At 45.1% G+C, this 106,042-nt stretch overlaps 1 protein-coding gene and 1 long non-coding RNA gene across 3 annotated transcripts; one reads left to right on the top strand and one right to left on the bottom strand.

Annotated features, from left to right (window-relative positions):
• The first annotated feature begins 6,426 nt into the window (after nt 1–6,426).
• MYH13 (myosin heavy chain 13) lies at nt 6,427–89,161 on the top strand. 2 transcript variants are annotated; one of them, XM_077970370.1, is made up of 41 exons: nt 6,427–6,902; nt 18,534–18,584; nt 24,049–24,264; nt 26,280–26,423; nt 26,509–26,665; nt 28,668–28,695; nt 28,785–28,896; nt 31,009–31,101; nt 33,659–33,722; nt 33,811–33,909; nt 34,020–34,123; nt 38,424–38,562; nt 41,816–41,934; nt 43,001–43,150; nt 43,245–43,415; nt 44,523–44,832; nt 48,007–48,080; nt 48,166–48,253; nt 54,899–55,016; nt 55,848–55,971; nt 57,543–57,679; nt 60,280–60,535; nt 64,117–64,359; nt 67,561–67,737; nt 68,788–68,933; nt 69,037–69,127; nt 70,106–70,495; nt 73,289–73,415; nt 73,504–73,622; nt 75,971–76,167; nt 76,642–76,825; nt 77,322–77,487; nt 78,168–78,292; nt 79,882–80,190; nt 80,275–80,478; nt 82,972–83,097; nt 83,405–83,575; nt 86,507–86,611; nt 86,714–86,809; nt 88,325–88,459; nt 89,063–89,161. In XM_077970370.1, exons 3-41 carry the CDS (start codon nt 24,061–24,063, stop codon nt 89,075–89,077), a joined length of 5,817 nt encoding a protein of 1,938 aa, XP_077826496.1. In that variant the 5' UTR covers nt 6,427–6,902; nt 18,534–18,584; nt 24,049–24,060; the 3' UTR covers nt 89,078–89,161. The 2 variants fall into 2 exon arrangements, with proteins under 2 accessions (XP_077826496.1, XP_077826495.1); XM_077970369.1 differs by lacking the exon at nt 6,427–6,902 and adding an exon at nt 16,447–16,474.
• LOC114673055 (uncharacterized) lies at nt 68,011–98,305 on the bottom strand. The gene is made up of 5 exons (XR_013406108.1): nt 98,169–98,305; nt 71,601–71,789; nt 70,736–70,830; nt 68,764–68,892; nt 68,011–68,605 (listed from the first exon to the last, which is right to left on the bottom strand). It is a non-coding gene; the product is annotated as an uncharacterized LOC114673055 (long non-coding RNA).
• Between the last annotated feature and the right edge of the window lie 7,737 nt (nt 98,306–106,042).

The raw sequence follows: 106,042 nt of genomic DNA, 5'->3' as shown, positions 1-106,042 counted from the left end.
GAGGCTGCCCTCCGTATGGGGCCATTCATTTACTCCACAAACAGATATTGAGCATCTACTATGTGCATCAATACGATAAATCAATAAATAGTGCCAGGCACTGTTTCAGTTCTGTGGGTACGGCAGTGAACAAAATATAGTTCCTGCTCGCTAGGAGCTTATATTCCACAAGGAAAGAAAAGCAATAAATAAATTCATAACTATGTAATGAGCCAGATGACGAGCACTAATGGGAAATTAAAAAGTAAGAGACGTATTTACTATTTCATAGAGAGTAGTCAAGGAAGGCGTCTCTGGTAAGAAGACATTTGAACAGTGACCCAAAGGAGGTAAGAGAGTAAACCAAGTGAGTATGTGGGTGCACAGCACATCCAGGCAGAGAACAACAGAAAATGCAAAGGCCTTAAGGCAAGGGAAGGTAGGGAATGTTAGAGGGGCAGGGAGGAGGCCAAGCAGGGCAGGAAGAGAATGAGCAAGATGAGACAGTTAAGGCATAAGAGAGGAACTAAGAGGCCAGATCATGTAGGACCCCTTGGCCACTCGAAGGACTTTTGCCTTTATTCAGGGTGAAGTGGGAAAGCTTTGGAGGATTTTGAGCGGGGTGATATTAACATACATTTTAAAAGAATCACTCTGGCTGCTGTGTTGAGAATAAACTAAGGGAGCAAAGATAGACACTGGGAAACTAGTTAGGAGCCTACTGAAAAATAAAGGATAAAAGATGACAGTGGCAATTGGGTGCGGTGGTTCACGCCTGGAATCCTAACACTTTCGGAGGTCGAAGTGGGCAGATCACTCGAGCTCAAGAGTTCGAGACCAGCCTGAGCAACATGGCAAAACCCCATCTCTACTAAAAATAGAAAAAAATTAGCAGGGCATAGTGGCATATGCCTGTAGTCCCAGCTACTGGGGAGGCTGAGGCAGGAGAATCACCTGAGCCCGGGAAGTCAAGGCTGCAATAAACCAAGATCGCAACACTGCACTCCAGCCTGGGAGACAGAGTGAGACCCCGTCTCAAAACAAAAACAAAAAACAAACAAACAAAAAAAAACTAACAACAACAATAAAAACCTTGACAGTGGCTTAGGGCAGAAAAATAACATCGGGAGACAAAGAGAAGTGGATGGATTCCAGATTTATTGAAGGTAGCTAGCGTACATAGTATTGTCAGATAGATTGGATGAGGGACAGAGTGAAAGAATGAACTTATGAAACAGGGACAGAAAATAAAACAAAAAAATAAAAAGGCTTGATGGAGTAGAACGGACGTGTTTGGCCTCCAGAAAGAGGAAGCAGCAGAGCAAAAATGCAATCTGGACAAAGACTGTACTTTATGCACTCCTTCTACCTTCTAACATTTACTCTCCCCCAACCTCTAAACCCCTATCGGCCTCAATCTTTTACAGTATAAATTGTGTAGACCACAATCTCAAGTGTGTCTAATAACAAAAGTTTAAAACAAAAAAGGAAAAAAAATTTAAATAATCTCCAAAAACAAAATTTTGGATCAAAGAGGAAATCAAAACTATAATCATAAGAACATCTAGAAAGAAACAAAAGAAGAAATCTTTGTGACCTCGGCTTAGGCAAAGATGTCTTAGATATGACACCAAACATACAGGCCACAAAAGAAAAAATTGATCAATTGTACATCATTAAAATTTAAAGCTTCTGCTCTTTGAAAAACACTGTTATAAAGAGAATGAAAAGACAAGTCACAGACTGAAAGTATTTACAACTTATATCCCTGACAAAAGATTTATATTAAGAATATATAAACAATCTAAAAATCCAGTGAAAAGAAAACAACCTAATACTTCAAAAGGCAAAAGGTTTGGACAAACATTTCACTAAACATACAGATGATAAAAAGGCATCTGAAAAAACATTCAACATCAGAGTCATGAGAAAAATATCAATAAAAAACAGTAAGTTACTGCAACACATTTACTACAATGACTAAAAGACCAAAGTGTTGGCCAAGAGTCATAATGTAAAATGTTACAATGACTTAGGAAAACAGTTTGGCAACTTCTTAAAAAGTTAACAAATTATCTATATGATCTAGTCATTCTCTTCCCAGGTATTTACCAAAGAGAAATTAAAGCATATGTCCAAATGAAAACTTGTACACAAATGTTTATGGCACATTTATTTGTAATAGGAGCAAAAACCAAAAAGAAGAACCAAAATATCCATCAACGAATGGGTAAACAAATTATGGTATATCCATACAACAAAATACTACTCAGTAATAAAAAGAAACTATTAACACAAAAAAGAATGAATCTCAAGATAATTATGTTGACTGAAAGCAGGAGCCCTCCAAAAAGTACATACTATATGATTCTATTTATATAAAATTCTAGAAAATGAAAACTATAGTGATAGAAAGTGGACCAGCAGTTGGCTAGTGATGCAGAGGGAGGGTTTGTAGGGGGCACAAAGAAAGAGTGGCGGGGATTACAAGGGAGCAGGAGGAAATTTGGAGGGTCAATGAACATGTTCATTATCTTGATTGAGATGATGGTTTCACAGGCATCTAAACATGTCAAAACCTATCAAATTGTGCACTTTAAGTATGTGCGGTTTTAAATGTCAATTATACCTCCATAAATTTAAAATTCTGCATTAGGGGAAATACCACAATTACAGTACTCTGGGAAAATAACTAGTAATTAGAATACTCTATGTCAAACTTTAAAGCCAGAGTTATACCTTTTCACAGAAATTGCATTAAGCCTGTTTATCAGTTTGTTGACATATTTACCATGTTGAGTCTTCCAATTCTTGACTACAGTCTGTTTCATTTATTTAGATCTTCTCTAATTTCTTTCATCAGTGTTTGGTAGTTTTCAGCATACAAGCCCTATACACATTTTGTTCGATGTATGTCTAATTTTTTTCTTTTTTTTAAGTGACTATAAATGGTATATTTCTAATTTTGCTGTCTACATGTTCACTGCTAGCATACAGAAAAACAATTGATTTTTTCCTATGTTTATCCTGTATCTTCAAATCTTACTGAACTCTCTTATTAGTTCTGAAGTTTTTTGTAGATTCCTTGAGATTTTCCACATAGAAAATCATGCCATCTGGAAAAGCAATGATTTAAAGCAAATCTAAATTAAAATGAGGTCCAAAATTTCAGAGTAAATTGTGAACTAGGGTTTGATTTTCAAAATAAAACCAAAAATATTGAAATATATTTATTTTCTGTTGTATTTCTTTTTCTTTTTTTTTTTTTTTTTTTATGCAGTCTCGCTCTGTTGCCAGGCTGGAGTGCAGTGGCACAACCTCAGCTCACTGCAACCTCCACCTCCTGGGTTCAAGTGATTCTCCTGCCTCAGCCTCCTGAGTAGCTGGGACTACAGGCATGCACCACCATGCCCAGCTATTTTTTGTATTTTTAGTAGAGATGGGGTTTCACCATGTTAGCCAGGATGGTCTCGATCTCTTGAGCTCATGATCCGCCTGCCTCAGCCTCCCAAAGTGCTGGGATTACAGACATGAGCCACCATACCCGGCCTTCTGTTGTATTTCTTAAGATTAGGTCACAATTGCACCTCTGCTATTCTTAGAACAAAGAACAAATAAATGTTGCAGTTGGGATGAAAGGGACAGATTTCTCACAGTCATATGTGATAACATAATATGACATCCTTTAAGTTTTGCAATGCAATAATAAAGCACATCCTTTTTCACAAAAATGCAGGACTTCTTCAATATTTTTAAGACCCTTCCTAATCCTTTGATCCTGAATTCATTCTCGTGAAACATCTATTGGGTCATCATTTTTGTCCATTTTCAGTTCTTCAGTTGTTAACTAGTTCAACACTGTTGAATCCACACTGGTCAATGGCTTTGCAAAATTCAAGCCAATTTCTTTTACTACTTTCATTAACTTCACTAAATTCTGCAAATGTTGTTGCAAGATTTCTCATTTTACTTTGCATTCAACTTAAATTGATTGTTGCATATTTACAACATCTAATGATCAATAAGATCATTAGTGAATACATTTTGTTTTCCTATGCAGTATCATTACTGCAAAGGCTCCAATAACAGGGACTCCACTATTGCAAACTGAAAACCATCTTTAGGCTTTGCCCAGAAATTCTATTCTATAAATTTAATAATTAAAGATATGCATAAGCATTTATGTACACACATATTTACCAGAATGTTTTAAAAGAACAGAAATTTAGAGCATCCTAAATGCCCAATAATAGAAAATTTGTCATATGAATTATGTTATCTTCAAAGCATGGTATACTATGTAACTATTAAAAATCATAATCCAAAAGAATAGTTAATATCATGAGAAAAATTGTCAAATATGTTCCAAAAGCAGAATACAAAACAGTGCTTGCAGACTGATATCTCAATTGTGTATGTATTTAAGAATACATAAAAATTGGCCAGGTGCGGTAGCACACACCTGTAATCCCAGCACCTTGGGAGGCCGAGGTGGGCGGATCATGAGGTCAAGAGATTGATACCATCCTGGCCAACATGGTGAAACCCCATTTCTACTAAAAAATACAAAAGTTAGCTGGTGGTGGTGTGGTGGTGCGCGCCTGTAGTCCCAGCTACAGGGGAGGCTGAGGCAGAAGAAACACTTGAACCCAGAAGGCAGAGGTTGCAGTGAGCCAGGATCACGCCATTGCACTCCAGCCTAGCGACAGAGTGAGACTCCGTCTCAAACAAGAATACCTAAAAACATGGAAAAAATGTGACATTGAAAAATTTACATAGAGATGACTTCCATGCTAAAATTTTAGGCACGACTTAAAATTTTCCTTCAGTATGTTTGATTATATTTTTCAATGTGTGTACTATTTTTGGAATTCTTTTAAAGGCTCATGTTTTTAAACTAAATAAAAGTAACCTGCCCCTTAAGATTTCATATCCACTTCTCATCAAAGACATGGATACAACTGACAACAGTAAGGTGAAGAGAGGGTCATCTGATGGATGAGACTATTAGCACAGCTGCTAAAAGCTGTTGCCTGTCATCCAAGCTCTCTGTAAGGATTAACATTCCAGGACTGACACAGAGCAGCTGTCAGTAAGCAAACTTAAATTCTGCCTCCTGGCTGCGGCAGAGGTTTGGGCACATGTTCCACATATCAGTGTCCCCAGGAACCTTCACCGCAGACTCCAACGGTCACATTTTCCAAAGCGAGAAGCTGAAGAATCAGCCGTGGGCAGATGGAAAGAACCTTGCTTAAGGATGGAATTTGCCAGCCTGATTCCTCCCTCCTGGTTTCAAGGGTCACTAAGATGCTGCTTCCGGAGGCCGCAAGGAAAAAGAAAGCCTCTCCATGGTGAAGGAGGAAAACATTTCCCCTGGGGAACGCACCCAAAACAGAGCTTCTCTTCGATTTCAATAGCCTGACCTTCACAAGAGGGCAGACTATTTTCTCAGCTCCTCACAGAAACTATGGCTTGTGGCTTGCTTGGGGAAACTGAGGTACAGAGCAACGTGAAGGCTCAAATGATGAGAAATTATGTTTAAAACATAGATGGGAAAGGTAGTACTTTCTGAGCAACAAAATCATCACTTTTTCCACGATTTGGAAAAATAATTCAATTGGTACCCACAGATTTGAGTATCTGAACTTGACTTTATATAAGAATATATGTGTGGCCGGGCGCGGTGGCTCACGCCTGTAATCCCAGCACTTTGGGAAGATGAGGCGGGCGGATCACCTGAGGTCAGGAGTTTGAGACCAGCCTGGCTAACATGGCGAAATCCCGTCTCTACTAAAAGTACAAAAATTAGCCGGGTGTGGTGGCGGGTGCCTGTGACCTCAGCTACTCAGGAGGCTGAGGCAGCAGAATCACTTGAACCCGGGAGGTGGAGGTTGCAGTGAACGAGATGGTGCCACAGCATGCCAGCCTGGTGACAAGAGTGCTACTCCGTCTCAAAAAAAAAAAAAAAGAATATGTATGTGTACAACATAATAATATGGCTATGCATGCACTGAAAAATTTCAAATGGGCTTTGGTGACAAGAATTTTAAATTTTCTGTCTGGCCCAGTCAGCCATGGGACTTACCCTCAAATGCCCTCTCCACACTCAATTTCATACCCTCCCCACCACACAGCCCTTCACGGATCTACTGTCTGGAATTGCACAGCGCAAATAAATCGCCGGGAAGAACAAGGTCCTGCTCACTCGCAAACTCTCAAATGCACACTTACTGGCCAGGTCCTAGTGTGGCCTCCAGGGCTGCCCCAGCCTTGGCGAGAGTCACCTCTGGCCTTTCCTTCCCGCAGACTGACCCCTCCCATGATGCCCCGGGACGCACCGGAAGTGACTCTCCTCCTCTCTGGACGATTGAAAACATCGTTTCTCTCGTGTAGTACTGGGGTGTCTCCTTCAAAGCACACTGCTGCTGCCTCCTTTTGCTTCTTCTATTTTTTTTTTTTTTTTTTTTTTTTTTTGAGACAGTTTCGCTCTTGTTGCCCAGGCTGGAGTGCAATGGTGCGATCTCGACTCACCGCAACCTCCGCCTTCCGATTTAAGCTGGGATTACAGGCATGCGCTACCACGGCCTGCTAATTTTTGTATTTTTAGTAGAGGCGGCGTTTCTCCATGTTGGTCGGCTGGTCTCGATCTCCCTGCCTCAGGTGATCCGCCCGCCTCAGCCTCCCAAAGTGCTGGATTACAGGCGTGAGCCCCCGCGCCCGGCCCACTGCTGCGGTCTTTTGACGCGTTATCAGCGCTTTGACCCACTCCCTCCCTCCCCACAACTAGATCACAGTTGCCGAGAAAACAAACTTTCTCTTCAGTTCCTGGAAAAATGTATTCATTAGCCTTTGTTGAATGAAGAGCAGACATTCAATAAATTTCGTTGGACAGAATGAACCAGTATTGAGTAGAAAAAGAGCAGGTAAGATCCAACGCTCAGCACAGAAAAAGGAGGAACAAAACTGCGTTTGTAACAACAGCTGACATTTGAAACCCGAAGTCCTTACCTTAATTTCCAAGACTCTAAACCATCTGCTCTTGCCTACCTCTGCCACTACATTCCCTACTGCTGGTTCACTCTGCCCCACTGGCCCACCATCTCCCAGAGCGTATGCATTTGTTTCCTCTGCCTGAAATACTGTCGCCCTTTGATATTTTCACGGCTTATTCATTCACTTCACTAGGTGTCTGCTCAAATATCGCCTCTTCAGAGAAACTTTCCCTGTTCAATCTGTTTAGACCTCACACAGCCACTGTTTCCTTATCCTGCTTTTCTTTCTTTCAGAGCGTTTATCATTAAGTGATATATCTGTTTGTGACTTTGTTTATTTTGTTCTTCAGTAATTAAATTCCTCCCAGCATATAGTAAGCTTTCAGTGAATATTTAATGAATGAATGCATGTTCACCATGTTGCTTGCTCTCTGCAAAGCCCTGTGTATGTATTACAGCTTTGCAATTAACAGTTCCAGGTGGGAATTTCATCATCATTCTAGCTTGGATCATTCTAGGAGATGTCAAACTGATTCCATCTATCCTTGTCTTGGTCAGGCTTGTCTTGTCAGGAGGTTGCAGTAAGCCGAGATCACGCCATTGCACTCCAGCCTAGCGACAGAGTGAGATTCTGTCTCAAACAAACAAAAAAGAATACATAAAACACAGAAAATGTGAAAGGATTTAAACCAAAATTTAGGTAGAGATTTTGAGGACTTTGCCGTGATACCCCCAAACAACCTATCAGGTATAGTGATGGATTTACCACCCCTTGCCCAAGACAGTCCTGGTTTTAAAACGGAAAGTCTCAAGAACTCCCTTAGCCCCAAACAAACTGGCATGGTTGGTCACCTACTTTCAGGTATCCAGGCTCCTATCTTCCCTGTTTTGTTTTACTGCTATGTGGGGAGGAATAAATCTACACAGAAAATTGGCTACATAGAGTGGGTAGAATGACAGGACTAAAAAGACAGTGGGCAGGCTTTGGTAGCTGGTGGGCCTCACCAGACAGCAACATCAAAGACACGAACAACATTGAGGACATTGACTTGGCTCCCAAAGCCCTCTGCCACTGGCAGTGGTTGGTGCGTTTGCCAGAGAAAGCTCATGTTTTTCAAAATCACAGGGTCTCTGTTGACATAGCCTCAATCACTCTCCCCTTTCCTAAACTATCATGTGGTATCCAAATAGTACCCTGCCATGCATTCATTAATTCACTTAATTGCCACAAGAACCTCCTGAGTTACTTATTGTTACCGTTCCCATTCTACAGGTGAGAAAAATGAGGCTGAGAAAGGTTAAGTAACTTGCCCAAATTCAAGTAGCTTAAATGGTGAAGTCAGAATTTGAGACCTAGCATTCTGATTGTCAAGGTCCATCCTTAGTTACTGGATTATCGTGTGGATTTTAATGATGTAAGTACATACTTTTTACTGTGTCCAACAAGCTTTTTTAGGACACATTGTTTAAGACCTAAATGGTAGTAGTTAAAAGTAATCAGTCATACTTTCCATAGCTCTAATGAGGTTTTAAGCAGCTGAAGTAGCCAAAACACACTAAACAGACCCCAAAAAGGGGAGGTAGGAAGCAAACAGCAGGAGACCCTAACTTTCACAGACATGAGTCAAAGCTAAGAAGCCAGGCTGGAAAGTCTCCAATTTACCGAACAGACCTAGCTGGTAGGATTTGTTCTCCGAACACAATGTTCTCAGGTCATCCACACGATCTCTTCATGTTATTTTCAGTGAAGGATGCCTAGTTTATGTGTAATTCTGAGAAGCATGTATAATTCTGAGAGCATTAGTGTCTTACAGGATCTTGTAAAGCCAGAAGCAGCTGTCTTCAAGTGAAAATACAAACTGGACTTGGAGTCAAAAGATGTTTGTTTTAGCTCTCACTCTGCCACTTATTAGCCGTATGATTAGGCACTTATCCTCACCAAGCCTCAGTTTTCCCACCTACGAAACTGTGATAAGTCTCTCTTCTCATTGACATTTAATAATCAATTTAAATCATGCTTTTGATAACCCCATGAACTTTTTGATTTGCACATTTTCAGTATATAAATACCAGAAGTGAAGAAGTTTATATATTCTATTTGAAAGAGTTCTAAACTTGCTCTGTTGAGTTTGAGAGTAAGATGGAAAGGGGTCTAATTTTATGCTTAGTGTGAATTAGATAACCTGTCTAGAACCTCAATTTCTGATTCTGTAAGGTAGGAGTTACTTTGGACAATATTCAAAGCCTCCTTTAGTTCCAGAATCTATATTGTCATTCAAATCTTTAGTTAGGCAATTCAAATATGAATGGGGGCCATTCACCAATGTGCCTGCCCTGTGACTTTCACCCAGAAATTTATATTCCTGGCTGGAAAACTTCCTGCTGCTTTTTGAAATTTCATCTGTTACATAAGCCCTGAGATAGCCTGAGTTGTGAGGGATGAAGTATGATCCCACTATTAGCACAATTAATTGCCCTTTCTTCTCAAGTAGCCCTCTGAGGAGTGACCTCAGTCACACTTTTTTTTCCTAGTCTTATTCGGCCTTGCTACTGCCTCCTTCTTCCCACTGCGCTATCCACATTGACATTTCCTCTGAATGCATCTTAAATAGTGATTTGTGAAGAGATTTGTCCCAAGGAAAATCAGTACAACTTTTTCCTCCTCCTTAACACCTGCTCATTCTTTAATCCCTTGCTGCCACCCCCACCATCCTGCTGACATTGCTGTCAGGATCATCTCCCTGGCCAATCCAATGCCCTGTTCCTGGTCCTGTCTTTCTCCAGTTTCTCTGTAGTGCTCTTCATGATAGCCTCTCTCTTGAAAATATCACCTCCTTTGACTTATTTTGACACTAATAATAAAGTTACCTTCACTTTAGAGTAGACAAAATGATTTTGTAATAAGACTGAAGAAAATTTCCAGTCATAGAACTCCTCTCAGGTTTGAGAGAGGTGGGCTGATAGTGTGGGGTGGGAGCTGTGGACTTGGGGGGAATAGTGATGAAATAGAGATGATGAGACCCCAAAACAAGGAATCTCTCAGAGTTGATGGATATGACTATTACCTTGATTATGGTATATGCATATGTCGAGACTCATCAAATTGTGTGCTTAAGTGCGTACAGCTTTTTGTATATCAATTATGCTTCAATACAACTGTAAAAAAAGAAAGAGAAAGATAAGCCCCTTTCCCCCGAAAAAGGGCCTATGTGAGTAAAACTAGGTGGTGACCAAACTTGTTTCTAAAGATGAAAGTGGTCTTCTTTACTTGATGACTTTTATGTTGCTGAGTAACCAGATGAGTAGAAATGCATGTCTATGGCAGAGCTAAATGATTCCACATAATAGAGGAACAACTGAGTACCCTATGGGTGCAGAGAAATTCCTGAAAGGAAGAAAGGAAAAGACATCCAGCATCAGTGTAAAGAAAAATGGACTTTGTAGAACAGACATTTCTGATGGAAAGAGAGAATTTATTCTGAGGTATATAATATAATCCTCTTCTCTGTCTCCCTTGCAAAATCTTCTGTAAATTCTGCATTGCTCAGTTAGATTTTTGGGGATGGTGGATTATATGCTGAGACCAGGTCAGGGTGGGTGGACACGAAAATATACAGTTTGGCCTGGGCTAGAAGCAGACTACACACAGAGATAACCACATCTAGATGGCAAAGACAGGATTTCATTAGGTCCCCGCATCATCCTCGTGACTTGGGCAGAAACAGAAAAATTTTTTCTGATTTTGCAGCTGAAGGGGAAAGAACTCCAGAGTTGCTAAGAGAAGGGAGGGAGCTCAACCCAGTCAGTAAATGGCAGAAGTAAGCTGGGGACTCTCTCAGGTCTTCTGACTCCAGCAAGATCTTACTGCTTCTCACTTGGTATTTGCTTACTTGCAGAATGAACCTTCTTTATTTTTATTTACTTTTTTTCCTCTTTTTCTGCTTTCATTTCCTCTCCCCATGTCCGCAACACCTAGCCATCCTGTGAGCGCTCAACTTTCACAATAGTTTCAATTATCACCTCTAGACAAATGATATCCCCCAACACAGAGAACGACATCTCTAGCTTTGACATTTCCTTTAAACTTTGAACCCTTATCTGTGCCACATCATCTCACACTCGATATGTCCAAAATCAACACATCTTTCTCCAATTTAGTGTCTCCTCTGGGCTGGTGTCACGGCCCTAAATTCCAGGCTGTAATGAGGGCTGGATGACAGGCAGGATCCTTTGACAACTCCTCGCCCCTCAAACTCAGCAGTCATCAAAGCCCTTTGGGTCCTGCCTTTAGGGGACCTCTTGAGTTTTCTCTCTTTCCTTTTTTTTTTTTTTTTTTTTTGATGGAGTCTCACCCTGTTGCCCAGACTGGAGTGCAGTGGCGCTATCTGGGCTCACTGCAAGCTCTGCCTCCTGGTCTCTCTCTCCTTTTGAACTTCATTTTTACTCTCTATAATTGAGGCCCTCTTCATTTTACACCAATTTTTAAAAAAAAATTCTTTTTTTGAGACAGAGTCTCACTCTGTCACCTAGGCTGGAGTGCAGTGGCGTGATCTCCACTCACTGCAAACTCTGCCTACCGGGTTCACGCCATTCTCCTGCCACAGCCTCCTGAGTAGCTGGAACTGCAGGCGCTCACCACCACACCTGGCTAATTTCTTTTTTTTTTTTTTTTGTATTTTTAGTAGAGACGGGGTTTCACTGTGTTAGCCAATATGGTCTCAATCTCCTGACCTCATGATCCACCACCTCAGCCTCCCAAAGTGCTGGGATTATAGGCATGAGCCACTGCACCCGGCTGATTATTTTTTATATTCAGTGTAAGTGGATGTTAATATACATTGGGTAGATTTTAACAAGTTGATATAATATGGGGTAGGTCCTCAAAAAATAAGCCTAGAACTCACAAAGATCTTAAATAGGCCCTAATATACACTTCTTTTTTTATTTTTTTGAGATGGAGTCTTGCTCTGTCACCCAGGCTGGAGTGCAGTGTTACGAACTCAGCTCACTGCAACCTCCGTCTCCCGGGTTCAAGAGATTCTCCTGCCTCAGCCTCCCAAGTAGCTGGGATTACAGCTGCCTGCCACCATGCTCAGCTAATTTTTGTATTTTTAGTAGAGATGGGGTTTCACCATGTTGGCCAGGCTGGTATCGAACTCCCGACCTCAAGTGATACGCGTACCTTAGCCTCCCAAAGTGCTGGGATTACAGGCGTGAACCACCACACTTGGTCCCTAATACACACTTCTTTTACCACCTGGGGTTTGAAAATTCACTGTTTCTGCTTTGCGTAAATGGGACAGCGTTTAGGCATTGTTAAAACATTACAAGCCCATGCAATGTTCTTCTCCCTGATTCTGCATGATGGACTCAGAGCCACCAGGGCTGGACTCAGAACCACCAGCCACCAGGACTCACAACCACTGCAAAAGCCACCCTGTGGTGCTGTGGTGAATTTTAACACAGATCTGAAAGTACAGGGGCATTGAGGGGTGAAGTCTAAGCATCAAACAGCCTGTCTGCCCCCATGAGCCATCAGAACCTTCCCATTAAAAGGAAATTTTAAACTAAGGTTTTTTCAATAGCCACAAAGTGCTTCTAGGCTGCCAGGTTCTCTTGCCACCACTACATCATATCACCAGTTCTTGACTCATCTTCAAATACATATGTATGTGTGTGCATGAGTGTGCATGTGTGCGTGTGCACGTATGTGTGTGTAATCTGCTCACTTTCCTGCTCACAAACCTCAAAAGGCTTCCCAGTGATCTCAGAATAATGCCTGACTCCTTCCCTGGGCACTGAAAATCCATCACAAACAAGCACAGCCCACTTCTGCCTTCACCTCCGTATTACCCCCGACCTCACCCCAGTCCTGTGCCGTGGCCTGGCTTTCCCTATTGACCTTCCTGAAATATCCTGGGAAGACTTGTTTCCAAGCCATGATCCCTCAGTTCCCTAAGCCTAGAACCTCCTTCCTGTTCCCCTCACCCGGATAAAAGTCTGCCTCCTTTAAGAGACGGGAGAGGAGGGAGGAAAAGGCATGGCTTTGGAATCAGAAATCCTGGATTTCAGTTCTGGTTCAATTGCATACTAGCTATAGGGCCTTTTATCCAATCTCTTACCCTTTTAGACCTCAGTTTCCCCATTTAGACAGTGGGAATAATAATAATATGAATCGTATAAGCCCTTCAGCCTGGTAGAGAAAAATAAATATAATAAAATATATAAAATAGTCATGTAAACTGAAAAGTACTAAAAGATTATTGTTATCTACAGTCACTACTCCCATCCAGATCTCTTCCCTCCTCCAAAATAAATAAAATGTTGTTATCAATAACTATTATAACAATTCTGCTAATATTTTATATATACAACACACTTTGTGGTTTTCAAATATCTTGTACATAATCGAATCCACTGTCCACAATCCAATCAGTTAGGATAGCTTCATCTTGGGAAAATGATTTATCCTTTTCATGTTTATGCACCTCTCTTCCCATCTGCATTGTCACCTCCTGCAGGGCAGTGATCTTCGCTCATACCCCTGTTCCCCATTCCCAGCACAGAGTCTTGTACCGAGTAGGCACTCAAATATGATGTACTTCCAAAAATGAGAGGTTACAGGCATAGGCTCTGGAGCCAGAGAGCATTTGAAACTCATTTCAGCTTCTGACTAGTTGTATGGCCTTGGGCAGGTTGCTTAAACTCTCAGTGGTTGTATAATAGGAATGATATTAGCACCTACCTCACAGGACTATTATAAAGCTTCAGTGAATCAATATGGATAAAGCCTGGCATGTGGTAAGTTCTTAAGTCTTTTTTCTTTTCTTTCTTTTTTTTTTTTTTTTTTTTTTAAATTTGAGATGGAGTCCTTCTCTGTCACCCAGACTGGAGTGCAATGGCACCATCTCGGCTCACTGCAACCTCCACCTCCTGTGTTCATGCAATTCTCATGCTCAGCCTCCCAAGTAGCCAGGATTACAGGTGTGCACCCCCACGCCTGGCTAATTTTATTGGTATTTTTAGTAGAGTTGGGGTTTCACCATGTTGGCCGGGCTGATGTCGAACTACTGACTTCAAGTGATCCACCTGGCTTGGCCTCCCAAAGTGCTGGGAATACAGGTATGAGCCACTGCACCCAGCCTAGTTCTTAAGTCTTAATTATTATCATTAAATGAAACTCAGAGTCTGATTCCATTCTTTTCTTATGACTTCAGGCCTTTCAACACATGAGTCAGGATGACTCCCCTACGAGTCATCTTGATTCATTTATTCACCAGAATGAACATTTGCTGAGCATCTGCTACATGCAAAAGGCAGCACTTCAAATAAAAGCAACTGTGCTTATGCCTGATCATTCTCTATTGCTTTCTTCTGGGCCAGAACTTTGCTATGGATTATGTCCTTCAGCCTTCCTCTCTTGTTTTCTGGAACAGAAAATAAATAAGTTAGTGTTCCAACATCAAATCACCTAGGGAAGTTCCGGGTCTAAAAAAAAAAAGGTATTTATATTTCTTTACTGAAAAGCTTCTCACATCCCTTAATATGCTCATATTTATGATGAATCTCTAACAGGAGGGAATAGAGCTTAACACATTTCTTAAATTCATTTAACCACAGGACCATTTATTTCACAGTGACCCTCCCAATCTGCATTCTTTCAAATCTACTGTAGAAAATACTATTTGGAGGCCAGGCGCGGTGGCTCACGCCTGTAATCCCAGCACTTTGGGAGGCTGAGGCAGGCGGATCACCTGAGGTCGGGAGTTCGAGACCAGCCTGGCCAACATGGTGAAATCCCATCTCTACTAAAAATACAAAATTATCTGGGTGTGGTGGAGCATGCCTGTAATCCCAGCTACTTGGGAGGCTGAGGCAGGAGAATTGCTTGAACCCAGGAGGTAGAGGTTGTGGTGAGCCCAGGTCGTGCCATTGCACTCCAGCCTCGGCAACAAGAGCAAAACTCTCAAAAAAAAAAAAAAAAAAAAAAAAAAAAGAAAGAAAGAAAAAGAAAAGAAAAGAGAGAAAGAAAAGGAAAGAAAATACTTTGTGGAGGTCCTATCTCTACCTACTCCTCCTCTGGTCAAAAATTCACTTTGATTAATGCAAACTGTCTTTTGGAAATGTCCCATCTACATGAAATTCTACCCACTGAAGACTGATTAAGGAACCTTTGATTCAGCAAACACTGATTAGATACAATTTAAACAGATCGCACTGGATTGCAGTAAATGGCTCTAACTTCTACATGTACAGTTGTTCCTAAATAGTCAAACATCACTTATATCTTAGCAAAAAAAAGTAAGAATTGTCACAAAGACCACGTATTTTCATTAGAACTCACCAAAGCTGCATTCAGAACTTATTTACTCTTACTTTAGCCTGATCTTAATTTTGTCATCTCTTTTCCAATTGATAATACAAAATCAGGCTAGTAAAGACAAACTTACCACAGAAAGAAATTATACCTGAGAGGCTGGCCATGAAGGCAAAGATAGAAAATCCAAAAAGTAAGCCAAGTGCAGTGGCTCACACTTGTAATCCCAGCACTTTGGGAGGCCAAGGCGGGAAGATCACTTGAGGTCAGGAATTCGAGACCAGCCTGACCAACATGGTGAAACCCCGTCTCTATTGAAAATATAAAAATTAGCCAGGGGTGGTGGCACATGCTTATAATCCCACCTACTCGGGAGGCTGAGACAAGAGAATTGCTTGAACCCGGGAAACGGAGGTTGCAGTGAGCTGAGATCACGCCAGTGCACTCCAGCCTAGAAGACAGAGCAAGACTCTGTCTCAATAATAATAATAATAAATAAATAAAAGTAGACACAAAAATTCACAGCAGGAACAATTAGGGCAGGCATGGCCCACTAAGAACCAGATCCTTGATGACTTTATTATATCATCTCCCAGAACCCCGGAGTGATCAAGAAAAGCTTAAATTCTATTCAAGATAGTAGGTTACACAGAGCAAGATAATGTAAAATACATTCTGGAAAACTTTTCTTCCAGTAGATTTTTAAACGAACAAATACGTAAATAAGATTGGACGTGTTAAAAGGTCAACCTTAAATTTCCAGAGATTTCTGAGACGAGGAGCACACCATCCCATACCAATACCGGGTAAATGAGGTGTAGTCACTGTCCACACTCTTGATCACCCATTGCTTGACAGAGCATCCTGTGGTTCTGCCCTTCAGTGACCTTCTTAGCACACTCTGCTCCAGTTCCACTCAGCCCCTAGGACTCTCTAAGTCTCAAAGATCTGTGTCCAACGTCAAAATCCCTACACAGCTGACTTGGCATTATACAGCCTCCGCTGGTCATTTATCCAAGTAACTTAACAAGAGTGAGAGATCAGGGCTACGACGCATTTACATCTAACAAGTAAATGGTGATCCCCCAAATATAGCCAAGTTAGAGTGCTGGGCTGGCAGATTTGGGAGTATAAAGAGAGCTGGGGGGTCACACTCCCGAAATTGCTGTGACCGCAGCATCTCTAGGTAAGTGCTCACCAGTGCCCACTTTTTTGCTCCATGTAGCTATAGTTGCACCTGATCAGGTTACCAGTCAAGGCGGGTAGACAACAAAGCAGCCTTTACGGAGGGCCTACTAAGTGCAAAGTCTTGTGTTGAGGACAAGGTTGGAGACAAAATGGAAAGACAAGACAACTGCCTTTCAAGAAACTTTTACACGCTGGGCATGGTGGCTCATGCCTGTAATCCCAGCACTTTGGGAGGCCGAGGCGGGTGGATCACCTGAGGTCGGGAGTTTGAGACCAGCCTGACCAACATGGAGAAACCCTGTCTCTACTAAAAATACAAAATTAGCCAGGCGTGGTGGCACATGCCTGTAATCCCAGCTACTAGGGAGGCTGAGGCAGGAGATTCGCTTGAACCTGGGAGGTGGAGGTTGTGGTGAGCCGAGATCGTGCCATTGCACTCCAGCCTGGGCAACAAGAGCAAAACTCCGTCTCAAAAAAAAAAAAAGAAAGAAAGAAAGAAAGAAACTTTTACAAGGGGTGAAAAGACAAGAATATAAGCAGTTATAAGACAAAAAATATTCACCTGCAGAACAAAACTGAATATAATGCATGATTCCTCCTCTGATTATTCAGGTCAGTGTTATACTGTTCAGTTAGCAAATTACCATGGTAACTTGTGGTATCTCTTCTGTGGTTGCTTAAGCTATTATTTGACATGTTTGTGGTTATTTAATTTGTTTCCCATGTCAGGATTTCTGAAAAATGGTTGTGGGAAGAAATGATCTCCAGCATCTTACCCATCTTACAATGTGTCATAGTCTGATTTGAATTGACTGGTTGGCAGACTGTTCTCACATGGCATATTTTATAGACTTGGGACTGGATTGAGTCTGACAGTGCAATAGCATCCCTCAGAGACTTCTGATGCTTTGAATTCAGGCCACCATCTCTACTGGGGTACTTTCTGTGATAGACTCATAGGGCTGAAAGGAACCTTGGAGATTTTCTGGTGCATCTGATTCATTTTACAGAAGGAAACAGAAGCCCAAAGAAAGCATACCAGCTACTTAACAGAACTGATATTAGAATTTCTGTAGCTCTGCCTCCATATTTTTTTAAACTGAGATTCAGAATACAGTATGTAATACTTTAATTTTTTAAGAAATTTGTGAGAATTTTAGGATACAGTTGGAGATTATTTAAGATGCATTAAAGACGGAGAAGGAAGGAGCCAACAAGGATAGTAAACCAAATCCTAAGTGTCTGTTCCTGCCTAAATGGGGGCTTCATGAAATGTTCCCCTGGCTCCATAAAAGCACTGAATGGTACATAGGACGTTTGCTTAAATTACATTTGATATTGAAAATTTTTCAGACACTCGTTCCTCCTTGAGATAGCCACATAGTTTATAAACTCCTAGAACTCAGCTCCCTTAGTCCCAGGTGACTTTTCAGCTGCCCTACCTTCATCATCTGCAAGGGGAATTTAGAGCATTGAAGAGAATAAAGAAGTCTTTGTCCACAATTTATAACTTTTCTCTTATTGCCAAAAAAAGGTGACTGCCCCTAACCATCCGAGCTGCAATCTGGAGCATTCCTCTCTCTACTTTCTTTCTTCCCTGACCCCTCACATACCCCCAGTCACAAGCAGTTTCTCTAAGTTCCTATAGTAGTTTGTTTAGACTCCTTAAAAATTTGTCTTAATCCTGTTCAAAGACTTATTTGAGCATTCTCCTATCCCTTACTAACTTTTGCATTCCTATAGGGAAGATACTATACTTTCTTCTTCATACTCCCTTAAGGAGCTGACACAGTGCATGGTACACACAGAAGTTTCTCAAGAGAGTATTAATTAAATATTGTAATTAACCAACTACTTAAAGAGTAATGATTTTAATCAAAAGTAAAAATTCAAAACAGCAAGTTTATTTCATTCCACACCGTCTACTGTGTTTCTATTTAAGGTAGATACACTGGAACAAATATAGTTTCTATATTTATTTAAACTCTTTGTAGCTCATTCGGGTTTTTTTTTTTTTTTTTTTTTGGTTTGGTTTTTGTTTCTCAAATTATCCCCAGGAAGACGCTTTATTCCTGAAGGACACTGACCATCACTTGGGAACCAGGCAGGTAAGGGTTATTTTCAGCTTGATCATGAATGCAATCATTGAAATTAGCCAACATTGTTTTACACGTTCTCATTCTTGCTACACGCATAAGAAGATGAAATTGATGAATTTGAAACCAATAACTTAACTATTCTTAACCATAGATTTTAAAATATATACAGGTTTTACCAAAGGAAGAATGGCTTCTCGTATTTGCTCATTACACCAAAATGTACAAAATACGATGCAGAATTTTGACATACAAGCTCCAAGTCAATATACAGTACTTAGTTGGCCCAGAACATGATGTTCATAGGATCCAGATGCAGTTTTCACACACAGGCTAACTTTACTACTCCTTGACCAGACGCTGCACCCCTGAATCCGCACAGCTGCACCTTCCCTCATGCGTAATACTGAAGGAATGGGGAGGGATCCGTTCAATCCTATGCCCGGTGTGGTAATAAAAACCCTATCCCCTTAAAATGTGTGCTTATTAGAGGTAATTCTAGATGAATTGGGACCAAAAAAGGCAAGGTGTCATTGACTCATGACCACATCATTGCTGACAAGACACAGTAGCGGTGAAATTCCCAGGAGAGGGATGAAAGTTGAGAGTGGTGTCATGGTACACAGAGGGTAAACAGACAGAGAGAAACCCTCAGAAGTGGGTGATGGAGATTAGGCAGGCGGGGTTGGTCATCTCAGTTAGAAGGTGCTTAAAGACAGGAACAGAGGTGGTTGAAAGGGCACAGCTATGCAACGCTGGAAGCAGGTCCTGCTCTTGGAACAGAGAAGAGGCTAATTAAGGAAACTCTTGAGGGTGGTGCTCAGTGGGCAGCATGAGTCATGCCTAGAGACTTGGATCAGATCTAGCAAGGTGAAGCTTATCAGTCAAAAATGAATGGTCTTCCCTTGGGTCCCAACTCCCAGTTGCATAAATATAGGAAGAAGATCTGACTTAGCAACTGCGTGCACGGAGAGGATTGAGGGGCTTTGCTTGAAAGGGAGTGGCGCGTCAGCAGTGTGAGACGTGGCTGCCAACAGGCAATCACCACCTCAGGCATGACACCTAGGTCAAGAGAGGTGAGAGCACACTCCAGCAGAGGGTAACATGTGGTTTGGATATCACACTGTAAGAGATTAACAGGAGTGGGTTCAGGGAAGAGTGACCGAGATGGTAAGGGATTCCGAAGCACATCATAGAAGCAGCAAAGGAAGCTGAGGGTATTTAGCATGGAGAAGATAAAGCTAAGCAGGACACAGAGCAGCCATCGAAAGGGTGAAGAGTTGTCACGGAGGAAGGTTTGAACTCATTCTGCTGTTACCAAGGGGTGGAATGAGAAACTATTGTCCTGAAATTACGGAGAGCGAGCTTTTAATTTAAAGCAAGAAGAATTTTTGGCCTATCAAACCTGCTCCAAAAACAAAAGAGTTGTGCCTAAAAGTATTCAACTAGGTTAGATGCACCATTGCAGGAATATGAAGGGAAAACTCAAGCATCAGCTAGGTGATACTACTAGGAGATACTGGGTTCTGAGTCACGGTTAGAGTAAATGAAGGGAGAAAAATCTCTACTTGAAAACTGGCAGTGAGGCCCAGATGGAAAAACCTTGTTTTTCTAGGAGGACTAAAAATATGGCTCAATTATCAGTTATGGCAGCCTTTCCCTGACTTCAGACTTTATTCTTCTATTGCCATCGCAAGTTTTGCAATAGCCATATTAACACCAATACTGTCAATTTGCTTAATATTTTTATTTACATTGATTCGTTTTTTCTTATTTGTTTTTAAAGTTACCTATGTTCTTGCTATATCAGCATTAGCTGAGAAATTTGTAAGATATTTATTTAAAAGCTCAAACCCAACCCCAGACCTAGTGATTATTCACAGCAGGATTCATATGCCCATTTATATTTGAGAAACACTGATTTATATCATAGAATACGTGGATGTAGCACACTTCCTAAACGTTAAGCAAATATTACCCTATTTCTATCAATTCTGATTTTTGTACATTTTTTACAAGTTTCTCTCTGAAATGAGGATGCATATCACAATCTATAGAAAGGAGCACTGCAGTTTAAATTAGCTGCATTTTTTTCTTTATTTGTGGAACTTACCATGTTTTGATAAAATAAGGTAATAGGCTTTAAAATAAGCATACAAATATTAAATTAAGAAATATTTGCCTAAAATTATTTTGTGTACAAGCAATGAGACTGTGCCGTGGTTTTGGCTTTGGAAAAGCAGAGTAGTTTCATAAAAGTAATGCTTTAAACCAGTGGTTCCCAAACATCTCTCTGAGGCCCTTATCAAAAAATTAGTTTCCCTGGTCCCAGTCACAGAGAGTATGTTACAGACAGTTTTGATGTAAATCATCTTCCAACACTTTTGGGTATCATGCTTAACGCTAAGTCAAGCTACATATTATAAGGTTGTAAACCTGTAACCAGTCAGGATTTCCTTATGCAATAGGGCAGCCATTCTCAAAGTGTGGTCTGTGGGTCCTTGTAAAATCCCAAGAACTTTTTAGGAGGTATGTGAGGCTAAAACAATTTCACAATCATACCCAGCTGTTATTTGCCATTTTCACTGCATGAGTGATGCAAAAGCAAGGATGAATAAATGGCTAGTACCTTATTACAAATCAAGGCACGACACCAAACTGCATTAGTAATTACTGTATTCTTCACTACCATACACTTGCACTAAAAAGTTTCATTAATAATTTTATGTGATGAAATGGGAAGTCCACCAAAGTTTGATGGTTGTCTCCTGGAAAAGCACACGTGCATTTGTGTGAGTTGCAAGCTGAACTAGCCACTTCATTCACAAAGCACCATTTTTATTTAAAAGACCAACTAGCAGACAAGCTGTGGTTATTCAGACTTGGGTATTTGGCAAACATGTTCTCCAAAAGGAACAATGTGGTTGTCATCTTGAAAAACTGACAGCATTTGTTATAAATCACAATGTTGTTGGCCGCGCGCGGTGGCTCAAGCCTGTAATCCCAGCACTTTGGGAGGCCGAGACGGGCGGATCACGAGGTCAGGAGATCGAGACCATCCTGGCTAACACGGTGAAACCCCGTCTCTACTAAAAATACAAAAAACTAGCCGGGCGAGGTAGCAGGTGCCTGTAGTCCCAGCTACTCGGGAGGCTGAGGCAGGAGAATGGCGTGAACCCGGGAAGGCGGAGCTTGCAGTGAGCTGAGATCCGGCCACTGTACTCCAGCCTGGGCGGCAGAGTGAGACTCCGTCTCAAAAAAATAAATAAATAAAATAAAATAAATAAATCACAATGTTGAGCCTTCAAATATAAACGAGAATGTGTACAGGAAAACATGTATTTGCCACCATTAGCTTGACAGCTTCCTAGTACTGAAAGAATTTTCAAATGATATCATGGTGGTGATATTAATGATTGTAATTTTTTTATATTGCATAAGAAAATGTGTCCACATTTGGAAATACTATATAATTCAGTGAACCAGTATTTTCCAAACAACCACATATGGGAAGTCCACATATGGGAAAAGAAGCCCACATATGGGAAAAGAAGATCCACTCAAAATGCAAGACAGACTAGTGGATTATAATGTAATGGAGTATGAAATGTTTATTGATATGGCTTCAGATTCCACATTGCAACTAGCCTTTAAGAAACTACCACTTGTCAAGCTTTGGTAGAGTAAGAAGAAAATTCACAATTATGTGAAAAGGTGACTAAAATACTCTTGCCTTTTCTGAATTACATAGCTAAATATTTTACATTTACTCTCACCAAACATACAGCAATGGCATGAATACAGAAGCAGATATGAGAATCCAACAGTCTTTCATTAAGGAGACAGTAAAGAGATTCGCAAAAAAAATGAAAAACAACATTATCCTTCTCACTAATTTTTTTTTTGTTTTGGAAAATATGGTAATTTTTATTAAAATATTTATGTTGGCCAGGCACAGTGGCTCACGCTTGTAATCCCAGCACTTTGGGAGGCCGAGGTGGGCAGATCACCTGAGGTCAGGTGTGTGGGTCTTGGGTAGGTCTGAGATTCTGAATTTCTTAATGAAGTCCTGCCTGAAGCTGCTACATTTCAAGCACCACTCTGAGAACAGGAAGGCACTATGCCAGCCACCCTCAGTGTGGTCCCTGGATCAGCAGTATCTGCATCACCTGGGAACTTGCTAGAAATGCCCATTTTTAGGCTTCACTTCAGACTTGCTGAATCAGAAACTATTGGGATGGGGCCTGTAATCTGTGCTTTAACAACCCCTCGAGGGGATTCTGGCATATTAAAGTTTAGGATCATCGCCCTGGGCCATTTTGCCTCCCATCATCTTGTTATTTAAATAAATGTGACAAATCTTCACGTTCAAGTCATTCACTTTTCACGGGGCTAACCGAAAAGTCTAATAAGAATTATCTGGCCGGGCGCGGTGGCTCAAGCCTGTAATCCCAGCACTTTGGGAGGCCGAGACGGGCGGATCATGAGGTCAGGAGATCAAGACCATCCTGCCTAACCTGGTGAAACCCCGTCTCTACTAAAAAAAATACAAAAAACTAGCCGGGCGAGGTGGTGGGCGCCTGTAGTCCCAGCTACTCGGGAGGCTGAGGCAGGAGAATGGTGTAAACCAGGGAGGCGGAGCTTGCAGTGAGCTGAGATCCGGCCACTGCACTCCAGGCTGGGTGACAGAGCAAGACTCCGCCTCAGAAAAAAAAAAAAGAATTATCAGCATTCCAATGACGATTTTCAAATATTCTTAAGATTTTAGAATGACACAGAGATCACAGGCTCAAACACGATGAGCGATTTAGAAAGTGCTTCCTAGGCCGGACGCAGTGGCTCATGCCTGTAATCCCAGCACTTTGGGCGGTCGAGGCGGGCAGATCGCCTGAGGTCAGGAGTTCAAGACCAGCCTGGCCAACATGGTGAAATCCCCTCTCTACTAAAAATATAAAAAAATTAGCTGGGTGTGGTGGCAGGCACCTGTATTCGCAGCTACTCGGGAGGCTGAGGCAGGAGAATCACCTGAACCTGGGAGGCGGAGATGGCAGAGCCAAGATTGCAACCTGGAGCCATTGTACTCCAGCCCGGGCAACAAGAGCAAAACTCTGTCTGAAAAAAAAAAAAAAAAAAAAAGGAAAGAAAGTACTTCCTGAAGCCTCTTTTATTGGGTTCACCTTGGCTCTAATTGATTCAGACATGCACACATGGGACTGAACTAAAATACTCCCAAAATCGACACTCAGAGGATAAAAAAACAACCTTCATACTTTTTTCTTAGAATAAAATATCCCCTTTAGCTTATTCCCGCTTGCACACTTGAAGCTCCTAGACCTGGCCATAGATCCCTCAGGACCTATGTTCAATCTAGGAGCCTTTGAATCTGGCCACCTGTTTGAATGGAATAAGGGTTGGGGCCCTGCAGCTTCAGTAGTCACCCAAGCACAAGACTCAGCAGTCCCTCTGGTCTTCCCAGCCCTCTGCAGCCATGAGCTCTGATGCAGAAATGGCCATTTTTGGAGAAGCAGCTCCCTACCTCCGGAAACCAGAGAAGGAGAGAATCGAGGCTCAGAATCGTCCATTCGATTCCAAGAAAGCCTGCTTTGTAGCAGATGATAAGGAAATGTATGTGAAAGGCATGATCCAGAGTAGGGAAAATGACAAAGTCATAGTCAAGACCCTCGATGACCGGGTGAGTGTTGATGGCAGATGTCTTCGATAATACGGACATGCTCATTTTTCTTTGGAGTAGAATATTAGAAATTGCATGCTGGTCCTTTGGAATCTGAAGATAGAACAAAACTTAGTTTATCTGCTCTGCGGTGAACTAGCAGGTGAAAGCTGCTATTGCATGCATCTTCCCTCTTGCCTTTTTCCTTCTCCAAGGACTTGGGCTTTGAGGGGTTTCGTTGTGTTTGCTTTAGAGGAAGACAGCAGGTGAGGGCAGAAAAGGTTGGGCTATGTAAGGAAGAGGCTGATACTGGATGGGCCGACCAATTACACCTCTCTGGGCTGTAGAGTGGCTCCTACAGAGGAAGCTCTGGAGCTATTGATGCGTTCAATGTGGAGAATTATCATGTACCATTCAGTACTTACTGGGCATCCACCAGGTCTAGGTCCTAGCATTGATTGCTTTGCAGATATAAGCATACCTCTGCACCTGCTTTCCCAGAGTTTCCCAAAGATGTATATGGCAGGTATGAATCTCATTTCACAAACTCAGGCATATGAGACAGACCTTGCTTTTATTTTTATTAAACTTAGCCTCTGATTCCGGCCCCTTTTCAGTGGGCTGGGACAAATTTTTTTCAGTCACTCTTGGGGTCACTCCACCACCAACCACCTCAGGGATGTGTCACGTTTTCAGAACCTTACACAGTACCACAATGGGGATTCACAGCCTCCCTGGAGGATCTATTAAGAAATAAGCCCCAATCTGGCCAGGCGCGGTGGCTCACGCCTGTAATCCCCACACTTTGGGAGACTGAGGCGGGCAGATCACGAGGTCAGGAGATTGAGACCATCCTGGCTAACACGGTGAAACCCCATCTCTACTAAAAATACAAAAAATTAGCCAGGCGTGGTGGTGGGCACCTGTAGTCCCAGCTACTCAGGAGGCTGAGGCAGGAGAATGGCATGAACCTGGGAGGCAGAGCTTGCAGTGAGCCAAGATCATGCCACTGCACTCCAGCCTGACCAACAGTGCGAGACTCCTTCTCAAAAAGAAAAGAAAAGAAAAGAAATAAACCCCAGTTCTTAGAGGTTCAGGATACATAGACTTTTCTGCCTCCCCTTTGGCTACCTGGGGTGTCTGTCTTTCTTTTTCTAGTCTGGGGTGGTGGAGTGGAAATGCCTCCCTTCCTCAAAAAATTTGGTCTATACCAGCGAAACTCCTTCTTTTTACCTTTTCTGTGAAACTTTCAAAGTTTTCCTAAGGACTTAGGCTTTTGGAAATCAAAATCCAGGAAGTATTAAAGCTCTTTTCCTTTTCTTGACCTATTTTCTATCTTTCCTGAGCCATGGAGTACAGAGCCAGCTTGAATGGGGGAGAAAGTTGGGAAAAACACACAGAAGGGAAAAATAAATAAATAATTTTCTGAAAATATTCAGCAAAGAACCATGATGCACCCCCAAATGTTTGAACTATTAGAGCAGAGGTACAAATAATTATGGGAACCTTGAAGCAATAGGGGAGAGAGGAGATGGGTCATGGAAGCGGTGATGCTAGAGATGAGCTTTGAAAGTTTCTAAACTAAATTTTCATGAAGACATTCGAGCTGAAGGAACCCTCATGAGCAGAGATATTGAGGTGGAAAAGCACAGAACACTTGGGAGCAGTTCTTTGTAACCTTCCAACCTTTGTTGTGCTCACCACAGCACTCACAATAAATAAGGTAAACAGAGGCAACCTGGCCTTGGGGCCCAAGGGCTCCAAAGCTCTGCACACCTGTAACCCACTCCTGGTACACATGATAACAGGAAGACGGGGGGCATCAGACCAGAATTGGTCACATAGTTTGACCAGAAACAGATTCTTCAAGAACTGTTATTTATGGATCATGTCTGGTCATGGAAAGGATCCACAAAATTATCCATCACAATGGGGTAATTGCTCCACGATATCTCACCACATCCACCACACCAGTAAAGTGCAATGCAGGTACTTGGCTCACCCATTTATTACCTGCTTTTCCTCTCAATACCCAGACGCTCACTCTGAACAATGACCAGGTCTTCCCCATGAACCCTCCCAAATTTGACAAGATCGAGGATATGGCCATGATGACTCACCTGCATGAACCTGCCGTGCTGTACAACCTCAAAGAGCGCTATGCAGCCTGGATGATATACGTGAGTGTCTGTAAACACCTTTTTATTTCATGTCTCTCTCTGAGTAAAAACGAGATCCAAATGATAAATGTTCTCATTTTCCCAGACCTACTCAGGCCTCTTCTGTGTCACCGTTAACCCCTACAAGTGGCTGCCGGTGTACAACCCCGAGGTGGTGGCTGCCTACAGAGGCAAAAAGCGCCAGGAGGCTCCACCCCATATCTTCTCCATCTCTGACAATGCCTATCAGTTTATGCTGACTGGTGAGTAATTTCTTTGATTCACATTTTTTGAAGCCATCCTTAGTTAATTTTTCAAGCTTTTGGGGGGGCATTGGTCATCTGAATGGTGCAATAATCAAAGTGATCTTCGGAGAGTCCAATGATTTGGGGATGAAAAGCAAGGGGTACATCTTCCATTGCCAGTCACAGTGCATGACAAGGCCTGTGGTTATGGCTGAAGCTACACTGAGCTCATGCTTATTTGGGAGAAGGTGGAACGCAACGAGATGCCCTACCTTTGTCCCCAGGGAACTCTCAATCCAGGTGTACTTTGAAGAGAAACTATATCGGTAACCACTCAGAGAAATGGGTAAAGCAGTTTTCCTGCCTTCTTCCCCAAACTCGGTCTCCCTATCAACTCCTTAAATTTCCAGAACGACCTGGGGAGTAGAGACATGGTAACACCGTCATGCCATGATGCCTAATATCAAGTCTGTCTGTTCAGCCTTCACCTGACTTGACTTGGAACAGATACTAGAAGTAGAAGCAAGGCCGGGCGCAGTGGCTCACGCCTGTAATCCTAGCACTTTGGGAGGCCGAGGCAGGTGGATCACCTGAGGTCAGGAGTTCGGGGCCAGCCTGGCCAACATGATGAAACCCTGTCTCTAGTAAAAATATAAAAAATGAGCCAGGCGTGGTAGTGGGCACCTGTAATCCCAGCTACTCAGGAGGCTGAGGCAGGAGAATTGCTTGCACCTGGGAAGAGGAGGTTGTGGTGAACTGAGATCTCGCCACTGCACTTCAGCCTGGGCAACAAGAGTGAAACTCCATCTCAAAAAAAAAAAAAAAAAAAAAAAAAGAAGCACACATCTGAGACCTATAGATGCTTAAAAATCATCTAATGCAATGGTGCCCAAACTTCTGTCATTTCTTTCTCACAATCACATTCCTTGCCATGTCTGCAAACTTAATATTTTTCTTGAAATCAATTAATGTTACATTAATTTTAAAGGGAAGACTAATGCCATAATTTCTATTAGTTTGCTACAGCTGCTGTAACTGAGTGTCACAGACTGGGGGGCTTACACAATAGAAATGTACTGTCCTACAGTTCTAGACGATAGAAGTCTGAGGTCAAGGTGTCAGCAGGATTGGTTCGTGTGAGGACGCTGAGAGAGAATCTGGCCCATGCCTCTCTCCTAGCTTCTATGGTTTGCTAGTAGAAATCTTTGTTGTTTTTGATTTATAGAAACATCACCCTGATTCCTGCCTTAATCTTCGTATGACATTCTCCCTGTGTGCTTGTGTGTCTCCAAATTTCTTCTGTTTATAAGGATACCAGTCACATTAGATCAGGGGCTTGCCCTACTCCAGCATGACCTCATCTTGACTAAATACCTTACGTCTTATGTCCAAATAAGGTCACATTCTGAGGTACTAGGGGTTAGAAATTCAATATATGAATTTTAGGGGGACACAGTTCAAACCACGCTCTATTGTAAGTGAAAAACCAGTATCACTTTTCACAAGTAGAAGGTAAAGGTAAAAGAAAAATGCAATAAAACCAATCAGCATCTATAAATGTTAATGAAAAGCTGAGGCCCCACAAGCTCTGAACCTGACACTTGCTTTCTTTATGGAAAAGAAAAATGCAATAAAACCAATCAGCATCTATAAATGTTAATGAAAAGCTGAGGCCCCACAAGCTCTGAACCTGACACTTGCTTTCTTTATGGAAAAGGATGATGGAAAAGTGCTAGCAGGGAGTCAAAGATCTACGAACATGAGTAACTTCTACACTGTGGGATTCACCACAGTGAGTGGAGAATCACTCACCTCCCAGGCTGGTCATGTTGCACATTCCACATTTGAGAAATCTGCCTAAATTGTCCCAAAGAAGATTAGACATGCCCAAATCACACCACTGGTTAATGGCAAAGACATTAACTAGAGCCCATGTTCTCCAGCCTCCCCCAGTGTTACTTTATTTTAATGTTCTGTTTGTTGTTTATTTGTTTTGTTTTGCTTCCCTCTGCATTTCTAGATCGAGACAACCAGTCTATCCTCATCACGTGAGTAACCCCTGTTTGCACCATCATGTCTTGGAAACCAGTGCCCTCCATGCCACTCTCCTTTATCCCATTTACTTTTAAATTGGCAGCGGAGAATCCGGGGCTGGGAAGACTGTGAACACCAAGCGTGTCATCCAGTATTTTGCAACAATTGCAGTTACTGGGGACAAGAAGAAGGAGACACAGCCAGGCAAAATGCAGGTGAGCAGTCACCTGCATCTGGAGGCTTATTGGAATAAGTGTCATTTAAAGCCTGGATGAGCACCAAGTGTATGCAGGGTATGTGCTCAGCAGAGATGGCAAATAGGAAAAACTCTTTCTTTCCTCTCTGTTTCCTCACACAGAACACATCTGACATCAAATGTATGAGGTTTTCCTATGTCGAACAATTCTCCAATTCTCTGCAGACACCAACTGGGTGTCCTACAATTCAATTCAATTCTGATACTCACTACCTAGAGAAAGCATCACATCCCACAAGTTAAGGACTCTGTCCTGCAAAACTGCCCCCACTTTAGATACCAGGGACTAGTCCGGGCCTCCTGAACTTCTAACCAAGCAGCTATTCATCAGGGGAATCTCACAACCCCCTTCTCAGGTTTGCTAATTACCTAGAACGGTTCACAGAACTAGGAGAAACACTGCTTACATTTGCCAGTTTGTTATAAAGGATGTTACAAAGGATGCAGTTGAAAAGCCAAGTGGAAAAGATGTCTAGGGCAAGGTATGGGGGAGGGGCATAGTCTCTGCAGGTGACATCCTCCCAGCACCCGCAGGTGTTCATCAACCTGGAACCTCTCTGAAGCCTTCTGTGTAGGGTTTTTACAGAGGCTCCATTACACGAGCATGATTCATTAAATCACTGGCCATAGATGACTGACTCAACCTCCAGCCCTTTTTTCCTTCCCAGGGGTCAGGGATAGGACTGAAAGTTCCAACCCTCTAATCACGTGGTTGGTTCCCTGGCAACCAGCCCCCATCCTAAGCTTTCCAGGACTCCGAAGCCACCAATCATCTCATTAGCTCACAAAAAGACATTTATCCCTTCAGATATTCCAAGGGTTTTAGGAGCTTTGTACCAGGAAACTAGAAAAAGACCAAAATATACCATTCCTATTATATCACAGTATCACATGGAGCAAAGCAGGAAGTGGTTCCACCAGAATGGACTTGAGTTCTGGCACCAGCTCCATCAGCTACAGCTGAGGGACTTTGACCAACTCCACATCCTCCTCTGGAGAAAGAATGTTTACACCAGTGGTTTTCAAATTGGAGTACACATCAGAATCAACAGGAGGGATTCTTAACAAAGGGCGGCAGAGCCCAGGCCCAGAATTCCTGATTGTGTAGATCTAGGGTGGGACCTCATAGTTTGCATTTTTCTTCCTTTTTATTTTGTACAGACAGGGTCTCACTCTGTCACCCAAGCTGGAGTACAATGGCACACCATCATAGCTCACTGTAACCTCAAACTCCTGGGCTCAAGTGATCGTCCTGCTTCAGCCTCCTGTGTAGTTAGTACTACAGGAACCACCATGCTTGGCTCATTTTTTAATTTTTTGTAGAGATGGAATCTCACTATGTTGCCCAGGCTGGTATCAGACTGTTGGCCTCAAGTAATCCTCCTGCCTCAGCCTCCCAAAGTGCTAATTACAAGCGTGAGCTACCATACCTGGCATTTCTCCCATATTCCCAGGTAGTGTTCATGCTGCTGGTCCAGGGACCACACTTTGAGAACCGTTAGGTTTGACAATATTTTTTAAGTTGCTCCGGGCCCAGAAGGGTGAAGGTGAAAACTCTGCTTTCTAGAGTGGATTTCTGAATAATCATTCTCATATTTTTTGGTACATAAAAAACCTTTTTGAGAACCACTGTTTTTATTGTATTATCTCTTGGATCACTTGCTTTACTCACATTCTATATCTCCTTTTGAACACAAATATCTGTGATACTAGGTGGGTCATATTACATGCAATAACAGAGGTACGTGTTATTAAAATCTATGATTTATAATGAAATGTTATCAGAAAGACAGTCTGGATGTTCTGATGGAGGGAGTAATATTCCTGCCTAGAACCTGGCATGACCGGAAGTCACTTCGATGCTATGCTAATAAAAGCCTGTCTAGGATGGCACCTTGAAGACGCCTTAGGTCTGGTGGGGGTGGGGGTGTAGGTACTGCACTGACCACCAGGTGGAGCTGGTCGACACCTCTCCCTGAACCTGCCCAGAGCACCCATAATTGTATTCACCAAGGAGCTGCTTTAGAAAACCATCCAAAATCCTCTTTTTCCTCTTCTTGTTTATGATTAGGGAACCCTGGAGGATCAGATCATCCAAGCCAACCCACTGCTAGAGGCCTTTGGAAATGCCAAGACTGTGAGGAATGACAACTCCTCAAGATTTGTAAGACCCAGCCCAATTTTCAAGTATCTTCCCAAAACCATACCCTCTCCTGAAATGCTGAATATGAAAAACTGCCCCATAAACTAGAATATACGGGGGACTTTTTCTACCGCCAAGTGATTGAGATCCGTCTACCCACCGGGAATATTTTGATACACTTTGAGGAAGCTGTTGGTTTGGCTCCGGCAGAGGGAGGATTTGCCATCCTACCCTAACTAGGCAATGTCACCTCACAGCATCCTGAAGTCACTCACATGATTCACATCCCACAATTAGAGATCAACTTTATGCTAAAATGGGTCTCTCTGTGTGGAAACATTTTAAAATGTAAACATCCATTAAGCTATATCTATTGACCTAGCCACGGAAACCTTAGTGTGAATTAAGTTAGCAGATTTGACCTCTTCCAACTCAGCAGGAATTGGGAGCATGGAAAACCTAGTGAAGGCAAAAGAGCTCAAAAATTTTAAATAGGCTGGACACGGTGACTCACGCTTGTAATCCCAGCACTTTAGGAGGCTGAGGTGGGTGGATCACTTGAGGCCAGGAGTTCGAGACCAGCCTGGCCAACATGGCCAAACCCCATCTCTACTAAAAATACAAAAAATTAGCTGGGCATGGTGGTGCCTGCCTGTAATCCCAGCTACTTGGGAGGCTGAGGCAGGAGAATTGCTTGAACCCAGGAGGCGGAGGTTGCAGTGAGCTGAGATTGCAACACTGCACTCCAGCCCGGGCAACAGAAGGCAACTCTGTCTCAAAAAAAAAAAAAGAGATGGAATAGATTCATACTGAAGACACTGAAGGATGTGTGCCATCCTTCAACTTTTTACTTAGGATTGGCTTAATCAAAAAGACATTTACTTCCCATTGGAAATAAACACACATCCAACCCTCTATTTCATTTCACTGGCCAGTGGAGCAAGTACTCAGAGGCGAAGCCATCATTTGTGCCTATGGTTGCAAAAGTACATTAAAACTTCACACATCTTAGTAGTTGGATAGTCTCAAACTTGTATTTTGTCCCCCCTCAAAGATAAAATGGTTATCGATGAGGAAGTAGATACATTTATCAAGTACCATGGCTCTGAGCCTTGACTTTTGTTTCCTTGGATATGTGCTTTGCTCTGCCAATCTGCATGTGTATCCTCCCCGGTGCCCAAATAAATTCCTCTTCCTTGTGGAAGGTCTGGGCACATGTTACATGGCAGAGGTATGTTACCCATGCCTGGACCAAGTTAGTTATTGCACTGGCCTGATACCAGCTTAACGTGAAAGCCGATACCTTCAGGCACTCCCTGTTCTCATTCCCATTTACTGAGTTCATGGGCCTCTACTCTTAGCCCTGACCCAGAAGTCACAATCATTCTAATTATTTTGTCCTCTTTCCACCCTCCAAATATTTGCAGGCTAGGGATGACTTCCATTGTCTTCCATTAAGCAGCTAAAAATACTTAACACCCAGCACTTACAATGCACGCATGCCTTTACTGATCCTTCACTAACTTTTCCTAGGGTTCATTCAGAAAATATTGAGGCATTACTAAGTATCATCCACATTTCAGTTCACCCATTGCTGTAGGGGAACAAGCAAGAAAACATATTTTTGTCCTCAAATTTGCTCGCAGTGTCGCTGAGGACCAATTAAGCAGATAATGTATGAAGCAGGTGCATACACACAAACACGCATATGAAATTTTACCTCCCACTCCCCAGAAAGTGGGCCATCTAGACTCTGAGTTGTTCTTTTGGCAGCCAGAGAGCCAGGCCTGAGCCTGAGCCCGGGCCTGTGAGCTAGATTTGTCTGTAGTCAGCCATACGTGAAACTTAGGCAAGAAATCTCAGAAGTAGCATCTACTAAAATACAAGCAAAAAAAAAAAAGTCAGAACAATCCGACCAGTTAGAATTCAAAGGCGTTATGAAGATTCAAGAATCCAGGTATAAGAGAACAGGATAAAAACCAGGCAGGTAGTCAAGAATGGAGTAGTCCCAAGAAGAGAGCTGAAGAAGGAGCCTATAGGCATCCCCTGAGTTGTAGGAACAGGACCAGGTGCTTGGGTAGAACTACCTGAGTCCTGGCTGACCCAGCTTGGGAGCTCTGGGCACCAGGTGGAAAGGTGCCCATGTTCTGGCATCCCTTCCTCCCGAGCCAAAGAGAGGTCACGGTGGCCAGTATCAATGACAGTGAAGGACTGTTGGCGACAGATGTAAGCATGCCATTTATTTGTCTGTTTGTGGACAGAATTATTGAGTTTATGAACTGAGAGACACGTTAGTGAGCTAATGGGAAAACTGAAATCCAGGGATACTAAGTGATTAGACTCAAGATCTCAGAGATCAAGGGCTCAGAGAATTAGTACAGACTGGGCCCTCCCTACTCAGCTCCTCCTCACAGCATTCCAAAATGGGAATCCAGAAGGTTCACCGAAGCAGGCCTTCAGTTCTGTTCTCTAGCATTTTTGCATTTATAATTTATCTGTGGCAGCACCTATCCAAGGCCAGCCACAAAAACCGTATAAATCAAATAACTGTAACGTTTGTCCACCTGTTATTGGACAGGGGAAGTTCATTCGGATTCATTTTGGAGCCACAGGAAAGCTGGCATCGGCAGACATCGAAACCTGTGAGTCCAGACACTGTAAAACCGTTGGTGTTTTGGCCACAAAAGCACCACTTGAGAACCTGAAATCACGTTATTTTTATTACCTTAGATCTGTTAGAAAAATCCAGAGTGACATTTCAATTATCCAGTGAGAGAAGCTATCATATTTTCTACCAAATTTTGTCAAACAAGAAGCCTGAACTAATTGGTAAGCTCTTGGAATACTTTTCTTATCTTCCAAATCAGTGACATTGGAGGGAAAAAAAAACCCAGAGTAAGTTATGCACAAGCCATTAAAGGGATCTCTGTGTTCCACAGACTTGCTTCTGATCTCCACCAACCCCTTCGACTTCCCCTTCGTGAGCCAAGGAGAAGTCACAGTGGCCAGTATCGATGACAGTGAAGAACTGCTGGCGACCGATGTAAGCATGCCATTTATTTGTCTGTTTATGCACAGAATTATTGAGTTTATGAACTGAGAGACACGTTAGTGAGCTAATGGGAAAGCTGAAATCCAGGCATACTAAGTGATTAGACTCAAGATCTCAGAGATCAAGAGCTCAGAGAATTAGCACAGATTGGCCCCTCCCTACTCAGCTCCACCTCACAGCATTCCAAAATGGGAATCCAGAAGGTTCACCAAAGCAGGCCTTCAGTTCTGTTCTCTAACATTTTAACTAGAATGCATTTTTGCGTTTATAAGATCTTCAACATAACATTTGTTGAAAGTTTTCATGTTGCAAAACCGTCTACATGGTTCTTCAAGAAAATTTAGAAAATATAAAAAAGTATAAAGCAGAAAACCAACCCCACTCTGTAACAGCCTCTCCATTTTTCTTTCTGCCTTTCACTTTAGGCTCACCTTAGACACCCAGCTCCTCAATACACCTGTCTGGCCTGTGGTGTTTATTTGGGGGAAGTACCTGCAGGATCAATAATCATAATAACAGTAATAACTAAATATATTGAGCACTTACATGTGCCAGACACTGAGCTAAGTGGCTTTACCTGCATTATCTCATTATACTCTCAAAAGCAACTCTGGCGTAGGTGTCATTATTGTCTCCATTTTATAAATGTGGAAGCTGACTCTTAAAATATATATAATTTTCTGGAAGACACAGTTCGTCAGTGACAGAGTCTTTCCCTCCCTCCCTCCCTCCCTCCCTCCCTCCCTCCCTCCTTCTTTTCTTTCCTTTCCTTTCCTTTTCTTTTCTTTTCTTTTCTTTTCTTTTCTTTCTTTCTTTCCTTCTTTCCTTCTTTCTTCTCTTCTTTCTTTTTTCAGACAGAGTCTCACTCTGTCGCCCAGGCTGGAGTGCCATGGCGTGATCTCAGCTCACTGCAACCTCCGCCTCCTGGGTTCAAGCGATTCTCTTGCCTCAGCCTCCCAAGTAGCTGGAACTGCAGGCATGCAACAACATGCCTGGCTAATTTTTGTGTGTGTGTATTTTTAGTAGAATTGGAGTTTCACCATGTTGGCCAGGCTGGTCTCAAACTCCTGACCTCTGGTGCTCCACCCAGCTCGGCCTCCCAAAGTGCTGGGCTTACAAGCATGAGCCACTGCACCAGGCCCAATGACAGAGTATTTAAACACAGGTCTGCCTAACTACAGAACTTACATTTTTAATTAAAGTATACTATCTGCGAGCAATTCATCTCCACCCTTGTTGGCTCCACCCATACAAAAGCTGCAAGAGCTTGTGAAAAGGGGTCTTGCCCATCTTCCTAGAGACGCTGCCCCATGACCAGCTTCTTAGCCTTCATTTGGTGACATTTCCAGCTGATACTAATTGTTCTAAGACAAATAGAAAAACTTTCATGATAAAATAAACTTGTTATCTTAGGTCTAATAGTATTAAAAGAAAAATTTTAGACAAATTAAATTTAGCAGAGTTTACTTGAGCAAAGAACGATTCATGAGTTGGACTGCACTCAGCACCAGGAGAGGCTCAGAGAGCTCCACCTAGCAACATAGCAGTCAGTATTTATAGACAGAAAAAAGGAAGTGACATACAGAAACAGCTTGACTGGTTATAGGCCAGCCTTTGCCTTATCTGGAGGTGGTGTGAGGAAGCATTTGTGTTATATGGACAATGTCTCATCAGTTTGGCAGCCTGTGATTGGCTGAAGCTCAGCTACTGTGATTGGCTGAGACTCAGCTATTTGTCACAAGAATATACTCTTAGGTTGCAGTTTGTTTACGTACTAATTTAGGTTATAGTTTGCTATGTATGGAGGCAGTTTTAGACCAAATTTAATTGAATTTAAGTTGTTACATATTTTTAGTGAGGTTTCCCCAGTCTTCACTAACTTGTAAGCACAGAAAGGGCTAGGCTAATGACTGCAAGGCCCTGAGAAAGGCCCACCTAAGGAATTCTAAAAGTCACCATGCCTAAGTCATGTCCTCACCTAGATACCTGTGACCAGATGTGGCTGTTGCTCCTTCCTCTCACAGAGCTTTTTTTGCTTTCTTTCTTTTTTTTTTTTTTTTTTTTTTGAGATGGAGCCTCACTCTGTCCCCAGGATGGAGTGCAGTGGCGCGATCTTGGCTCACTGCAACTTCTGCCTCCCAGGTTCAAGCAATTCTCTGCCTCAGCCTCCCAAGTAGCTGGGATTACAGGCTTTTGCCACCACCCTCGGCTAATTTTTGTATTTTTAGTAGAGATGGGGTTTCACCATGTTGGCCAGGCTGATCTTGAACTCCTGACCTTGTGATCCACCCACCTTGGCCTCCCAAAGTGCTGGGATTACAGATGTGAGCTACTGCGCCTGGCCTCACAGAGCTTTTCTAGCCTGCCTGGTAGAGTCTCCCTTTTTATGAACTCAAAGTCAACTGATTGGTAACCTCATAATGGGAGTGACAGCCCATCATATACCCAGGTTCCACCTGCACCCCTTTGGAGATGACATTCTCCAAAAGGGTCCCCAGGCAGTAACGCTTTCACCCTCTCCTTTCAGTGTTTTGAAAGAGTTCTTTCTCTTTTAACCTACAATGATCCCTCCCTAGGACAGAGATATGCATCCCTGAAATGGGATATGGATTCAAGGGATGGCCATCATGGCCTCGGAATCTCTCCTCCCCATATATCCCAGCTCCTGGCATAGGCTCATTCTCCACTAAAAGGGGGTGCCACTCCAAGAATGCCTGACTCTTCAATACCATCCTGCTGGTGTTGGCCTACTGGGTCTATCCTACCTGCTCACCAAACATGTCCAGACATGTTTCAGTCCTACCAACGGACACTCTACAGGCTCAGACTGCAAACCCTACTGCATAATCAATATGTGAACCCCAGAGAAAGATTTCTTTTAGTTGAAACCTTTGTGGTGGAAGACAGGCAACGTGGTTATAAAACCAAACCAGCAATGACCATAGGTTTTGAAGGGACCAAGACCTAACTCCAGTCCCAGTCTTATCACACCCTCCCTGTATGACTTTTGACAGGCTGCTTACCAACTAGACCCTCAATTCTTCATCCAGAAATTTGGAAAAACCTGCACAGCTAAAGGGGCTTCATGGGGATTTAATAAGATAACATAGAGATGATGCCTACCCAATGTCTAGCACACAGAAAGGGCTCTGCAAAAGCTTGCCCCTTTCTCATTTGGGAAATGATGATACCATCTTGGATGATCTTCCCTTCCAGATCTAATATTCTATAATGCATATTGATTGTCTTGAGTCCGAACAATGCTGGGATTTCTGGATTACAATGCCGAACTCTTAAGCCGTTGAACATTATTTCCCAGTCATTCTCCATGACATTCCCAGCTCTCAGTATCATTCAGTGGTTCCCAGTAGCCTCATCCAGAAAACTGCCCCCTAAATCTATGTACAGTGTGAAAAGATCATAATCAGTTCTCTTCCTTTTCTTGTTTTTTCTTTTCTTTTTTTTTTTTTTTTTTTTGAGACGGAGTCTTGCTCTGTCACCCAGGCTGGAGTGCAGTGGCACAATCTCGGCTCACTGCAACCTCAGCCTCCCGGGTTGACCCCATTCTCCTGCCTCAGCCTCCCAAGTAGCTGGGACTACAAGCGCCCGCCACCACGCCTGGCTATTTTTTTGTATTTTTAGTAGAGACGGGGTTTCACTGTGTTAGCCAGGATGGTCTCCATCTCCTCGGCCTCCCAAAGTGCTAGGATTACAGGCTTGAGCCACCACGCCCTGCCTTTTTGTTTTGTTTTGTTTTTGTTTTTTGTTTTTTTTTGAGATGGGGTCTCACTCTGTCTCCCAGGCTGGAGTGCAATGGTGCAATCTTGGCTCACTCCAACCTTTGCCTCTCGGGTTCAAGTGATTCTCCTGCCTCAGCCTCCTGAGTAGCTGGGACTACAGGCACTGGCCACCATGCCCAGCTAGTTTTAGTAAAGATGGGTGTTTCACCACGTTGGCCAGGATGGTCTCGATCTCCTGACCTCGTGATCTGCCTGCCTCGGCCTCCCAAAGTGCTGGGATTACAGGCGTGAGCCACCACACCCGGCCGTAATCGGTTCTTACTTGTTGGAAGGAAACAGACAATTCACACCTTTTTCCCATAGTCTCCATCCACCCACACAAACATGTGAAACAAATGGTTTCTACTTTACCTCACCCCACCTGTCATCCACTTATTTGGGCAAATACTGTCTCACATGCTATGCAAAAAAGAGGTAAGGTCTTTGCCTAGAAGAGGCTGCATATGGATCCCTGAGTCCTACTATGACAGTTGTCCTTTTTTTCTTTCCAGAATGCCATTGACATCCTGGGCTTCAGCTCAGAGGAGAAAGTTGGGATCTACAAACTGACGGGAGCCGTGATGCATTATGGGAACATGAAGTTCAAGCAGAAGCAGCGTGAGGAGCAGGCGGAGCCGGACGGCACCGAAGGTAACCGCATCCGGGAAAAGGGATGCGATTGGGTCCCACTGTGTTCGCGTGTGGGCGAGGCCACGTGAGATAAACTGCATTCATTTCAAGAGCTGTTCTTCCAAAACGGCATAAATCAAATCTAGGTTTCCTGAAGCTCATTGTAGCATGCACTAGGAGTCTGCTCACTCAGTCAAGGACTCTTAGAGTGGTGAATCCTTGAAAAACAAGGATTTTTTTTTTTTTTTTTTTTTTTTTTTTTGAGACGGAGTCTCGCTCTGTCGCCCAGGCTGGAGAGCAGTGGCGCGATCTCGGCTCACTGCAAGCTCCACCTCCCAGGTTCACGCCATTCTCCTGCCTCAGCCTCCCGAGTAGCTGGGACTACAGGCGCCCGCCGCCATGCCTGGCTAATTTTTTTGTATTTTTTAGTAGAGACAGGGTTTCACCGTGTTAGTCAGGATGGTCTCGACTCCTGACCTCGTGATCTGCCTGCCTTGGCCTCCCAAAGTGCTGGGATTACAGGCGTGATGTGGTTGTGTTTTTTTTTTTTTTTTTTTTTTTTTTTTGAGAGTGAGTCTCGCTCTGTCGCCCAGGCTGGGATGCAGTGGCCGGATCTCAGCTCACTGCAAGCTCCGCCTCCCGGGTTTACGCCATTCTCCTGCCTCAGCCTCCCGAGTAGCTGGGACTACAGGCGCCCGCCACCTCGCCCGGCTAGTTATTTTTTGTATTTTTTAGTTGAGATGGGGTTTCACCTTGTTAGCCAGGATGGTCTCGATCTCCTGACCTCGTGATCCGCCCGTCTCGGCCTCCCAAAGTGCTGGGATTACAGGCTTGAGCCACCGCGCCCGGCCGTGGTTGTGTTTTTTTAAGGTGGACTCTCATGGGACAATATTGTTAGGTGAACTTCTCTTTCTCTCCACCAGAATGCAGTCTTCATCACTCAGGCCTAAAATGATATGGTAAAGTGGAAGCCAAGTTTTCTTCCTCCCATCACCTGCACCCCAGCATCTGTTGAAATTGGCCCTGAACCAAGAATGGTGAACAGTTCTTCCTCCCCATAACTCTCACCTGGCTGATCCTACCACCACCCTCTGCCTCATCCCTAAGAGGCCTGGAACTAGAGCAGAGGGCAGCAGGAAGGGCTGAGCGGTGACTGACTCCCCCCCGATGTATCCTGCTCATTAGACTTCTTAGCGCTCATGATGCATCTTACAAATTCCTTGAATTAAAGCCTGGCAACATGGATGGTTCCTGATAATTCTGCCTTTTGATCACAGCCCCACGGTGTGTGAAGCAGTACGCTTTAAACTCTCAAGTAATAAAAAGGAAGTGCAGCCATAAATTAAAGGGTGGAAAAATCTACAAAACCTTATCAGTGTCCCATAAAGGCTCAACAGCCTCCTATCCTAGGCCTGCCTGGGATGATTCTCCCTTTGTATTAACTCAGAGTCACCTGATTGGTCACCTCATCATGGGAGTTGTACAGGTTCCACTGCACTCAAGTAAAGGAGATTATACAAGGCATGTACACCAGGGGGCACACCTTGGGTGCCATCCTAGAATCCTGCCCATCACAGTGGAGGGGGCTCCAAGTCTTCACACAGGAAACACTTCTGACTGGGGCAATCAGGGAAGGCTTCCTGATAGAAGGGGCACTGACTTGGACTTTGAGGGATGAGTAGGATTCTGAAAAATTGGAGGAGAGATCAGTTCAAGCAGAAGAAATGTCATGAGCAGGCCGGGCACGGCAGCTCATGCCTGTAATCCCAGCACTTTGGGAGGCCAAGGTGGGTGGGTCATCTGAGGTCAGAGGTCGAGACTATCCTGGCTAACACGGTGAAACCCCCTCTCTACTAAAATACAAAAAATTAGCCGGGGTGGTGGCGGGCACCTGTAATCCCAGCTACTTGGGAGACCGAGGCAGGAGAATGGCGTGAACCCGGGAGGCAGAACTTGCAGTGAGCTGAGATCACACCACTGCACTCCATCCTGGGCAACACTGCAAAACTCCAAAAAAAAAAAAAAAGAAATAGTCCCTGGGGAGCAGCATTTCTCTGCCTTTTTGATGAGCTCAATACAGGCCACCAGGTCCTTCTCAAAGTCAATGAACATCTGCTGAAATATATGCAGACATGTAACCCATGATCTGTAGGAAACAGCCAAAAGTCAACTGCTTTTGACCATCTCCAAACATTTGAAGGCAGGGTCAGGTTTCGTACTTCTCTTTCAACTATGAGCGTGGTACTTTGCTTAAATTAGGAAGGTGCCTCATGTCTATTGTCAACTGTCCAAGTGGTGGCTCCTTTACTCATATAACATTTTAATGCATTGTCAGACTCCAACATAACTATGTAACTAATTTTTACTTTTTTGAGTCGGAGTCTTGCTCTTGTCACCCAGGCTGGAGTGCAATGGCGTGATCTCGGTTCACTGCAACCTCTACCTCCCGGGTTCAAGCGATTCTTCTTCCTCAGCCTCCTGAGCAGCTGGGATTACAGGCGCTCGCCACCATGCCAGGCTAATTTTTGTATTTTTAGTACAGACAGGACCATGTTGGCCAGGCTGGTCTCGAACTCCTGACCTCAGGTGATCCACCTGCCTCAGCCTCCCAAAGTGCTGGGATTATAGGCATGAACCACCGTGCCCGGCCTGTAATTAACATTTTTTTAATGAAATCAAAATATCAGTAGGTCAGGATTGGCCAAGAAGCTTCTTATTGTTAAAAGTTGCATCTAGGGCTGGGCGCAGTGGCTCAAGCCTGTAATCCCAGCACTTTGGGAGGCCGAGATGGGCGGATCACGAGGTCAGGAGATCGAGACCATCCTGGCCAAGACAGTGAAACCCTGTCTCTACTAAAAAATACAAAAAACTAGCTGGGCGACGTGGCGGGCACCTGCAGTCCCAGCTACTCGGGAGGCTGAGGCAGGAGAATGGCATAAACCCGGGAGGCGGAGCTTGCAGTGAGCTGAGATCCAGCCACTGCACTCCAGCCTGGTCAACAGAGCGAGACTCCGTCTCAAAAAAAAAAAAAAAAAGTTGCATCTAGGAGGCAAATTGGAAGTTCTTGAGAACCTGGGGCCCTGGACTATGGGACTGAAGTTTCAGTGAACAAGTTCAGACCTGGTACAGATACGACAACATGAAAACATCTAAGAGAATGACAGAAAACACTTTTCTTCCAGAAAACACTTCTTTCTCCCCAGAAGCCAGGGGCTGACTGGACACTTTAGCAGCTACTGTTTTTGCATGATGCCATTTTTTTCTCTTCCTTCAGTGGCTGACAAAGCCGGATACCTGATGGGACTGAATTCTGCAGAAATGCTGAAGGGCCTGTGCTGTCCAAGGGTGAAGGTTGGGAATGAATATGTCACTAAAGGGCAAAATGTCCAGCAGGTAATGGAGATGCTCTGATCCGGTTGATTGAGATCTTTTGTTATTTGAGCCATTGTTTTAAAGTTCTTTCAGTTGCAGGTGTCAGAAAATGCACATGAAACCAGCTTTCACATTAAGAGAAAAATCATTTTTAGGCTTCAGAGGCAACCGAAGGAATGCAAATCATTGAGTGCCCATTGGACGCCATGAGGACCTGGAATTAGAAAGTGAAGAGCCCTCTGGAGCCAGGCAGCCTCCCTCCAGCTCCTCTGGGGTTCATGGGCTGTTGACTGTCTCCTCTGTTGTGTCCTTGCTAAGCAGATAAGTTTCCTGGACCTCTCTTGCCTGTGGCCACCCCATAGCTCCCAAGTTTATATCTCTGTGTTTCCAGCCTCACCCTGAGACTGAAACCAGTGTCTTTTGATCCCAATTCCAAATTCTTAGGAGAGATACTCAATTAATCCAACCTGGATCAAGTGTTCACCTCTGGTCTAATTAAGTGTGGCCAGGGGCTGGAGTCATGTGCTATAACCACGTTGTTGGAAAAATATCTTTGTAAATAGGATAGTTCTCAAAGAAAGGGGAACAGCGTGGGCTGGGCAAACACCTCACAAAATATTTAATATTATGTTGAATGATCTGAAATTGCCAATATTCAACTGCTTTTGATTTTCTTTTTTTCTTTTCTCTCTCTTATTATTTTTTTTTTTTTTGAGACAGAGTCTCGCTATGTTGCAGGCTGGAGTGCAGTGGTACAATCTTGGCTCACTGCAACCTCCGCCTCCCAAGTTCAAGTGATTCTCCTGCCTCAGCCTCCTGAATAGCTGGAACTACAGGCACATGCCACCACACCTGGTTAATTTTTGTATTTTTAGTAGAGACGGGGTTTCACCATGTTGGCCAGGATGGTCTCGATCTCCTGACCTCGTGATCCGCCCGCCTCGGCCTCCCAGAGGGTTGGGATTACGGGCATGAGCCACCACGTCCAGTCAACAGTTTTTGATTTTCAAGTCAATTTCATATGTTTCAACTTAATGCAGCCATAGAAACACTAACTCAAGGGTTGAGTGGGTGATCCTTTTTCAAGGTGACCAACTCGGTGGGTGCTCTGGCCAAAGCCGTCTACGAGAAGATGTTCCTATGGATGGTCACCCGCATCAACCAGCAGCTGGACACCAAGCAGCCCAGGCAGTACTTCATCGGGGTCTTGGACATTGCTGGCTTCGAGATCTTTGATGTGAGCTGTGGCCTTCTACTTTCTTGTCTGCTTTGCTGAATCTCCAATGTATTTTCCAAGGTCACTCAAATTCTTTGGTATTTGAATCACCCAGTTCAACAGCCTGGAGCAGCTGTGCATCAACTTCACCAACGAGAAACTGCAACAGTTTTTCAACCACCACATGTTCGTGCTGGAGCAGGAGGAGTACAAGAAGGAAGGCATCGAGTGGGAGTTCATTGACTTCGGGATGGATCTGGCTGCCTGCATCGAGCTCATCGAGAAGGTAGAGAAATACTGCTCCCCAGGTCAGCTCCTCCTTGGTGGGGACCCTCCCCTTCTTGCTCTGATTCTTTTCTGCTCACAGATTGGTGCCCCCAGCCCCCAGGCTGCAAGACTTCAGAAAGATCACTGAATGTCTTTGTGCAGAGAGAATGAATGTCCTAAATCTGTTTTGACACTTAAAAAGGCTTATTGGGTCATTAAATCCAAGGGCTCAGTTATCTGCAAGAATGTGATAAAGCCCCAGTAAGGACTGTGGCATTTCTTATCTATTTGACTTACCCAAAGACCAAAGCAGGCGGAACCGTGCAGCAGTATGGCTCTTGGAGGGATGTTACTATGAAAACAGGAGTGGACATTAACTTTTTTTTTTTTTTTTTTGAGATGGAGTCTCGCTCTGTCACCTAGGCTGGAGTGCAGTGGCGCGGTCTTGGTTCACTGCAACCTCTGCCTCCCAGGTTCAAGCGATCCTCCTGCCTCAGCCTCCTGAATAGCTGGGACTACAGGTGCCCACCACCACGCCCGGATAATTTTTTTATTTTTATTTTTTTTATTTTTAGTAAAGACGGGGTTTCACCATGTTGGCCAGACTGGTCTCGAACTCCTGACCTTGTGATCCGCCTGCCTCAGCCTCCCAAAGTACTGGGATTACAGACGTGAGCTACCATGCCCGGCTGACATTAACTTTTTAAAAAGGAATTATCATAACATTTGAGCACTGCTCATGTTGGAATGAGTATATCTTCCTAAGGTGGCTACTGAGAAATTGAGACATTATTGTTCAAAATACTACTCACATTACTTTATGGCTATATATGAAACTTTACTTTTTTTGTAAACCTATTGAAAAAAGTGTGCTACATTTATACACACATAATTTCATCCTATATTCTTTTGTTCAGCAGCTATTAATTAAGCACACACTTTATGCCTAGCACTTTCTAGTCATCCCCCAAACAGACCAAGAGACTTGCTCCCCCAGAGCGTACATGCCAGCGTTCCTAGTACCAGAGTGAAAGCACCAAAGAAGTTCTTTTGGCTTCTCCAGACCATGGAGCATGGGTATGCACTAGTATATGTGGAGGTATAGACTCTGTTATCCTCTTTCCAGCCTATGGGCATCTTCTCCATCCTGGAAGAGGAGTGCATGTTCCCCAAGGCAACAGACACCTCCTTCAAGAACAAGCTGTATGACCAGCATCTTGGAAAATCCAACAACTTCCAGAAGCCCAAGCCTGCCAAAGGCAAGCCTGAGGCTCACTTCTCGCTGGTGCACTACGCCGGCACCGTGGACTACAACATTGCCGGCTGGCTCGACAAGAACAAGGACCCCCTGAACGAGACTGTGGTGGGGCTGTACCAGAAGTCTTCGCTGAAGCTTCTCTCCTTCCTTTTTTCCAACTATGCTGGTGCAGACACAGGTAAAATTCTATCATTTCTTTCCCTCTGTGGGACGTTCTATGTAATTACTTCTAACCCAGAGCTGCTCGTGAAGAATCTTGGAGGGATGTTACTATGAAAACAGGAGTGGACATTAACTTTTTTTTTTTTTTTTTTTGTGAGATGGAGTCTCGCTCTGTCACCTAGGCTGGAGTGCAGTGGTGCGGTCTTGGCTCACTGCAACCTCTGCCTCTCAGGTTCAAGCTTCAGCTGAACTTCAGACCTGAGCTTCAGCTGAGTATGATGTTTCTGTCTTTCAGCTCCATTTTTCTTCCTCCTGCTCTTATTCTTCCTCTTCTGTCAGAGATAGAGCTCTATGGAGGTAAACAGGACTTCTCGGTGGCCACGATAGTCAACATCACATTGTTTAATAGTTTTCTATTGAGGTATAATTCACGTATAATAAAATTCCCCCTTAAAACCATGTAGTGGTTTTGGCCGGGCACGGTGGCTCACGCCAGTAATCCCAGCTCTTTGGGAGGCCAAGGCGGGGGCCGATCACTTGAGGTCAGGAGTTTGAAACCAGCCTGGCCAACAAGGTGAAACTGCAACCTCCGTCTTCCAGGTTCTAGAGATTCTCCTGCCTCAGCCTCCCAAGTAGCAGGGACTACAGGCATGCACCACCACACCTGGCTAATTTTTTGTATTTTAGTAGAGACAGGCTTTCACCATATTGGCCAGGATGGTGTTGATCTCCTGACCTCATGATCCACCCGCCTCGGCCTCCCAAAGTGCTGGGATTAGAAGCGTGAGCCACCACCTCCGTCCCCATGAGCAGATTTCTATTCCTAGCCTCTGGCAACCACTCATCAACTTTCTATCTCTGTAGATTTGCCTATCTGGGCATTTCATGTAAACTGAATTATATACTGGATGCTCTTTTTTGTCTGGCTTCTTTCGCTCAGGCTACTGTTCTCAAGGTCTGTTCCTGTTGTAGATGTATCAGGACTTTGTTCTTTCCAATGGACAAATAATAGTTCATTGTATGAATAGATCACATTGTGTCTGCACATTCATCAGCCGATGAACTTTTTGGCTACTGAGCATGATGTTGCTATGAACATTTGTATATAAGTTTATATGTGAACATATATTGGCAATTCTTTTGGGTATATACAGTACCTAGGAGTAGAGTTGCTGGGTCATATGACAACTGTGTTCAAAGTTTTGAGTAACTTCTGAACTCCTTTCCAAAGTGGCTACACAGGGGCCAGTTGTGGTGGCTCACACCTGTAATCTCAACAGTTTGGGATGCTGAGGCGGAAGGATCATTTGAGGCCAGGGGTTCAAGACCAGTGTGGGCAACATAGAGATCCTGTCTCTAAAACAAAACAAAACAAAATAAAATAAAATAAAATAAAATAATTAGCCAGAAGTGGTGGTGCATACCTGTAGTCCAGCTACTTGGGAACCTGGGCTGGGAGGATCACATGAGGTTGGGTGACTGAGATTACAGTGAGCCATGATGGTGCCACTGCACTCCAGCCTGGATGACAGAGTGAGACCCTATCTCAAATAAATAATCAAGTAACACAAGCCAGTATCACTTTTTAAGATTACCAGTAAATATACTTTTAAATAGTTACCAACATAGAGTTTTAACATTATATGCCATTTTAAATGCATACATTTAATAAATTCATACAATATATGAAATATAATTATTCATTAGACAATAAGATCATTTTTTAAAAATGAAAGCCTAATATCCTCTGGGCAAGTGAATGTAATAAATGGGAAATGGGCACATACATAAACCTCAATGATGAAAACCATTTTCTTTGAATCTGATCACAATCTCTCTGTAACTACATTGCATAAACTCACCTAGACATAACATCAACTCTAACATAAGACTCTGTGTGGATGTGGATTTGGGGAAGCGGCTTTCCTGCCTTCCCTTCCCCGATCCAAACAGACATTCATGCTAGACACCAGGGACAAAGTGGGGTGAAGGGAAAGGAAGATGGGGGAGACCGGGACATGGCATTTTCCCCCAAGGCTGCATCTTGATTAAGTATCAGAGAAAATTGAGTCATTCGGAAAAAGTAGACTCCAAATTAAGATGGTAAGTTGCGTTGTTTCTTTGAGGAAAGAAAAAAAAATCAACTTATAAAATATTCTTGAGAAAATTCCGTGTTACTACTTTCAGTTACTTACTCATTTAGAGATAAACAGGGATTAAAGAAGAAAAGGAGGTAAATTCGTGAAAGAAACTACAAACATTGCCAGGCATGGTGGCTCACACCCATAATCCCAGCACTTCGGGAGGCCAAGTGGGCAGATCACTTGAAGTCAGGAGTTCAAGACCAGCCTGGCCAATATGGTGAAACCCATTTCTACTAAAAATACAAAAATTAGCCGGACATGGTGATGCTCGCCTGTAGTCCCAGATACTTGGGAGGCTGAGGCAGGAGAATTGCTCAAACCCGGGAAGCAGAGGTTGCAGGGAACCTGGGCACCACAGTGAGACTCTGTCTCAAAACAAACAAACAACAAAAAAAGAAAAAAAAAAGAAGAAAAGAAAGAAAGAAACTACAAACATTAAGAGGGACATCTCAATCTTGCAAATTATTCAGTTTGCTTTCAGGTCTGATTTCTAAAGGAAAGCACTCCCCTTTTATACTGAGAGTTTAAGTTATACTCTCAGTTAAATACTACCCACACCCCACTCCCACCTCGTTCCCACAATGATAAAGCTGAGGGTTCTCAATCCTGGATAGTTTGGAGGCATTTTAAAAACAAACTAACAGGCCAGGCACGGTGGCTCACACCTGTAATCCCAACACTTTGGGAGGCTGAGGTCAGGAGTTCAAGACCAGCCTGGCCAACGTGGTGAAACCTTGTCTCTCCTAAAAATACAAGAATTAGCCAGGCGTGGTGGTGCGCACCTGTAGTCTCAGCTACTTGGGAGGCTGAGGCAGGAGAATGGCTTAAACCTGGGAGGTGGAGGTTGCAGTGAGCCGAGACTGTGCCATTGTACTCTAGCCTGGAGGACAGAGCGAGACTCTGTCTAAAACAAACAAAGAAACAAAACCTCAGGTCTCTCATGTCAAAAGGAAACCAGAACCCGGGACTGGGAAGGGGTGGTTCAGGAAGCCCACTCCTGGGTCCTCTGGGATACATCTGACATGCCCTTCTGTGTCTGTCTCTAGGCGACTCCGGGGGAAGCAAGAAGGGCGGGAAGAAGAAGGGCTCCTCTTTCCAGACTGTGTCGGCCGTGTTCAGGGTTAGTGTTTTGGCAGCTTCCACATCCGATTGTTTTTCTGCCCAGTGAAATTTGCTAAATGTGCTTGTTTTGGTTTATGTCCCAGGAAAATCTAAACAAATTGATGACTAACTTAAGGAGCACCCACCCTCACTTTGTACGATGCCTGATTCCCAATGAGACCAAGACTCCTGGTAAGTACCAGCAGATCTTGGCAAGTATTTGAACAGAACAGGCTGCCCCAAGATAAATGCAGAATTCTGTGGGTGTGCTCTTGGAAAGAAGGATGGTCTGTATCACTTCTGAAAGCGGTCTCTGAAATAGGGTTGCCAGATTTAGCAGGTAAAAATACCGGATGTACCCAACACAGAAATGATCAATGTTTGAGGTGATGGATATCCCAGTTATGCAGATATGATCTTTGCACATTTCACGCTTGTATCAAAATACCATGTGTACCCCACAAATATGTTCAACTATTATGTGACCACAAAAATGTTAAAAACCGAATGCCGTATTAAATGTTATTAAATTTCAATTTCAGATAAACAATGAAAAATGTCTTAATATAAATGTGACCCATGCACTATTTGGAATATACTTCCTCCAAAAAAGTATTCATCGTTTATCTGAAATTCACATTGAATGGCACATCTGTATCTTATCTGGCACCCCTACTATGAAATCATATTCAAAATATTGTATGTGTATAAGCACATCAGATCCACAGCTTTCATAAGATGAAGGCTCTGTTGGCCTCCTTTACCCCAAAGTTAAATACCACTACATTAGGTAAATAATCATCTTAGGTATCCCATAATCAAACTAGCATCAGTAACAACTGTTTGAGGCCGTACTTCATGTCAATCACTTTGTTATATTATCCCGAATCCTTGCAACAGCTCTCTGCAAGATACACGTATTGATCTCCAGTTTATAAATGAGAAAACTGAGAATCAGAGACTATGTATAAATATAGAACCCCGTGCAATAGAGGGCTCCGTTCACTGTCACTTCATCCCGATTTGCAAACATTCTTGGAGTCTAGCTTTTTCAGTGTTATTTGTCACAAAAAGGAAAACCAACTGCCACGTGGAGCTGTGCCTATGGGGTAACGCGCTCACCAGCTGAGCTGTTCTATGCCCAACACGGGCCTCCCAGTTCAGGATTAAACATCCTGCCTCTGCAACATTACAAGTAAACGGAGGTATAGATTGTCGGGGAAAAAAAAATATATAGTTCACCTGTTACCACGTGACCCTAAGCAGAGCATCTGAGCATTTTCTGCCTCAGCTTTCTTGTCTATAAAACAAGGATACAAGTGGCATTTTTATCTATTATTTCCTTCTTCAATAAGCAGTCATAAAGTGGTTACTCACTTCGCAAGTATCAGCTCATTTAACCCACCTTAGAGGGTTGTCGTGAGGGTTCAATGAGTAAGTGCAAATCAAGCATTTACAACAGGGCTGAGCACATTGTGAACACCCAGCAAACGTTGGATGTTTATCATTATTACTATTATTATCATCATCATCACTCAGAACTAGAAACTGTAACTCCCCAATAGCCAGGTGTGTTATAGTTAGTGAAATTGCATCTTCCATGAAAGTTAGGTTCTAAAGTCTAAGTCAAAGGTAATAACCAGCTACATCACTGTGATATGCATTATTTGGGGCATCCTGCAGCCTCCTGACCAGTGACCCAGCTTCTCCAGTGTTGGGAAGAGTGGTTTCTTTGGTTAAGCATCACACAAAATCATTGGCTTTTATGTAGGTCTTGGAAAAAATCCATTTCCGTTACTGTCGGCGTTGAGTACATGCTTGCATAAATCAAGCATGCTTGTGGCCTGACTCCTCTCTCAGCAGATGGCCTGCAAGGTGGCAGGAGATGGCTTTAAACTGTACCTCTGGGAGGAAGGCTTTTGGTAATCCACTGGCTTACATTATTTTCTTTTTTCTTTGGAGACAGAGCCTTGCTCTGTCGCCAGCCTGGAGTGCAGTGGCGCGATCTCGGCTCACTGCAACCTCCGACTCCCTGGTTCAAGGTACTCTCCTGCCTCAGCCTCCCGAGTAGCTGGGACTACAGGCGCCCGCCACCACGCCCAGCTAATTTTTTGTATTTTTAGTAAAGATGGGGTTTCACCATGTTGGCCAGGATGGTCTCGATCTCCCGACCTCGTGATCTGCCCGCCTCAGCCTCCCAAAGTGCTGGGATTACAGGCGTGAGCCACCGCGCCCGGCCCTACCTTTTCTTTGGGAAGGTAAAGGTTGCCGAAATGTCTGTCCTTTTCTGTTGCGTTTGCTTCTCCTTAGCTCCGGCACCTACCTCTCTGTTTTCATGTCCATTTCTGGGAATGGCCCAACACTGATACAGAAGCCTGGTGACACCTTAGAAAGCACCTAGTGTGCCCTCTGTATCTTCTAGAAGACTAGAGACTACGGAGATTTCCATGCCTCACCCCAGGGCACCTAGAGCAGGGGCTGGGAGTCACAATCCACGATCAAATCTCAAGTTCCTCCCCACCCACAGGCACATAACGGGGTTTGCTAGTTGTTCTCCCGAATCCTCCGGGGCTTCACAGGCACAGGTCGTGTGCTCGTCTGCTGAACGGGGAACCCTCAGGCGCAGGCTCCAACCTCTACTCCTCTCGTTCTCCTCGTGCAGCAAACCTGGGGCCTGCTAAGTCTGTGCTGCTGGCTCACCAAAGGCTGGCTCGCTGCTGTTTTTAAATGGAGGTTTTATTATTGTTAAGGGATGGAGAGGCCAACAGACCAGAAGATGGTTACCATTAAAAAGACAGCCATGGCTGGGCATGGTGGCTCACGCCTGTAATCCCAACACTTTGGGAGGCTGAGGCGGGTGGATCACCCGAGGTCAGGAGTTTGAGACCAGCCTAACATGGTGAAACCCTGTCTCTACTAAAAATACAAACATTAGCCTGGCGTAGTGGCGCATGCCTGTAATCCCAGCTACTTGGGAGGCTGAGGCAGAATTGCTTGTATCCGGGAGGCGGAGGTTGCAGTGAGCCGAGATTGCGCCACTGCACTCCAGCCTCAGTGACAGAGGGAGACTCCATCTCAAAAAAAAAAAAAGATGCAGTGTTCGAGAGGAGGGGGCCTGCCACAGAGCGCCATGAGGGGAAGCACCAGGGCTAGGTTTGGGGGTGGGGGAGTAAGGAGAAATCACAGGCCAGAGCCTTGAGGGTCGTTCCCATGGGATGGAGTCGGTGAGGAAGCATGAACAGGCCAAGCAGGTTCAGCACTGGCAAGTTTGAATGGTTTCAGCAGACGTCAAAATGTAGGGACTTTCTCAAGTTGGCCGGTACCCGGGGCCCTGAGGTGACCAGGGCAGGGAAATATTGACCCAGAGTGTAAGAGTCCTGTGAGAGCCTGACAAAGGTAGGGGTTGGGGATTAACGGCTTTGGATAGTTGGTTTGCATGTGAAAGATGTGCTTGCAGGAATTTGTTTGCTATCTCCTGGAATTAGCTAGCCCCCAGGAAGGGCAGTCTCTCCTGGGCCGGCAAGGCCCCAAGATGCCAGAGCATCATAAGATACAGCATATTTCAAAAGTGTGGCGAACACCACTGCCCATGGAGGCAAAGATGGCTGGAGAAAGGAGTGGGATGGAAGTGATACACTTGGAGAAGTAAAGAGGAAAAACCCTTCAGCAATTGAAGCAGAAGAAGGAGAGAATAGCTCAGGGAAATTTTTAGAAGTTTTGCACGTTGGTACAAAAACCAAAGGAGGCCCTTTACATGGACCTGATAGAAAACAACTCAGGCCAGGTTTGAGGAAAAACAGAGCAAGCCCTAAGAGAACTCAGCTCAGGATTCCGAGTCTGCACAAACCAGAGGGGCCCTGTGAGAGAGGAGAGTCCCGTATCAGCTCTGCTACGGCCTTGCAAAGCCCTTCACCTCTCTGGGCCTCAGTCTCCCCCAGGGCCCTGCCACCCCATAGGATGCCTCTGCAGGAATTAGAAAAGATCTCCCAGTCCAAGTGGGACACGGCCCTTAACAGGATGGACAGCCTGGCAAGCATGGTGGCAGCTCTGGCCTCCCCGCCATAAAATGATGGTCCTTTCGGCTTTCTTCTGGCTCTAGAAGCTTCAATTATCTTGTAATTATGCCTTTTTCTCTCTGCTCCCGGCGCTTAAGAAGAAGGAGGCCTCAGCCACATGGTTAACGCAAGTGTTAATCATGCCTGCTTTCACCATTTTAACCGCTATACTGATCTTTTCTCTCTCTCTCTTTTTTTTTCCAAGACAGGGTCTCACTCTGTCGTTCAGGCTGGAGTGCAATGGTGCAATCTCAGCTCACTGCAACCTCTGCGTCCTAGGTTTAAGCAATCCTCCTGCCTCAGCCTCCCGAGTAGCTGGTATTACAGGGACACACCACACCCCCCAGCTAATTTTTTGTATTTTTAGTAGAGACAGGGTTTCACCATGTTGGCCAGGGTGGTCTCGAACTCCTGACCTCAGGCAATCCGCCCACCTCGGCCTCCCAAAGCGCTGGGATTACAGGCGTGAGCCACCGCGCCCGGCCTGTACTCATCTTAACTCAGTTAATCCTCAACCGCCTGACGAAGTAGATACTACAGGTTGCATATCCCTTTATCTGAAATGCTTGGGACCAGGAGTGTTTTACACTTTAAATTTCTGTGGCTATTGGAATATCTTATGAGCCTAATGAGATATCTTGGGATGGGACTAAGTCTAAACACAAAATTCATCTGTTTCATATGGGTCTTATACACATAGCCCTAAGGTAATTGTATAGAATATTAATTTTATACGTGAAACAGTTTTGGCTGCAATCTGCCTCATGAGCTCAGTTGTGGAATTCTCCGCTGTGGCATCAGGTTGGAGCTCAAAGTTTTCAGGCTTTGAATTTTCTGACTGGGGATGTTCCATCTACATTATTATCCTTATTTTACAAATAGAGAAATTGAGGCAGAGACAGCCCAAGTCCACAAAGCTAGTAAACAGCACAGCTGGGATCTTAACCGCTCAGAATCATCATCTAAGAGCTCATGGGAGTCGAATTAGACCGTTTCTAAGGTTGTCTCCACATCGGCGGTTCTATGAATTTCTTTTTTTAATTATTTTATTTATTTATTTATTTATTTATTTATTTATTTATTTAAGACTGAGTCTTGCTCTGTCACCCTCCTGGACTGCAGTGGCACGATCTCGGCTCACTGCAACCTCCGCCTCCCAGGTTCAAGCAATTCTCCTGACTCAGCCTCCCGAGTAGCTGAGACTACAGGTGCCTGCCACCACGCCCAGCTAATTTTTGTATTTTTAGTAGAGATGGGGTTTCACCATGTTGGCCAGGCTGGTCTCGAACTCCTGACCTCAGGTGATCTGCCCACCTTGGCCTTCCAAGTGCTGGGATTACAGGTGTTGAGCCGCTGCACCTGGCTGGTTCTCTGAATGTCTGAGACATTTTCTCCTTGCTCTTAACCATGTTTTCTCTAGAGAATCACCGCCTGATAGGACTTTCAGAAATGATTAAATGCCCCATGTCTGCACTATTTAATAGGGTGGCCACCGTTACAGGAAATGTTTACATTTACATGAAAAGTTTTAAAATGTTAATTAATTTTTAATGTTAATGAATTTAAATGTAAATAGCCACATGTGGCTGGTCACTACTGTATCTGACAGTGCAGCTCTACCAAAGCCTTGAAAAATCATCTAATTGTATAGTGATGTCTCCTCACAGCTACCAGGGAAGCATGTGGGCATTCTGGAAGCTTCCCTAAGGTTAAGTCAAAGCCAGCTTTGGCCCCACGCCCCTCCCAGCAACTTAGGGAGTCCACAAAGAGAAGCCATCAGGTTGCCGTAGCCCCTCTCCTCTAACCCCTCACACAGACCTCAGACAGAATTTTCTCCATCCTAGTTTAATCTGTGCCTGACCCAGGCTGGTTACCACGAGCATCCATGTTACCTCCCCAGGGGGGCATGCCCCTCTGGCTCCTCGCCTTCCAGCCAAGCTCCATTTCTCCCCCAATTCCTAGAGCAGGGGCTGAGAGGTCAGCAGATGACCGCCACCCTGCCTTCAACCCCGCTCTGGGTCCCCTCCCATGGTCTCCTCTTCTTTTTTTCTTTATTATTATTATTATTATTTATTATTTTGAGACAGAGTTTCACTCTTGTTGCCTAGGCTGGAGTGCAAGGGTTCAATCTCAGCTCACTGCAACCTCCGCCCCCTGTGTTCAAGCAATTCTCCTGCCTCAGCCTCCCAAGTAGCTGGGATTATAAGTGTGTGCCACCACGCCTGGCTAATTTTTGTATTTTTAGTAGAAACTGGGTTTCACCATGTTGGCCAGGCTGGTCTTGAACTCCTGACCTCAGGCGATACGCCCACCTCGGCCTCCCAAAGTGCTGGGATTACAGGCATGAGCCACCGCGCCCAGCCGGCCTCCTCTTCTTTGCTGGGTTACTCTTCTGCAGCCGCAGCCTGAAGATTTTTCCAACTCCATCCTCGTGTAGATGCAAGAAGACATCTCAGGTTATCCCACAGGAAGCCCAAGTGCACCCCGTATTCACTCTGCCCCCTTTTGCAGCCTTGCTACAGAGTCAGGGCTGAGGACAGAAAGCACAATGCTTTGGCTCTTACTGCCATGGTTATGGGGTGCTAGCATCTCCCCAAGAGGTTGGGATTATTTCTACTGTGGGACCTGCAGGCAGGCTCCAGCCACCCCCAGCCCTGACTCTTGGAGCTGGCACTGACTCTGCCACTCAAGTGTGGATGTGCTGGAGGGTTTCATGGTGCCTCAGACCACCAACAACAAATGAAGGGGTCACAGGAACACCTCTGGGACGTTCTCTCTCCAGGTGTGATGGATCACTACTTGGTCATGCACCAGCTGCGCTGTAACGGGGTCCTCGAGGGCATCCGGATTTGCAGAAAGGGATTCCCTAGCCGGATCCTCTATGCTGACTTCAAGCAGCGGTAGGTTCCCCCTCTCCTGTGCATCTCTCTCTTTCCGAGGGCAACTTCTGCATTCCCCAAAGACACTCTTCGGCCTGGGTATTTGCTGAGCTCCCAAGCCTCCCAGAGTTTCCACGGACTTCATCTCTTGCTGGAGGAACTGACACTATGCCCACAGTGAGTGCTGGGCACTCCAAGTGGTTCCAAATTCAGAGCCCAGACCCTCTAGCCTGATTGCGACTATAGGCCAGGATGTCTCAACTTCTGAACTATGGACATTCAGGCTAGACATTCAGTCCTTTATTGTGGAGGCTGTGCTGGGTGTGGGAGGATTTTAGCAGTAACCCTGCCCTCTACTCAGAGATGTGGTAGCCAACCTCACCCCTCCCCGCTGAGCTGTGACAATCAAAACTCTCCAGACATTGCCAAATCACCCCCAGCTGAGGCCCGCAGCTCTAGACTAACTCTGTTCTCTGAGCCGCCATTGGGGTGTGCAAGTCCAGGCCTCATCCAGGATGGAGGACAGGAAAGGACCTTCCAGAAGTAGGAGAACCAAGGTCTGCAGGTCACGGTTGATTTCAAGGCTCTTTTAAGCCAGGGAAGAATCATTTCCTCTGAAAGCAAACTTCCCGCCATGCACTCAGCTGGGCTTCCTTCTTTCACGCTTCTCTCCCACCCACCGTGGCCCCCTTGCTAGAATCAGCCCCTAGCTATTCCCATCTCCCAGACCAGCTGTACAATATTCCACTTCCTCCTAAGGCTGGAACAGGAGAGGATTCTAGAAGGCCTGGTCTCAGCTATGAAGCCTTTCCGGGGATTGGAATCCATCCGGGAAATGTCCTCTCTCCTTAGGTACCGGATCCTCAATGCCAGTGCTATCCCTGAAGGGCAGTTCATTGATAGCAAAAACGCCTCAGAGAAGCTCCTGAACTCCATCGATGTGGACCGGGAGCAGTTCAGGTTCGGCAACACCAAGGTGAGTACAGGCGAGGCTGGGACCCCCCTAGTAACCCCACAGCCCTGGGCTGCTTGTTAGCTGATCCCTTTCCCCTTCTGGTGCACCTGACCGTCCTTGCCCAGTCGCCCAGGTAAAGGGAGCTCTGTGTCTAGGTAGAGAGAGCTTGTCTCCCTGTTGGTTTGTACGTGGCTGGAAGCTTAGACTGGAATCCTGAGCCCCACCATGCAGCAAGCATGGGAAAAGCCAATGGGGAACTCTAGTGTCCCAGAGGTAAGAAAGAGCCGAAAAGAGAGGAGAACATAGAGAGGACTTCACGGACCCGAGGCCTTGAGAAGAATGACTATAACCAATAAAACCAGCTACCAGGCGGGGCGCAGTGGCTCATGCCGATAATCCCAGTGCTTCTGGGAGGCTGAAGTAGGATTGCTTGCGGCCAGGAGATGGAGGCTGCAGTGCGCTTGACCATCCTACTGCACTCCAGCCTGGGCAACAGAGTGAAGCCCTGTCTCAAAAAACAAAGACAAAGACAAACTAGCTACCATTTATTGAGCACGTGAGTATCAGCCCCGTGAGAAGCCTCCCGCACGTACTTCACTGACTCTTCACTATCCAGCGAGGTGGGAGTGATGGTGACAAGGGTGGCACTGACTCTTCAGGTTCTTGGGAGGTTGAGAAACTGACTCAAGGTCACACATGGATAGATAGTAAGTGGCAAAGGTCGGCTTCAAATCCTGGCCTGCCTCCGAAGATTCACATCTCAGAAAGGGGCAGGCTGGGGGTCCCCACCAAGGAAGAGCCTGCTGGCCCCAGAGGGTGCTTGGTTTCCCTGGACTGTTACGGAGGGAGTGGGTGAAGTGGGCCTGAGGGTAGGACCAACGTTCCCGGATGGACAGAGAAAGAGAGTGAAGCCAGCGCATCTGTGAGTCTCTCTGATCTGGGCACGATCGCATCCCATGGTTTCTTTCTGGACTCATCTTTGTTTCCTGTACGTGAGCTCTGTCAGAACTGGTCTCTGTGGGTTGGTGGGGCCTGGAACAGATTGTTTTTTTGTTGTTGTTTTGGGTTTTTGTTGTTGTTGTTTTGTTTTGTTTTGAGACAGAGTCTTGCTCTGTCACCCAGGCTGGAGTGCAATGGCGCAATCTCTGCTCACTGCAACCTCCACCTCCCAGGCTCGAGTGATGCTGCTGCCTCAGCCTCCTGAGTATCTGGGATTACAGGTGCCCAGATACCACCACGCCCGGATAATTTTTGTGTTTTTAGCAGAGACAAGGTTTCACCATGATGGCCAGGCTGGTCTCGAACTCCTGACCTCAAATGATCTGCCTACTTCGGCCTCCCAAAGAGTTGGGATTACAGGCATGAGCCACCGCACCTGGCCTGGAACAGACTCTGGAACAGGCTGCCTCACTGCCCAGGAGGGGCCACTGAGGAGACCAGAGTCACCGAGAAGCAAGTCCTGGAAACGGAATTGCTGCCCCTGCCATGCTCTGAGGTTGAGGCTCAGAGTTGGGCAGAAACAGGCTCCCTCAAGGGCCCGGCTGAACAGCTGCTGGGGAAAAAGATCAAGGCTCCTCTGTCTTTTAATGCAGGTGTTTTTCAAAGCTGGGCTCCTGGGGCTTCTGGAGGAGATGAGAGACGAGAAGCTGGTGACGCTAATGACGCGCACGCAGGCCGTGTGCAGGGGATACCTGATGCGGGTGGAGTTCAAGAAGATGATGGAGAGGAGGTGACACAGACCCTCACCTCCACCTTATCCTGCCTTCTCTGCTTAGCAGCTGATTGTCGCTCCCTGCTTTTCGTCTTGGGATATCCATGTGCTTGCTCTTTCTTTCCTTCATTTGTGTAACCCACATCTACTGAGCGGCAATCCTGGGCTGGGAGCTCTGCATGGCACTGGGGAGACAGAAATGAACCCTGCCTCACAGGGTCACAAAGGAGTGGGAAGCAGACACGTGCATGGCTGGTTTTAATGCCTATGACAAGCGCAATGTTCGTGTTATAGTCGGGGGACAGGGAACTGGCAAGAATAAGCCACTAGCCTAGTTGGGGGGTTGGAGTTGGCATGAAGATGCCAGCAAGAAGGAAGCACTTTTTTTTTTTTTTTTTTGAGACAGAGTCTTGCCCTGTCATCCAGGCTGGAGTACAGTGGCACAATCTCAGCTCACTGCAACCTCCACCTTCCAGGTTCAAGTGACCTTCCTGCCTCAGCCTCCCTAGTAGCTGGGATCATAGGCATGTACCACCATGCCTGGCTAATTTTTATATATATATATATATATATATATATTTTTTTTTTTTTTTTTTTTTTAAGTAGAGATGGGGTTTCACCATGTTGGCCAGGCTGGTCTTGAACTCCTGACCTCAGGTGATCCGCCCGCCTCAGCCTCCCAAAGTGCTGGGATTACAGGTATGCGCCAGCATGCCTGGCTGAAGAAAGCACTTCCTGAAGCAAGGTCTACATAACCTGAGAGTGGGTGGTCTGGGAGGAAGCCCGACAAGCAAATGGCTGTCATTAGAATCTAGAGCAAGAGGCAGGCAGTGGAGGTCCCTGTGTGTCACATTCGGAAACCCAGGCTGCACCCTGTCATTGATGGAGAGCTGTAGAAGGTGTGTGGGGAGACGAGGTGTAGGATTGCGTCACTCTGGCAGTTAGGAGGAGGGTGAACACAAGGGCTAGGGAGGGGCAAGACCACAGTGTGGTAGAAGTCCAAACAAGGGATGACAAGGACCTGAAGTAGGACATGGTTGGTGGGTTAGAGAGCAGGGCACGGATTAAAGGAATGTTTAAGTCTGATTCCTTTGATAATTCAAGAGAAGGAATAGCAGCACTGATGACTGCAGGGATTGCAGGGAGAGTGTGGGAGAGAGCCTGTTCTCCCTGGTTCCCTGGTCCCCTGTGTGACTCTGACTGTCAGAGCCATAATGGACCGCCATTACGTATGCGTCAGGAATGACTCCCAGGCATCTAGCTTGGTGAAGCAGATGGAAGCCAGCACGGAGATGAAAAGAATCTCAAGAAGGCAAAGAGAAGCCAGTGTTCAGGAATCCATAAGCTATGTAAATACAAAGCTGTGGAGGGTGAAGGGGAGGAGATCACGTGGGTGACGCTGGTATGAAAACAGCAGTAGAAATTAGGAATACAGGCTGGTTGCGGTGGCTCACGCTTGTAACCCCAGCAATTTGGGAGGCCGAGGCGGGCAGATCACCTGCAGTCAGGAATTCAATACCAGCCTGGCCAACATGGCAAAACCCCGTTTCTACTAAAAATACAAAAATTAGCCAGGCATGGGCCGGGCGTGGTGGCTCACGCCTGTAATCCCAGCACTTTGGGAGGCCGAGATGGGCGGATCACGAGGTCAGGAGATCGAGACCATCCTAACTAACATGGTGAAACCTTGTCTTTACTAAAAATACAAAAAATTAGCTGGGCATGGTGGCGGACACCTGTAATCCCAGCTACTTGGGAGGCTGAGGCAGAATGCTGTGAACCCGGGAGGCGGAGTTTTCAGTAAGCCGAGATCGCACCTCTGTACTCCAGCCTGGGCGACAGAGCAAGACTCTGTCTCAAAAAAAAAAAAAAAAAAAAAAAAGCCAGGCATGGTGGTGCACACCTGTAATCCCAGCTACTCAGGAGGCTGAGGCAGAAGAATTGCTTGAACCCAGGAGGTGGAGGTTGCAGTTAGCTGAGATTGCACCATCACACTTTAGCTTGGGCAACAGAGCAAGACTCCGTCTCCAAAAAAAAAAAAAAAAAAGTCTCAAAAAAATATATAGAAAAGAAAGAAATTGGGAAGACAGATCAACTCTACCAGGGCAAGAGACTGGGAGATGACCAATGACCAAGGACAAGTCCTTGGTTTCTTCAGCAAGAAAGAGGGACCTCATATGGCAAAATACAATGAAACAGGAAACATGTTGATGGAATCTAAGGCAGAGAAAGTTTCAAAAGTTGCGAACTGATTAACACATCAAATGTGGCAGAAAGACCCAATCAAATAGGAATGAAAGCTATTCCTTGCATTGAGCATTAGGAAGTCACTGACGCCCTCAGGCAGGGCACTCAGTAGGGTGGTGGAAGGGGCAGCCAGGTGACCAGGTGCCTGCAGGAGGCCCCGCGCCCTCTCCTACCTTCCAACCTGTGCACGTGCCTCTGTCTCCTCTGCCCCTCATTTGCAGACCTACTCTGGATCCAGAGGATCTGCCAAGCTTGGCTGCACCTCCCCACCTAACCAGGAAGGATGGAGGATGGGCCCGTGGGGGACAGGTGGGGGGTGCAGAGACCAGACCTTGCTGGGTTTATTAATTCGAGTCCTAATGGGTGTACAGGGACTCCATCTTCTGCATCCAGTACAACATCCGCTCTTTTATGAATGTCAAGCACTGGCCCTGGATGAACCTGTTCTTCAAAATCAAGCCCCTACTGAAGAGTGCAGAGGCTGAGAAGGAGATGGCCACCATGAAGGAAGACTTCGAGAGGACCAAGGAAGAACTGGCCCGATCCGAGGCTCGCCGGAAGGAGCTGGAGGAGAAAATGGTCTCCCTGCTGCAGGAAAAGAACGACCTCCAATTGCAGGTCCAGTCTGTAAGTACCTCCCACTTAAGAATGCAAAACACAGAGGCTGGAGGACAGAAAAGGGGGAGGAAGGTTGAGGGCACCATCAGGCGTCTATTCAAGAGACAGTGGTGTCACCCAGTGGTTGTATGGAGTATTGCAGCACCACCCTGCTGGTAAAAGGATGCCTGGTCCCGGGCTTCGCCAAAGCAGTGAGTGCCAGAAATTATGTCTGCAAAGAGAATCTGTGCTCTGATTTGTCCCCGACATCACAGAGTTAGATATATTTTGCTGTGGGCATGAGGGATATATATGTGTCATACGTATATGCACCACACCTTTTAAAAAACAATACAAATAAAAATAAATAATCAAAATTAACCCAATTCAACGTGCAAGAGTAATTGTCCATATATGATTTACAGTAATATGTAAAAAGTGCTTTAGGCCAGGCGCGGTGGCTCAGGCCTGTAAGCCCAACACTTTGGGAGGCCGAGGTGGGAGGATCGCTTGAGCCCAGGAGTTCAAGACCAGCCTGGGTGTCATGGCAAAACCCCATCTCTATAAAAAATAAAAATAAAAAAACTAGCCAGGTGTGGTGGTGCATGTCTCTGGTCCAAGATACTCAGAAGGCTGAGGTGGGAGGATCACCTGAGCCCAGGCGGTTGAGGCTGCAGTGAGCTGAGAACATGCCACTGCACTCCAGCCTGGGCAACATAGTGAGACCCCAATCTCAAAAAAAAAAAGTACTTTAAATATACATAGTTTTATCAAAGAAATGGGAGGATATAGGCTGGACATGGTGGCTCATGCCTGTAATCCCAGCACTCTGGGAGACCGAGGTGGGTGGATCACAAGGTCAGGAGATCAAGACCATCCTGGCTAACATGGTGAAACTCCGTCTCTACTAAAAATACAAAAAAAAAAAAAAATTAGCCAGGTGTGGTGGCACACACCAGTAGTCCCAGCTACTCAGGAGGCTGAGCAGGAGAATCACTTGAACCCAGGAGGTGGAGATTACAGTGAGCCAAGATCGCTCCACTGCACTCCAGCCTGGCAACAGAGCAAGACTCCGTCTCAAAAAAAAAAAAAAAAAGAAAAAAAAAAGAAAGAAAAAAGAAAAGAAAAGAAATGGGGCAGTATAATTGTCTCTTTCACAGAGTGAAGGCATTTATAATTTTCCCTTTTTAATAAACCTCCAAATACTTTTACCTTTTGTTTTTTATGCAGAGCATTTTCCGCTCCCCTTTTCATGTGATTTCCCAACCCCTATAGTGAGTTAACAGGAGCACTTTCCCAGGCACAGCAGGCAAGAGAACAGTTCTTGGAACCAGATAACTGGGTTTCTATCCCAGATGTTCCACCTGATAGCCGCGTGACCTTGGGCGAGCTACATATCCTCTTTGTGCTTCCGTTGTCTCGTCTGTAAAATGGGCATAGTCACAGTACTCACCTCATCCAGCTGTTGAAGAATGAACAGTTAATGCCTGTAAAATGCCTAGCACACAGCTCATGTTTATAGATGTTCAATAAACATTAGCACACGTGCCAGTCTCCTCCCACGCATTACCCTGCAATATGTGTCTTAAAATACTCTTATATAGGCCGGGCGCGGTGGCTCACGCCTGTAATCCCAGCACTTTGGGAGGCCGAGGCGGGTGGACCATGAGGTCAAGAGATCGAGACTATCCTGGCCAACACGGTGAAACCCCGTCTCTTCTAAAAATACAGAAATTAGCCAGGCGTGGTGGTGCGCACCTGTAGTCCCAGCTACTCAGGAGGCTGAGGCAGGAGAATCACTTGAACCCAGGAGGCGGAGCTTGCAGTGAGCCGAGATTGCGCCACTGCACTCCAGCCTGGGAGACACAGCGAGAATCTGTCTCAAAAAATAAATAAATAAATACTCTTATGTGGGAAGATATAGCCCGATTTAGAACAGAAGTAGCTGATGTTGGTCTGTCCAAGAGACTCACTGCAGCATCTTCTAGGACATATGTATTCAATCACGAATTCTTGGGTGTTTTTAATTTTCTGTTCTGTGGTTCAAGGAGACACAGCTAAGGAGACATAGGAAGAACTTTTCCATTGAAAGGACCAGGCCTGGTGGCTCCTGCCTGAGATCCCAACACTTTCAGAAGCCAAGGCAGGAGGATCACTCGAGTTCGGAAGCTCGAGACCAGCCTGGGCAACATAGTGGGACCTTATCTCTAGAACATAAATAAATACATACATTTAAAAACAAATTTAATGGAAGTTAAAAGATAGTAATGTTTTGAAACGATTTTGTCAGCTTCAGAGAACATAGAGTAGATGAGTCATTTTCCAACTGGTGGTAGCAGGAAGAGTGAGATGAACAGCTGTTCAAATGTGGCAAATTTCTTTTTTTTCTTTTTTTTTTTGAGACGGAGTCTCGCTCTGTCACCTAGGCTGGAGTGCTGTGGCCAGATCTCAGCTCACTGCAAGCTCCGCCTCCCGGGTTTATGCCATTCTCCTGCCTCAGCCTCCTGAGTAGCTGGGACTACAGGCGCCCGCCACCTCGCCCGGCTAGTTTTTTGTATTTTTTAGTAGAGACGGGGTTTCACTGTGTTAGCCAGGATGGTCTCGATCTCCTGACCTCGTGATCCGCCCATCTCGGCCTCCCAAAGTGCTGGGATTACAGGCTTGAGCCACCGCGCCCGGCCCAAATGTGGCAAATTTCTAGAGGCTTCATTCTTTAAAATGAACTTGTAACTTCACGAACTCCTCTGTTTGAAATTATTATAAGTGAGGCCAGGCATGGGGGCGCACACTTGTAGTCCCAGCACTTTGGGAGGCTGAGGCAGGAGGATCACTTGAGGCTAAAATTTGAGACAAGCCTGGGCAACACATTGAGACCCCATCTGTACACACACACAAAATGAAGCCAGTCATGGTGGCACATACCTTGTAGTTCCAGCTACTTGGGAGGCTGAGGTGGGAGGATCACTTGAGACAGAAGTGTGAGGCTGCAGTGGGCTGTCTCACACCACTGCACTGCAGCTTTGGCAACAGAGCAAGACCTTGTCTCTAAAGAAATAAATGGACAAATTATTAAATGCGAATTTCTATAAGCAATGTCCTTGGTAGTTAAAAACAAACAAAAAAACAGCATGTATACTGGCCAGGTACAGTGACTCACGCCTGTAATCCCAGCACTTTGGGAGACCGAGGTGGGCAGATCACCTGAGGTCAGGAGTTTGAGACCAGCCTGGCCAACATGGTGAAATCCCATCTCTACAAAAATTACAAAGATTAGCCAGGTGTGGTAGAACATGCCTGTAATCCCAGCAACTCAGGACTACAATCGCTGGAACCTGGGAGGCAGAGGTTGCAGCGAGCCAAGATCACGCCACCACACTCCAGCCTGGGCCACACAGCAAAACTCCATCTAAAAAGAAAAAAAAATGTGTTTATGGGTGATATCTAAGTTTATGTACATGTATGTGTGCAGTGTGTGCACATGTGCGTGCATGTGTGTGCATGACCCATTTCTTGGCTTAGGCCTAGATAATGGGCTTTAAGAGGGTGACACCCTTTCTTTGTAGCATTTTCAAAGAGGCCAATCAAAACATAAAATGACCTGGTTCTTTCAGGAAACGGAAAATCTGATGGACGCTGAGGAACGGTGTGAAGGACTCATCAAAAGCAAGATCCTATTGGAAGCAAAAGTTAAGGAGCTGACTGAGAGACTAGAAGAGGAAGAGGACATGAATTCTGAACTGGTTGCCAAGAAGAGGAATCTGGAAGACAAATGCTGCTCTCTCAAGAGAGACATTGATGACCTGGAGCTGACCTTGACGAAAGTTGAAAAGGAGAAGCATGCCACAGAGAACAAGGTGCGCAAACCCAAGGGATTCCCGCAGTGTCTTAACCAGGTTTCTCTCTCTCTCTCTGTAAGGAGGAGAAAGGGTGGCGTAGGAGTCCACTCAATACAACATTGCCCGGAAATGAGAGGCTGGAGTCAAGGAGAAGGGTAGTTAAGTCCCAACAAGTTCTGTCCCCTGCCGTCTTTTCTGTCCCATAGGTTCTCCTCCTCCTCCTCCTCCTTCGTCATCTTCTTTCTTTTTTTGTGTGTGAGACAGAGTCTTGCTCTGTCACCCAGGCAGATCTCGTTACAGTGGTGCGATCTCAGCTCAATGCAACCTCCGCCTCCCGAGTTCAAGCAATTCTCCTGCCTCAGCCTCCCGAGTAGCTGGGATTACAGGCGCACACCACCATGCTCAGCTAATTTTTTGTATTTTTAGTAGAGATGGGGTTTCGCCATGTGGGCCAAGCTGGTCTCGAACTCCTGACCTCAGGTGATCCACCCGCCTCAGCCTCTCAAAGTGCTGGGATTACAGGTGTGAGCCACTGCGCCCGACCCCATAGGCTCTTCTCAAACCTCCCTGGCTGTATCACAAACTTCTAGCATTTCATTGAGAGGAAGGACTGTTTCATATTCTTCTTCATTTCCCATAGCACCAAGCGCAGGGATTGCAAACAAGAAGGCCTACAGGGGCCAGGCAGATAGTGAAGGAGGCAGAAGACTGGGTAACACCAAGGATTGACTGAGAGGAGCGAGTACTGGCAGAACAGAGACTGATGCAGTGTTTGGGAAAGTCATTTGGAATGACTTAGTCGAATTAAGAATCCAGATACCCTATGACTCAGCAATTCTGCTCCTGGGTATATAGATCGAGGAATTCTTCCACCTTTCTACAAAGCGATATGTCCTAGGGTGTTTGTAGTGGCATTGCTTGTGGGAGACAGCTGGAGGCAGTGCCAGGGTCCACCACGGGGAAAACAGAGATAGCATGTAGTAGGTACACACCAGGGAGAACCACGTAGCCATTAGGAACAATGGGTTGTGCACAGCAAATGTTAAACACTGCTAAATGGTGGGAAAATGTAAGAAAATGAAATATAGGGCCGGGCGCGGTGGCTCACGCCTGTAATCCCAGCACTTTGGAAGGCCAAGGGGGGCGGATCATGAAGTCAGGAGATCGAGACCATCCTGGCTAACACTGTGAAACCCCATCTCTACGAAAAATACAAAAATTATCTGGGCGTTGTGGCGGGTGCCTGTATTCCCAGCTACTTGGGAGGCTGAGGCAGGAGAATCACTCAAACCTAGGAGGCAGAGATTGCAGTGAGCCGAGATCGCACCACTGCACTCCAGCCTGGGTGACAGAGCAAGACTCATCTCAAAAAAAAAAAAAAAGAAAAGAAAAGAAAAAGAAAATGAAGTATACAGCATAATAGCATTTACGTGGACAAAAATCACATGCACACAACACAACGACATACATTTCAACAATAATATGTAAAACCACTTACATGATTCACATCATAATGGGTTGCCCATGAGGTGGGCTAAGGGATGTGAACTGCTGAGTTTAAGAGACAATGACAGTTGACACTCAGAGTCAGTGTTGGATAGACGCTGGGAGTAATGGAAAAAGACACTCGGAAGGGCTGGGGACTGTGGCAAACTGAAGAGCTCTTGCCCTGTCCACAGAAGGCAGTGGTGACTCAGCCCCAGCCAACTGTTGTCAGCAGGGAATGGGAATCCAGCATTTTCAGAACTTCTGGTTTTCCATGAGAAGCCAGAAATCCAAGTTTTACGTGAAGTCTCATTTTTTTCAATGTTGATAACATTTTAAAAACTACAGACCAGGCGCGGTGGCTCACGCCTGTAATCCCAACACTTTGGGAAGCCAAGGCAGGTAGATCACAAGGTCAGGAGATCGAGACCATCCTGGCTAACGTGGTGAAACCCCATCTCTACTAAAAATACAAAAATTAGCCGGGCGTGGTGGCGGCGCCTGTAGTCCCAGCTACTCAGGAGGCTGAGGCAGGAGAATAGCATGAACCCGGGAGGCGGAGCTTGCAGTAAGCGGAGATTGCACCACTGCACTCCAGCCTGGGTGACAGAGCGAGACTCTGTCTCAAAAACAAAACAAAAGAAGAACAAACAAACAAATAAACAAAAACTACTGTGACATTATAAATAAGAACACTGTAAACTACTATGTGGACTAAAGAAAATATGGCCAGATTCAGCCCATAGATTAGGAGTTAGCAACTTCTGATCTGGAGGCCTGTTGGATGTGGAAAAAGTTTCACTTACTTCCTTCAAGTTCCATGTTGGGTGCCCTCCTCCTGCTTCCTGATAACACAGCACTCCTGTTCTGAATTTTCTTTTTTCTTTCTTCCTTCCTTCCTTCCTTCCTTTTTCTTTTTCTTTCTTTCCTTCCTTCCTTCCTCCCTCCCTCCTTTCTCTCTCCTTCCTTCCTTCCTTCCTTCCTCTTCCTTTTCTTCCTTCCTTCCTTCCTTCCTTCCTTCTTTCTTTATTTCTTTTTTACTTTCAAGACGGAGTCTCACTCTGTCTCCCAGGCTGGAGTGCACTAGTGTGATCTCTGCTTACTGCAAGCTCCGTCTCCCAGGTTCACGCCATTCTCCTGCCTCAGCCTCCTGAGTAGCTGGGACTACAGGTGCCCGCCACCACGCCCGGCTAATTTTTTTGTATTTTTAGTAAAGATGGGGTTTCATAGTGTTAGCCAGGATGGTCTCGATCTCCTGACCTCATGATCTGCCCACCTCAGCCTCCCAAAGTGCAGAGATTACAGGCGTGAGCCACTGCACCCGGCGTGAATTTTCTTGCATAGCACCTCACGCCTCTCCTCCCCTTCCTGCCTCATTCTAAACCCTATTCAGCCAGCCAACCTAATAAACACATTTCCACAGACGTGTTATGAGCAAATATAGATTGATGTGTTACCCTTCAGAGGTAGCACATTTGCATTTTAACAGTGCCCTTCCTTATAGAATATAATGCCCTCCTTAAATGAATAATCCTAATGGGAGAATTTGAGGCGCCGTGATAGACCGTTAAGGAAGATAAAGAACTGAGAGTCTGTCAATTCCAGGAGGTAAAAAAGTAGTAGCCAAAAAGAAAAGGGAAAGAGGAAAAATGAGCAAAGAAGCAATAGCTTTTGTTGATGGAAGCTTCTGGCTTAATCGTTTTCCATATTAAATCAGTGTCGATATTGTCCCAGGTAAAGAATCTCTCCGAAGAAATGACAGCACTTGAAGAAAACATTTCCAAATTGACCAAAGAAAAGAAGTCGCTACAGGAGGCCCATCAGCAAACACTGGATGACCTTCAGGTTGAAGAAGATAAAGTCAATGGTCTAATCAAAATAAATGCCAAGCTTGAACAGCAAACAGATGATGTAAGGATATTTTACTACTATGCTTTAGCATTTATCACTTGTGGAGGCACAGACAAGAGACAGTCTAACTAGGACGCAGGGCTTGAGAGGTCAGACTCTGGAATCAGCATCCCTAAGTTCAGATCTCAGCCCCATCCTGACCCTGAAGGAGTCTGGGATACTAAGCAAGCTGCTTACCCTTGCAAAGCCTCCGTTTGTGCCTTGTGAAATGGCGATGGAAATAGCATCATCTCAGAGGGTTTTCACAGAAAGCTCAGCACACACAAAGTGTTCAGCAAAACATAGCTGCTATTATTGCTACCATCACCATCATCAGTATTATTAGCATCCACCTGTAGGTCCTTTGGGTTCCAAAACCTCCAATCCTGTTGTAACGTTATTAAAGATGAGTTCCATTTGTGGCCACGAAAATTACTATTTCCACCCCCATCACATGACGTTATTATTGTTGATGTAAGAGCCACTTTTGAAGTTTTCAGGTTTTAATCATTATTGTGGCTAGAGATTTTCTAGATAACTTTAATGTTTCTGAGCCCAGGGTAGGTGTGCTCCTCCTCTACGCCCCTGTTTCCTGTTCCCATGTGTGCATGTGTGTGTGTGTGCATACACGCACACACACATACACACACATGAATTCCTTGCCTCCCATGGTTGTGTAATGTTAGCAGGGAATGAGTGATGGTGTAGAGCACAGACCTTCACAGTGCTGTCCATAGAAGCCCCCATTTGTATTGTCTGTGCAAGGGTGTGCACCCGTGAGTACCATACCCCTCCATGGAACATGGTCTGGGCCAGGCCGAGTGGGAATCAGTTGAGAGAGGCACCAGGAGGCCCATGAAGGACCCAGCCCCACCCTGGGTAGCCTTTTCTGGAAGACAGAAGAGAGGGGAGGTAGGGGACAAGACTTGCTTCCTCCTGAGGCCAGAAGCTTGCAGCCAGCACCCTACAGGAGCCCCAGGAAGCCCCAGGTCACGTGTATGGCTGCGCTGAATAAAAGGAGCAAATGCTTCCCCAGCAGGGGCTTACTTTTCTACCTGTGTGTCTTCTCAGCTTGAGGGTTCCTTAGAGCAGGAAAAGAAACTGCGGGCGGACCTGGAAAGGGCGAAGAGGAAGCTGGAAGGAGATCTGAAAATGTCCCAGGAATCCATTATGGATCTAGAAAATGACAAGCAGCAAATAGAAGAGAAATTTAAAAAGTAGATATTTCTTTTACCACCTCTGTGTCTCAGCCTAAAAGCCAACTTTCATCCCCTCCAAGAGGCTTGTATCTCATGTTCTTTTTTAAAAATCTATTTGCAGGAAGGAGTTTGAAATCAGTCAGTTACAAGCCAAAATAGATGACGAACAAGTCCACAGTTGGCAGTTTCAAAAGAAGATGAAAGAACTGCAGGTAAAACATCAAAACCTTCCCAATCATGACAATCCCTTTGCAAGAGTGCCCCTCCTCACTCCTTCCCCATTGTTTCTTTAGCTGCTGCTTTCCTTCCTCCTGCTAAAGCTAGAGAAGATGTCCTGTCCTTTCTTTTAGTTTTTGAAAATAATATTTTAATGTTCTGAGTAACCCATAAACATACTTCCTTGCAAAGGCTCAAAACAGGCCCAGTAAAGCTAAATATTATTGATAAGGGTGCTTTGACCACCACCCCTAAGCCCAGTGCCCTCACCATCTTCTCAGAAGTAATGACCAGTTTCAGTGGGATATGCATCCTTCTGCCTCTTTTGCTATGTGTTTTTGTACACATTTAAGACCCCCCAAAAATATATAGTACACATGCAGAAAAGGTTCTTGTTTCTTTATATTCTTAGCATAAATATCACACTGAGAGTATCACTCTGCAACTTGCTCCTTTCTTTTGGCAACGTGATCTGCAGAGCCATCCATGATAGACGTGGATTGGTGTCTACCTGCTCCATAGACTTCTAGAACAAGTCTCCATCACCATCGATTTGTGCATTCCCTTATTCATGGACATTTAGGTTGTTTCCAAGTTTTTTCACCAATGTAATGTTATAATGAATTCTTTTTTTGTTTGTTTGTTTTCTGAGTCCGAGTCTCTGTCACCCAGGCTGGAGCACAGCGGCGTGATCTCAGCTCACTGCAACCCCCACCTCCCAGGTTCAAGCTGTTCTCCTGCCTCAGCCTCCCAAGTACCCGGGACTACAGGTGGCCTCCACCACACCCGGCTAATTTTTGTATTTTTAGTAGAGGCAGAGTTTCACCATGTTGCCCAGGCTGGTCTCAAACTCCTGACCTCAAATGATCCACCCACCTCGTGCTGCCTACCTGCAATTCCTCAACACCCAGCCCCTCTCAAAGGAGGCTGCCCCCTCCTCCACAATAAGAGTCCTGATACAGTGATCCTTTCAGGCTCGCATAGAAGAGCTGGAGGAGGAAATTGAAGCAGAACACACACTCAGAGCCAAGATTGAGAAGCAGCGCTCAGATCTGGCCCGGGAACTGGAGGAGATCAGCGAGAGGCTGGAAGAAGCCAGTGGGGCCACTTCAGCCCAGATTGAGATGAACAAGAAGCGGGAGGCTGAGTTCCAGAAAATGCGCAGGGACCTGGAGGAGGCCACCCTGCAGCACGAAGCCACGGCGGCCACCCTGAGGAAGAAGCACGCAGACAGTGTGGCCGAGCTTGGGGAGCAGATTGACAACCTGCAGCGGGTGAAGCAGAAGCTGGAGAAGGAGAAGAGTGAGCTGAAGATGGAGATCGATGACATGGCCAGCAACATCGAAGCCATCTCCAAGTCAAAGGTACCTGACTGACCTTTCTGCTCTTGCAGAATGCAAGGCAGCCAGTGGCCACCTGCCCCTGGGCACATGTAATTTGATGCCTCCAAACCACTGCATGTTCTACACCGAAACCCTCTTCCCTATTTCTGCCTGTTTCCAGTTCCTCAAATTCACTCATATCCTTTGTCTTATCTATTTGGGCTGCTGTAACAAAATATTTTAGAGTAGGTAATTTATAAACAACAGAAATGTATTGCTCACAATTTTGGAGGCCGGGAAGTCCAAGATCAAAGTGCCAGCAAATTCGGTGTCTGTTGAAGGTCTGTTCCTCACACATGGCGCCTTCTCATTGCATCCTCATGTGGTAGAAGGGGTGAACAAGTTTTCTCAGGCCTCTATTATAAGAACACTAATCCCATTCATAAGGGCTCCACCCCCGTGACCTTATCACCTCCCAAAAGCCCCACCCCCCAACACCACTGGACTAGAAATTATGAATTTTGGGGAGACACAAACTTTAAGACCAAAGCATCAAGACCACTTGATTCAAGCACAGTTGGATGATCTGTGCCACTGTTTCGCTCTTGTTCCCCAGGCTGGATTGCAGTGGCACCATCTCAGCCCACTGCAACCTCTACCTCCCAGGTTCAAGCAATTCTCCTGCCTCAGCCTCCCAAGTAGCTGGGATTACAGGCACATGCCACCACGTCTGGCCAATTTTTGTATTTTTGATAGAGATGGGGTTTCACCACGTTGGCCAGGCTGGTCTTGAACTCCTGGCCTCAGGTGATCCACCCACCTCGGCCTCCCACAGTGCTGGGATTACAGGCATCAGCCACTGTGCCTGGCCGACTAGGGTTCTTTAAGAAAAAAGTGTACAAACTTATGAAACTTAGGCATGAAAGTTAATACTTATAATGACACAAAAGTGTTGCAGGTTACCTTGAAGACTCAAGTTCTTTTCTCCTGAAGCCTCTTTGGGCCATTTGCCAGAAATGCCTTCTAGAATATATTCTGCTTGGGATGACTCCTCTTCCCTCAAACCTTCTGCAGCTCCCAGACTCTCTGGGGTCCATACAAATTGCGGGCCCTGAAGCTTATTTCACAAGCTTCATAGTGAACCTACCTCTGTGCATGACCTCAAAGCAAAGCATTCCTTGTGGAGCACGTGTGCTCCTCGATTTAACACCTGCCCTCCTTGCAGGGTGCTCTGAGCTGTACTAGGAGCTGTTTGGCTGGGCTGGAAGAAGCAGTGGTGACCCTAGAAGTAGGGTTGTGGGCCTCTCACCAAGGGTTTCCTGGAAGGTCAGGGCATCTGTCCAGAAAAGGAAGGGAGATGTGGATCAGAGAACTAGAGTGGTCTCTCCAGCGCCCCCTGCTGCCAGTGTTTAGGGTCTGCGTCCACACTGTCTTGTTTTCCCTTGATTGCTTCTTCACTCCCCGACTGCAGCCTCTGGCTCCGACTGATGACTCCTTTTCTCCTTCTTTCCTGCTTTCCCATTTGTTTGCCCTTTTTCCCTTTCTTGGTTTTCTTTCTTCCTCTAAGAACTTGGGTCTGTACATGTTCCCCTCCCACACCTCTCTCTCCACGAGCCAGGCCAGCCTGCAGGGGAAGGTGGGTAGGAAGAGCCTCCAGCATCCCCCACGCACTGTGCCTATAAACAGCCCCCACTCCAGCCTCCCTCTCTCCAGAATTGCCGTGTGCTGCTCTCTGTTCTCAATTTTAACATCCAGGGGAAGCAGCACTTCATGCTTCTTTACACTTTCTCAGTTGGCCCCTTTCACATCTCTTCTTGCAAGTCGCCATCGCTTTTCAGCCCTCCCTGCTTTGATTCCTTCATGCTTGCGTGTCACCTTTCAAAGAGATCCTAAGCTCCTCCAGGACTCCCCTGGAATCAGTATCCCTGCTTCCTCCACTGCCAGCTCATACTTCGCATTCTAAGGAAAAACATATGCTCCATACATTTTATTTTCTATTTTATGGAGCAGCAGGAGGAGAGAAAGGTCAACACACATAAGGGTTTTGAATAAACTTCACAAAAATACAGGCCAACTGGAGGCTGGGGAGGTGAATCCCTTCATACCACCTCCACCATCGGGAACCTTTTGTGTTATTGAATGAAATGCTTAACACTGTCATCTGAATATATTGCTTGAAAATATTCACAGGCTTGTATTGCTTGCAATTATTCACAAATTACTTATATTACAAGAGGATCCCAAGGATCCACTTAAAAGTGGCATCTTCTCAAAGGGTTGTTTACAAATCATTAAATACTTACCTACCAAAAACTGATGTTCCAAGCGATTGGAGATTGAGCTGCATTCACAAATCTGAAATGATTATGTTTTTTTTGTTTTGTTTTGTTTTTGTTTTTGTTTTTGAGACGGAGTTTCACTCTTGCTGCCCAGGCTGGAGTGCAATGGCATGATCTCTGCTCACTGCAACCTCCGCCTCCTGGGTTCAAGCGATTCTCCTGCCTCAGTCTCCCGAGTAGCTGGGATTACAGGTGCCTGCCACTATGCCCGGCTAATTTTTGTATTTTTAGTACAGATGGGATTTCACCATGTCGGTCAGGCTGGTGTTAAACTCCTGACCTCAGGGATCCACCCGCCTCGGTCTCCTAAAGTGCTGGGATATAGGCGTGAGTCACTGCGCCCAGTCAATTATGATTTTAAACTGACTCTTTTTTTGTTCTATATTTGTAGTTTTATTTTACCTGACAAGAAGCTAAACGATCACACGGTTCAGTTCAATGCTGGGCACTAGGAATCCATTTTTTCCCATTCATGGTGACTTTCTGTTTGTTAAAGAGTAACATAGAAAGAACGTGCCGGACGGTAGAAGACCAATTTAGTGAAATCAAAGCCAAGGATGAGCAACAGACACAGTTGATCCATGATCTGAACATGCAGAAAGCAAGACTACAGACCCAGAATGGTGAGAATGGGCAGGGCTCTGAGGTCCAGCCGGGCCATGGGAGAGGGTGGTCGGTAACACTGACGTGGGGGCCACATCTGTTTGGTAGGGGAGCTGAGCCACCAAGTGGAAGAGAAGGAATCTCTGATTTCACAGCTGACCAAAAGCAAGCAGGCCCTCACCCAGCAGCTGGAGGAGCTTAAGAGGCAAATGGAAGAAGAAACGAAGGTAAAGATATAGAGTCAGATTGAACCTGAGAAACCAGGCTGTATGACCACTTCACCTGTGAAGCTGGTCGGAGCAGTGCTACATCAAGAAACCTGCTGTGGCCGGGCACAGTGAGTGGCTCACGCCTGTAATCCCAGCACTTTGGGAGGCTGAGGCGGGTGGATCACGAGGTCAGGAGTTCAAGGCCAGCCTGGCCAAGATGGTGAAACCCCATCTCTACTAAAAATACAAAAAAAAAATTAGCTGGGCGTAGTGGCAGGTGCCTGTAATCCCAGCTACTCAGGAGGCTGAGGCAGAGAATTCCTTGAACCCGGGAGGCGGAGGGTGCAGTGAGCCAAGATCACGCCACTGCACTCTAGCCTAGAAGACAGAGCAAGACTCCGCTAAAAAAAAAAAAAAAAAGAAAGAAAAGAAGAAACCTGTTGCTTCTCCTGTCTGCCTTGCAGCATGGTGCGAACCCGTCCTTTAAAGTTAGAGGACCTTGGCATTAGATCTCCTTCTTCAGGGATAGAAAACCATACCCATGGTGGTCCATGCCCTCTGTCCGCCATAGGGTAGTCTGAGAAACTCCCCTCTCCAGCCAGGGCACCTCCTCCCGATCACTGTACACACTTGAGCATTCTGCCCAGCAATTCATTCCGGCCACTTGAAATCCCTTCCTCTTTCTTCTTCATTATTCCTGGTGTGTCACCTCCTATACCACCTGATTTTAAGCTACCTTCCTCCAAAAAGACTCCGTGGTTTTGGGAGCACCCTGGAGACAGTTGCATAAACATGAACATCATGGCCTTCTTGATTTCAAGATCCAGATACTATGTTTATAATATGTGTCTCCCACAGATCTGTAAACTCATGGAGGGCAAGAATAGTTTGTCCTCACTCTACCTACTTTGCCCAGAAGAACAGTGCACACAGTAGGTGCTTGGTGCTGCCAATTCGTGTTCAGGTATCAGAATAGGGAACCAAGAGTCCACAAAACTGCATGAATGGAACTCTGAGGTTGCTGTACACTGGCTAAGACTTATAGGGCAATCTTCTGGAATTTTCCCAAGCTCCACCTTTTTCTTCTGAAAAAGGACAAGTGCCATATTTGTCTCCCATCTTTCTGTTCTGTGGTGAAGATCTTCAGTAGATGAGGGGGGGCAGGGGGAAGTGATGAGAACCCAAGCCTGAACAAGTACTGAGGAGGGCCACTGCAGGAGGAGCCGGCTGTCCTTTGGCCACGATACAGCAACAGCTGTTTTCCTTCTTAGGCAAAGTTTCCCATTTATTGCCTTTTTTTTTGAGACGGAGTTTCACTCTTGTTGCCCAGGCTGGAGTGCAATGGCGCGATCTTGGCTCACCGCAACCTCTGCCTCCTGGGTTCAAGTGATTCTCCTGCCTCAGCCTCCCAAGTAGCTGGGATTACAGGCATGGGCCACCACGCCCGGCTAATTTTGTGTTTTTGGTAGTGACAGGGTTTCTCCATGTTGGTCAGGCTGGTCTCAAACTCTCGACCTCAGGTGATCCGCCCGTCTCGGCCTTCCAAAGTGCTGGGATTACAGGCATGAGCCACCACGCCTGGCCTATTACGTTTTTAAAAAGTTGAAAATGTACAAATTACTAAAGTGAGCTGACAGAACTCTCTCTTTGATGGTGGCACCAGAGGGCGTCTTGTGGCCATTATAGTCGGAGCTAAACTGTTGCCCTTCCGTCCCTCCACATGGGAGGGAGTGAGGGACGGATGCCTCTAGGCATGTCTTCTCTGCCTAGAAGGAGGAAGTCGGGCCGTGGAAACAGCAAAGCTCACATCAGCAGTCCCCAGTGTGGGGACACAGCCCACTGGTGAGATCAAAAGATGCTTTCAGGCTTCTCCTGGTCACAGCATTCCGTACCATTGCATCAAGTAGCGAGAAAATTCTTCCCTTTTTAATTGTTCCAAACCTTCTGATTATATCAAGGAAAAGGCCTCAGCATGAACCATACTTCCTTAGTATTTGCTTATTTACCCTATTAAGAAATAGAGCGTAGACCCCAGGCATGGAGTCCCAGCAGGCAACAGTACCTAGCGAGACGTGATAACATTGCTTTATTTCCATTGCACTTACGGTTACCTTCTGTTTATGGCAAATGTCAGTGGTTTTCCACTTACTGTCCTGTAACAGTTCACTCTTTTGTTAAATATATTTAAATATAATTAAGGAGCCCACTTGAAAAAATTAAATAAACCAGGCGATATGCTGATATGGCAAATTTGGTGAAAACAGCATAGGGATAATTCAAGCTGGGGAAAAGCTATTTAAATAAAAATACCTGAACTTGGAAAAGGGTCAAATGTTTTTGCAATTTGTCACCACTGTCATTCCCAGGCCAAGAACGCCCTGGCACACGCCCTGCAGTCCTCCCGCCACGACTGTGACCTGCTGCGGGAACAGTATGAGGAGGAACAGGAAGCTAAGGCCGAGCTGCAGAGGGTGCTGTCCAAGGCCAACAGTGAGGTTGCTCAGTGGAGGACCAAATACGAGACGGACGCCATCCAGCGCACAGAGGAGCTGGAGGAGGCCAAGTAGGGACTCCAGGGTGGCAATAGCAGGGGGAGCCTGAGGGCACAAGCCAAGAGACCAGGAGTCTTCGTATCTTGAGAGATTGTCTCTTTCCTGCCCATGCCTTTGTGGTTTCTGAAACATTCAGATTGTGCCCCCCACCCTCTGCGGGTCTCCCTGTCCTTCTTCTTGGGAATGTCCATTCCCCCTAGCTCCCTGGGGGGCTCCTTAGGGACCTGCTTTGCCACCAAGCATTTTGAGACTCTCCCAGTGACACTTGGATCCTCTCCACTCACCAAATCCTAGGTCTTGCTCTCATCAAACATCAGTCCCTTCCATGCTATTCATTTCCCTTCCCATCTGACAGTTACCTTCTGAAATATTCCACCTTTGCCAAGGGGGGAAAAATCTGTTTTTTGTATTTCTCTTCCCATCTGACAGTTACCTTCTGAAATATTCCACTTTTGCCAAGGGGGGAAAAAATCTGGTTTTCATAGGAAAAAACTGGCCCAGAGGCTCCAGGAAGCAGAGGAGAACACGGAGACGGCGAACTCCAAGTGCGCATCCTTGGAGAAAACCAAGCAGAGGCTGCAGGGAGAGGTGGATGATCTGATGCTGGATCTGGAGCGCTCCCACACTGCCTGTGCCACCCTGGACAAGAAGCAGAGGAACTTTGACAAGGTCCTTCCCCAGCCACTTTCTCTGTGAAGAAGGCATGGGGATGATTCAAGTTGGGGAAATGCTATTTACATGAATATACCTGAATTTGGAAAAGGGTCAAATGTTTTACAGTGGCAGTGGTGAAAACAACAGTTTCACACTTAGATGTGTGAGATACCTGCACATCCTACAAGGCCCCCAGTTGGAGCATCATTTCCCAGTTTGGAGGACTTGAGGTGTCTCTTGACTACTGTGACAGTCCCTCCAAAGGCAATTTTGTTTCCAGTTAAAGCTAATTCAGTTCCATTGAGATCGTAATGTCTGTGAGAACGCAGCAGAGGGCCTGCAGGAATATCACAGTTTGGGGTCCCGGATCTAGAACAGTGCTCCTCCTCTTTCTTCAGTCCCTAAGGATGGAAGAGCAAAACGTTGGCATTACTGACAGCCCTTGTTTGCAGGAACTCTTCCGAGTCACCCCTGCTTTTTGCTTATCCTATGTCCCTTTGTCATCTCCCAGGTCCTCGCAGAGTGGAAGCAAAAGCTGGACGAAAGCCAGGCTGAGTTGGAAGCTGCTCAGAAGGAGTCCAGGTCACTCAGCACCGAACTCTTCAAGATGAGGAACGCCTACGAGGAGGTGGTGGACCAGTTAGAGACACTGAGGCGGGAGAACAAAAATCTGCAAGGTGAGCTCTCTCCACCACCGGTGTGTGCTACGTCCCCGTCTCCTCCTGCCAACCCCTTCCCCATTTGGTCACAGCCATCTGCAGATGCCTTCTTCCCACTGCCCCACACAATCCTCAGCCATCATGCTTCACATTACTCAGTTTGCCCCAAGGTCCAAACCTTTTTAATGTAAGGCACAGCAGGAGCTAAGTCTCATTTTCGAGAACCGAAGGCACAATGGGTTGCTGAGCCCCCTGCTCTGTTAGAGAAGACCCTTCAGTGATTCTGCCTCTAAGTGGCTCTGTATTCTTGGGTATGCCACTGAATCCCTTAGGACCTCACACTTCCAATCTACAAAGTCTGAAGACCACACCCAGCACTTTCCAAAGCCCCTTCTGGTTCTGCAGACTATGATTCTACGCCTTTTCCCCACAATTGTTTTCTCTGGTCTGCTCTATGACCGTTTTGTATACAGTACTTTTGAAGTTTTAAGTTTCTATTCTTCACTTGTGGTTCCTGTCTGCCTAGTGCAGGTGAGGTAACACATCCGTCTTGCCAACACCTCATCCGAACAGCTACCCTGTATTCTCTCCTATATAAACGTCGCGAATGAATCGCCCATCCCTGAATTGCCTGGCAAATGCCTATGCTATAAACTGGAGCCTGTTGAAACAGCCTAAATCGAGCCTGTCCTTTGCAGAAGAGATTTCCGACTTAACTGAGCAGATTGCAGAAACTGGTAAGAATCTTCAGGAAGTGGAAAAGACCAAGAAGCTAGTGGAGCAGGAAAAGTCAGATCTGCAGGTCGCCTTAGAAGAAGTGGAGGTAAGTGTCTGGGCTATGACATTCGGAAATTCAGGAGGACCAGGAACTGAAAGAGGCTGCCCGTCACCACCCCATGGGGCCCTTCCTGCCAGGAGGCCCTGAGTTTCCAGTGGGAGAAACGTTCAGCCATCCCAGGGGCTGAAACATCCACGGGCTGCTACTTTATCTCCTGGGTGTCCTCTGGCACAGTTCCCCTTTTGAAAATAAATTAATGTGTTCATTATGTCTTCAATGTCTTCCTCTCAGGAAGCAGAAAATCAGTCACCTAACATCCTGAGAGCAGTGCAGAATCTCTCAGTTACGTTTAACACAGAGGCACAGACAATCATCTTTGGCCAGCAAGAATCCTGTACAATCAAAACACACCCAGAGTCTCCTGATGCAGTCATCGGCGGTGGCCAGGATGACTGGTGGTTTCTAGGGAAATACGAACCAACACAGGATAACAGGAGAGCAATTGCCCTGTGATTTTGGAGAATAGGATGACTCTCGATTTATGGTTATTATTAAAATAGACACCCTCAGTAAGATTTTCACTAATTAAGAAGGATACTCTATCTCAAGTCATAAGAAATTTGTTCACGAGGGATGCAAAGTTTTAGTCCCAGTTTCATCACTATTAGGGATATTTGGGAGCAAGTCAAATACTCGGACCTCTCTGAGTATTGTTCTCTTCATCTATAAATCGGTATAAGAATACCTACTTGCAGCCGGGCGTGGTGACTCACAACTGTAATCCTAGTACTTTGGGAGGACAAGGCAGGCTGATCACCTGGAAGGTCAGGAGTTCGAGACCAGCCTAGGCAACATGGTGAAATCCTGTCTTTAAAAATACAAAAATTAGCCAGGCACAGTGGCGGGCACCTGTAATCCCAACTACTCCGGAGGCTGAGGCAGGAGAATCGCTTGAACCCAGGGGGTGGAGGTCGCAGTAAGCCGAGACTGCGCCACTGCACTCCAGCCTGGGCAACAGAGACTCTGTCAAAAAAACAAACAAACAAACAAACAAACAGAAAACCTATTTGGGCTGGGCACCATGGCTCACACCACCTGTAATCCCAACACTTTAGGAGGCCAAGGAGGGAGGATCACTTGAGCCCAGGAGTTCAGGACCAGCCTGGGCAACATAGCCAGACTCTGTCTCTACCAAAAAAAAATTTTTTTTAATTTAATTTTTTTTTTTTTTTTTTTTTTTGAGACGGAGTCTCACTCTGTCGCCCAGGCTGGAGTGCAGTGGCCGGATCTCAGCTCACTGCAAGCTCCGCCTCCCGGGTTTACGCCATTCTCCTGCCTCAGCCTCCCGAGTAGCTGGGACTACAGGCGCCCGCCACCTCGCCCGGCTAGTTTTTTGTACTTTTTAGTAGAGACGGGGTTTCACCGTGTTAGCCAGGATGGTCTCGATCTCCTGACCTCGTGATCCGCCCGTCTCGGCCTCCCAAAGTGCTGGGATTACAGGCTTGAGCCACCGCGCCCGGCCAATTTAATTTTTTTTAAAAAAAGAATACCCATTTGATTATATGGGGATGAAAATACCCATTCATGAAGGTGGCTGTCCACAGTTCTCCCAGTCACTCCTTTGCTTTCCTCAGGGTTCCTTGGAACACGAGGAGAGCAAGATCTTGCGCGTCCAGCTAGAGCTGAGCCAGGTAAAATCCGAGCTAGACCGCAAGGTCATTGAGAAGGATGAAGAAATCGAGCAGCTAAAAAGAAACAGCCAGCGGGCAACGGAGGCCATGCAGAGCGTGCTGGATGCTGAAATCCGCAGCCGGAACGACGCCCTGAGAGTGAAGAAGAAGATGGAGGGAGATCTCAATGAGATGGAGATTCAGCTGGGCCACTCCAACCGCCAGGTGGCAGAGACCCAGAAGCACCTGCGCACGGTCCAGGGCCAGCTCAAGGTGAGCACGGTGGCTGCCTCTGCGTACCTGGACGGGCTCCAGCCTGCCGGGCAGCTCTGGCCTCACCCCGGGTCTCCCCTGCAGGACTCCCAGCTGCACCTGGACGATGCCCTGAGGAGCAATGAGGACCTCAAGGAGCAGCTGGCCATCGTGGAGCGCAGGAATGGCCTCCTGTTGGAGGAGCTGGAGGAAATGAAGGTGGCCCTGGAGCAAACGGAGCGGACCCGCAGGCTGTCGGAGCAGGAGCTGCTGGACGCCAGCGACCGCGTGCAGCTCCTGCACTCCCAGGTGCGTCAGCCCTCACTCCTCCGCTGAAAATCCACCCTGGGGCAGGTAGCGCCTCCTGCACCCCTAGCTGCTTCCGCTATCCCTCGGCTCAGGGCCCACGCTGTGGGAAGGAGCACCCGGTTTCTCCCAGACTAGTGGTCAAGACCAATTTTCTTTAAGCTTGCTTCTTGGAATAACTGACTCTTGATTGACAGATTTCTGAGCTTTTTCTGATCCAAACATTAAACATCTTGCACGTTGTAGGGAAATCAGAGCAGCGAAGGATTAATTATTGCATAAGGCGCCTGGAAGTACTATTTAAGAGGAAACCTTAGAATATTAAGATTTTTTTCAAAATAATTATTTTTGACCCGCCTCAGTGCCACACCTATAATCCCAGCACATTGGGAGGCCAAGGTGGGAGGTTCGCTTTAGCCCAGGAGTTGAGGCTGCAATGAACTATGATCTCACCGCTGCACTCCATCCAGCCTGGGCAACAGAGGGAGACCCTGCCGAAACAAACAACAACAACAACAACACACACACACACACACACACACACACACACACACAAAACACAAAATAATTATTTTTATAAACGTTTTTAAAACTCCTTTGTTTAAAAAAATAGAAAAAACAAGCAAATACATGGAAGAAAAAAGTCAAGCATATTATTAACATTCTGGGGTCTCTCATTCTTAGGCCCCTTGTGAATTATATAAATATTATGTTTTTGCCTCTAATCCCAGGACTTTGGGATTGTTTGATCTCAGGAGTTTGAGACCAGCGTGGGCAACATGGCAAAACCCTGTCTCTACCAAAAAAAAAAAAGAATTTTAATTAAAAATAAATGCATATATAGAGAGTAAAAATATGAGCAATCTTTAGCAATCTCTTTTCTTCATTTAACAATCATGAACATATTTTGACCTTTTTTTTTTTTTTTTTTGAGACAGAGTCTCGTTCTGTCACCAGGCTGGAATGCAGTGGTGCAATCTCAGTTCACTGCAATCTCCACCTCCTGGTTAAAGCAATTCTCCTGCCTCAGCCTCCTGAGGATTACAGGTGCACGTCAGCACACCCAACTAATTTTTGTAGATACGGGGTTTCACCATGTTGGCCAGGATTGTCTCAATCTCCTGACTTCAGGTGATCCGCCAGCCTCAGCCTCCCAAAGTGCTGGGATTACAGGCGTGAGCCACTGTGCCCAGCCTCGACATCTTTAAATAGTGTTCTGTAATATGATTTTTAATGACAGAAAAGTAGGCTATTCTACCTGTATATTATTGCACTTTCATTTAATCAGTCTTCTGTGGTTATTTTATATTGTTCTCAATAAAAACTTTACTTTTAGAAAGGCTGTTTTGATGAACTTCCTCATAACTAAATTTTCATATGCTTCCATGATTACTATCACTTAATATGTCTAGAAGTAAATAAATTTCTAAAAATGAAATTTCAGGTTCCAAACAGCAAAGATATTTGTAATATATTATAAATTGTTCTTTAATAAGGCTGTCCCAATTTTTATTTCCTCTGGGAAAATGTGTGAGAGTTCTCTTCTATAAATTCTCGAATATTCTAGCTCTTATTTTAAAAATCTTCACCAATTTTATTGCCAAAGCATACCTCACTGAGTTTTTAGTATGTTTTTATTGCTAATGAAGTGGAACATTGTATCACATTTCTTGGCCGTTTGTACTTCTTCTAGTATGTTTTACCCATTTGTACTTTTTGCCCTTTTTGTTAATTGATTTGCCTTATTTATATGTTAAGAAAGGGAATATTTTCTTCTGTAATATACATTGCAAATGTTTTTCAGTTTGTCATCACCCTTACAATTCTATTTATGGCATATTTTGATTATTTGAATTATTTTTCATTTTATATAGTATGTCTATCAATCATTTCCTTGCTCCAAAACACCTTTTACTGAATAATCTATCCATCCTCAGATATTTGAAATTCTACTTTTATCATTTACTCAATTATTTGATGTACAATTCTTGGGTCTGTTAACTGAACAGAAACAGGACTTTCTGTTCAGTTAAGAATAAAGAAAGATCCCAGTATTTGGGAGGCCAAGGCGGGCGGATCACGAGGTCAGGAGATTGAGACCATCCTGGCCAACACAGTGAAACCCCGTCTCTACTAAAAATACAAAAAATTAGCTGGGCGTGGTGGCGGGCACCTGTGGTCCCAGCTACTCGGGAGGCTGAGGCAGGAGAATGGCGTGAACCTGGGAGGCGGAGCTTGCAATAAGCCGAGATCACGCCACTGCACTCCAGCCTAGGTGGCAGAACGAGACTCTGTCTCAAAAAAAAAAAAAAAAAAAAGAATAAAGAAAGAAAGAAAGAATAATGTACAGTACTGTACCCAGCAGGTCACCCATGTGAAAAATAAGAAATGGAACAGGATCACGATTTACTTCCTTCCCCACCCAACCCTCCCCCTTCCAATTTTTTTAAGTGCCCAGATAGAACCCACACCCCTGATATCTAATTCTTCTTGTAGAACATGAGCCTGATAAATACCAAGAAAAAACTGGAGGCTGACATAGCTCAGTGCCAGGCAGAGGTGGAGAACTCAATCCAGGAGTCCAGGAACGCAGAGGAGAAGGCCAAGAAGGCCATCACGGATGTGAGCTCTGTTCTTCCTTTTCAGAGATGGGGTTTGGAACTGAGAAAGGGGGGCCTCTGAGCCAGGGCGTGGCAAGTGTGTTTCATCTCTTATGACCACAATCGGTTAGTGGTGGCTTCCCAGACAGATGGAATGAGGTACAGTCTCAGCAGCGGCAAAGTGGGAGGGGAGGCTGAGGAATCAGCAAAGACTGGCTGGAGTCAGACAGGGGAGGCTCAGCACCACGATCCCAACATTCTCCTCTTCTGCAAGCTCCAGGTAGGGATGGGCGGACGGGGCCTCTGATGTGTCCTGTGAACTTAACCAGGCCGCCATGATGGCTGAGGAGCTGAAGAAGGAACAGGACACCAGCGCCCACCTGGAGCGGATGAAGAAGAACCTGGAACAGACGGTGAAGGACCTGCAGCACCGTCTAGACGAGGCTGAGCAGCTGGCACTGAAGGGTGGGAAGAAGCAGATCCAGAAATTGGAGAACCGGGTAGAGTTTCTGAGAGGACTCTTACTCTGAAAGTGACAGCCTCAGGCAGAATCACAGTCCAGAAATTGAGATGGTGGGAAAAGGCCATTGATTGAATAGATTGCAAATTCAGTTTCAGGACTGCTTGCAAAATTCCTTGTGAGCCTCATTTCTCACCTCTTTCTGTTTCATCTGTTCCTGTGCCCCAACACACACACACACACACACACACACACACACACATCTATTTTGGCATGCTCACACCTCAGTAAATGTAATATCATGATGTGTGTTAATGTTCACATTCCGTTTGCTGTGTAGATTCAGATGCACACACATATGTGGAGAAGGCTATGAACATATACTTTAAAATTACACATTTTGATGCATTTACATTTTGGACCAAGTTTCACTTTGATAAACACGGCCCATCCTACATAAAATCTGCAGTTTCCGTTTTCTCCCAATCTCAGGTTTCCTTCCCTCCCCAGCTCTTCTCATCTTTCAGTGCAGGCTGCAGTTCTGGCACAGGTATGTCTCTTGCTCCAGCCCCCAAAGAGGGTGATCGGGGCTTCTTCCTTTAGGTTGATGCACCAGAAAAGTTCAACGCCCGACACCAGGACATCCTGCTCTTTCTTTATCTGGGAGCGTATCCTGCAGTTATTGTTCCGTTTCTTTGCTGACTGTTCCCTTTGTTTCCTGTCCCCCTTGCTTTTCCTTTTAGACCCATGTGGTTTATTTCAATCATTTTTAAAATGGGCTGTACTAGCGGTTGACATTTTGGAGGAGGGCTCTGCGGAGGAGGCTGTTCGAGTGTCTCTTGTCCCAGGGAGACAGGAAATGAAAGAGTGGGAGGAAAGGAGGAGGAGGAGGGAAAGAGAAGGAGACAACTTTTCCCAGCAGGAAGGCCCCCAAATACTGTCATTCTTTATGCAAACCTGCAAACCACCGAGGATTTCCTCCCCAGGCACATGGTCCCATTAAATGTGAAAGGATTTTTTTATGGGGGTGCTAAAAACAAGGTAGACTTTTTGAATAACAAAAGTAAACACCAGGGAAGTTAGAACTTCCCCCCAAGTTCTTGAATGTTTATTTTCAATGGTCCCCAGTCCTATTCCATCACAATGAGTTTAGGCCTGTTCTTCTCATGGATCCCTCCTATGTGAAAAGGATTAGGTCTCATGACACCTTCTGCCATACTATGATTCCTGGATTGGCAGGGAGCCCTTGGCCACCCTCCCCCTCCCATGGTGAGGTGCCTTGACTGTCCTCCCATCCCCTGCCAGTTATGTGACTTCCATAAACCTCACAGAAGCCTAGAAAGAATTCCTAGGAAAACAAACGTTTTGTAGAACCTGATGGAAGACTTTCCTGGGTCCAGGAGGTGGAGGGTGGGGAGGTTTGGGGAACAGTGCCCAGAGTAAGCCTGTCCCATTGATAGTTTTCAGGATTGATCTAGTGAGTCTCCAAGCCAGAGTCGTCCCTGCTCTGCAGCCACTGTGATTCCTGGTGGAGTGGAGAATGCAGCTGGCTGCTGCCCCTCCTCGGCTTCAATCCCTGGATTGTGGAGTTGGGACCACAGTTGGTGACTTGCGTCCTCAGTGGCTACCCTTTCCCCTCAAGACTTCGGGAAAGGCAGAAGCAACTATGAAATTAACAACACCTGTGTAGTGCTTTGTCCTTCTAACCATACTTTCACATACTTTAATTCAATCTCCACATTTGAGGTAGGCTAGGCAGGAAATGTTATCTCCATCCCAAATACACGGAAACTCATGCTCAGTGGTGGCAACTGACTTGCTTTGGATCTATCAAGTGGGCCTGGAGAATGCTTTGATTACTCCTAGCCCAGGTTCTCTTCGGGATCCCTGCTGCCTTACTTGATCTGTAATCAGGGCAACCATGAACAGCTGGGCAGGTTTCACCTGCAAGGACAGGTCAGGTTAGCTTTTGCTGCCTTTGCCAACTACCTGGCTCCACAAAAGGGTGCATCTGTGCAAAGCCTGACCCACCAGCTATGCTCTGTGTACCTGAGGCTGCCTCTGCCCAAGGAGGGCATCTTCTTCTCACTTGCTCAAAGCACCTGCATGGACTTGTGGTGACCTTGTCAGTAAAATACGGCTCCTGAGCCCTAGGAGGAGACATCTTGGCAAAAATCCCATTAGGGGATTTTTTTTTTTTTAAACTTTAATTTCTGGGATACATGTGCAGAACGTGCAGGTTTGTTACCTAGGTATAGACGTGCCATGTGGGTTTACTGCACCCATCAACCCATCATTTACATTAGGTATTACTTCTAACGCTATCCCTCCCCTAGCCCCCCGCCCCCCGACAGGTCCCAGTGTGTGATGTTCCCCTTACTGTGACCACGTGTTCTCATTGTTCAACTCCCACTTATGAGTGAGAACATGCGGTGTTTGGTTTCCTGTTCCTGTGTTAGTTTGCTGAGAATCATGGTTTCCAGCTTCATCCATGTCCCTGCAAAGGACATGAACTCGTCCTTTTTTATGGCTGCATAGTATTCCATGATGTATATGTGCCATATTTTCTTTATCCAGTCTATCATTGATGGGCATTTGGGTTGGTTTCAAGACTTTGCTATTGTGAATAGTGCTGCAATAAACACATGTGTTCATGTGTCTTTATAGAATGATTTATAATCCTTTGGGAATGTATCCAATAATGGGATCGCTGGGTCAAATGGTATTTCTAGTTCTACATCCTTGAGGAATCACTACACTGTCATCCACAGTGGTTGAACTAATTTACACTCCCACCAACAGTGTAAAAGTGTTCCTATTTCTCCACATCCTCACCAGCATCTGTTGTTTTCCTGACTTTTTAATGACCATTAGGGGATCTTGAGTTCACGCTAGAATGATCGGCCCATGAGTCCATGAGAGAAGCCTGGGAGAGGAGACTTGAATTCTGTGTTCTTTTCATCCTACCCAGGTGCGGGAGCTGGAAAATGAGCTTGATGTGGAACAGAAGAGGGGAGCTGAAGCCCTGAAGGGAGCCCACAAGTACGAACGCAAAGTGAAGGAGATGACTTACCAGGTAGAGGTCCCAAAAACCTCCTCAGCGAATGCTGTATGGACCAAGCCCCATCAGAAGTGGCCATAGGTTTGCGGGCCCCTGCCACGTGTACCCTGTTTGCAGGCTGACGAGGACCGCAAGAATATCCTCAGGCTCCAGGACCTGGTGGACAAGCTGCAGGCCAAAGTGAAGTCTTACAAGAGGCAGGCTGAGGAGGCGGTAAGCACAGGAGGTCCCCGGGAGTGCCCACAGACAGACAGTCCCTGGGGCAGCCTGGGTGTCCCCGCCATCCCCGAGTGGGAGCAGGTTCCTGGTTGGTAAAGTCCTCTGAGCCTCAGGCCTGAGTTTGCATTTGCAGGCTATAAACACAGAGGCACCTGTCCTCTTCCTCTCTTGGTCCATGTTAAGTCTTCCCCACCTTCTCCACCTCTGTGTCCTCTTGCCTCAGCCTACTTGACCGACCCCCTTCATCCCCTTCATCCTGCCCACCGTGACTTACTTGACCCACCCCAGCGCATGTTAGCCTACCCTGGCTGGCACTGGATCACCCTGACTCTCTCAAACCACCCCAGCCTACCCTCCCAACCCTTCCTGCTCCCATGACCTGACCTGAGGTACCTCATCCTAATTCCCACCATCCCACCACAGCCCACCCTCCTAGGCATCTCCAGCCTTCCTCAGCCCTCCCAGCTCCCTCCACTCCATTCCATCCTTTGTGATCCGCCCTTTGATCAAATAGGTGAAATCAACAGGAAATAAATGGAATGGGCTGAAATCTGTGTTTCCCAAAGTGTCTTCTGAGGACACTGGTTCTGAGGGATGTTAATAGCAGGAAGTTGGGCTGCCATGAGGAGGAGCTTATTATTTTACAGAAAAGAAATAGTTTGGGAAAATCTCAGTTAAACAAAGTTACACTGGTTGCTTTACTTCAAGGATTTCTCACATTGTGTAGATGTTGTAGAGTTTCATATGTCATCAACCCTACAAAGTGGAAGCGGGGTTCCAGAATATACCATTTCTCACACTTCATTGACTTTGGAACCTTCTTATTGTATGCAGAGCATCCCACAGGGCTACTGTTCTAAGGACCAAAATTTAGGGGAGCCTGCCCTGGACAAATGACTGAGTTTCTCCCATTGCTCTTTTTCCTCCCTTCCCTAGAGCCTGGTTGGTTCAATCCTAACCTCAGGGAAGCAGATTTGAACTGGCTCAATATTGAGAGCAATTCGTGCACATGGGATGAGTACAGTCCCGGCAGGTTTGGCAGGCTAGAGGGTGCCCAGGAGGACACCTTAGTCAGGAATCCTTGACATTCCCCCAAATAGACCAGTACAGTGGCCTGGCCCTAGACAAATGATGCTGGGCAGAGGCACAGGATGAGGGAGACTTGGGCCATTGGTCTCTATACTATACTTCAGATGCCTTGGGAGAGCGCTGGACTTAGGTCTCCCCCAAAGATCTCTGTGGAACAGATACCATATAGAAGAGGTGCAAGGGAACATTTTTGGAGATCCTAGGAGGGACAGTAGCACCTGCAAGGTGATTCGAGGCAGTACACATGGTTGTGAGCTCGGAGCCTTGTCCTCACACTCTGGAGAAAGCCTACCTGCCCTCTTTGCCATTGGGGAATCCAAGGCCCTGGTTGCTTAACTCCTCAGAGGCCTTCAGGGACAGGGTACCTCATAATCAGACTGAGGGGTCTATAGCCTCATAACCCCTCTGTCTCCTGTGCAGGAGGAGCAGGCCAACACGCAGCTGTCTAGATGCCGGAGAGTCCAGCATGAACTAGAGGAGGCCGCGGAGAGGGCAGACATCGCCGAGTCCCAGGTCAACAAGCTGAGGGCCAAGAGCCGAGACGTGGGCGGCCAGGTAAGAGCAGGTACCTGAGATGTAGGGGCCAGCTAAGAACAGACACTGAATATGGGGGCCAGGTAAGAGGCGAAAGCCTGAGTGTGGGAGGCCAGATAAAGGCAGGTACCTGCGATGTGGGGACCAGGTAAGAGCAGGTACCCGAGATGTAGGGGGCCACGTAGGAGTGAGTACCTGAGTATGGCTTCTTCCCAAGAAGTCCCAAGCCCCGGGGGAGTCCCATGGACCACCCAGGGAGAACCTGGAGGATGACTGTTGATCCTCTCTTTCCTGCTGCTGGTCACGCACTCCCAAATGCTACTGTTTTAGCAAAGACTCCTGTGGTTCCAGGCTCTTGGGAGAATGAGCAGTGAGGCAGGACACGGGCATCCCTGTCTCTCCCTGTTGCTACAGATGCTGCCTATGAAGCCCCTAATTTGCAGGGTATTTGTCCTGTCGCTAGTAGCTAGATTGGTTTGCTTTTACAATGTGCAAAGGGAAACAATGCCATTCCTTAATGTTTCTCTGAAGTTCCAGATTTTCCAGCTGCTCCACTTCAACGTGATGTTCAGTCTCCCGTTTAGTTGACTCATTTCCTATGTACAATTGTTTTTTCTCCCACAGAAGATGGAAGAATGAGGCTCACCTGATGCTCGTTGCCATGGGACACCTCAGAGAGAGTGGAGGGAAAATGTGTGAGAAATAAATTCTCCTAAATACTTGGATTCCCGGCTCTGCTGTGTTTATTATCATGGTCCATTCCTCTTCCATGAAGCTGTATTTAGATTCTTGCTGCTCTATTGTAAATATTAAATAAGGGATATGAAAGTGGAGGATCTTTGCTCCAAGTAGAACACATGGAAATTCAAACCATGGCCAGGTAAATAACTAGCTTCCACAAATATTTAAAAATAAAGACCCTATGTCACTCTACATCTCTTAGAATAGCTGTTATCAGAAAATGAAAGATAAGTGTTGGTGAGGACGTGGAGAAAAGGGAACTCTTGTGTACAGTTGGTGGGAATGCAGATTGGTACAACCTAATGGTAGTTTTCCAAAAACTTAAAAATGGAACTACCATATATGATCCAGCCATCCCACTGCTGGGTATATAAAAAAGGAAATTAATCACTTCCATGTTTATTGCATCCCTGTTCACAATAGCCACAATGTGGAACCAAAATGTCCATCAATGGATAAATGGATAAAGAAAATGTGTATATATGTGTGTATATATATGTAGATATCTCATATATATGTATATATCTTCACAATGTGCATATACATGCAAATGTGCATATATATCCAAATTTGAATATATATTCATATACTATTGCGAATACTATTGGGCCATAAAAAAGAAGGAAATCCTGCAATTTGTGACAACATAGGTGAACTTGGGGGACATTATGCTAAGTGAAATAAGCCAGGTACAGAAAGACAAGCACTGCATGACCTCACTTCAATGTGGAATCTAAGATAGTCAAATTCATAGAGGCAAAGAGTAGAATAATGGTTGCCAGGGCCTGGGAGTTGGAGGAAATGGGAAGATGTTTGTCAAGGGGTACACATTTTCTGTTACACAAGATGAATACATTCTGGAGATCTACAGCACCGGGCCTATCTATAGTTAATAATGTATGCATGTATTAAAACATCAATTTGTGCACCTGAAATATATACAATTCCTTTTGTCAATTATACCTCAATAAAGCTGAAAACATCCCGAAGGAAGGAAGGAAGGAGAGGAAGGAGGGAGGAAGGAAGGGAAAGAAGGAAAGAAAATAAAGATCCTTTCAGATAACCGTAGCACAGTTTCCTCCTAGGAGCTCATAATTCTTGCAAATTCACTTCTCCATTTTCTCTCTGAATTTACAGATAGGGACACTGGGGCCCAGATGGATTAAGCACTCTGACTATAGTTGTCTAGGGCAGAGTGAAAATTACACCCTGGAGATCCTAGACTTGCAGGCTGCCAAGCAACTCTGCTTTTCCATCCCATCCTTTTTAGAGGCTTTGTCATATAATTCTCTCATGCCCACCCATAGTTCCCCTTAACATCTGAGAAGGTAGTAGGTACTGTCAAACTCATTACTCCTAGGAAGACAGATGCTTTAGAAAAGGTTGGATAGGAGCTTAACTCCTCCCCACCTGCATGGAGCCTCCTCAGAGTGTTCAGGGCCAAAAGGAAAAGGGAGCAGCTGGGTCCAAAGAGATGTTAACTTTCCAAGTCCAAGACGAGACTGGACCCAGGCACCATTCTCCCTCCTCAATGGGAAAGAAAACTACTGCTAGTTTCACATCTCTCTCTTGGATCTTAAGGATCTCATCCATTCTGATTATGTTGGTTTGCTTACCCTGAAGGGGCACAGTAAAATGGAACCAGGACCCTTATGGGTGGATTAGGAGCCAAGACTAAATGTGAGCCTCATCCTGAGCACTTAATAGCTGTAGCTGTGTGGCTTTATGTTGATCACATATATTCTCTGAACCTGAATTTCCTCATTGGTCAAACTGACCTGTGTGGACAGAAGCACAGGCTTTAGGTTCTGGCAAACCTAGATGGAATCCCAATGCTGTCACACACTAACTGTGTGGCCATGGACAAGCTATTCTCCTTGCTTAGTCTCAATTTCCTTATTCTGTAAGGCGTAGATAACAATAAAAATCATAGCTTTGCCAGGAGTGATGAGGGGGTTGGGGTGACAGCAGGAGGCATAGCCAGGGCTTCTTTAGGGATAATGGATGTTCTAAAATTGATTGTGGTGGTGGCAGTATAACTGCGAATATATTAAAAGCCATTGAATTTTACACTTTAAACTGATAAATTGTATGGTGTATAATTATATCTTAATAAAACTGTTTCAAAAATTCATAGCTTCTATTACCTGATAGTAAGTACTGGCTTACTATGTACCAGGCACTGAGATAAGTACACTATTCTCTAACATCTTAGATTATTCCTTCTCTCTGGCCTTCTAGATTCTCCTTTTCATCTCATCACCAGCCCACCCCAAATGCCTTTGACACAATGGGGTTGGAAATTGAGGAAGATTGGCAGCAGTGGTGGTAGCAGAAAATGATTCTGAGGTCACCTTCCTCTAACTTAACCACTACCATTATTATGGCTATCATCATCACCATCATCATCACCATCATCATCACCATCATCATCATCACCTTCATCACTATTAAAATCACCACCACCATCACCATCACCACCATCACCATCATCATCACCATCACCAACTTCTCAAGATCACCGTCATCACCATCATCACCACCACCACCACCACCACCACCTTCTCAAGATCATACCATCACCATCACCACCACCACCACCATCATCATCACCACCCTCATCTGAAGATCGCCACCATCACCATCATCATCACCACCACCACCACCTTCTCAAGATCATACAATCACCATCACCACCATCATCACCACCATCATCGTCACCATCACCATCTTCTCAAGATCACCATCACCACCATCACCATCATCATCATCACCACTACCATCATCACCATCATCATCACCACCACCATCACCTTCTCAAGATCATACCATCATCATCATCACTACCATCACCATCATCATCATCACCATCACCATCTTCTCAAGATCACCATCACCACCATCACCATCGTCATCATCACCATCACTATCCTCTCAAGAGCACCATCATCATCACCACCACTACCACCTCAAGATCACCGTCATCATCACCACCACCATCTTCTCAAGATCACCATCATCACCATCATCACCACCACCACCACCTTCTCAAGATCACCATCACCATCATCATTGCTGAAAGAATCCATTGAAATGATCCTTTCAATTGCCTCATCTTCACAGTCAAAAAAATCCAAGGTCAGGAGGGAGAATAAATTATTTCAAACACACAGAACAACACTGTATGATGCTAAGTGGTCACACGCCCATTTTTCTCTTTTCCATTCCATCCTCCCAACAAGCCTATTAGAAGACCAAGCAGGTATAATACCCTCATTTTCTGGAGGTGATGCAGACAAGTTATGACTTGCCCAGTGTTTGAGGAGGAGACGAGATTGCAGCTCTTCAGTCTCACATTGGTGGGTTTTCCCTCTGCAAAGACAGGTGGCCAGGATCCTGAGTCCCAACCTGTCAGGGTCCCAATTCTGGTACCACTCACTAGCTTTGAGAACCTGGGCAAGTTACTTCATGACTTTAAGCCTCTGTTTCCCCAGATGTAAAATAGAGTGTAACAGTTTATAGGGTTGTTTTAGGAAGTAAATAAGAATATGCAAGAAGCACAGGTGGTCTAGAGTGGGGCACAGAGTAAGCACTCTGATAACCCGTGATCCTGATGCACAGGGTTGAGACCTGGCCCCAGGAGGTAGGTGGAGTACAAGACAGGGATTCAGTTGGACAACAGTCTGAGGTTTTGGCCACGTCTCTAAGGGGTTTTCTCTGGTTTGAGAAGTTAACATACGGAGTTGGGGGTCATTTTTTAAATCCTGTGGATTCACTTCTCCCTGACACGCCAACAAAACAAAATCTGAATTCCATCTTCTCAAGAACTCCCAGTTCAGTGGGGGCTCTATAGGATTAAGATACCTCCAAGGAGCTGTGCACTTACCTGGCTCCCATATCCCAGCTCCTGACCCCCAAATTTGTGAGTCAGAAGAGAAAGAATATTCCTATATCCTTCACAGTACATAACAGTGTCTTATACTTAATCAGAACTCTGATTATTGAAGGAATGAATTAGTGAATGAATAAGAGAGACACCAGTTACTCCCTGATGGTAAGTAACTAAAGATACACATCTTTTTTCTTTTCTGGGGACTAGACGAAAGAGAAGAGAGTGAAGCTGAGGTTTGTGTGCTGAGTTTTCTTTCCCAGCATGTATATGTCAAATTTCATCTGGCAGCGGGAAACCAGTCTTAAGCCCTCAGGCTGAGCTGGGTACCTCTGGACCCTCCTACTCTCTTGCAAAATTGAAAAGGAGGTAGAGGGGACCTCGCCTTGGGTCTTCCACACCATAAGACAGGGAGTGCACAGAACTAGAACAAAAGCAAGAAAGCTTGGGCTCCTATCAATACTTTCCAGAGGGCCTTGGGCAAGTCAAGAAATGTTCCCGAGCCTCAACATGGGGCTAAAAGTCCTGGCATTACCAACCTACAGGATGCAGTTGTTAAAAGGTTCCCATGCAATGCACAAAAACGTTTCCTCAACTATGCAGCATTGCCCAAATTGAAGATGGCATTGTTGCTTCTGTTTTACTAACAATAATGAAAATAATAATGCTGTTATTGTTGTTATTCAGGAGTAAAACCCAGCCTCCAAACCTGAACTTTCAACTCTAGGGAGTTGAAGAGCAGTGCCTACCCTGGCCCAATGCCCCCTTCAAAACAGAGCTTTGCTGCCACCTCCTGGCCGTGGAAAGGCATGCTTTTCATTATACAAATGACCTAGAGATGAAACTCTTAACATCTTGGATTAGCTATTCAGAGTCAGAGGTGTCACTGGGAATCATGTTCATCTGGAACAGCCCACTGGTTTTGCAAATGACAGAAATCCAGGTTAGTAATAGGATCTGGTAACCCCTCAAGATATAGCATCAGAATCATATATCCCAGGTCTTTTGGCTCCCAGACCAGGACTTCCCCAACTGAGTATCCACAGAAAAGGACCTTACAGAATCTTGAGATGGAGGGCTAAGACTCACTGGACAGGCAAAGAGTGGTCCCTAGTGATGGCCTTGGCAGTAAAGAGTATGACATGGCCAAGGGGTCTCTCCCCAAACCTCATGCTCCTCATCCTAGAAGACTCTGCCAGGCTGGAAGAGAAGTGTTGTACCCAGGGGAGAAGCAGTACACCTACACAAATAGCCTCCTGCCCTTCACAGGAACAGGTGACCAGACCCTAAATGTTTCTGGGATGAAGGTGGCCCATAGCAATTCCAAAAGCAAGGTTCCCTGGCCCTTTTTCACAGGACAGGACGTGCACTCCACAACAGGATACTCAAGATGCCATTTGACCCTTGAAACCCTTTCCACCTTTCTCCAACGTGTTCAAGGCCCCCAAGAGGTTGACATCAGTGGGATCCCTTGCCCTGGCCTTTGGATGGGCCTACCAAAGAGGAGCTGGGATAGAAGAGCAGAGCGAAGGACATTGAGAGCAGTATTTATTCCCCGTCTCTCCCTGTAGTCCAAAATCCCATTCCATGTCAGGTATCCCAGCCCCCCAACCCTCCTGTCTCCAGGTTCTGGTAACCAAGTCCCTCTTACCCCCAGCTTGTACCTCCTTGCAGGCCTAGGGAAGGTAATGAAGCCCTGTTAATAGACCTGGAATTCTACTCTATCTCTGTGGTTTTTCTATACCTGCCCACACCTTTGTAGAGAGTCTGTTCCTCAAACAGTCCTCATATTATGCTAATTTGGATGTTGACATGGTTTGGATTTGTGTCCCCGCCCAAATCTCATGTCAAATTGTAATCGCCAGTGTTGGAGGAGAGGCCTAATGGGAGGTGATTGGATCATGGAGGTGGATTTTCCCCCCTTGCTGTTCTTGTGATAGTGAATTCTCAAGAGATCTGGTTGTTTAAAAATGGGTAGCACCTCCCACTCCTCTCTTTTCCTCCTGCTCCAGTCACGTAAGACATTGCCTGCTTCCCCTTGCCTTCTGCCATGATTGTAAGTTTCCTGAGGCTTCCCCAGAACCTGTACAGCCCGCAGAAACATGAACTAACTAAACCTCTTTATAAATTACCTTGTCTCAGGTAGTTCTTTGTAACAGTGGGGGATAGACTAATACAACTGTGCTATCTGTTTTCCGCAGGTTCAACTTGCCTGATACAGGACTCCTGCCCTACCCGTCTATTTTACTGCTTTATAGCCCCTTCTACAGAGCAGGACCAGCTGACCATGCAAGGTAAGAGTGCTACCTCACAGCTATTTGTGAATATCTTCAGGTCATAAATTCCATTCAGTAGACAGTAATGTATTCAGTTTCATTGCACACTTCAACCTGGCACTGACCTTCACCAAAATCAAGCTTTTAAGATTGCTTTCAGGTCTCTTTTTTTTTTTTTTTTTTTGAGATGGAGTCTTGCTCTGTTGCCCAGGCTGGAGTGCAGTGGCGCGATCTCAGCTCACTGCAAGCTCTGCCTTCTGGGTTCACGCCATTCTCCTGCCTCAGCCTCCCAAGTAGCTGGGACTACAGGCACCCACCACCATACCCGGCTAATTTTTTATATTTTTAGTAGAGACAGGGTTTCATCGTGTTAGCCAGGACAGTCTTGATCTCCTGACCTCGTGATCCACCCGTCTCGGCCTCCCAAAGTGCTGGGATTACAGGCATGAGCCACTGTGCCCAGCCTCAGGTCTCTTTTTTAATTCAAGCCAGAGCTTACACTCCTAACTCTTGAAGAAGCAATCATTTCTACCTGGCACTAAGTGAGATTAGTGGTGGCCTAGAACTAGCTCATTCCAACTCAGAAGAGCCAATTACAAAATTTTCAGGAATTTTGTGAGCCAGTTGTTAAACAGTCAAAATTAAATTACGTAACTTACAATTAAATAAATTATATTAATAAGAAAGGTACTAAATAGTCAAAACTTACAACTTCTTAATTTTTTACTACATTGTATCTACAATCTCTTGAGGTTACCGATAACTATTAAATCTGTGTGGTGAAAATACCATCTAATCATGTGCTCTTTGTACCTCTTTCCATCTCTGCATTCAGTGTTGTTATGTTGTTAGCTTGGGATTAGCCATGGCTGGAATATTTGCACCACAGAAATTGGCAAACACTATAGAAGAGGGTTTTTTCCTTTCTTTGTTAAACATTTACCAGTACATTACTGAGTGGACCTAGTGAAATCCAAGTAAAAACACAACTGCAGCTCTGTATATAAAAATCATGGAGGCTGGGCACAGTGGCTCACACCTGTAATCCCAGCACTTTGGTAGGCCAAGGCAGGTGGATCACCTGAGGTCAGGAGTTCGAGACCAGCCTGGCCAACATGGCGAAACCGTGTCTCTCCTAAAAAGTACAAAAATTAGCTGGGTGTGGTGGCACATGCCTGTAGTCCCAGCTACTCGGGAGGCTGAGGCAGGAAAGTCACTTGAACCTGGGAGGCAGAGGTTGCAGTGAGCAGAGATTGTACCATTGGACTCCAGCCTGTGTGATAGAGCAAGACTCTGTCTCTAAATAAATAAATAAATAAATTTTTTAAAAAAGATATTGGAATATGTAGGGTTACCCACCCTTCCTAATCACCCACAATTCCAACTAGGTAAACTTATACAAGGTAGCAAATTGAGAAATCTTCTCAGGACTAGGGATTTACATACTGCACAGTGCAGGGAAGGGAGGGAAGGCAGAAAGACAAGTGTAAACTATGCTGACCAAGTCTCAACTTCACTGCTATACTCTATGATAAGAATTCTTTCAACTGTAACAGAAAGTCAACTACAAGTCTTTCAGGAAAAAAAAGAAATGAAGGAAAATATATTGGTTCACCTAAATGAGAATTCCAAGGGTAGTCAATCTTCAGGCTGACTCGATCCATGGATTCATGGTTAGATCTGGGTTTTAAGACGATTTCTTAATTCCTTCTCTCTTTCTTTCTCTCAGTTCTACTTTCCTCTAAATTAACTTTGTTCCCAAGAAGGTGACCCCTTTAGGATGACAAAATAGCCAGGCCTCTAAGCTATATCTTAAAATCTTAGGAGCCTGAAGATAGTTCCAGCAAAAACCCTAGGGCTGATTCTCATAGGCTCTAATTGCCTAGCATGATCACGTGCCCCTGGTCAGGAGGTGGTAGGAGGATGTGGTACTTTGATGAATCAGGTCTGATTCATGAGCCCACCTCTGAAGCTTTGGGTGGAAGCAGCTCCACCCAGACTGCGTGAATTGAGAGTCAAGAGGGTTGTTTCTTACCCCTCCCACTACTAGGTCAAGTTCCTATTCCCAGAAGAAACAGTGTGGAAAGAGACAAGGAATACCATGATGAGGGCTCACTAGACTGCACTGAGTCTATTTCTCACTTCTAAATTTCAGCTAGTCATGCCTTCCCATTGGATCATTCTGTAGACAAAATCACACGATGGCTGCAAAGGCCCCCACCCCCAAAGTAAGCTATCTAGGAATGCCAGTAGGCACTTCCCCCTCTTCTATACTTATCCTCACTTGTCCTCTTCCCATGAAAGAGACAGTGCTGCTAAGATTCTAAGATGCAGGCTATATCTCTTTCTTCCCTTGCTGTTAAACCAGCGGGCACTCAGACCCAGCAGACACCTCTCGTCCTTCAGTTCCCGCTAAGAGTCCAACTTCTCTTAATGAATATCATTCCCCACCCCCACCCCCATGACCCAAATTCCATGTGAGGCCTCTCACTGCTGACAGGAGGAGAAAGAGACCATTGCTCACAGCCACTGCCCCCAGCCAGGAGTTTCTCGTCCCATGACTCAGGAAGGAGAGATTCGGGTGGCGCCAGACAAAACATCTGGACTCAAAAAATCTGGACACGGCTGGGATCCGGACCCAGGGCCACCCACAGCAGGTTGGCGGCTCCTGCTGAAGCTAGCAGACAACTCATCCATTCAACCAGAAGCTGACAGAGGACCTATGATGTGCCAAGAGCTGTGTATTAGTCTGTTTACATGCTGCTGATAAAGACATACCCGAGAATGGGCAATTTACAAAAGAAAGAGGCTTAATTGAACTTACAGTTCCACGTGGCTGAGGAAGCCTCACAATTATGGTGGAAGGCAAAGAGGAGCAAGTCCAGTCTTACGTGGATGGCAGCAGGCAAAGAGAGAATGAAGACGCAAATCGGAAACTCCGATAAAACCATCAGATCTCGTGAGACTTATTCACCACCGCGAGAACAGTACTGGGGAAACCTGCTCCCATGATCCAATTATCTCCCACCGGGTCCCTCCCACAACACGTGGGAATTATGGGAGCTACAATTCAAGATGAGATTTGGGTGGGGACGCAGAGCCAAACCATATCAAGCTGTTCCAAGCATAGAGAGCACCGTAGTGAAATAAATGACAAGAATTTGAAGTGCCTTCCTTTCAAAGATATCCCAAATTCATCTTGTGCATCAACTGTGCCCCCGACTGGTTCGATTCTGACCTGCCTCACTTGCTCTCTTCCTTCCCTAGCAAATGCTTCCTTTCCGAGCCCTTTGGTTATTGTAATCATTCTCTTCTCATATTATCTTGGCATTCTCATTATCATCTTAATATCTTCTAGTAGACAAGGCAATCCTTACATGGCTGCCAGAAAGAACGAAGGTTCACAACAACTTTTTTAGAATAACAAAATAACTGCAAATAACCTAAAATGCTTAGAAACAGATGACTGCCTGAATATGCTATGGTAATAATTGTAATCATAGCAGCTAAAGTTAATTGGGTGCTTATTGGGTGCTAGGTGCTGTTTTAGGAGTTTTCGCATGCCTCAGCTTATTTAATTCTCACAAAACCTTTATGCTGCGCATTCTTATTTTATCCTCCTTTTACACGTTTGGCTCAGAGGGGTTAAAAATTTGCCCAGCATGACACAGCTAGTAAGTGATGAGGCCTGAGTTTACAACCACCATGCTACTCTAGGATTACTTGGAGGGTTATGTACCTGCTAAAGGCAAAAGCGCACACCACATTTGACTGCCTTGAGATGTATATATTAATGCATACTAAAAGAAGTTAAATGAAAGAAGTCTACATTAATATATTCATACTAATCATCACCATGTGAAAATGTATGGAAATGTCAGAAAAGCCAACATTCAGGGGAATGAAATGGAACTTCTAATCTATTTAAGTCGTCATTTCTCTGTAAAACCGTGTATGCTTTTTTTAAGTTATCTACCTATGAGTTTTATGCCCTCTGGGGTAGGCAAATTATTCACTAATTTGACAGATGAATCCTTGCTGAGATGTTAAGGAGTGAGACTCAGTCCTTTCTGGGAAGGCTCAATCCCTTCACGCCTTCCCAGAAAAGACATTTTATTTTTTTATTTTTTATTTTTTCAATTTGGAATGTTTATTTATTTATTTATTATTATTATTATACTTTAAGTTCTAGGGTACATGTGCATAACGTGCAGGTTTGTTACATATGTATACTTGTGCCATGTTGGTGTGCTGCACCCATCAACTCGTCAGCACCCATCAACTCGTCATCACCCATCAACTCGTCATTTACATCACTGGCCATCAGAGAAATGCAAATCACAACCACAATGAGATACCATCTCACACCAGTTAGAATGGCAATCATTAAAAAGTCAGGAAACAACAGGTGCTGGAGAGGATGTGGAGAAACAGGAACACTTTTACACTGTTGGTGGGATTGTAAACTAGTTCAACCATTATGGAAAACAGTATGGCAATTCCTCAAGGATCTAGAAGTACCATATGACCCAGCCATCCCATTACTGGGTATATACCCAAAGGATTATAAATCATGCTGCTATAAAGACACATGCACACGTATGTTTATTGCGGCACTATTCACAATAGCAAAGACTTGGAATCAACCCAAATGTCCATCAGTGACAGACTGGATTAAGTAAATGTGGCACATATACACCATGGAATACTATGCAGCCATCAAAAAGGATGAGTTTGTGTCTTTTGTAGGGACATGGATGCAGCTGGAAACCATCATTGTCAGCAAACTATCGCAAGAAGAGAAAACCAAACACCGCATGTTCTCACTCATAGGTGGGAACTGAACAATGAGATCACTTGGACTCGGGAAGGGGAACATCACACACCGGGGCCTATCATGGGGAGGGGGGAGAGGGGAGGGATTGCATTGGGAGAAAAGACATTTTATAAGAACTTCTGAAAACAGAGCCTTGGCTCGAGACTGACTTTCAGGGACTGAGCTTGGCTTTGAGCAGTCCTGAGAGATGAAAGAGGAAACATTGGATTAGTGGAGATGGGGCATCCTTGAGAAGGGTCTTGACCTCATCAGAAGCCCCTCTCCAGAGCAAACAAAGAACCTCTCTATGCTATCCTCTCACCTCTCTATGCTATCCTCCTTTCCCCTTAAGTTCCCCAGGATGCTTTAAGGAGTGAGTGGAGGAAGGAAAGCCCAGGTTACTTGAGTCAAATTGAGATGACTCTGGATGGGGCAGGCAGGGGTCCTCTGAGAGATCAGTGAGAGCAGGAGGCACACCAGGGCAAGAGTCCAGGTTAGGCAGATGCACATTCCACTGTCCAGCTCTGGGGTAATTTCCTTCCTCCAGCTGCAAGAGCTTCCCAGAAGCCTGAGCCATCTGAAAATCCCCCAAGGGCTGGAGCAAGCCCAGGAAACACTGAACAAAACAGCTACAAATGCTGAGAGGGTGGGGAGGAAGAATAAGAAAAGAGAAGAAGAGGCATTGGCTTAGGGGCAGAGAACAGATAGCATCTGTAGGGCCAGCCTGTAAGGTGCGGGGAGCAGATCTGGAAATATCGTGGACACGGAAGAGTTGAGAGAACTGGTCATATTTAGCCTAGAGAAGAAGCTTGGTGAATGGGAGGATGATGATTAACTTCAAATATTACATAGACACTCATGAGAAAAGATATCAGATGTATTCTGCACTGCTCTAGTCTAGAGCTTGCTATTCTAAGTGTGGTCCATGGACTAGCAGCATCAATATCCCCTGGGCACTTAGAAATACAAAATTTCAGGTCCCTCCCAGATGTAGTGAATCCCTTACAGCATCCTTTACAAGATCACCAGGTGACTTATGGCCACATTAAGTTTGAGAAGTGCAGATCTGGAGCACTGCCACTCAAGTTGTGGTCCAGGGACAAGTGCTCATCTCCCAAACTGTTTGTTAATGATCTTCCATGGGATAAGAAATTGAGAGAATTTTGATGCTTTTTTTTTTTTTTTTTTTTTTTTTCTTTTTGAGATGGAGTTTTACTATTGTTACCCAGGCTGGAGTGCAATGATGCGATCTCAGCTTACTGCAACCTCCTCCTTCCAGGTTCAGGCGATTCTCCTGCCTCAGCCTCCAGAATATCCGGGATCACAGGCATGTGCCACCACACCTGCCTAATTTTTTGTATTTTTAGTCGAGCCGGGGTTTCACCATGTTGGTCAGGCTGGTCTCGAACTCCTGACCTCAGGTGATCCACTCGCCTAGGCCTTCCAAAGTGCTGGGATTACAGCATGAGGCACTGCGCCTGGCCATTTGGACACTTTTAAAGCAATTTAATGCTGTGGTGACATCCGAGTTCATGGCCAGCAAGGATGGAGGTGGGAGGATCCTTTACCACAGAGGGTTCGAGAAACTGTGTACAGAACAGTGGTTCCCAAACTTCAGCAAGTCTGGGAATCACCAAGAGGGCTTATTAAAATGCAGACTGCCGACCCCATCCCCAAAGTTTCTGATTCACTAGCTCTGGGGTGGGGCCTGAGAATCTGGATTGCTAACAAGCTCCCAGGAGGTGCTGATGCCGCTGGTACTATAACCACACAGGGAGAACTACTGATCTAGATTAAAAGACAGGTCCAGAGCAGTGGATAAGAGTTATAGGCCCCAAACTCTAGCTTAACATGAAGAATATTCTAACAGTATTAAACTAACCCCAAAGCTAGCAGAAGCAAAGAAATAACTCAAATCAGAGCAGAACTAAAGGAATTGAGACCCCAAAATCCATACAAAGGGTCAACGAAACCAAAACTTTGTTTTTTGAAAGGATAAACAAGAGTGATAGACAACTAGGTAGATTAAAAAAGAAAAAAGAGAGAAGATCCAAATAAGCACAATCAGAAATGACAAAAATGACATTACAACCGATCCCACAGAAATACAAAAGATCCTCAGAGGATACAAAGGCATAAGAATGATAAAATGAACTTTGGGGACTTAGGGGGAAAGGGGGAGGGTGGTGACAGATTAAAGACTATACATTGGGTACAGTATGCACTGCTCAGGTGACAGGTGCACCAAAATCTCAGAAATTACCAGTAAAGAACTTATCCATGTAACAAAAAAAATCTGTTCCCCAAAAACTATTGAAATAAAAAATATCCTGTTTTTCCCCCAAGAACTATTGAAATAAAAAAATAAAATCCTGAGACTGTAACGAACACCTCTATGCTATAAACCAGAAAATCTAGAGGAAATGGATAAATTCCTAGAAACATACAACCTCCCAAGATTGAATTAGGAAGAAATTGAAACTCTGAACAGACTAATATCAAGTTCTGAAATTGAATCAGCAATTTAAAAACCTACCAATAAAAAAAGCCCTGGACCAGATGGATTCACAGCTGAATTCTACCATACTTACAAAGAAGAGCTGGTACTAATTCTACTGAAACTATTCCAAAAATTTGAGGAGGAGGGACTCCTACCTAACTCATCTATGAAGCCAGCATCACCCTGATACCAAAATCTGGCAAAGACACGAGAAAAGACTCTTACAGGCCAATATCCCTGATGAACATAGATACGAAAATTCTCAACAAAGTATTAGCAGACTGAATCCAGCAGCACATCAAAAAGTTAATTCACCACAATCAAGTAGGCTTTATTCCTGAGATGCAAGATTGGTCCAACATACACAAATCAATGAATGTGATTCATCATATAAATGGAGTTAAAAATGAAAATCATATGATTATCTCAACAGATGCAGGAAAAGATTTTGATAAAATCCAACATCCCTTTATAATAAGAACTCTCAAAAAACTAGGCACCAAAGGAACATACCTCAAAATAATAAGAGCTTTCTATGACAAACCCACGTCATACTCAACGGGCAAAAGCTGGAAGCATTTTCCTTAAGAACAAGGACAAGGCAAGGATGCCCAGTCTCACTACTCCTATTCAATATGGTTAGAAGTCCTAGCCAGAGCAATCAGGCAAGAGAAAAAAATAAAAGGCATCTACATAGGAAAAGGAAGAGTCGAATTATCTCCCTTAGCTGACAATATGATACTATACCTAGAAAACCCTAAAGACTCCAGCAAGGCAGGGCACGGTGGCTCACACCTAGAGGCTGAGGTGGGAGGTTTACTTGAGTCAGCAATTTAAAAAGGTCAGGAGTTCGAAACAAGCCTGGCCAACACGGCAAAACCTTGTCTCACTAAAAATACAGAGCAGTTTGGAGATTTATCAAAGAACTTAGAACTACCATTCAGCCCAGCAATCTCATTGCTAGGTATACACCCAAAGGAAAATAAATCGTTCTACCAAAAAGACACGTGCATTTGTATGTACATTGCAGCCCTGTTCACAATAGCAAAGACATGGAATCAACCTATGTGCCCATCTATGGTGGACTGGATAAAGAAAATGTGGTACAGATATACTATGGAATACTACTCAGCCATAAAAAAGGCTTAAAGATTCAATATAGAAGCAGACTTGAGAATCAGCTAACTTCTAGTAAGCCAGAAATTTTAAAGATTTGCAAAAATGTAAGACAGTACTACTTTCAACTCACTATTTTTGGGGGGGAAATAGTCATTTTCATAAAAATAGATTATGTTAAGGTAATGCATTAAGTATTGCTATCTTAATGAGTTAGTATTGTTTGTAATTTCTCAGTTTTAGTGTCTAGCGTGGTAAATTTCAACAGAGAGGACCCAAATAAACGAAAATTCTTTGGGTCTTCAATAATTTTTAAGAGTGTAAAGGGGTCCAGAGACCAAACTTTGGGGAACCTTTTAGCTAAACCTTGAAGAAGTCTATTGTGGCCAGGAGTTATCTCCTTCTACTCCTCTCTTGGCACAGCCTCAACCCGCCCCCGGTGAAGCAAACATGCCCAGGGTTCAGTGGAGGAAAAGGGAAAAGGAAACCTCCCACTTCCTTTCCTGGAATGTGCCCTGGACAGCTCCCCTAGAATGCCAGGGGAAGTGTCACATCCTCTTCTCCCCATCACTGAATGGGTTGAGCATGTCTGAGCCAGTAGGGAGAAGAGAGGGATGGAGGGAGACTCCTAGAACTGGAGAACAAGGAGAACCCGTTATCACACCCACACTCCTATGCTGATTCTGCTCCCAGCCAATACGTCCACTAACAGCTTTGGAGGGAACGTGAATTTAGCTGCTGCACTGGTTCTAGGGACCCTATACCTTCACTTTCTATAATCCCCTGTCTTCTCCCTCCCCGGAAAAAAGCAAGCACATGGGGTCATCCCCCCATCGCATATCCTGCAAACTTACAAAAACTAGTTATCCACCAGGCTTAAGGGAAGACTGGTGTAAATGATCTGTGGTATTCCCATTGCTTCCAGGATTACAGAGCCCAGAGCAGGGAAGCTGTATCTGCGTTCTACTTATTACTGTAAATGACTAGTGTAATACATGAGGAGATGCTTTGAGGCTCTGGAAGAAAACAGTGCAGTGAGGATGGTTGTGAAACACTCATGTCAGGATTGCTATATTTCTTTTTTTAGATTTAATTTAATTTATTTATTTATTTATTTTTGAGACAGAGTTTTACTCTTGTTGCCCAGGCTGGAGTGCAATGGCACGATCTCAGTTCACCAAAACCTCCGCCTCCCAGGTTCAAGCAATTCTCCTGCCTCAGCCTGCTGAGTAGCTGGGATTACAGGCATGCACCGCCACATCTGGCTAATTTTGTATTTTTAGTAGAGACGGGGTTTCTCCACGTTGGTCAGGCTGATCTCGAACTCCCAACCTCAGGTGATCTGCCCTCCTCGGCCTCCCAAAATGCTGGGATTACAGGCGTGAGCCACAACGCCTGGCCAGGATTGCTATATTTCTTGTCTGTAAACACTGATACGAGTGAAACGTTTAAGGAAGAAATAATTCTGGTTAAGGAAGAAATAATTCTGGTTTTACTCAAACTTTTCCAGAGGAGGAATGGGGACAAGAAAGTCATTGCCCCAGCTTATTTTATGAGGCCAGTATTATCTTGATATCAAAACAAAAATTATAGGTCAATTTCACATATGAACATTGATGCAACAAATCCTAAAAAACATATTAGCAAACTGAATTCAGCAATATATAAGAAAGATAATATAACCTGATATAAAGTTGGATTTATTCCAGTCTTTTAAATTTAATTTAAAATTACAGAATCTATTTAATACAGTACATAAGCAGATAAAAGCAGAAAATTCATATGATCATTTCAATAGATGCAGAAAACATATATTTGATAAAATTCATAGCCATTGATGATTTTTTGAAATGCTTCCTCTTAAACTGGGAATTAAAGGGGACTTCCATGATGTGATAAAGAGTCTCTACAAAAGTTTTACAAAAACATCAGATTAAGGAAATGTTGAAAGCGTTTCCTTTGAGATCAAGAATAAGATATGAATGCCAACTATCATTATTTCTATTCATCAAGGTACTAGAAGTCCTACCTAATATAATAGAGCCATAAAAAGAAATTTAAAATACAAGGATTGGGAAGGAAAAAACAAAATTATTATTTGTTGATTGTATACAAAGAAATTTCCAAAGAATCAATATATAAAATATTAGAATTAATAAGAGGGTTTAGCAAGGTAGCTGTTTTCAAAAATCAAAATACACTAAATGCAATGAGGTATACTGAATTGGCTCTTGGAACAGAAAAAAAAAGACTAGTGGAAAAGCTG

The sequence above is a fragment of the Macaca mulatta genome, chromosome 16 (genome assembly GCF_049350105.2).
Source record: "Macaca mulatta isolate MMU2019108-1 chromosome 16, T2T-MMU8v2.0, whole genome shotgun sequence".
In the NCBI taxonomy this organism is placed as follows: Eukaryota; Metazoa; Chordata; class Mammalia; order Primates; family Cercopithecidae; genus Macaca; species Macaca mulatta.
Note: the sequence above shows the minus strand (reverse complement) of the source record. Positions and strands in the feature narration are given on the sequence as shown.

Coding starts and splice junctions, on each gene's coding strand:
- MYH13 (XM_077970370.1), top strand. CDS start 24,061: ATGAGCTCTGATGCAGAAATGGCCATTTTTGGAGAAGCAGCTCCCTAC. Junction 55,017..55,847: donor TATGCTGACTTCAAGCAGCG/GTAGGTTCCCCC, acceptor CTCTCTCCTTAG/GTACCGGATCCTCAATGCCA. Junction 80,479..82,971: donor TGCAGCTCCTGCACTCCCAG/GTGCGTCAGCCC, acceptor TTCTTCTTGTAG/AACATGAGCCTGATAAATAC.